At 44.4% G+C, this 142,117-nt stretch overlaps 6 protein-coding genes and 2 long non-coding RNA genes across 10 annotated transcripts in view; 1 reads left to right on the forward strand and 7 right to left on the reverse strand.

Moving 5' to 3' along the window:
• Window positions 1–737: 737 nt before the first annotated feature.
• On the forward strand, window positions 738–18,297 carry LOC148042960 (phospholipase A2 inhibitor and Ly6/PLAUR domain-containing protein-like). 2 transcript variants are annotated; one of them, XM_087727458.1, is made up of 7 exons: window positions 738–996; window positions 6,466–6,572; window positions 7,843–7,962; window positions 9,028–9,144; window positions 13,640–13,792; window positions 15,293–15,430; window positions 17,573–18,297. In XM_087727458.1, the coding sequence occupies exons 2-7, from the start codon at window positions 6,491–6,493 to the stop codon at window positions 17,752–17,754; spliced, it is 792 nt and encodes a 263-aa protein (XP_087583584.1). In that variant the 5' UTR covers window positions 738–996; window positions 6,466–6,490; the 3' UTR covers window positions 17,755–18,297. The 2 variants fall into 2 exon arrangements, with proteins under 2 accessions (XP_087583584.1, XP_087583585.1); XM_087727459.1 differs by lacking the exon at window positions 7,843–7,962 and having other exon boundaries at window positions 741–996.
• Window positions 18,298–35,224: 16,927 nt separating this feature from the next.
• Window positions 35,225–38,278, reverse strand: LOC148042961 (uncharacterized). Its single transcript, XR_015698378.1, has 3 exons — window positions 38,158–38,278; window positions 37,759–37,875; window positions 35,225–35,646 (listed from the first exon to the last, which is right to left on the reverse strand). It is a non-coding gene; the product is annotated as an uncharacterized LOC148042961 (long non-coding RNA).
• A 5,490-nt stretch (window positions 38,279–43,768) lies between these two features.
• On the reverse strand, window positions 43,769–46,012 carry LOC106545119 (uncharacterized). Its single transcript, XR_015698342.1, has 2 exons — window positions 45,930–46,012; window positions 43,769–45,816 (listed from the first exon to the last, which is right to left on the reverse strand). It is a non-coding gene; the product is annotated as an uncharacterized LOC106545119 (long non-coding RNA).
• Window positions 46,013–53,390: 7,378 nt separating this feature from the next.
• LOC148042962 (uncharacterized) lies at window positions 53,391–58,217 on the reverse strand. Its single transcript, XM_087727532.1, has 3 exons — window positions 58,067–58,217; window positions 54,579–54,704; window positions 53,391–53,841 (listed from the first exon to the last, which is right to left on the reverse strand). Exons 1-3 carry the CDS (start codon window positions 58,113–58,115, stop codon window positions 53,636–53,638), a joined length of 381 nt encoding a protein of 126 aa, XP_087583658.1. The 5' UTR covers window positions 58,116–58,217; the 3' UTR covers window positions 53,391–53,635.
• A 7,809-nt stretch (window positions 58,218–66,026) lies between these two features.
• LOC106545114 (uncharacterized) lies at window positions 66,027–96,228 on the reverse strand. 2 transcript variants are annotated; one of them, XM_087727807.1, is made up of 4 exons: window positions 96,165–96,228; window positions 93,615–93,734; window positions 69,645–69,797; window positions 66,027–67,686 (listed from the first exon to the last, which is right to left on the reverse strand). In XM_087727807.1, the coding sequence occupies exons 1-4, from the start codon at window positions 96,211–96,213 to the stop codon at window positions 67,484–67,486; spliced, it is 525 nt and encodes a 174-aa protein (XP_087583933.1). In that variant the 5' UTR covers window positions 96,214–96,228; the 3' UTR covers window positions 66,027–67,483. The 2 variants fall into 2 exon arrangements, with proteins under 2 accessions (XP_087583933.1, XP_087583934.1); XM_087727808.1 differs by lacking the exons at window positions 93,615–93,734; window positions 96,165–96,228 and adding exons at window positions 70,793–70,882; window positions 72,028–72,238 and having other exon boundaries at window positions 69,645–69,764.
• Window positions 96,229–106,090: 9,862 nt separating this feature from the next.
• Window positions 106,091–113,560, reverse strand: LOC148042963 (uncharacterized). The gene is made up of 4 exons (XM_087727809.1): window positions 113,404–113,560; window positions 112,299–112,428; window positions 109,556–109,672; window positions 106,091–106,574 (listed from the first exon to the last, which is right to left on the reverse strand). The coding sequence occupies exons 2-4, from the start codon at window positions 112,345–112,347 to the stop codon at window positions 106,360–106,362; spliced, it is 381 nt and encodes a 126-aa protein (XP_087583935.1). The 5' UTR covers window positions 112,348–112,428; window positions 113,404–113,560; the 3' UTR covers window positions 106,091–106,359.
• Window positions 113,561–121,220: 7,660 nt separating this feature from the next.
• On the reverse strand, window positions 121,221–138,041 carry LOC148042964 (phospholipase A2 inhibitor and Ly6/PLAUR domain-containing protein-like). Its single transcript, XM_087727074.1, has 7 exons — window positions 137,902–138,041; window positions 136,939–136,997; window positions 132,657–132,769; window positions 130,331–130,444; window positions 127,924–128,076; window positions 124,361–124,498; window positions 121,221–121,575 (listed from the first exon to the last, which is right to left on the reverse strand). The coding sequence occupies exons 3-7, from the start codon at window positions 132,766–132,768 to the stop codon at window positions 121,391–121,393; spliced, it is 702 nt and encodes a 233-aa protein (XP_087583200.1). The 5' UTR covers window position 132,769; window positions 136,939–136,997; window positions 137,902–138,041; the 3' UTR covers window positions 121,221–121,390.
• A 1,394-nt stretch (window positions 138,042–139,435) lies between these two features.
• Window positions 139,436–142,117, reverse strand: part of LOC148042965 (phospholipase A2 inhibitor and Ly6/PLAUR domain-containing protein-like) — an 11,023-nt gene continuing 8,341 nt past the window's right edge. The window contains exons 5-6 of the mRNA XM_087727987.1: window positions 140,960–141,097; window positions 139,436–139,644 (exon numbers count right to left, since the gene is read on the reverse strand). Of these exons, the coding sequence (XP_087584113.1) occupies window positions 139,436–139,644; window positions 140,960–141,097 (347 nt within the window). The remainder of the gene's footprint in view (window positions 139,645–140,959; window positions 141,098–142,117) is intronic.

Consider the following 142,117-nt stretch of genomic DNA (forward strand, 5'->3'; position numbering starts at 1 on the left):
GGTTGAAACTGTGGGGGGTTTGAGGATGTAACAACGGAGTCAGGTAGAGCATTCCAGGCGTTGACCCCTCTGTTGCTGAAGTCGTATTTTCTGCAATCGAGTTTGGAGCAGTTTACTTTGAGTTTGTATCTATCGTGAGCCCGTGTATTATTGCGGTTGAAGCTGAAGTAGTTGTTGACAGGTAGGACATTGTAGCAGGCAATTTTGTGTCCTAAGCTTAAGTCAGACCGAAGGTGGTATATTTCCAGGTTGTCCAAGCCCAAAATTTCGAGCCTGATGGCGTAAGGGATTCTACTGTGAGCAGAGGAGTGGAGGACTCTTCCCGTGAAATACCTCTGGACCCGTTGAATTGTATTAATGTCCGATATACAGTGTGGATTCTAGGCAGACGAGCTGCATTGGAGAATTTGCAACAAACCAAATTCTCTCTCCCCCCACCACATCCCCCCCCCAAAAAACAAACCCCTGTTCAAATAACCCAACTTGGTTAGCTGTGCAAATCATGATGCCGAGCGTCTCCTCAATCTTGTCCAACGTGCTGACAGTTAGCCATTTGGGAATTTCCCCCCTTTGCGACTTGACTTCACCGAGAGTTATTTTTAAAGCGAGGATTGGCCTCCCTTTTGGTGTGTGTGTGTGTGTGTGTGTGTGTGTGTGTGTGTGTGTGTGTGTAATCTGCAGGCGTCACTCAGGAAAGCAACAGATGAAACTTTGCTAGCTCTGATAAAAGTCATGTGAAGAAAGAAGGAGGGAAAAAACAAAACCATCTTCAGCGACTGCCAAGAATTTCAGCTGCTGTTAAAGGCACAGCAAAAGCAAAAGAGACACTATACGGAGTAGAAGCCAGCCAGCTCCGGGTGTAACGCAGAGGAGTTTGTGAAATCCTGTGGTTTTTTCAAAGGGGTTTATTTATTTATTTTTCGGCTGGATTTCGGCGTTTGCTGGTAAAATGGACCGTGGGGACAGGTGGATCAGCACAGAGAAAGCAGGCACAAGGTATGTATTTGAAGGCTGGGAAACGGTAAGGACTTGCAGGGATTGCTGATTGGACTACGGTGTCATTCATTCCCCCTCCTCCCTTCCTCCATATCATTCTGTGATATTAATAGAATTTAATAGCGTTGCCAGTTGTGGGATTCTCGTAATCCTCCAGATTCATTAACCGTCAACGATGAGGCTCAGCGACCACAGCTGATCTTGTTGCCCCTTTAGGTTTCTAACCACAAAGTATTTTGTCTTTTGGAAAGTTTTCAGAACAGGTTAATCTGGGGCTTGGGGAGGGAGAGAGGGGACGTATTTCTGGCATCAGGAGCTGGAAGGTGTCAGGTTTAAGATGCACCTCTCTTCCTCGAGCTACGAACACGGCTGAGCCCATCGTTTATGCCGTGAAGCTGGATTTTAAGTGGATTTTGCTCCGTTTTACAATGGTGGTTAAGTGAATCACAGCAGTTGTTAAGTTAGTAACATGGTTGTTCAGTGACTCTGGATTCTCTTTCTCCCTCTCTCTCTCTCTCTCTCTCTCTCTCTCTTTCTCTCTCTCTTTCTCTCTCTCTCTCTCTCTCTCTCTCTCTCTCTCTCTCTCTCTCTCTCTCTCTCTCTCTCACACACACACACACACACACACACACACACACACTGGACTTGGCTTGTCAGAAAGTCTCAAAAGCAGATCGTCAGACCCCGGGACGTAAATATGAACCGTTTGCCAAGTTCAGTAACATGAGCGCGGGGAAGCTGAGACAGCCATGTGAAAAACGATCACTTTCCCCCCCCCAGTTACTTGGAATGGTCATGAATTGAACTGTTGTAAGTCGAGGACTTCCTGTGTTTGAATTTTGGCTCACCCTGTGCCACTTCCTGAACTGGGTGGGGGTTTTTACCCTCCCAATGAACCTCCTGCTCCTGAAGCTCTCGAATTGGCCCAGTTGCAAGAAAATAGAATTTCCCACTGCTTTTTTTTTTAAAAAAATAGCATATATATTCAAATCCTAGCTGATGTCAAAGCTGGGTGTCATGATTTCTCAAACCTTTTTCTTCCCCTTTTGAGTTCCTTGTTCTGGTGAAGAGGATCGTAGTGTCTTGCAGATACGTGGTGATTTTTTTTTTTTAAGCTGAGGTCATTTTTTTTTAAGCTGAGGTCATTCTTGGAGTTTCCAGCTCTTGTCTATTCTTGGTTATTATTATATTTCGATCCTTTCTCAAGCTTCTCTTGCTGCCCACCCTTTCTGAGCCATGGATCAAAAAAAGACAAATAAAATAAGCATGGAACTTTTGCCAACTTCTTTCTCCTGGTGCCATCTCTAAGCAGGAGAGCGGGGTCCACCAGAATGCTCTATAAAGAGAGGACATTCATATACCCAAAACCACCCAGGTGCAGCGTTGAAAGATGTCCAGTCTTGTGAAAAGAAGGACTAGGAGGGACATGATAGCAGTATTCCAGTATTTGATGGGATTTCACAAAGAAGTTGGGGGGTGGGGGTTGTCAATTTATTTTCCAAAACACCTAAAGGCAGGACAAGAAGCAATGGATGGAAACTAATCAAGGAGAGAATCAACTTAGAAGTGAGGAAAAAATTCCTGAGAGTTAGAACAATTAATCAGTGGAACAGCTTGCCTACAAAAGTTGTAAATGCTCCAACACTGGAAGTTTCTAAGAAGATGTTGGATATCCATTTGTCTGAAATGTGTTTCCTGCCTAGGCAGGGGGTTGGACTAGAAGACCTCCAAGATCCCTTTCAGCTCTATTCTGATTGACGTGACAAAATGACTACTGTCTCTCTGGAGAATTTCATGGAAATTCTCTTCTCCGCAGGATTCATGATTTCATCTACAAAAATATTGTAGTTTGTGGAGCACGGACAAATCTGAATATACACACACACAGCGATGCACATCATCTCCAGAACAATCCTAGGTGTAGTGTGTGTAACAGTAGTGGCCCATACACCAGTGCTGTTTCTTTAATCCCTAAAAGTGGCAGTTTCAAAGGAAGACTTGATGAGCAAAGAGGTGCAAACTTCATCAACAAGCTTGTGCTCAATCCGGATAAGACCGAGTGGCTGCTGTGCTTCCCTCCCACTAATTGGCCAAGTGTTCCATCTCTCAGGCTGGGGGGTCAAATACTACACCCCTCAGACAGGGTCCGCAACTTGGGAGTCCTCCTGGACCCACACCTGACTTTTGAACACCATTTGTCAGCTGTGACCAGGGGGGCATTTGCCCAGGTTCGCCTGGTGCACCCTACCTGAACTGGGAGGCTCTCACAACAGTCACTCGTGCCCTTGTGACCTCCAGGCTGGAATACTGCAATGTGCTCTACATGGGGCTGCCCTTGAAGAGCATTCGGCGACTTCAGCTAGTCCAGAATGCGGCCGCGCGAGCGATTGTGGGTGCACCTCGTTTCACCCACATAACACCTATCCTCCACGAGCTGCACTGGCTGCCTATTGGTCTTTGGATACGCTTCAAGGTGCTAGTTGTCACCTATAAAGCCCTTCATGGTATTGGATCTGGGTACTTGAGAGATCGTCTACTGCCAATTACCTCCACTCGACCAATTAGATCCCACAGGTTAGGCCTCCTTCGAGTCCCATCAGCCAGTCAATGTCGACTGGCAACCACGTGGAGGAGAGCCTTCTCTGTGGCAGTTCCGACCCTATGGAACGAACTCCCCGTGGAGATTCGTACCATCACCACCCTCCAGACCTTCCGCATAGCACTTAAAACCTGGCTGTCCCAACAGGCCTGGGGCTAAAGACCTTCACCATACCCGAATAGTATGAATGTTGTGCTTTTAATGATGTATTGTCCTATATGTAACTCGGTTTGTCTCCCCCTCCCCTTGAATTGTGAGCCGCCCTGAGTCCCCTTAGGGAAAAGGGCGGCATACAAATATTAATAAATACAAATACAAATCATTTTATTTATGCATTTATTAAATTTTCCACTCCGCCCATCTCCTCTAAGTGATCCTGGGCGGTTTGCAAGAGCATAATAAAGCCATATTAAGCACACCTGAAGACTGTAAGAAAGCCCAAATTGTATGCTGCTTAAGCGAGATATTTAGTGAATTTTGCCCCATTTTACAACCTTTCTTGCCCCAGTTGTTAAGCGAACCGCTAATGTTGCTACGTCAGTAACACAGTTACCAAGCGAATCCTGCTTCCCAGTTGACTTTGCTTGTCAGAAGGTCGCAAAAGGGGATCACTGCAACCGTCATAAATAGGAGTCAGTTGCAAAGCGGCCGAATTTCGATCACGTAACCACGGGGAAGCTGCAATGGTTGTTAAGCGTGAAAAACAGTCATAAGTCATTTTTTTTCAGTGCTGTTGTAAATTTTGAATGACCAGTAAACAAACGGTTATAAGTTTAGTCCTGTACGGGACTAAAACCGTGACTTAAAAGCAAAGTAGAAAAACAAGTTAACACTTCCAAGTAGAAATGAATCAGGTTTAAAACTTCAAAAGCTGGGAGATCAGGGCTTCCTAGGGCAACTCCCAAGAAACTTGAATAATCTCTTTTTTTCAACTCCTAGCCCTGGGAGAAATTTGGTGTCATGTATTTCTTTCTATCCGGAAAACCGGTTGAGATATAATAGTGGTAAATTTTGAAAAAGGTGGTAGTTGCCACAAAGTAAGCAGTTGTTCATTTGTTTGTTTGTTTGTTGTTAGTTGTGAAGTTGTTTGCAACCCTTTCCAACTCATGGGCAATGTTCCTCCAGGCCTTCCTGTCCTCTACCATCCTCTGGTGTCCATTTAAGCTCACGCCTCCTGCTTCGGTGACTCCATCCAGCCACTTCCTTCTCTGTCGTCCCCTTCTTCTTTCTGGAGTCCTTCCTTCTCATTAGGTAGAATACATTGAATAACAGAGTTGGAAGGGACCTTGGAGGTCTTCTAGTCCAACCCCCTGCCTAGGCAGAAAACCCTACACCACTTCAGACAAATGGTTATCCAACACCTTCTTAAGAACTTCCAGTGTTGGGGCATTCACAACCTCTGGAGGCAAGTTGTTCCACTGATTAATTGTTCTAACTGTCAGGAAGTTTTTCCTCAATTCTAAGTTCCTTCTCTCCTTGATTAGTTTCCACCCATTGCTTCTTGTTCTGCCCTCAGGTGCCTTGGAGAATAGTTTGACTCCCTCTTCTTTGTGGCAGCCCCTGAGATATTGGAACACTGCTATCATGTCTCCCTTAGTCCTTATTTTCATTAAACCTTATTTTCATATAAATCTAATAAAACTAAACCTAAAACCTAAACTAGACATACCCAGTTCCTGCAACCGTTCTTCATATGTTTTAGTCTCCAGTCCCCTAATCCTCTTTGTTGCTCTTCTCTGCACTCTTTCTAGAGTCTCCACCTCTTTTTTACATCGTGGCAACCAAAACTGAATGCAGTATTCTAAGGTGGCCAAAGTATTTGAATTTATCTATCTATCTATCTATCTATCTATCTATCTATCTATCTATCTATCTATCTATCTATCTATCTATCTATCTATCTATCTATCTATCATATAATACAATTTATCTATCATATAATACAGTGAATGAACATATATAGGGAGAGATGAAATTATGTATGTGTATGCATGCATACATACATACATATACATACGCACAAACACACACATACACATACATACACATATATACACATACATACATACACATACATACATAATATCATCTTGATTGGTAGAACACAGTGAATTATAAATGTTTTAAAAGATCTATGTTGAAATACCAACATCAAAGCAATTTAACCATTGAAGTGCAATGTCGTTTATGTTAAACAAATATCAGGCATTAGACCGGTATCTATTCTCACCTTACAAGTCAGTCATGATGTGATCTACAGTTTGATGTGGGACCCCCACAGTCGCAATGAGGGGAGAATACCATGCCCCACTCAGAAGCAGTGAAGAAACTGGGAAAAAAGATTTGCAAAAGGCTGTCCTTTTTCTGGAAGGATTTTTTTAAAATACCCCACCTGCCCCCCTCCTCTCCCCAAAAGAAGAAACTAAAAGCAAAATATTTTCTGCCAAATATTGCTTTCCCAAAGAGAAAACAGGTACTCCATGACTTGCAACAGTTCATTTAGTGCCCCCCCCAAAAAAAAGCATTAGCCGTTGCAGCGTTCCCCATGGTCCGTGGTCAAAATTCAGACTCTTGGCAATTGTCTCGTATTTACGACGGTTGCAGCATCCCGGGGATTGTGTGATCCCCTTTTGCGACCTTTTGCTGACCAGCAAAATCAAGGGGGAAGCCGGATTCACTTAACAAGCGGGTTATTAACTTTACCGCTGCAGTGATTCGCTTAACAACTGCGGCAAGAAAGGTCTTAACATGGGGCAAAACTCACTCAACCAATTTCTCACTTAGCAGCATATGCGTTGACGTCACCTGTGGTCGTACATCGAGGACTACCTGTAAACGTCTATTTTTTCCTGTGAATGTTTACTCTTTAGGACATAGAGAAGCAGTTCCAGGAAGATGCTGCCATCTTCATCACTCAAGTTCTTCATCATGGAAGTTCTTCTGAGTTTATTTTCCATTTCTCTACTTCTTTCTCCTGGTAAGAAAACATCTGGTAGTTCCTCAACAGCTGGGCAAACGTCTGACAGATTCTGAAGGCAGGCCTTCTAGTTACGTCACGAAAAGCCTCTCCAAGATACGCCTGCTCTAATTTGGGACATTCCAGAGTTCCCCAGATCACCTAGCTCATACCTGTACTTGTCTAGACAACAACAGAAGAAGTAGCACGAGTTTTGCCCCAGGGAATGGGAGAAGATTAGAAGAGCAGCTCGCCCTACAACTCTCTGGGGAGTAAGAGGGAGGAAAGGGAAAACCCAGGTGGTTTTGCAAGATTCCAGGATAGGTATTTCTCGACTTAACACCCATCATCAAGGCCAAAATTTCTGTTGCTAAACGATACAGTTGTTAGGTCCACTAGACACTATGCTCACCAGAGGTGGTATTCAGCAGGTTCTGACCAGTTCTGGAGAACCGGTAGCGGAAATTTTGAGTAGTTCGGAGAACCGGCAAATGGCACCTCTGGCTGGCCACGCCCGCATGTATTCTCTGCCTCCCGAGTCCCAGCTGATTGGGAGGAAATGGGGATTTTGCAGTAACCTTCCCCTGGAGTGGGGAAGGAATGGAGATTTTACAGTATCCTTCCCCTGCCATGCCCACCAAGCTACGCCCACAGAACCAGTAGTAAAATCATTTGAATCCCACCACTGATGCTCACTAATACAAATTGGTAGTAGTGAACATAGTGACTCATGGACCTAACAAAAGATACTTTGGGGAAGGGAAGGTGGGATTGTCTCCCTAACTGGAGCAAAACCAGTTATGGGAAGACCTCCCCAGTCTTACATGGGATGCTTATCCAGGCAGCATCCCATCCAAGAAGAGAGCAGATAGCAAATGAAAGAGGAGAGCCAAGCTACTTTCAACCCCAGCGCAATGTCTGTCTCCAACTCCATCTTTTGTTAGAGATGACCAGGAAGGGCAATAGCAATAGCAATAGCAGTAGACTTATATACCGCTTCATAGGCCTTTCGGGTCTCTCTAAGCGGTTTACAGAGAGTCAGCATATTGCCCCCAACAATCTGGGTCCTCATTTTACCCACCTCGGAAGGATGGAAGGCTGAGTCAACCCTGAGCCGGTGAGATTTGAACCGCTGACCTGCTGATCTAGCAGGAGCCTGCAGTGCTGCATTTAACCACTGCGCCACCTTGGCTCTTGGGCAGACTAGATGTCTCACAGATAGCCAAAACTTGACCAGGCTTGCAATCTCAGAAGGTCAAAGATGTCACTAAAGTCAATCCTTGTTTATTAGCTTTTGTCGAGACCCAAGAAAGCACAAGGAACAAGAATCTTCCTGATACGTCAACTTCAGTGCTGAAATTTCATACCCGAGAATCCAAGGATGCAGAACCAACAATACTTCCATCTGTTGGTGAGTACTGACTCTCATTTTAGGGGCAGGGATAACAAGACTTCTGCAGGACAACGCGTTGCCTTAATGTGTTGGTATGCTCCAACAAAGCCCTTGATGGTGTGGGATCACCAGTAATGGTATCCTCTTATCTTCACTACTGGTTCAGAGTTGGGAGAGATCGCAGGGCACTACTGCGCATGCACAGTATCTTCTGTGCATGGGCAGAGTGTCCATGATGACGTCTGGGTGGGTGGGCAGAGCCTCCTGCCGCTGCCACCGCTACTGGTTTGCCTGAACCGGGGCTAACTGGCAGAATACCACCTCTGGGGTCCAGGATATCTGAGGAATCATCTTGTCCTAGTGGAAGAGGTGAAATTCAGCAGGTTCTGGAGAACTGGTAGCGGAAATTTTGAGTAGTTCAGAGAACCAGCAAATTCCACCTCTAACTGGCCCCAGAGTTGGGTGGGAATTTTGAAGTATCCTTCCCCCAGGAGTGGGGTGGGAATGGGGATTTTGCATTATTATAAGACCACTTCCCCCCTGTCAGCTCCGGCAAGCTGCCATTCAGGGGAAAAGACTGAGGAGTTGCCAAGACTCACCGTCACACCTACACAAAGGCTAAATGAGGCTGAAAATTTGTGTGCATCTTATACTCTGAATGTAGCTTTTCTGAAGCTTTTTTTCAGTCCTAATGAAGTGCTAATGAATGAAGTGATCTTCCACGCTTTGCCTGCTTTTCTCATTGCTGCTCCAGTGCGTCTTATACTCTGAAAAATACGGTATTTTTCTTCTCTGGAGTTTCTACATTTCTGAATTTCTCACGGTCAAACCCAGCTCTTCTTCAACTGATTCATGAGTTAACTCATTTCCTGAACTGACACCACCCATGTAAACATAAATTTTAACCTGGCAGCTTGAGTTCATCCAACAGGCTAAGCCTAACATACACAGACATGAAGAAACCCACCAAATCACCAGACTGGCACGTGGTATGAATGTAGTCGCCAGGTCCTTAAGCGACCCCCGTGGATACATGGCTGAAATATCTATTCTGAAAGTTGATGGGCTGTTTCACTTTTTCAGGTGCCCCCCTGGAGTGTGAAGTATGTTTTAGCACGGGAAATAGTTGTCTAACTGGGAAAGAGATGTGTGAATCGGATGAGGACATCTGCCTCATGGAATTGACAGAAATCTCCCAAGGTGAGTGAAAGGGACAGCAGTTGACAAGCAGACCAGAGGTGGGTTGCTCCCGGTTCGGGCTGGTTCAGCCGAACTGGTTGTGAAATTCAGGCCTGGGTCGCAGAACCAGCAGCGAACTGGTTCTCTCGCCACTGATGGGCTGCCGCCATTTTAGATTTTAGTAACTGCACGTGCGCAGTTCACTGTAAATTGTTCTGCACATGCCGAGGTGGTGCAGTGGTTAAATGCAGCACTGCAGGCTACTTCAGCTGACTGCAGTTCTGCAGTTCAGCTGTTCAAATCTCACCGGCTCAGGGTTGACTCAGCCTTCCATCCTTCCGAGGTGGGTGAAATGAGGACCCAGACTGTGGGGGCGATATGCTGACTCCGTAAACTGCTTAGAGAGGGCTGAAAGCCCTATGAAGCGGTATATAAGTCTAACTGCTATTGCTATTGCTAATTAACATTGAACAGCGTATTCGAGCGAAGCAAGAGCTCAAGCACGTTGCCTGCAGGTTGCGAACCAGTAATAAAACCAGCCACAACCCACCCCTAAAGCAGACCTCTCGGTCCATCTTCTCTCCCTACAATCTTTTATTGTTGTCCTTGGAAATGCAGGAAGTCCTTGACTTACGACCAGTGTGTCTGTTGCTAAGCAAAGCGGTTGTTAAGTAAATTGCTCCTGATTTGCCAACTTTTTTTTGGGCCATGATTGGCAATATCTGCAGTGATGAAATGAATCACATGGTCATTAAGTGAGTCCAGCTTCCCCCCCCCTGACTTTGGCTGTCAGAAGCCGGCTGGGCAGGTCACCAGTGGGGAACACATGACCCCAGGATGCTGGAAGTGTCATAAACACATGCTGGTTGCAAAGCAACCAAATTCTGATCACATGACTCTGAGGAATGATGGTCATAAGGGCAACATCTGGTTGTACGTCACTTTTTAGAATGCCACTGTAAGTTTGAATAGTCACTAAAGAAATGGTCGTAAATCAAGGAATATCTGTACTCTCCAGGCCAGTTTTTTTGAGTGGGATTAGATTAAGAAGTTGAACTGAGGCTAGCAGATTAAGTTTGGTTCCTCTCCTGACCATATTAACTGGCTAACTCTGGGCCAGTCCTTATTGCAGTCCAACCTGCCACGCATGTTTGCAATAGATTAAGATGATACCTAGTGTTGTGGCCCAGCAGGAGCCATTGGAGCTGCCACCAGAGTCCGACAGTGAGGGGCCCTATGAGTCAGCTCTGGAGGATGTGGAGGACCCTGGACAGGGTTCCAACTCTGAGCAGGGCGCAGAGAGGCTGGTTGGCCACCAGGAGGCGTCTGAGCCTTGGACCAGTGGGGAGGAGACAAGGGAGAGTGAGTCGGACGCCAGCAGTGAGTTGTTCCTGGATGCTCGGCACCGAAGAGCTAATAGGTGTAAGGGACAGTTGCGCAGTTACAGGAGGTAATTGCACTCAGCTGGTGGTCATTAGGCTCCTCTGCAGACTATAAAAAGACTGCTTGTGCATACGACCCTCTTGCAGAAGTCAATGCAGGAACGAATGTCGGAGAACATCACTGTGAGTTTGGCAGGCTGGATTGCTGCCATGGCTTATCTGTGCTGGATTGCTGCCCAAGCTTGTCTGTGCCGTTTTGCTGCCAAGGACCTGTCTGTCTGTTAATTAAATGCCATAACTTATCTTTGGCTCGGAGTGTGTGTTGGTGTGGGACGAGGGGGGGTCAGAACACCTTCTTTGGTTATAAGAACAAAAATAGAACATTAATATTAAGATAACCTTTTCTGTCACTTTTTTTACTGTGAGCACACTGGCAGACATTAAAAATGAAATTCGGTTGCCTGCTCTCAAAAGAAAGTATATATTTACCTATACATATACATAACACACATACACATGTGCTGTATGCATTCATACCATGTTTCCCCAAAAATAAGACCTAAGCCTAGCATGATTTTTCCATAGATACTCGCAATATAAACCCTACTCCAAAAATAAACCCCAGTTATGCTCGTCAGCCACACAAATGCATTCACCCCGTTTCCCCAAAAATAAGACCTTCCTGGATAATAAGCCCAATCAGGCTTTTGAGCGCATGTGCTGAAATAAGCCCTCCCCTGAAAATAAGCCCTCCCTGAAAATATTGCAACAGAGCAGTAGCCATGAGGTGACCACACTCGCCACCTCCTGCTCCTCAAAAATAATAAGACCACCCCGCAAATAAGGCCAAGCGCTTATTTCAGGGGTCAAAAGCAAATAAGACCCTGTCTTATTTTCATGAAAACATGGTAGTACCGTATTTCCCTCAAATAAGGCCTAATCAGAGAATAAGCCCTAATACATCTTTTGGAACAATAATTAACATAAGACCCAGTCTTATTTTCGGAGAAACAAAGCATATATACCTATACACAGACACTCATATCTATATCTAGCTAGCTGTATCTTCATGATGTTTTAACGACTCCATAATCCCTTATGGGGTGGAGTCTGAATGGAGCTGGCAGAGTGTTTAATGTCGCCAATGTGAGTTTTGTTCCGTAGAGATATTCTCATTGTGCCCAGAAAGAGAAATAGAATCAAACTCACAGCCTCTTGATTGTGAGGCAAGAGTGCCACCTCTAGGCCATTGCACAACTCCTCTATCTCTATCTCTCCCTCTACACCTACCTACCTACCTACCCACCCACCCACCCACCCACCCACCCACCCACCCACCTATCTATCTATCTATCTATCTATCTATCTATCTATCTATCTATCTATCATTCTATCCATCCATCCATCTCTATCTCTCTATCCCTCTATCTCCATCCATCCATCCATCCATCCATCCATCCATCTATCCATCCATCCATCTCTATCTCTCTATCCCTCTATCTCCATCCATCCATCTCTCTATCCCTCTGTCTCCATCCATCTATTTATCTATCTATCCATCCATCCATCCATCTCTATCTCTCTATCCCTCTATCTCCATCCATCTATCCATCCATCCATCCATCCATCTCTATCCCTCTATCTCCATCCATCCCTATCTCTCTATCCTTTTATATCCATCCATCCATCCATCATCTCTCTCTCTCTCTCTCTCTCTCTCTCTCTCTCTCTCTCTCTCTCTCTCTCTCTCTCTATCTATCTATCTATCTATCTATCTATCTATCTGCAGTGTAAAAAGTGCAATAAGTACATTGAAAACCTTTGGGCTAGGACAGTGTTTTTCAACCACTGTGCCGCGGCACACTAGTGTGCCGTGACATAGTGTAAGGTGTGCCGTGGGAAATTACTTTATATATAGTCAATATAGGCACAGAGTTAAAATTTTTAACATTTTCTAATGGTGGTGTGCCTCGTGATTTTTTTCATGAAAAAAGTGTGCCTTTGCACAAAAAAGATTGAAAAACACTGGGCTAGGACCCTCTTTTTTCTCCGAGTTGAGATTGCTATATTATCTGCATTGAGACAATCTTTTCTATGATACATTTTATTGATTTGAGCGTTGCCCATCAGAACTGTAGCCGTTGGGTAAAGGTACAGATTTCCCCTGTCCACAATCATGCCCATCCTTAGGGGCCAGGGTTCATCTCCCTCATCTCCATTTCCTAGCCGAGGGAGCCAGCGTTGTCCGAAGACGCTTCCATGGTTATGTGGCTAGCATGATTATATGCCAAGAGCGCATGGAAGGCTGTTGCCTGCTTTCCCAACGAAGTGGCACCTACTTATCTGCTGACATTTGCACGCTTTCGAACTGCTAAGTGGGAAGGAGCTTGAACAAGAACGGGAGCTCACCCCATCGCGTGGCACTCATCAGGTCTCTTCAGCTGTCCAGCTGAAAATTTTAACCACTGTGGGATTTAGATATCAAATATTAACAGTCATAACAAACATGCTTCTTTATGCTGAGGTGGCGCAGTGGTTAAATGCAGCACTGCAGGCTACTTCAGCTGACTGCAGTTCTGCAGTTCGGCTGTTCAAATCTCACCAGCTCAGGGTTGACTCAGCCTTCCATCCTTCCGAGGTGGGTAAAATGAGGACCCGGATTGTTGTTGGGGGCAATATGCTGACTCTGTAAACCGCTTAGAGAGGCCTGAAAACCCCTATGAAGCGGTATATAAGTCTAACTGCTATTGCTAATTAACATTGAATAGCGCATTCGAGCGAAGCAAGAGCTCAAGCACGTTGCCTGCGGGTTGCGAACCAGTAATAAAACTAGCCACAACCCACCCCTACAAACATGCTTCTTTATGCCTGTGAATTAATGAAGCATGATCCAAACATGGAAAGTTTCCTTCCACTTGAGTTCCTTTGCCAGTTCACCTAGAGGTAACTCTCCAAGATATTAGGCTCGGAGATGCAAGCCATTGAGTTGGGTGCTTCTTGAGGCTAAGCAAGAACCCCACTACAGCTTTGAGATCCTTAGTCTCAAAAGGAGTCCCACAAAAGCTATCTTTGTGCACTGCTAGGCTGGGTGAAGACCTAAACCTCACCAAATATGAAATCTTCTCTCTTGGCAGGAGGAAAAAACATGTCAACTATAGCAAAGGGCTGCTACTTTTCAAAGAACTGCACCTCTGGATCTATTTTGGTGACCTTGGGACAAGGAGAATTCTTCAGGAAAAGGACCCTCTGTTGCTCAGGAGAAGACTGCAGAGAAGATTCTCTTCTATGTAGGTCTCTTCTTCTTTTCCTCTGCCAGTGATCACCACCCAACAATGTCAGAAATGATTGGCACTCCAAACCTCCACTGATGTCATCTCAAAAGACTTGGGAAGTTGCCATGCCCTCCAAGAACTTCACGTACCACGATTCTCCACTAGAGGCCCTGTTGAGTATTGTGATGCAGAATGATAGAGAGCAGAGGTATACAACCTTGGCAACTTTTAAGACCTATGGACTTCAACTCCCAGAATTCCCCAGCATGCCTATCTGGGAAATTGAAGTCCACCGGTCTTAAACTTGCCGAGATTGGACATGCCAGATCAGGAGGACTACAGTTTCCTATCTTTGATACAATCCTTGAATTGCAAATTAGATGTTTCCGTGTTCTTCCCCCCTTTGCAAGATGGATAAACAACTTTATCCAAAGGCTTGCAGGATTCTTTGAAGACTGCGTTAAGAGTGTTGAGAAGGAATAGAATAGAATTAGAATTAGAATGGAATTAGAATTGGAACTGGAACTGGAACCTGAACTAGAACTAGAACTAGAACTAGAACTAGAATAGAAATAGAAATAGAAATAGAAATAGAAATAGAAATAGAAATAGAAATAGAAATAGAAATAGAAATAGAAATAGAAATAGAATGGAATGGAATGGAATGGAATGGAATGGAATTGGAATTGGAATTGGAATTGGAATTGGAATGGAATGGAACGGAATGGAATGGAATGGAATAGAATTAGAATTAGAATTGAATGGAATGAATTAGAATTAGAATTAGAATTAGAATTAGAATTAGAATGGAATGGAATAGAATAGAATAGAATTGGAATAGAATAGAATAGAATTGGAATGGAATAGAATAGAATAGAATTGGAATTGGAATTGGAATTGGAATTGGAATGGGAATGGGAATAGAATAGAATAGAATAGAATAGGAATTGGATTGGAATGGAATTGAAATTGGAATAGAATTGGAATTGGAATTAGAATAGAATAGAATAGAATAATAAAGCTGAAGGGGACCTTGGAGATCTTCTAGTCCAGCCCCCATACTATTCCAGGCAAATGACTGTTCAGTGTCTTCTTAAAAACTTCAAGTGATGAAGCACCCACCATTTCTGAAGGCAAGCTGGGAATGTTTATTTGTTTATTTGATTAAAAGAAACCATATAAGTAAGTCAAGGCAGTGAACATGTCCAGTATTCTCTTTCTCCCACCACGACAACCCTGTGAGGTGGGTCGGACCATGGCCATGCTGCATCAGTTGTAAGTATGAGGACCAGTTGTAAGACTTTTCTTCAGTACCATTGTAACTTGGAACTGTCGCTAAATGAATAGTTGTAAGTCAAGGACTGTGCATAAAAATGCAGGAGTAGGTTTGAGAGTAACTATGGATGACAAATGCCTACAGAGGCTTAGAAAACTAATGGGACCAATGATCAAGGGGGTTGTTCGTTTTTTAACTCAAATGTTATGATTTAATTAATTGGGCTCTTTTTTTTCCAGGGCCACCAATAAATAAGATAGCCAATGGGAAATACTGCCCAGCCTGCTATTCTGAATTTGAGCCATGTCCTGTGAAGACGGTCAAGTGCACTGGACATGAAGATTACTGCCTGGATTTGCTCGGACAAACATATTCTGGTAATTCTGAGGTTATATTATGAATACGTTCACACTTCGCCTTAAAACATATTGACTGCGTTGGTCATCCCACTATAAAAAAGAGGTGGAGACTCTAGAAAGAGTGCAGAGAAGAGCAACCAAGATGATTAGGGGACTGGAGGCTAAATATACATACGATGAATTGGGCATGGCTAGTCTAGTGAAGAGAAGGACCAGGGGAGACATGATAACAGTGTTCCAATATTTGAGGGGCTGCCACAGAGAGGAAGGGGTCAAGCTATTTTCCAAAGCACCTGAAGGCCAGATAATGAATCATAGATGGAAACCGAACCAGGAGAGGTTCAGCCTGGAAATAAGGTGACATTTTTTTGACAGTGAGAGCAATCAAGCCATGGAACAGAAGTTCAGACACCATCATGCTATATAAAACCTTAGTAAAGCCACACTGAGAGTACTGCATCCAGTTTTGGTCACCACACTGTAACTCTGACTCTAGAAAGAGTGCAGAGAAGAGCAACCAGGATGATTAGGGAGACTGGAGGCTAAAACATAGGATGAACGTTTGCAGGAACTGGGCCTGGCTAGTCTAGTGAAGAGAAGGACCAGGGAAGAGGAAATACCCCAAAACATTGTCTATGTTTTTTCCAACAACACCATGGGATTAACTGTGTACTTCCTTCTCCCCCCCAAAATATGTTTAAAAGAGCTCTTCTGTCTTCAAGAATATCATTTTAGAAATATGACTGGACCGAGATTCAACCTAGAAATTAAGGAGAATTTTTCTGACAATGAGAACAATCAACCAATGGAACAGAAGTTGCCTTTGGAAGTTTTGGGAGCTTCATCACTGGAGGCTTTCAAGATGAGACTGAACTGCCATCTGTCAGAAATGGTGTAGGGTCTGCTTGGGCAGGGGGTTGGACTAGATGACCTACAAGGTCCCTTCCAACTCTGCTAATCTGTTAACCTTGGCTAGGTTTCTCTGTGAGTGTATGTGGCTTAGGTGGGATCTTCACCCATACAATGGGGGTGGGGGGATTGGATATGTGTAGTCTAATGAAGAGAAAGATTAGGGGGTTGACACGATAGCAGTATTCCAATATTTAAATGGCGGTTACAGAAAGGAAGGGGGGGGGGTATTTTCCAAAGCACCTGAAGGCAGAATAAAAAGTAATGCATGGAAGCTTATTGGAGAGAGATCTAACCTAGAATTAAGGAGAATTTTCCTGTCAGTGAGAACAATCAGTGGAACAACATGAACGTTTCAGAAGTTGTGGAGGTTTTAAGAAGAGATTGGACAACCATTTGCCCAGAATCATGTACGGCAGTGGTGGGTTGCTAATTCCCTTCCAGTATGGTTGGAACGGGGCCGGCGGCGTCCTCATGCATGCGCACAGTTCACGCATGCGTCTTAGCACCTGCATGATGCTCCAGCTGCTTGCGGAGAATCATGCAGCTGCTGTATGTGCCATGCGCCTGTATGGAAGCGCAGAAGCCTTTAAAGACCAATAAGGACCGAGGGCAGGTGGGTGGGCCCTTTGGCGTTCCCAGAAGTTACTTACTTCCGGGTTCACTGACCAACCAGTCCACGCGGACCGCCACGGACTGGTTGAAACCCACCCCTGATGTAGGGTCTCTTTCTTAAGCGGAAGGTTGGACTAGAAGACCTCCAAACTTCCAACTCTCTTATTCTATTATCTATACCAGTGGTTCCCAAACTTGGCAACTTTAAGACTTGTGGACTTCAACTCCCAGAATTCTCCAGCTGGCTGGAGAATTCTGGGAGTTGAAGTCCACAAGTCTTAAAGTTGCCAAGTTTGGGAACCACTGATCTATACCAAACCATCATATTACATTATGACAGGGCTGTCAAATTCGCGGGCCGGATGTGTCACACGCTGGCCACATCCACACCCAGTTTAGCAAAGGGGGGGGGAGTCACGATACATCAGGTGACGCTGCTGTGACAATGCAAGTTGGACACCCCTGCACTATGATATGGTTTATATTCATCTGTTTACTGAATATAATACTGGGACTTTGTTAAACAAGTTGAAAGATTAGTGTGTTGTGTTAGGCAGCCACTAAGTGGTTGCGTGGACTTCTGAGGTCATCACCGACAGGCTCTGTGTGACTTTCCCTCTCGTTTGTCCTATTTAGAAAACAACATCACTCTGAAAGGTTGCACAACGGAGTCCGCCTGCGAATTTTTATACTCTGGATTAGTGAACTTGTTTGATACAGATACTTTCGATTGCTGGCCGGCCAACCAGGTGTCCCGGCTGACAGGATGTCTCTTTCTCTCTCTTGCTGCACACCTGCTGATGAAGGTCTTCTTGTGATGCCCCTCTTGGAAGTAGCAGCCATTAAAGGTTCTTTGATTCGCCTTCTCAGAAGGAAGAACATAGACCATGGAAGTGGCATTTCACCAAGACAGATGGTTGAGTCCGCTCATTCCGTTTTCTCACTTACTGACCAGGACAAAGTCTCCAGAGGAAATCCTGGGACTTTGAATTTGGACCTTCTTTTTAACCAACGAGGAACAGCCTTGCTAAGTCATGAAACAAAATTTCTCCTGGAAAATGCCTGCACTGAATGGACATGTGGAAGGTAGAGTGGCCATCCACGGCCATCAAGAAGAGCCGCGGTGGCGCAGTGCTTAGAGTGCAGTACTGCAGCCTACTTCTGCTGATCACCGGCTTTCTGCAGTTTGGCAGATCGAATCTCACCAGGCTGAAGGTTGACTCAGCCTTCTTCTATCCTTCCGAGGTCCGTAAAATGAGGACCCAGATTGTTAGGGGCAATATGCTGACTCTCTGTAAACCGCTTAGAGAGGCCTGAAAGGCCTATGAAGCGGTATATAAGTCTACTGCTATTGCTGCTATTGCTAATACGCTGACTCTGTAAACTAAGAGCCAAGGTGGCGCAGTGGTTAAATGCAGCACTGCAGGCTACTGCTAGATCAGCAGGTCAGTGGTTCAAATCTCACCGGCTCAGGGTTGACTCAGCCTTCCATCATTCCGAGGTGGGTAAAATGAGGACCCAGATTGTTGGGGGCAATATGCTGACTCTCTGTAAACCGCTTAGAGAGGCCTGAAAGGCCTATGAAGCGGTATATAAGTCTACTGCTATTGCTGCTATTGCTAATATGCTGACTCTGTAAACCGCTTAGAGAGGGCTGTAAAAGCACTGTGAAGTGGTATCGCCTGTTTTCCTGAAAATAAGACCTCCCCGGATAATAAGCCCAATCGAGCTTTTAAGCGCATGCACGAAAATAAGCCCTCCCCAGAAAATATTGCAACACAGCAGCAGCCATGAGGTGACCACGCTCGTCGTCTCCTACACCTCAAAAATAATAAGACCTCCCCAAAAATAAGGCCAAGTGCTTATTTCAGGGGCCAAAAGACAATAAGTCCCTGACTTATTTTCAGGGAAACATAGTATAAGTTTAAATGCTATTGCTATCACTATCAAACCAACCATCCAATGTGATAGACTTTAGGATTTTGTCTCAGAGGATGGGACTTCTGGAGACCAGCCACCAGTGTGCAGAATCTGCTGATTTTCACCAATAAAGTTTGGCCATAATGATGCAGCAGGGGTTGCACAGGTAAACCCACCAGTGGCTGGCCAGGTTAGGTGGTCTTAATAGAATGGACCTTATAAATTCATATTAGTTTGGCTTTTCATTCAAGTGCCCTGGAGTCCCAAAGTTGACTTTTAGCTGGAGTGAACTTTTCTCTCCAACTTCCTCATAAGTATTAAAAATAGGGCTGAACAGTGTGGCAAGACCCTGTAAAGTGGGGGCACAGGAAGCCAGACGTGGGTGAGAGATAGAACAGAGGTAATATACTATACTATACTAAGAAGGTGGAGAGGAGGCATATCTGTCTCTCCTGCAAAGCAACCTTCTGAAGATTTGCACAACGTAATGCTTAAAACCTGGGATCAGCTACCAGGTTAGGGTAAAGAATGAAGGTGATGTTCCCATGAGAAATCTAAGCTGACAATATGTTAGGCTTGGTTAGTATTTAACTCGGCTTTCTTGGATGCCTATGAAGTTTGGTGCGATGTATGAAGCCAGGCTGGTTTTCTAAACATTGCTCTATTTTTGTGCAATCACACTATGGCAAATATGGTGCAAATTGTAGGGGTTTACAGAAGCCAGGTTAGCCTGTTCTGCCAATGGGCGAGCAGTGCTCAATTCCTGTTTCAAATGGACCAAATGCTTGACTTGGCTCAAGGTAAAATCCCTCTCTTTCCTCCTTTCCTGCTGGATATTTGGGGGAAATGTTAGCTAGCCCTTTGAACTTACTCAAAGCGGTTTGAATCTCTGAGAGACACCTCCAGACCGCCAAATAAAGTATGTTTTTAAACTCAACAAGCTCTTGCAAGAATTTGATGGTATCGTGGGTGATCTGGTGAAATATTGGGGAATTGGGATAGAATTGAATAAAATAGAAATAGAAATAGAAATAGAAATAGAAATAGAAATAGAAATAGAAATAGAATAGAATAGAATAGAATAGAATAGAATAGAATAGAAATTTTTATGGGCCAAGCGTTACCTTCCCACAGAGGTGGATTCCTGCCAGTTCTAGCCTTTTCTATAGAAGAGGTTACACAAATCTACCGTGCCATTTAGAATCGGTTCCAACTCCCTCCCCCCACCTGTCTGCACATCATCAAGATGAAGAGCGAGAGGAGGAATTCTGGGAGTTGAAGTCCACAAGTCTTAAAGCTGTCAAGTGTGAACACCCCTGGATTTTTTTTTCTAAAGGGTTAGGGGTGAAAGGGTCTTGTAACTTGACAGCTTTAAGACTTGCGTGCTTCAAATGCCAGAGTTTCTGAGCCAACATTTTGGTTGCTAAGCAAGAGCATTTTTAAGTGAGTTTCACCAGATTTTACAAGTTGGCCACTCCCACCTGGTCACATGGCTGGCAAGCCACTCCACCCGGTCACATGGCCAGCAAGCCACTCCCACCTGGTCACATGGCCGGCAAGCCACTCCCACAAAGCAGGCCACACCTACAGAAGAGGTTCTAAAATTTTTTGAAACCCACCACTGGTGCAGAGGCTCTCAGCGTACATAAAAAGACAAGATACATTCGTCAAGAATCATAAGGTACAACACTTAATGCTAGTCATAGGATGAGAGGACATTACACAAGGCAGTGCCCAAGATATCTTGCCAAGCCTTGAGTGTGGCTAACAGTGCTATAATAAAGGAAAATTCATTTCAGCCCTTTAAGATCAGTTGGTTTTATGCCTTAAAATATTGAAACCCTACCAGGTCCTTCAAAGGAAGCCCAGACTTTTGACCATCTTCCACCATGATGTGATTCTTTGTGACTTTTGACCGATTCCTTGTCGATCCTTGGTTCCCCTACCTCCTTGTCTTTCCTGGAGAGTTCTCCTTCATTCTTCATTGCAGTAGACTGACAGACAGATGGACAGGCAGACAGATCTCCTCTAGATCAAGCAGACCTCAGTTCAGCCTCTTCTATGTAGTCCTCATTGCCAGTTAAGCTCAGCAGTGACCACCCTGGCTTGAAATTCTAAAAGAAGGAGTCCTCATATCTAGAGGATGCCCATTGACAAGCCATGATGATCCCACCTACTTATGTCAAAGCAATTAGCATAAGTATAAAAGGTAAATGTACATACTAGTCGTTCTTGACTCTAGGGGCCGGTGCTCATCTCCGTTTCAAACCTGAAGAGCCAGCGCTGTCCAAAGACCTCTCTGTGGTCATGTGGTCAGCATGACTCAACGCCGAAGGCGCATGGAGGACTCTGTTCCCTTCCCACCAAAGGTGGTTCCTATTTTTCTACTTGCATTTTTTACATGCTTTCGAACTGCTAGGTTGGCAGAAGCTGAGATGAGTAACGGGAGCTCACTGCCGACCTTTCTGATTGACAAGCTAAGCATCTTAGTCACTGAGCCACTGTGTCCCTTTTTATGCAGGCAGGTCCTTCCCCAGTTTTCCCATAATTGCCATGAACTTCCTCCTATCTTACCTATACCAACTCAAGTCTTCCAAGATCTTCCCACTTCAGTCTTTTATTTCAATGTCCTGTTGGACATTATATTCGGACAGTGAATGATTAATCAGTGGAATGACTTGCCTCCAGAGGTTGTGGGTTCTCCAAGACTGGACATTTTATAGAAGAAACTGGATAGCTATTTGTGTGTGGAATGATATAGAGTCTCCTGCTTGAGCAGGGGGTTGGACTAGAAGAGAAAACCTAGAAGAATTTTATTCGTAAGTCATTGTGGTTGTAATTCAAGGCAAGCACGGGACTGGACAGATGTGGTAGCTCAGTGGTTAAGATACTGGGCTTATTGACACACAATCCTTGCCCCAGCTGCAGTTAGAAAGCATGCAAATGTGAGTAGATAAATAGGTAGCACTTCGGTGGGAAGTAATGGCACTCTGCGACATCATGCTGGCTTTGGGAAACTCTGGCTCAATGGCCTTGAAACGGAGGACCACCTCCTGTAGCAGTGATGGGTTTCAAAAATTGTTTGAACCTACTCTGTAGGTGTGGCCTCCTTTGTGGGAGTGGCTTGCCGCCCATGTAACCGGATGGGAGTGGCTTGCCGCCCATGTGACTGGATATGAAGATACCGATGACACTTGTCAGAACCACCTTAAATTACCTCACACACAGCACTGGCATGCATAAGAATAGGATGTAAACTTGTTTTTTAAAAGGCATCTTTGGTTTGCGTTAAAACAACTTCAACCCACGCAATGTTCTGATTGCACCACAAACGATGTAGTCATTCTTACCTTTCACAGAGGCACTGAGTTTTATAAATATGAGCATGATAGTGTAGAATAATCATATCCAAAGACCAGTGGTGGGTTTCAAAAAATTTTGGAACCTCTTCTGTAGGTGTGGCCTGCTTTCTGGGTCCACTGGTGGAACCTCTTCTAACCGGTTCGGTAGATTTGACGAACCGGTTCTACCGAATAGGTGTGAACTGGTAGGAACCCACCTCTGCTCTGTAGTCTAACAGAGTAAAATCGACAGGGACTCCTTAACTTTTTCCTTTATGGGACTGGCCATGGATTTTTCTCTTATTTGTGCAGAGATCGTTAAGCCATTCTCCTGCATGAGCATGTTTGCCGGCAAACAATCTAGGAAACAATGCCAAGAACACAGTAGGAATCGGCAAAACCTGTGAAAAATAGTGGTCAGGGGATGCTGCAACCAGTTGTAAATGCGAGCTGGTCTCCTAGCACCAGAAATGCAGTCATGTGACTGGAGAGCATGGGGCATGTTATTTCACGATGGGCTGGAAGTATTTTATGGACCATAAAGCACTCTTTCTGAGGCCATTGTCGCTTCAAATTGTTGTTCAATGATCAGTCGTAAATCAAGGACTGCCTATAAGACCTAGTAGGTAGGACATCTTACAAGTCCTGTCTCTGAAGAAGCACTACCACCAGGGACCACGAGGCTGTGCCATCCATATTGCTGTCACCACAGAGATCCATCGTCTTCAGAGAATCGCTTACTGGTGCAATAGACCTACAGTGAGGGTGCAACAGGAAAGAGAAGCAAGCTATCTCTCCCAAATACCCAAATCCCACTTCTGACTGCCCTGCCCACCCCATCCCTCCCAGAAGACCCCACACAGCCTGTTTTGGATGCAGATAAGTGCAGGACATGCATGGAGGCTTGGGGAGGGAGAAAAACGGGCCTACCGGAAGTTGAGGAAGGCTGAAAATGGACCTGTTTCCAGCCTCTAGAGGACCTCTGGAGCCCAAGGAGGACAAAAATGCTTCCCTTCCCATGGTTAGGGTTTATCAGAGTTCTTCATGCAGCCATGCTGGTTTCTTTTGAGAGCTGTTATTTTTCTTCTTCATTGGTATTGTGCTAGACTGGGCTTTTATAACATCACTTTTTAAAATTTCCCAAGATTCTTGAGTTGTCTTCCCCTTGAGGATTCTCATCCATGGAATCCTTCCCAAATTCTCTCTAAGTTTACTGAAATTAGCTCTCTTAAAAGTCCAAGACTCTAGTTTGACTTTGTTCTGTTGCTTTTGCTTGCACCGGGGCCAGTGTGGGCATGGGCACGGTGGGCATGACCAGTTCGACATTACTCATGATGGGGGCACTTATGGTGGCCTGAGCACTCTGCCAGCAAAAACGAGCTTCCGAGCTCCGTTTTCAGCTGTGATGGCCTCCTGCAAACTTCTGCCAGTGAAAACGAAGCTGAGCTCTGTTTTCACTGTCAGGAGCACCACGGGCCGGTCCTTCACTGTTTCCAGGGCAGCCCCGTGGGCCAGATCTAAACACCCCATGGGCCGGATCCAGCCCCCGGGCCTTGCGTTTGACTCTCCTGCTGTAGCTGTATGCTTCATTTGCCGGTTTCATCCCACCATGTTTCCATAATGGCAACAATATCATATCCACCGTCATTTACTTGAATTTCTAATTGCCTTCAGCCTGGGTGTCACCAAAGTGTGTGTGTGTGTGTGTGTGTGTGTGTGTGTGTGTGAGAGAGAGAGAGAGAGAGAGAGAGAGAGAGAGAGAGGGAGGGAGGGAGAGAGAGAGAGAGATCCAGTTGCAGCTGAAGCCCAGAGTAATCAGTTGCTAACCACAAATGTTCAGATTTCCTTTTCACTAAAAGTGAACGAGGAAGGTCTTATTTTGGGCAATGATTTAGCTCGATTGCGAAGGCAGATGCTGGTTGGGGGATTCTGGTTTGAATTTGTCAAAACGAAAGGCATCCCATGCTCCTTGAGGTCAGTGTTGTGAACAAAGATCCTTGTTCCTCCTCGGGTTAAAAATGAAAAAAAGGAAAAGGGTAATGTGGGTTGTTTTTTTGACAGTCAGCAAAAAAAGTTCCGTCAGGCAATTTGTCCCATTTTCATTATCAGTTTTACTTTCTGAATTGAATTGAATTGAATAGGTTTATTTATAAACCACAGAGCAATGAGGGTTTACATGCTTTGCCCCCTTCCTTCCTAAATAAATGGCATTCATTTTATCGCGGTTAATCGCTTTTAGTGTTTTATTGTTCTTGTCGTTTCCTGGAAGGTTTCCAAAATGTTTATTTTTTTAATTGCATACCATTCGAAGGAAGGCTGTGGAATTCTTACTGGCGTCTGTCCTCGGTTTCTTTCTGGCAGATTATTTATTCCAGGACTAAATGACATTAGGGCTGTGATCTGTGGTGGGATTCAAATAATTTAACAACCAGCTCTCTGCCTTAATGATTTCTTCCAACAACCAGTTCACCAAACTGCTCAGAAAGTTAACAACTGGTTTGCCCGAAGTGGTGCGAACTGGCTGAATCCCACTACTGGCCCGTAGGATGTAGGAGAGGGAGGTTTGGTTTAGTTGCTTGTGGAATTTTCTAACCCACACAAAATGCTTTGCTGGTTAGGAGGACAAGAAATAAATCTAAGCCAGTGCTTTCCTACTGTAGTTTTATTGTATTAAAGCCATTTTCCCATCTCTATCAAGGCAGCAAAAGAGGGTTAAGAGAGGTGAAGAACAATGTCAGGATAAGGAAAGTTTCTTGGCAACAAGATTTCTTTTTTCTCGGATGTTTTCCAACTCAACAATGTTCAGTTCTCCAGTGCTAATTCTCTGGAGGTTCCCCCCCCCCCACCAAAAAAACAGTGACAACTTTAAGATGTGTGGATTTCAGCTCCCAGAAATCCCCAGCCAGCAATTTAGATTTATTGTTGTTAGTTGTAAAGTCGTGTCCAACCCATCGCAACCCCATGGACAATGTTCCTCCAGGCCTTTCTGTCCTCTACCATTCTGTGGAGTCCATTTAAGCTCACACCTACTCCTACAGTCACTCCACCCAGCTATCACATTCTCTGTCATCCCTTTCTTCTTTTGCCCTCAATCTCTCCCAGCATGAGGCTCTTCTCCAGTGAGTCCTTCTTTCTCCTTAGGTGGCCAAAGTATTTGAGTTTTCTCTTCAGGATCTGGCCTTCTACGGAGCAGTCAGGGTTGATCTCCTCTAGGACTGACCAATTGGATCTCCTTGCAGTCCAAGCGACTTACAGAAGTCTTCTCCAGCACCAGAGTTCAAATGCCTCAATTCTTTGGCGCTCAGCCTTTCTTATGGTCCAACTTTCACAGCCATCCATTGCAACTTGGAAAACCACAGCCCTGACTGTTCTGACCCCCCCTTCTTCGCTCGTTCAAAGACGACAGTCAGACAGACTTAAAAGGGAATAACTTTATCAGTCCTGGCTTCCGCTGGCTGCGAGCCCAAAATAAACATAAATAAAGTCTCTGGCAAGAAGATAACAGAATGCAAAAACAAAGATCTCTTACGGCCAAACCAGGTGTACAGGAAGAAAGCAAATCACTTCTCTAAGTGTCTTTTTGAATCAGGGTTACAGAAAGCAAATCACTTATCCAAGTGTCTCTCACAAACCACGACCGATGAACAATGAACCATGAACGAACGACGAACGTTGACTTCTGCAACCAGGGCGTGGCACCATCAGTCCTTTTATCTCCAGAAGACCACACTAAGGATCCCCAGCTGCATTGTTATTCCTGCATCCCGACTCAACTCACAGCAAACTTCTGCTGAGTCACAACACCTGACTATACACACTTTTGTTGGCAGGGTGTCTCTTTTTAGTCTGCTGTCTAGATTTGCCATAGCTTTCCTCCCCAGGAGCAAGCATCTTTTAATTTCTTGGCTGCAGTCCCCATCTGCAGTGATCTTTGAGCCCAGGAAAATAAAATCTGTCACTACCTCCATTTCTTCCCCATCTATTTGCCAGGATTTAAGAGGGTCAGATGCCACGATATTAGGTTTCTTAATGTTGAATGTTCTTGATGTTTCAAGCCAATTTTTGCATTCTCCCTTAGATCTAGCTATTTGAAATTATGATCGCTACTCTCTGGTTTTCCAAGCTTGCGCAAGACGTTTAAGAATACAATGGTATCTCAGTTGTAAATATTCCCAGATATTGCTGGCTATTTATATTCATTCCAATCTGATTAGAAAATAGGTCTGGAGTCACAACGGGAATAAAGAGTGTGGAGGCGTGGGGGAGAAACTCAGGATATGAAAATATCAGCATCCGATCACTCTTCAAAGGAGCTTGAACAAAACAGCATAGATTTTTTCCCCCCTCATCAGAGTAAATTTAGGGCAATGTGATTTTTTTGTGGCTTTAATTGAAGACGCTAGGGGGCAGTGCTCCTTTCCGTTTCAAAACTGAAGAGCCAGCGCTGTTCGAAAACGTCTCCCTGGTCATGTGGCCAGCATGACTAAACACCGAAGGGGCACGGAATGCTGTTACCTTCCCACCAAAGGTGGCTCCTATTTTTCTACTTGCATTTTTTAGGTGCTTTCAAATGGCTAGGTTGGCAGAAAATGTACATTAAAAAGTGGTAGTAGCATTTCTCGTGAACTTAATTCTATCCGCCTGTTAATGCAGTCTTAGATTGCATTGGCTCTCAGCACACTGCTGAGTCATATTTAAGTGTCTATCTTCTCTCTCTCAGTTTCTGCTGTTGAGCCAAGTTTTATCTAACTTGTTTCTGAACATTGCAATTCTGGGAGCTGAAGTCCACACACCTCTTAAAAATTGCCCACTTTGAAAAGCTTTGGTTTTCGATCCACAGTGGCCAACTATCGAACACAACTTGAAACACCCAAAACTTTCTCTTTCACTTGAGGTCATGCACTCTCTACTTTCATGCACTCTCTACTTTGTGGGGCACGTGTTAAAAAGTAGCATGAGAAAAGTTTTGTTGGAGAAATAGAAACTACAGAATATGCTCTTTTTCTTGTCTCTTCTTGTTGTTGAGAAATGCACATCCTTTGTATATTGCGCTGGCCAAAATTGGGTGCAGTCTTCCAAGTCCTGGCCTTACCAAGGCATTAAAAAGTGGTAGTAGCACTTCTCGTGAACTTGATTCTATCCATCTGTTAATGTAGCCTAAGATTGCATTGACTCTCGGCACACTGCGGAGTCATATCTCTCTCTCTCTCTCTCTCTCTCTCTCTCTCTCTCTCTCTCTCTCTCTCTCTCTCTCTCTCTCTCTATCTATCTATCTATCTATCTATCTATCATCTAATAGCAATAGCAGTAGACTTATATACCGCTTCATAGGCCTTTCAGGCCTCTCTAAGCGGTTTACAGAGAGTCAGCATATTGCCCCCAACAATCTGGGTCCTCATTTTACCCACCTTGGAAGGATGGAAGGCTGAGTCAACCCTGAGCCGGTGAGATTTGAACCGCTGACCTGCTGATCTAGCAGTAGCCTGCAGTGCTGCATTTAACCACTGCGCCACCTTGGCTCTAGATAGATCTATCTATCTATCTATCTATCTATCTATCTATCTATCTATCTATTTATCTATCTATCTTAATCAATCAATCAATCAATCAATCAATTAATCAATTAATTAATTAATTAATTAATTGAATTTATATGCCGCCCAATCCCGAAGGACTCCGGGCGGCTTACAAAAAGAAGAGGAAGAAAGAAATAATAATAATAAAAAAAGACAGATTTGAAATCACAACATATGCATTCGTTCTAATCAGGGCTGGACCTCAACAGTGAGGTCAACAGCCCCAGGCCTGCCGGAATAGCCAGGTTTTAACAGCTTTCCTGAAGGCCATGAGAGTGGGTAAGGTCCGGATCTCTGGGGGTAACTCATTCCAAAGGGTCGGAGCAGCCACAGAGAAGGCTCTCCTCTGGGGAGCCGCCAGCCGACATTGTCTGGCTGACGGCATCTGAAGGAGGCCCAATCTGTGGGATTTCACCAGCCGCTGGGAGGTATGTGGCAGTAGGCGGTCTCGCAGGTACGCTGGCCCTAAGACATATTTCAATGCCTGTCTGTCTTCTATCTCATAGTTGCTTGTGCAAGTTGAGCCGAGGTAGCGCAGTGGGTAGAGTGCAGTGGGTAGAGTGCAGTACTGCAGGCTACTTCCGCTGACTGTTATCTGCAGTTCAGCGGTTCAAATCTCAATAGGCTCAAGGTTGACTCAGCCTTCCATCCTTCCGAGGTGGGTAAAATGAGCACCCAGACTGTTGGGGGCAATATGCTGACTCTGTAAACCGCTTAGAGAGGGCTGAAAGCCCTATGAAGCGGTATATAAGTCTAACTGATATTGCTATTGCTATTGCTGCTCTTGAGCCAAGTTTCATCTAACCTGTTTCTGTACATTGCAAATCTGGGAGTTGAAATCCACACACATCTTAAAAATTGCCCACTTTGAAATGCATTGGTTTTCGATCCACAGTTGCCAAATATCAAGCACAACCTGAAGCATCCAACCATTAGAAAAGTTTCTTTTTCATTTGAGGTCATGCACGCTTTCATTTCACAATGTTTGAGGGCAAGTATTGAAAAGTAGCACGTGAAAAAGTTTTGCTCTTGTCATTTTGGAGAAATAGAAACTACAGAATATGCTCTTTTTCTTGTTTGTTCTTGTTTTGGAGAAAGGCACACAGGATGTATCTTCTCTCTCATTAGCAGATTTGATTGTGCAATTTTCACCTAAGCCCAGATGCTGTTTGAAAATGAATTGACAGAAAATAAAAATAAAAACTTGGAAAAAGAAAATGAAAAGAACACGAATTGACAGTACCACACTTTTGATTTAAATGTTGTGAAGCCACATGTGCAATCCATCAAACCGCAAAGGTCAAGTTCCTGTGTAGAACAAATGTGATTTTACAGATTTACAGATTAAGAGAGATGGAAGGGACCTTGTAGGTCATCTAGTCCAACCCCCCACCCATGCAGGAGACCCTATACCATTTCTGACAAATGGCAGTCCGGTCTCTTCTTGAAAGCTTCCAGTGATGAAGCTCCCACAACTTCTGATGGCAAATTATTGCATTGGTTGATTGTTCTCACTGTCAGAAAATTTCTCCTTATTTCCAACTTGAATCTCTCCTTCTTCAGTTTCCATCCATTGTTCCTTGTCTGGCACACAGGCGCTTTGAAAAATAGCTTGACCCCCTCCTCTCTGTGGCAGCCCTGCAAATATTGGAAGACTGCTCTCCTGTCTCTTCTGGTCCTTCTCTTCCCTAGACTAGCCATGCCCAGTTCCTGCAACTGTTCAGCGTATGTTTTAGCCTCCAGCCCCCTAATCATCCTCATTGCTCTTCTCTACACTCTTTCAAGAGTCTCAATATCTTTTTTATTGTGTGGTGGCCAAAACTGGATGCAGTACTCTAGGTGTGGTCTTACCAAGGCTTTATAGAGTGGTATTAGTACCTCACTTGATGGTATCCCTCTGTTAATGCAATTTAGGATTGCGTTTAGAAACTGGTGTAACTTCAGATATTAACATAACTTTAGCTATCACCACATTTTTGCAATTTTAGGTGTTAGCACATTTTACATAACTTTAGATACGACCTTATTGAGAGTCTAGGCTAAGGTGACCAGATTTTCAGATTGGTAAAGAGGGACACCTTTGACTGGGGGGGGGGGGGGGGTGATTAAAAATTTTATACGGAGCAACAAAAATTTTCATACAACGCAAAAATAGTATTGTAATGTTTTTTTTATTTCAACATAACTACAATTTACAAATATAAATTGTAACTGTTGCCAAACATCCAAATTTTGATCACGTGACCATGAGGATGCTGCAACGGTCGCTAAGTGTGAAAATGGTCACTAAGTGTTAAAAAATGGTCATCAGTCACTTTTTTCAATGCCATTGTAACTTTGGTCACTATACCACCTTTCTTGCCAGTTCTTAAGTGAATAAATGCAGCTGATAAATTAGTAACATAAGTGAATCTGGTTTCCCCATTTGACTTTGTCAAAAGGTGATTATATGACCCCAGGACACTGAAACCATCACAAATACGAATCTGTTGCCAAACATCAAAATTTTGATCGCGTGACCATGAGGATGCTGCAACGGTCGCTAAGTGTGAAAATGGTCACTAAGTGTGAAAAATGGTCATCAGTCACTTTTTTCAATGCCATTGTAACTTTGGTCACTAAGCCCATTATATCACCTTTCTTGCCACAGTTCTTAAGTGAATCTTAAGTGATGATGTTATATCTTAAGTGAATCTTAAATCTTAAGTGAAGATGTTATACAGTAGAACCTCTGGTCACGAACGCTTCTGACCAAAATATTCACATTCTCCCCGCTGCTGATTTCCTCTTCTGCACCATTTTTTTTGTAAGCGCCAAATTTCCAAAATTAGGTTTGATTCATGACCAAATCAGTTTGTGACCAATGTTATGGAACGAATTATGGTTGTGACCAGAGGTTCTACTGTATTCATGCCTTTACATACTCTATATCACCTCAAAATGTTGCACAGCCTTCATAAGTTTCTAATACAGATAAAATTAAATACAACATCAAAACCATAAAAAAGTAAAATTAACCTGGCTGGAAAATCCTATGACTGTCTTGCTATTATTACTGACATACTTGCTGCAGTATTTGATGGCTAAAAGAAAAAAAAAATTGTTAAAGTGTGTATTATGTTCACTCCCATGTCTTGTCTGCTGCGTTGATTTTGAATTCATTAAAAGAGCTTATTTTACATCAAATCCCTCTCATATTATTCTCCTATGTTCAATAAACCCTAAGAGACAGCATACTATACATGAAATTCCTGTAACTGTATATTTAGTAAATTGTGGAGCCGAGTTTATCCAATTAACTCAGTTTTTGGACTTGAGTAATCACATACAATAAAGGAAATAAAACTATTCAGAATGAAGTGTAGTTGGCTATTTGTGATTAAGGGTGTCATGCAGAAACAATTATAGTTTTGATCAGGAAAATACCCTAAAAAAAAACCTTTTGTTCTTTCAGGTTTTTTTTTAATGATTTTTCCATGGCACATCATAGTGTTACACATATTGTTTTGAATAAAAAAAACAGCAGCTGCACATTTTTAAAAACCTACATTATTTTAAAATGCATTAAAAAATAAAAGAAAAAAACCCAGCACACTTACCAGAACTGAGCAAATTGAAACTCTCCCACCATTTTGGAGAGTCCTCCAACCTCCGTGCCCCTCCCCTCCGGAAAATCCAGGAAGTAACACTGGTGACCTCTCTAGCCATTTCCTGCAGCTCTATGGTACTAGATCATTTTTTTTCTTATAAAATGAGGTGAATGCAACCGGCGCGCGCCCGCGCGCGGGGGGGGGGTGGGGGGGGGAGGAGGATCCATTTTGTTGCTTTAACGTTTTAATATCTTCAATGAAAGTACTGAGACAGAGAGAGAGAGGTTAGTTAGACAGGATGTCTTTTGTCTTGCCCCAGTTAGGATTTCTTAAGCAAATCCACTGGGCTTTCAACATGAAGTCAGAAAATCGGGACTTTTTTAAAAGGCGGAGGGACGCGGGAAAAATTGTTAGAAATCGTGCTTGTCACGCTGAAATTGGTACGTCTGGTCACCCTAGTCTAGGCCAAGAATATCCAAACTTTGCAACTTTAAGACCCATGGACTCCAACTCCCAGAATTACCCTTTGACTTTTGTGCAAAGAATAGATGAGGGGCTGTCTCTTCCCGGTCACATCTACCCAAACCATCAGAGCAGGGAGGCAGGGAATGCTGCCAGTCCCATCCCTTAGGGAGATACACCTGGTGGGACCCAAAGGAAATGTCTTCTCCGTGGTATTTTAATCAGTGCATTCGTGTGGTTGCTGATTGTTTGAATCTGTACTGGCCAAGAAAAAGGGGGAAAGAATAGATTAAAAAAAACCATTCTTCCTTTCTCAAAAGATAAGATTTGTTGTTCTTGAGCTTCCTGTGATTTGTTATAAAACCTCAAAAGTATTTTAATTGAAGACAATTTTAATCATTGGCTGGGATCACAGAAGGGCGTACTTTAAAACCAAGGTATTACCTGTTTTTAACCACCGATGAAGAAAGCTGGGTTGAGAAATATTTAGGGCTGGCCTAAAATTGCAACATGGGATCATAGAACTGGGAGGGACCTAAGGGTCCCTTACAGTGGTGGGTTTCAAAAAAAATTTGAACCTACTCTGTGGGTGTGGCCTCCTTTGTGGGAGTGGCTTGCTGGCCATATGACCTGGTGGGAGTGGCTTGCCGGCCATGTGTTCTCTCTCTCTCTCTCTCTCTCTCTCTCTCTCTCTCTCTCTCTCTCTCTCTCTCTCCCCCCCCTTCCTTTTGTCTCTCTGTCCCTTTTTCCTTTTTTTCTTTCATCTCTCTCTCACTTTTTCTTTCTTTTTTCTTTTTTTATTTCTTTCTTTCTTCTTTCCTCCATCCACCTATACCATTTATCCCATATCTGGTAGAATTCTGATTCTTCTTTTCCCTGGATTTCTTTAGTTAGTTTGTCCATTTCAGCACAATCCATAACCTTTCTTATCATTTCATCTTCGCTTGGAATTAATTTGTTTTTCCATTTCTGGTAAAAGGCAATCCTTGCCGCCGTAATTATATATAGTATTAAATACTGGATTTCTTTTTTGTATTTCGCAGACATAATTCCTAATAAAAAAAAAACTTCAGGTTTCCATTCTATTTTAACCCCTGTTATTGCCTCCAGCCAATTTTTGGTCCTTTTCCAAAAAAATTTAGCCTCCTCACAGGTTCACCATAAATGGTAATATGTTCCGTGTATTGATTTGCATTTCCAACATTTTGGGGAGGTATTTGTTAAGATTTTAGTTAACCTTGTTGGTGCCAGGTGCCACCTGTAAAAAAATTTGTACTGGTTTTCCTTGTATGCAACTGATAGTGTCATTTTTAAATTTATTCCCCCAAATTTTTCCCATTTGTCTAATTCAATATTATAGCCAAAGTTCTGTGCTCATTTTATCATTTGTTCTTTCGCAATTTCCTCTTCCATTTTGTACTTCAGGAGGAATTTATATATTCTCCCTATCATCTTTCTATCTAGGCTTTGAATAATTTTATCCAATTCGTGTGGTTCTGTTTCGATGTCATGTAATTTAGTATCGGGCACTTCTAGTTGGCACTTCCGCTCAGTATATTTTGAGCTTTGTAGGGAACAGAACCAGCTGTCTGTACACTAGGCAGTCTGAGGTGTGGCTGAGAAAACCTTCAGTGATGGGGCATCCACAATTCAATAGAGCAGTCTATTCCATTGACTAATTGTTCTCACTGTCAAAAAACCACTTTTGTCAGAACTGGTCCAAACCGGCTGAATCCTATCCGTGCTTACTAGCATATAGCAATAGCAATAGCAATAGCAGTTAGACTTGTATACCACTTCATAGGGCTTTCAGCCCTCTCTAAGCGGTTTACAGAGTCAGCATATTGCCCCCCACAGTCTGGGTCCTCATTTCACTCACCCCGGAAGGATGGAAGGCTGAGTCAACCTTGAGCCGGTGAGATTAGAACCGCTGAACTGCAGATAACAGTCAGCTGAAGTGGCCTGCAGTACTGCACCCTAACCACTGCGCCACCTCGGCTTACCCGATGGGTAAACTCGTGCACATGTACACACACATTCACATACACACACACACACACACACACACACACACACAACCACTTTTGGATGCAAGTGCTGCATTGTGTATGGGATGTTTATTGCACACGCTGAATTAAATAGGCCTCACATCTTCAACCAAGTTCCTTATAGGCTTGCAACTTCAATTGAACATCATTTTTCTTTTACAAAATTAAATTAAAAGTTCTTTCGGCATGTCACAACACTGCCAAACATGGGGAACTGGAGGCATTGTGCACCAGTGCAAAAATCCAACCAAACAGAACTAAAAAAAAAAAAAGTGTCTGTATATAGGCAGGGCAAAGCAGAGGAAGGATATGTTTTTACTGATTTTAGGAGACTGGCTTTTCTGCTCCTTCCGCGAGCAAAGCAGAAGGCGGCTTCTTGGAAACAAGGCCTTTCCAAACAGATAAGCAGCCACTGCATTCCAGGATTGTGACTGTAGTCTTGCCTTGTACAAAGCCATGGGTTGTCCAGCTGTGGTCTACTGAATAGGCTGGGTTCATGCAGTGCACTAATCAGCCAAAATATCTGGAAGTGTGTGTGTGTGTGTGCGCGCGCGCACGCGCCTTTGAGTCGTCATTTCCCGGTAACAATCACATTTTCAGAAATAGCTTGCCGTTTCAGAATAGCAGAATAACAGACTTGGAAGGGACCTTGGAGGTCTTCTAGTCCAACCCTCTGCTCGAGCAGGAAACCCTATACCAGTGATGTTGAATCTTTTTTGGCTCGTGTGCCATAAGCGGGGGGAGGGCAGGGGGGGTCGTGTGCGGGCGTGCCCCACCCATAATGCAATGTGCGAAACCCCCCCAGAGCGCAAGCCCGCATGACAGGCACAACCCTCCCCCCATTTTGTCATGCTTTTTTCGCCCTCCCCAGGCTCCAGAGGCTTTAGAGGAGCCTGGGAAGGGCAAAAACAGCCCCCCGCCCTCCCCGGAGGCCCTCTGGAGGCTTCAGGAGCTTCCCTGAAGCCTCCGGAGACAAAAAAACGGCCCTAGGGGCAAACCGGAAGTTCAGGAATGGACTTCCGGTTTGCTTGTTGGGCCGGTTTAAGCTTTCAGGGACCTTCAGGAGGCTTCCTGCATGCCATAGGTTCACCATCCCAGCCCTACACCAATGGTTCTCAACCTTTTCTTCACCACAGACTCCCTTTGAATACCTTTAATGGCCATGAACCCAAGACAAAAGATTTAAATCTTCAAGCCTTCATGAACCTCCTGGGATGACATTGTGGGGGCCCCAGGGGTCCACGGACCACAGATAGAGAACCACTGCCCGCTGCCATTTCAGACCAGTGGTCGCCCAGTCTCTTCTGAATAGCTTCCATAGGATAAAAGAAAAGGAAGGAAATAGCTGAACGAATGAAATAACATGAAATACCTTTATTCAAACACACGTTCAAGGCGGCGGATTGTATTTCTGTTTGCTTCGTGGATTTCCATTGGGGAAAATTTCGACACATGCGCCATAACATCCAAGATCCCGCCTGATCAGCTTGAGAGGACATAACTGGACAAGAAAAAGGGGGGACAACGTTTTGGGTGGAAAGAAGAGCTTCAGAAGAGAAGCTTCATCAGGAGGAGCCCAAGGAATGCTGGGGATCCTTTGTGCAAATCATTTCATGCAGATAACTTCTTTAATGACAGATCCAACTAGAAGACCAGACAAATTATCTGTTATGTTGAGTGGTTGGCCAGTTAAACGCTTCCCCAATAGACTTTCATAATGCTTGCAATCACGCACCCTGCCGCAGCGTTTCATGGTGGCAGGAATTATCGCCGCTAGAGGAAGAGAGAAAAATCAGTGATCAGAGCCGTCACTTAAACTTGAAAGAATCCCTCCACCCACCCAAAGACAGGTTTCCAATCCTATCTACATGACCAGGCTCAACTTATCCTACATCTGCCACCGGCCAGGCTAGAAAAGAAGTTTAAAAACATGTCTGCTAAATTTGGAAATGTAATCAGATATCGGGTTCCTACTATCATATAGCAATAGCAATAGCAGTTAGACTTATATACCGCTTCCTAGGGCTTTCAGCCCTCTCTAAGCGGTTTACAGAGTCAGCATATCGCCCCCAACAACAATCCGGGTCCTCATTTTACCCACCTCGGAAGGACGGAAGGCTGAGTCAACCCAGAGCCGGTGAGATTTGAACAGCCGAACTGCAGAATTGCAGTCAGCTGAAGTAGCCTGCAGTGCTGCATTTAACCACTGCGCCACCTCGGCTCTTGTGATGGACATGCCCAAAGGCAAAAAAAAAGAAAAGAAAAGGTGAAAATACAGACTTGGTTAGAGAAAACGTTAAAGGCAACATACAGATTTAAAGCCAGAAATATTTTTGTTAGGTATTCTATCAGAAAAAAATATATATGACAAAGGGAATATATATTTAATATTGCATGTCTTGACAGCAGTGAAAATTGTATTTGCCCAGCACTGGAAGAATGAGGAAATCCCTACAGATGAAAACATAATTAAAACAATATTAGAATATGTAGAAATGGATAGGTTAACTTTAAAGATAAAATCAAAGAAGATGCAGAATGTTTTTTTTAACATGGGATTTGTTCTATCAATGGTTAGGTAATAGAGGTAGAAGTTAGAAGTTGAAAGATTATTAATATGTGCCGTGTTTCCCTGAAAATAAGACAGGGTCTTATTTTCTTTTGACCCCCAAAATGGTTCAAGGTTCAAGGTTCATTTTATTTATATGCCGCCCTATTCCCGGTGGGACCCCAAAGGAGGGGAAGGGAAACACAAGAACTACAACAAAAAGTACAGGGAATTTAAAACAACCAACAGCCACACGATTCGAGAGGGGAAGGGAACTCATCGACCCCAGGCCTGCCGACACAGCCAGGTTTTAATGGCTTTTCGGAAAGCCTGGAGAGAGGTGAGGGTCCGAATCTCTGCGGGGAGCTCATTCCAAAGGGCCGGAGCAGCCACAGAGAAGGCCCTCCCCCAGGTAGTAGCCAGATGACATTGGCTAGTAGACGGAACCCGGAGGAGGCCTAATCTGTGTGATCTAATGGGTCTTTGGGAGGTAATTGGCAGCAGGCGGTCTCTCAAGTGACCAAAATAAGCGCTTGGTCTTATTTTCGTGGAGATCTTATTATTTGTGAGGTGCAGGAGGAAGCGAGCATGGTCACCTCATGGCTGCCGCTGTGTTGCGCTACTGTGGCCGCTCATCCATGAGCCCGTGCACATGCTTCCAGCCATGCTTCCCAGGACATCTGTAACCAGATGTCCTGTCACTGCGGTTGCCTCCCTGTTCTTCGCTAATGGCTTTTGCGCCGGCCATTAGCATGACAAAAGGGGTGTGGTGGCTAGCGTTGCAGGAGTAGCAATTAGGTAAGAGCACATGGGGTGTATGGGGCATGTTCCCCCGCCCTTCTGCCCCTCCAGCCTCACCTCTTCACCTGATGTTGCTTGCCCAGTAAGCAACTACTAGAGGAAATGGTGGTGCCCGGCTGCACATGCATTTAAATATTTTTGGGGAGGGCTTATTTTCAGAGAAGGGCTTATTTTAGTACATGCGCTCAAAAGCCTGATTGGGCTCATTATCCAGGGAGGTCTTATTTTCAGGGAAACAGTGTATGAATAAACAATATTGCTACTACTATTACTGTGTATAGGTAAATTGACCCAGACAACACACTGTTTGCTAAGCACCAATGTATTTTAAAGAAAAATGTACAAACGAAATTTTTTTAAAAAAGTATTATCCTACATCAGACACATTATATGAAGACCTAGCTCTCTGGAGAAGGTCATAAATCTGGGGAAATTAGAAGAAAAGAAAAGAAGAGAACAACCAGCATCAAGGTGGATGGGCTTCGTTTCAGTGGCTATGGGGTGGGGGGGAGAAAAATGAGACTAATCTTACTCACATGCATTAATTTCAATTTTCAAAGTCATGCAGATGGTATTCTTATAAGAACATTTTTGTTTTCGACCAAAACAATTCGGAGTCGTTGATACACAATATTCACACTGCAAGGAACTAGCTGGAAAAGAAGGAAAAGTAGGTGGATAGATACATAGAAAGATAGAAAGATGGATGGATGGATGGATGGATGGATGGATGGATGGATGGATGGATACAGATAAAGATACAGATACTTTCAATAAACCTTGGTCAGTTCTGAATCTGTACCCACAGCGAATGACTCCTTCTTTGATGAGTTCTCAAGGGTTTTCACAGTTTTCACCAGAAAACCCCCAATGGCCAGCGTGGAAGAGCCTCCTTAGTTCCACTGAAGCCCCCTGGAACACAACTCTGACCATACCTGCAATCAGGAGGGCAGAGAAGAAGAAGAGCCCCAGCAGAAGCTGCATGATGATGAGTCAGGCACAGAGGTTAAAAATGATCTCTTCTTGAAGGAACACAACGGTGTGGCCTGGAGGTTCTACAAAACAACACACAAGGCATCTAGGCACAAAAAAGTATTGGAAGCACTTGTAAAATTGATGTTTAATTACCCATCAGGATTCAAAGTTGTCTTTGATCATTACTGCAGAATTGCCTTTTGCACAGGCTCTGGAGGCCTCAATTAGCTCACTCACTCACTCACTCACTCACTCACTCACTCACTCTATCTATCTATCTATCTATCTATCTATCTATCTATCTATCTATCTATCTATCTATCTATCTATCTATCTATCTCTACCTGTCTATCACATCTATCTATCTATCTATCTATCTATCTATCTATCCATCCATCCATCCATCCATCCATCCATCCATCTATCTATCTATCATCTCAATATATTATATCTATCTATCTATCTATCCATCCATCCATCCATCCATCCATCCATCATCTCAATATATTATCTATCTATCTCTATCTATCTATCTATCTATCTATCTATCTATCTATCTATCTATCTATCATTATTATTATCTATCATTATTATTATCTATCTTTCATCATTATTATCTATCTATTTAATCCATCTCTATCATCATTTTCTATCTATCATCTATCATTATTATCTCTTTCATCATCATCATCATCATCATCTATCTAATCTATCATCATTTTTATCATCTGTCCATCTGTCTGCCTATCTTATCTTATCTTATCTTATCTTATCTTACCTTACCTCATCTCATCTCATCTCATCTCATCTATCTATCATCTATCTATCTATCTATCTATCTATCTATCTATCTATCTATCTATCTATCATCTATCTATCTATCTATCTATCTATCTATCTATCTATCTATCTATCTATCTATCTATCTATCTATCTATCTATATCTCACCATTATTATTTTTATAAATGGAGTTATTTAGTAATGAGCATACCCAATATTGCAATTTTTCCCTTTTTTCCCCTGAATAGAATATCTATGTGGTCAGTTGGACTGAGTGTTACTGGCTCAATGTTACCCAACTGACTTTCATGCTTAAGGCGGGACTAGAATTCACAGTGTCTTGGTAATTGGCCGAAAGCCAAACAGTCGATTTTAATGTCTAAGGCGGGACTAAAGCTCACAGCCTCTTGGTGATAGGCCCAAAGTCACCTGAACCTCAGACAAACTCAGTAGAAATTCAGCTTCTGCTGCTTTCCTGAGGCCACTCATCCATGTAGTTCAAGATAGTATTCAACAGGTTCTGACCAGTTCTGGAGAACTGGTAACAGAAATTTTGAGTAGTTCAGAGAACTGGTTAATATCGCCTCTGACTGGCCCGGCCCCATCTATTCTCTACCTCCCGAGTCCCAGATGATCGGAAGGGAATGGGGATTTTGCAGTAACTTTCCCCTGGAGTGGAGAGGTAATGGGGATTTTGCAGAATCCTTTCCCTGCCACTCCTTATTTTCCTCCCCAAAAATGAAGGTGCGCCTTATACTCCAGAGCATCTTATTCTCCGAAAAAGAGTACATCGCTAACAATAATTCAGTACCAAATCAAATCAAATGTGGAAGAAGGGAGTGGCAAACAATTCATGTTAAATGGAAAACAATTTTTTTTCTATATCAAATCAAAAGAATCAGGCAATGACTGGGAGTCCTAATATTATTTATTGCTTATCTTTATTTGAATTACTTCATCTTTTTCTTCAAACACACAGCCAAAGCAGATGAAAATATTTCTGCCTGCATAATTGGTTTCAATTCAGGAAAATTTGAAGACGTAGCTCTAATATCAGTGGCAGTGTTTGGTCTCATTCGAGACAACAATGAAACTGCATACAGATGGGAGGTTGAACAACTACCCTCGAGTGCGACTCGAACAATCTGGAAACTGAACACACTCAAAGACGTAGAAATGGTGGTAGACTTTAGGAGAAACCCTCCCATACTACCACCTCTTACAATACTAGACAACACAGGATCAACAGTAGAGACCTTCAGGTTTCTGGGTTCTATCATATCTCAAGATCTAAAATGGAAACATGTTGTGACTCGGCTAAGCCTTGGGAGCTGTTATCAGACTCTGACAGTGAGGGGGCTTTTGAGTCATGTTTGGAAGAGGAAGAGGGTTCTGGACAGGGTCTGCCTCCGAGCAGGGCTCAGAGAGACTAGTTGGTCCCCAGGTAATGACTGAGCCTTGGGCCAGTGGGGAGGACATAAGAGAGACTGAGCCTTGGAGCAGTGGGGAGGAGACAAGAGAGGCTGAGCAAGAACCCTTCTGTGAGTCTTTTCGGGATGCACATAGGAGACGAGCTGACCGATGTCAGGCACAACGGAGGACTCTGAGGAGGTGATTGCAACCAGATGTGCCTCGTTAGAGGCTTCCCTTGTGGATAAAAGGACTGGTGGTGCCACGCCCTGCTTGCAGAAGTCAACGTTCCTTGTTCCTGGATTGGGTTTTCTTTGCTGTGCACTTCGAAAAGTGGTTTGACTTCTGTAATCCTGATTTGTAGAGTGGGAAGAAGGGCTTTGCTTCTGTTTGATTCATCTTGTATTTGCCGTAAGAAAGATTTATGTTTGAGTCCGTTATCTTCTGGCAGAGACTTTAATTAGTTTAGTTTGGCTCGCAGCCATTTTGAAACTGAGAACTGATAAAGAGAATTCCCTTTCCTTTTATTTGCCTGTCGTCTGTTAACAAGTGAAGGAGGGGGGAACAGAACAGACACCTAAGCACAAGAACATCATCAGAACAGCAGAACAAAGAATGTTTTTTCTCTGCCAACTCAGGAAACTCAAACTGCCCAAAGAGCTGCTGATTTTGTTCTACAGAAGAATTATTGAGTCTGTCATCTGCACCTCCATAACTGTGTGGTTTGGCTCTGCAACCCAACAAGACAGAGACAGACTTCAGAGGATAATTAGAACTGCAGAAAAAACAACCAACCTGTCTTCCATTGAGGACCTGTACAATGCAAGAGTCAAAAAGAGGGCTGTGAAAATATCTACAGACTGCCCACATCCTGGACATTTTTTTTTCAACTCCTACCCGCAAAATGGTGCTATAGAGCAATGCACACCAGAACAACTAGACACAATAACAGTTTTTCCCTGAATGCCACCCCTCTGCTAAACAAATAATTCCTGCACCATTGTCAAGCTATTCACTAAGGCTGCATTACTATTACTATTAGTCTTCTCAACCTTCTTATCACCCATCCCCTCCCACTTATGACTGCAGGACTGTAACTTTGTTGCTTGTATCCGTATGATTTATATTTATATTCATTGTTTCCTGATTGCTTATTTGTACCCTGTGACTATCATTAAGTGTTGTACCTTACGATTCTTGACGAATGTATCTTGTCTTTTCATGTACACTGAGAGCGCCAAAGATAAATTCCTTGTGTGTCCAATCACACGGCCAATAAAGAATTCTATTCTATTCTATTCTATTCTATTCTATTCTATTCTATTCTATTCTATTCTATGTATGTGGCAGCCAAGAGAAAAACCTTAATATAACTGATTATGGCTGTGTGAATTTCAGAGAGCAGCGCAAGTTGTCAGAAGGGTACTAATCTACTAATTAAGATTGTGTGTGTGTGTGTGTGCACATTTGGGCCTTTGAGCCGGATCCTTAGACATGTTCATGAAACCTTCTCAGACCGGAGACCCCCTAAAGAAACTCCAGGGCTGTAGACTACCCTGGGAAGAAGGAAAATAATGCACAGAGTTGCCTTCAGGATTTAGACGGAACGAGCAGAATAAAACAAAATAAAAAATCTATAAAGTAGTTGAAAAGTCAAATCTCTGAGAGATGGACAGGATCATTATCAACACTGATACAAAAATCAATAAAAAATAAATCAATATCAAACCCTATAGGTCGAGGGGCTGCAATGGGACTGGAATGCACTGGAAAAAGCTATTAAGTACATATAGTTCAAGAACGTATCTCAGGGAATTCCAAATTTTTCAAGGCACCTTGGATGACGTCACAGTGCCCACAGCAGAAGCAGCGAGCTGGTTAACTTCTTTAGACATCACACTATACCAGAGGTTCAACATCGATACAAAAATCTATTAAAAAAAATAAACCAATATCAAATCATATTGGCTGGGGGGTTGCACTGGAACAAGCTATAAAAGTAGTTCAAGAATGTCTCCTCAGGAAATTCCAAAATTTTCAAGGCACCTGGGATGACTTTGTCACGGCCACAGCAGAAGCAATGAGGGGGTTAACTTCCTTAGATATCACATTATAGCACAGGTGTCAAACTCAAGGCCTGCTACGAAGTGGTTAGATCTGCCTCATGGGGATGCCCTGGAAACAGTGAAGGAACAGCCTGAGGTGCCTCTGCCAGTGAAAACGGATTTCTTTGGCAGAGGGCTGCAGGAGACCATTCTGGCTGAAAAAGGGGCCCGGGGGGCTTTGCGTGGTCCCCTGAGCTCCATTTTCACTGGCAGAGGGCCATGCCCACCCCATCCTGGCCTCACTCATCCGTCACCCCCCCCCAAGGTAAAACAAACAAACCCTGATGGAGCCCTGACATTGTGTTTGACACCTCTGCACTATAACACCTATCCCATTGAAATTCCATACGCAAATATTGGGGTGATTTTATTATGGTTTATATGATTTATTTAAACTATGTCTCTACATGAGTAATTGCATGATGTCTCTAGGTACCATACATATGCTAAATAAATAAATTGATATCAAATCTGGAAGACGGGAACATTTTTTTGCACGTGTGCATCTGGATACGTGAGACCTCTACTGCACTTCACCTATACTTATGCTTACCAAATAATTAATATGAAATTATTATTTTTCTAGCCACAGAAAGACTGGTTTTCCAATGTCAGGCATGGGGTAGCCAAGAAAACAAAACATAATGTAACTGATTAAGTGGAGTTTCTTCATTTTGTGCATGTGTGCGTTTGAGCCAGACCACCTCCTTAGATGTGTTCATGAAGTTTCTTGTTCAGGAGACCCCTAGAGAAACTCCCAGGGCTAAGAGTCGAAACTGGGTAGAAGGAAAATGATTGTGCAGACAGTTGTCTTTGGGATTGAGATGGCATGAAGAAAATAAAATAAACAACTGCTCAATAAAATAACATATACTACTTGATAAACCAAATCCCTGTGAGATGGCTAGTTTCTACGTTTGATATATACATCTCTAACAATGGAAAACAACATTTTTCCCTATATCAAATCAAAAGAATCAGACAATGAGTGGGAGTCCTAATATTATTTATTGCTCATCTTATTTGAATTACTTCAACTTTCTCTTCAAACATACAGCCAAAGCTGATGAAAATATTTCTGCCTGCATAATTGTTTTCCATTCTGGAAAATTTAGAGACGGAGGCATAATATCAGTGGCATTTATGTGGCAGCCAAGAGAAAAACCTTAATGTAACTGACGGGAATAGCAAACTTTCTTGTAGCATGCAAAATGTGGATGATTATTTTCCCCGTATACCAAATGAAAAGAATCAGAATCAATGACTGGAGTCCCATTATTTGTTACTCATTGTTTTCTTTATTTGAATCACACCATTTTTTTTCCTCCAAGCACATGTTCAAGGCTGCTGATTACATTTCTGTCCGCTCAGTTGGTTACCACTTAAAAGAAAATATAGGAAAACAGGAAATGGGAACAAAATTTAGAGATCTATGCATAACATCCAAGAGCTCGCCTGATCAGCTGGAGAGATTATACAGGACAGGAAAAAGGGGACAACTTCTTGGTTGAAAGGAAGAGCTCTAGAGGAGAAGCTTCATCAGGAGGAGCCCAAGGAATGCTGAGAAGAAGGAAGCAAAGAAGGGAGGGGCTTTGCTGCTAACTTTTTTTAAGATATCAGGATCTGTGCTGCAGACAATGCTTTCAACGACCGTTGCAATTGGAACACCATCTACGGAATCAGCAAGGAGTTCCTCCCCTATCTTCTCTTTCTGTTCCTTGCATTTACTTTCCAAAGCGCAACCTGATCTGGTGACATTGTCTGCAGGAGCAAAAGAGAAATGTTAGTGCTCAGAGCCATCACTCAGATTTAAAGGAATTCCTCCACCCACCCAAATACAGGTTTCCAATAATATCTACATGACCCGGTTCAAAATACCCTACTTCAAATGCATTATGTGAAGCTCCAGCTCTTTGAAGAAGGCCGTAATGCTGGGAAAGGTAGAAGACAAGAGAAGAAGGGGACAACCAGCATCAAGGTGGATGGGCTTCATTACAGTGGTGAAGGGGGAGGACTGTTGAAAGACCTGAAGGAACAATCGCCAACCTGATGGGACAGGATGAATCAGATATATGCGACCTGTCTTACTTACATTTTCCATCTTTACTCTTCAACTTCTCAATCATACAGACAGAACCCTCAGGACAGTCTTCCTTTACAAGAGGGCAATACCCATTGATTGCTCGACATTTTACACACTGCACGGAATGACCTGGAAAGAAAAGTGGAAAGGAGATAAGAAAGTAGGAGAGGGAGAGGGAGTCAGAGATGCTTTCGATATTAGTGAACCAGGACTCTCAGCAGTCCTAGCTAGGCTGGTCAGTAGAGATGATGGTGAGACAGAATCGGAGCCATATTAGGTTAAACCTAGATCAAGATGAAGAACTCCTCAAGAGACATAGTTTAGCAGACTCCATTGTGAGGAGGAGGGAGGGGAAGGAATAATTGAGAAAGCAAAAACAAATCTTCTTTGTTCCATTTTCATCTATCAAAATATAGGTAGATACTTGATGCTGGAGAAAGTACTAAGTTCGAAATAGTAAGGAATCTTCTTGTTTTCCTAAACGGACCATTGTTTGTTTCTTTCATAGAAACTATAATAACCTGTAAACCGTCCGGAGTCACTGCGAGAGTGACATGGGTGACACACATAGACATTTGATGAATAAAAATAATCAGAAGCAATTTTTCAATTATCAGTTGGAAGAGAAAATTCGAGAGTCAGCAGGAGATTTTTAAAAAACACTTTTTCTTTAAAGAGAGACATTCTACTCACATTATGTAGTCTTGAAGCTTGCCTTGAGGTGGAAAAACACATTTAATAAATAAAGAAATAGCCCACCTTAGGACCCTCACTTAATTACAGGGGAAGATTAAGGCCAACTCATGTCCCAAGAATGGAACTAACTAAACACACGTTTAATTTGCTTATTGGTTATTCAAGGGCTAACCTGGTCGCATGAAAGGGGATTCACAAGTGTGTTGAATTTTTTGTTGAGTTAAATACTTTCTGATAAACATTGGTCTATTCTGATTCTACACCCACTTCTTCTTTTTTCAGAAAACTGTCCCATTTTTGTTGAGTTCTTGGGGCTTTTCAGTGTCCCTAAGCAAACCCCCAAGCGGCCAATGTGAAGGACCCTCCTTAGCTCCAGGGACACCTCACAACCAACCCTGATCTTACCTGTAGTCACCAGGATGGAGAAGAAGAAGAGTCCCAGCAGAAGCTGCATGATGATGAGTCAGACACGGAGGTTAAGCCAAAATAATAATAATAATAATGATCTCTTCTTGAAGGAACACAATTGTGTGGACTGGAGGTTCTGTAAAACAACACACAAGGCATCCATAAACAAAAAGAAATCTGAAACGTCAAACTCTGTTTTAATTACCCGTGTAGCTTCAATGTTATCTCCAATCATTACTGTAGAATGACCTTCTCTGGGGACTGTGGAGTACCTGCCTTGAGGAGGTAATTCGCCTTCCAGAGGTGGCTGTGTGGTGGCCTCTCAAGTCTTCCTCTCCTGGTCCCTTCCTTTGAATGGAAGTGGCTTTTATGCATGTGTCTCTAGACTCCTCCCCCAGACAAATCAAGGCACCTCCCTCCTCCTTGGGAAGACTGCTTTGAAGGAACTCCTTGCTCAAGCATTTGTTGCAGCCAAGAGGCCTGTAGAAGGTCATCACAACTCTTTCTCCTGGGCTATGGCAAGGAAGGGGCTATTTTTCTACTTCTGGACTGATTTTAATGTTGCCAGCCCAGAAATCCCCCCCCTCCCTTGATTGATAGTCACCACTAATGGTTTGAAGAATGGAAGACACCAAAGCCATCCTTCAGATGGAGGACAGGGAGACAAATGGCTGTCCTTCCCAAAGTGATGCCTGAGCCAGGTGTTTGTGGGAATCCTGGGCTGATTGGCTCTCCCCAGTCAATGTAAAAAGAGAGAAAGTCTTTCTGACGGGCAGAGAAATTGCTCCAGTTCCCCTTCTCTAACTTCCCCTTCACGCTCTGCTTTGTAAGCCTACATTTGGATATCGGTAGTCCTCGATTTATGACCATGAGGCCAGGATTTCCTTTGCTAAGCAAGGCTGCTGTTAGCAAGAGCTCTTCAACTTATGTACTGCCCCATACTGCTTTAAGCCCTCTCGAAGCAGTTTACAGAGTCAGCATATTTCCCTCAGCAACCCGGCTCCTCATTTAACTGACCTGAGAAGGATGGAGGGCTGAGTCCAACCTTGAGCTTGTCAGGTTCGAACTGCTGGCAGTCGGCAGAATTAGCCTGCAATATAATATTGCAGTCTAACCACTGGGCCATCACAGCTCTGTTAAGTAAAGGCACCACCACCACCATCCCAATTTTAAGTCCTTTTGGTACTTTCCTGTAGTATGTATGTATGTATGTATGTATGTATGTATGTATGTATGTATGTATGTATCTATCTATGTATGTATGTATGTATGTATAGAGATAGAGATAGAGATAGAGATAGAGATAGAGATAGAGATAGAGATAGAGATAGAGATAGAGATAGAGATAGAGATAGAGAGATAGAGATAGAGATAGAGATAGAGATAGAGATAGAGATAGAGATAGAGATAGAGATAGAGAGATAGAGATAGAGACAGAGACAGAGACATAGACATAGACATAGACATAGACATAGACAGATATAGATATAGATATAGATATAGATATAGATATAGATATAGATATAGATATAGATATAGATATAGATATAGATATAGATATAGATAGGTAGCTAGATAGATATAGACATAGACATAGACATATGTCTATAGACTATGAATATATGTTTGTGTGTGTGTGTGTTTGTGTGTGTACTATATATATATATATATATATATATATATATATATATGTATGTATGTATGTATGTATGTATGTATGTATGTAGGTAGGTAGGTAGGTAGGTAGGTAGGTAGGTAGGTAGGTAGGTAGGTAGGTAGGTAGGTAGGTAGATATGTAGATAGATAGATAGATAGATAGATAGATAGATAGATAGATAGATAGATAGATAGATAGATAGATAGAGAGAGAGAGAGAGAGAGAGAGAGAGACATAGATAGAGATAGAGATAGAGATAGAGATAGAGAGAGAGAGAGAGATACAGATACAGATACAGATACAGATACAGATACAGATACAGATACAGATACAGATACAGATACAGATACAGATACAGATACAGATACAGATACAGATACAGATACAGATACAGATACAGATACAGATACAGATACAGATATACTATACCTTGGAGACCGCCTGCTGCCAATTACCTCCCACAGACCCATTAGATCTCACAGGGTTGGCCTCCTCCGGGTGCCATCTACCAGCCAATGCCACCTGGCTATTACCAGGGGGAGGGCCTTCTCTGTGGTAGCTCCGGCCCTCTGGAATGAACTCCCCACAGGGATTCGGACCCTCACCTCTCTCCAGGCCTTCCGAAAAGCCGTCAAAACCTGGCTTTGCCGGCAGGTCTGGGGGTGATGAGTTCCCTCCCCTCTCGACATGTATGGTTGTGCGACTGTTGTCCACTTTTATTATTTGTATTTTGTCTTTTATGTTCCCCCTTTTTTCCCCTTTGAATTGTTCGCCGCCCTGAGTCCTCCCGGAGAAGGGCAGCATACAAATAATAAAATACCAATACCAATATAGATATACATATATATAGATAAATACATACATACATACATACATACATACATACATACATACATACATACATACATACATACATACATACCAGAGGTGGGTTCCTACCAGTTTGCACCTATTCGGTAGAACCGGTTTGTCAAATCTACCAAACTGGTTAGAAGAGGTTCCACCAGTGGACCCGGAAAGCAGGCCACACCTACAGAAGAGGTTCCAAACATTTTTGAAACCCACCACTGGTCCTTGGATATGATTATTCTACACTATCATGCTCATATTTATAAAACTCAGTGCCTCTGTGAAAGGTAAGGATGACTACTGCGTTTGTGGTGCAATCAGAACATTGCGTGTGTTGAAGTTGTTTTAACGCAAACCAAAGATGCCTTTTAAAAAACAAGTTTACATCATATTCTTATGCCTGCCAGTGCTGTGTGTGAGGTAATTTAAGGTGGTTCTGACAAGTGTCATTGGCATCTTCATATCTGGTCACATGGGCGGCAAGCCACTCTCACAAAGGAGGCCACACCCACAGAGTAGGTTCGAACAGTTTTTGAAACCCACCACTGATACATACATACATACAGATATACATACATACATACATACATACATACATACATACATACATACTCATAGTCCAGAAACACAAGCACAGCAGTGCCTGCCAAAATCTTTTAAAAAAAAAGGCAGCATTGCAAAAATGTTTTTTTTAAAGAAGTTTTCTATAGGACAGAAACACAAGGGATTGCTTTAAAAACTAGCGGAGATATGCTCCGTCTGGGTTTGTGATGTGCTCTGAAGAACTTCTCAAGAACCATTTTCAAGGTGGGCAAAGTCCTACTGAACAGAGAGACAGCTTGAAGGTTCCTTATTTCCCTCTCAAGCACATACAATGCTCCTGGGTTTGCATGTCTCATCTGCCGCGCCCTTTATTGTTACTTTCCCACCAAATGTGCAAATCTTCTTTCAACATTGGTTGATCCAGAAAGTCTAAGGTTGACATCAACCCAAGTTCTCTTCCCTCTTTTGCGGCATTTATTAGACCGTTCCCATTGAACACACAGGTTATTTGGTCTGCTGATTCAACACAGCAAAGAAAGGGGAACAATGGCAGCCACACTAGTTGTGATTCCTTTTTATTTTCTTTTTCTTTGGGGTGGGGGGTTGGGCATAACCAAAATCCAACAGCTAAAGTAGTTCCTCAAACTTTGGAGGCCTCTCTGGGATGATAACACAAGATTCAGCTTGATAAATTTCTATACAAATGTTTTAGATCAATTTAAGCCCTGAACCCTACTGAGGAAACACAACAACAAGATGCCAATTCGGGAAGTTGCCCTCTAGCGGTTGGTGGGTCAAACGGGATGGCTCAGCAAGAGAACTGACGATTTGGAAGGGACCTTTTAGGTGGACCCGGCTGGGGGGCTTAGGGGGGAACTGGCCCGCATATGAGTGATCCCACCAGCCCGCCTCTTGCATGGCCCAGTTCCAAATAGGCCACAACTTGGTAATGGGTGGCAGCCTGAGGGTCGGGGATCCCCGACATACATCCTCAATAACCAAAGCCCGCTTCATCCATTTAGTTGTAATCAGTGAGGCCCCTATAAATGTTGGCATTTATACCAACATTTTTATGAAATAATTTTTTTCTAGCCGCAGAAAGACTGGCTTTCCAATGGAGGCATGGGGTAGCCAAGGAAAAAACCTTAATGTAACTGATTAAGGCTGTGTGAATTTCGTTCACCCTTTTGTTTCCACATGGAAACCGCTTCTGAACTTCATGCTTGGTGTGGAGAAAAATGAAACTTTGCCTTTGAGATTTACCGATTAGACTGATAGAACTTTATAGAAACGGCTTGTTCATACTACTAGGAAAAAGCAAAAAGTTGTGATTTGATGTTAATGCCTTATTTTATTGGAACAGAGAGAGTCGATAGTCAATGCTTCTTTTTCTTATCTTTCCCCACCTCTCCCTCCCCTTTCCTGTTAACGGAAGGCTGTGGAGTTTCTTCATTCTGTCCATGTGTGCATTTGGGCATGTGAGACCTCTACTGCACTTCACCTATACTTATGCTTACCAAATAATTAATATGAAATTATTATTTTTCTAGCCATAGAAAGACTAGTTTTCCAATGGCAGGCATGGGGTAGCCAAGAATAGCAATAGCAATAGCAGTAGACTTATATACCGCTTCATAGGCCTTTCAGGCCTCTCTAAGCGGTTTACAGAGAGTCAGCATATTGCCCCCAACAATCTGGGTCCTCATTTTACCCACCTCGGAAGGATGGAAGGCTGAGTCAACCCTGAGCTGGTGAGATTTGAACCGCTGACCTGCTGATCTAGCAGTAGCCTGCAGTGCTGCATTTAACCACTGCGCCACCTTGGCTCTTGAAAAAACCAGAATGCAACTGATTAAGTGAATCAGTTAAACTGTGTGAATTTCGTTCATCCTTTTATTTCCACATGGAAACCGCTTCTGAACTTCATGCTTGGTATGGAGAAAAATGAAACTTTGCCTTTGAGATTTACCAATTAGACTGATAGGTCTTTATAGAAACGGCTTGTTCATACCACTAGGGAAAAGCTTCTTTCTGTAATCAAGAACAAACATTCTTGAGGGTACCCAAGAACAACACTGATTTAAAAGATGGAGGATGGAGACCACCAAGCAAGGAAACACATTAAAGGAGGATATGGCTGAAGGATCCAACCTCCTCTTATACTACTTGGAGGGCCCTGAATTGATTGAGAGTTGCAGTGCCTAAATGTAAAACCAGTACATTAGTCCTTGACTTACAACCAGAGGTAGTATTCAGCCAGTTCGCACTGGTTCACACAAACAGGTGATGGCCATTTCCCCGAGATTGGAGAACTGGTAGTGATGACCGGCTGGCCACGCCCCCGAACTGGTTCCTCTGTTGCTGGTTGCTCACACTGCCTGCCCGATGCTTGCCCCGCCTCACCTTCACAATGCCTGTGGCTTCGGGAGATGCTAGTCCGGTGGGGACTGGGGCAGTGGCACGGCAAGCTTCGCAGCCACGTAGCTGCAACGCTTGCTGGGCTGCCCCTGTCTCTGCCAGGCTAGCATCTTCCAAAGTTGCCCGCATTGCAGCCATGATGGGGATGAGGCGGGGGGGGGTAGGGGGCACCCTGGCAAGCTTCACAATCTACTTAGAAAGGAACAAGATTTGGCCCTTCTTTGAGGTAAGAGCCCCTCTGAGCCTCTGGCTTGGTGGGCTTGGATCAAGGTGGCAGTGCTTGGGTCTCCTTGAGCATAAACTCACCCAGATATTGTTAACAGTAGTAAGCAATTTATTTGGACTATGTGTGCTTACAAAGAATAACATCATGGCTAACTGCTTTCCATGTATTTGTAGTATCTAATTATGAAATGTTATTTAAGTTTTCTGTGCAGCCTTATAATATAGACAGTCCAATTCACACACGACTGCTTCATATTCAATTCGAAACATATTTTTTTGGTAAGCACCAGTGGTGGGTTTCAAAAATTGTTCGAACCGGGGGAAAAGAGAATTGAACTTGAAAATGAAATTAGGAAGAGAGAGCAGGAGTTAATCTTAAAACCAGGAGACAAAAAGATTAAAGAAACAATCACATTATTAAAAGAGCAATTTAACATGCTGATGTCAGACCAGGTGGCTACCAATTTGCTATATGCAAAACACAACACTTTCTGTAATGCAAATAAATCTGGTAGATGGTTAGCATATTTGATTAGGAAAAAACAGAAGTCTCATAATATATCAAAATTACATTTTAAAGGGAAGGAAGTGTACCAACAGGAGGAGATTCAAAGAGTTTTTCGTGAATTTTTCATAGGATTGTACACGAATGATAAAATTCAAGGCTTAGATATAGATAGATACCTGGATAAAGAAAAAATACCCATAGTTAAGGATGAGCAGAGGGAAAGACTAAATCAACCAATAACTTCAGGGGAAATTCTCCAGGTAATTAAACAGCTGAAAGCATGGAAAGCATCGGGTACAGATGGCTTGACGGTGGCTAACTACAAAAATTTACAATTAGAAATTGTAGAACCGCTTAAGGAATTATTTAATAAGATCCAAGTGGAAGGGAAGGTACCCCCATCCTGGAAGACACTGGTGGAACCTCTTCTAACCGGTTCGGTAGATTTGATGAACCGGTTCTATCGAATAGGTGTGAACTGGTAGGAACCCACCTCTGGTAAGCACCACTGAACACAGAGGTGATATGCATCTGAATAAACATGGTTATCTACCAATAATGGATAAAACAGCCAGTATTTCTTACCTTCGTACATTCACATATTGATTTATGCCTAAGAGATTCAGAATAGAATTTATCTGCTATTCACTACTTCCTCTCCAATAAAGTTAATATCATATCTGAGTTCCCATGATTTTCTTAAAATCTCATCTTATACAGTCCAAGTAAAGATAACTTCGCAGTGCTTTTACTCAGAAAATATATGAAAAGAAAAGTTTAGCAAGAGTAAGGATTTCAGATGTGCCTTGTGCGAGCGAAGCGAGTACGTGCTCCCATTATTGAACCAGTAGTGAAGAAAATAGAATACCATCTCTGCCCTTGACATGAGTGACGTCAAGCTGGCCATGCCCACCGAGTCACATGATTACCAAGCCACGGCCACCCAGTCACATGACCACCAAGCCCTGCTCGCCCAGCCACATGGCCACTAAGCCATGCCCACTGTCGCATGACCATCGAGCCACACCCACAAAATAAGCCACACCCAGAGAACTGGTAGTAAACTGAACTAGAGGTCTTTTCTCTTGAAGATAGGCTGGCCCAGTCCTGATGGGGCTATTAAGAAAGGCGAGGCTGCTTTCCAAGGGCATGCTTCTCCATCAGGGAGAATTTTAATATTTCACATTACTGCCAAGCCACTCCCACCCGGTCACATGGCCAGCAAGCCACTCCCCCAAAGCAGGCCAAACCTACAGAAGAGGTTCTAAATTTTTTTTGAAACCCACCACTGTCTTCCTGGGGCTATTAAGAAAGGTGGGGGCTGAGCATGTTTCTCCATTAGGGAAATATCATATTCTGTCCTTTTAATATTTCTCAATATATTTCATTCTTCTAAGAGAGGGGTGGGTGCTAGCTTTGTAGAAAGGGCATAATAAACTGTCTTGTCGAATGCAAAACGTGGATTTTTTTCCCCCCCTATACCAAGAATGAGGCAATGACTGGAGTCCTATTATTTGTTACTCATTGTTTTCTTTATTTGAATCGCACCATTTTTTTTCCCTTCAAGAACATGTTCAAAGCTGCTGATTATATTTCTGTCTTCTTAGTAGATTTCCATATAGAAGAAAATATAGGAAAACAGGAAATAGGATGAAAATTTGGAGATTTATGCATAACATCCAAGATCCCGCCTGATCAGCTTGAGAGATTATACAGGCGGAGAAAAAGGGGACAACATGGTTGGTAGGAAGAGCTTTAGAGGAGAAGCTTCATCAGGAGGAGCCCAAGGAATGCTGGGAAGAAGGATGCAAAGGAGGGAGGGGCTTTGCTGCAGACAACGCTTTTGAGGACTGTTTCAAATGGAATAGCCTTTTTGTAATCAGGAGGGATTTCCTGACCTATCCCCTTTTTCTCTCGCTCGCAATCAATTTTTGTTCTGCAACCTTTAATGATGACATCATCTGCAGGAGCAAAAGAGAAAGGTTAGTGATCAGAGCCATCACTCAGACTCAAAGGAACTCCTCCACCCACACAAATACAGGTTTCTGATACTATCGACATGACCCGGTTCAAAAGACCCTACTTCAAATGCTCTTTCAAGAAGGCTGTAATGCTGGGAAAGGTAGAAGAAAGGATAAGAAGTGTCAGGCCTGCAATTATATTCCTTTTAGAGTTTTGGCCTGCCACACTTTCTCTTATTTCATTAGGCTGTTTCAATAGTATAGTTGATGGAGGGGGAAATAGACAGGAGTAGGATTGTGGAATGTATTGTTGACATTCATTTCTAGAAGACCAAGGTCTTTTGTCTCCACACTTTTGCACCTGACCGGAAGCAGCTGGGTGGAGATGCCAGCATGGAAGAAGAAGATTGGACCATGTGATGGATTGTGGGTGTGGGGACAAGATCATGAACTTTTAACTGGGTGGGATTCTGATGTAATTTCCAGAATTGGGATTTACACAGATGTGCTAAGATGTCTGATTTATTAAATTGGAACTTTAAGGATCATTTTGCCTTGGACTCTGATTTAATTCTACATGATACTTGGAACGCTGACAAGAAGTGAACAACCAGCATCAAGGTGGATGGGCTTCATTACAGTAGTGATGGGGGGGAAGAATGTTGGGAGACCTGAAGGAACAATCCCCAACCTGATGGGACACAATTAATCAGATTTATGTGACCTGTCTTACTTACATTTATTATCTCGTTTACCCTTCAACCTCATATCCATACAGACAGAATTCTCAGAATGACATTCTTCCTTTACATCAGAGCAATATCCATTAATTGCTAGACAGTATACACACTGCAGGGAGCGACCTGGAAAGAAAAGTGGAAAGGAAATAAGAAAGTAGGACAGGGATAAGAAATCAGAGATCCTTTCAATATTACTGAACCAGGACTCTCAGCAGTCTTAGCGAGGCTGGGCTTTGGAGATGATAATGAGACATTATCAGGGTGATATTAAGGTAAACCAAGAACAAGATGAAGAACTCTTCCAGAGACAAAGTTTAGCAGAAGGGAAGGACCAGGGGAGACATGATAGCCCTACATCAGGGGTAGGTTCCTGTACCAGTTGGTAGAACCAGTTTGTTTCTCACACACATATTCCGCGCATTACTCACACATGTCCAGTTGACTGTTAATCGTTCTGCGCATGTGCAGAAACATGCCGGCAATTTCAGAAAGACCAATGAACCAGTTCAGGGGTGTGGCAGGCCTGCCGGTTCTGCGACCCAGGCCAAATCACCACTTCCGGTTCAGCCAAACCGGGAGCAACCCATCTTTGTGAGTAAGACCCTTCTCATGGTAACACTTTTGCAATGAAGAGTTTTCATCTTAACTCTACCTTTAAAAGCCCTGTAGTTCTGGCTTGCTCATTTCTGATGTCTCATTTCTCGTTAGTCTTACACATAGGCAAGAAAAAGGAAAAGTGCACCTATAGACTGGATAAAACCAGGCTTAATAGCAGGAACTGTGAGAGGATCTTGGAGTCTTAGTGGGCAACCAGCTAAATATGAGTCAACAGTGTTTGGTGGCAGCCAAAAAAGCCAATGGAATCTTAAGTTGCATTAACAGAAGATACAATCAAGATCAAGTGAGGCACTAATACCACCCTATAAAGCCACACCTAGAGTACCGCCCCCATTCGTGGCACGACAAAATGCGGTCCACTAAAGCGCGCCCGATTAAAGCTGACATCATCAGCAGCGCGACAACAGCGACCGTGGAGAAAAAAGGGTGCTTTAAAAAGCACTTTGAAAGCAAGTCGATTCACGTTAAGGTAAGGGTTAGGGTTAGGGTTAGGGTTAGGGTTAGGGTTAGGGTTAGGGTTAGGGTTAGGGTTAGGATTAGGGTTAGGGTTAGGTTAAGGGTTAGGGTTAGGGTTAGGTTAAGCGTTAGGTTTAGGGTTAAGTTTAGGGTTAGATTTCGGGGGGTTAGGTTTAGGTTTAGGGGTTAATTTTAACTTTAGCGCTCACCGCGTGCTTTTTTCATCGCGCTGTGATGACGTCAGGTACGCGGTTTCGTCGAGCGCGCTTTAGTCGACCGCGGTTTTGTTGGAACCCCCCCCCCATTTTATGCCTATAAAAAAGATATTGAGACTCTGGAAAAAGTGCAGAGAAGAGCAGCCAAGATGATTAGGGGACTGGAGGCTAAAACATACGATGAATGGTTGCATGAACTGGGCGTGGCTAGTCTAGTGAGGAGAAGGACTATGGGGAGACATGTCTTCCAATATTTGAGGGGCTGCCACAGAGAGGAGGGAGTCAAGCTATTTTCCAAGGCACCTGAAGGCCAGACAAGGAATAATGGATGGAAACTGAACAATGAGATTCAGCCTGAAAATAAGGAGGAATTTTCTGACAGTGAGAACAATCAACCCATGGAACAGAAGTTGCCTTCAGAAGTTGTGGGAGCTTCATCACTGGAAGCTTTCAAGAAGAGACTGAACTGCCATCTGTCAGAATTGGTGTATGGTCTCCTGTTTGGGGGGAGGAGGAGTTAGACTAGATGACCTACAAGATCCCTTCCAACTCTGTTAATCTAATCTAAAATAAGCCATTGCAAGGTAGAGGAGGTACACATAACTCACCTCTGGCAGGGAGGGGAAGGAATAAGTGAGGAAACACAGCAGTGGTGGGTTTCAAAAAAATTTCGAACCTACTCTGTGGGTGTGGCCTCCTTTGTGGGAGTGGCTTGCCGGCCATGTGTTTTCTTTCTTTCTTTCTTTCTCCCTCTCTCTCTCTCTCTCTCTTTCCTTCCTTTTGTCTCTCTGTCCCTTTTTTTCTTTCATCTCTCACTTTTTCTTTCTCTTTTTCTTTTTTTATTTCTTTCTTTCTTCCTTTCTTTCTCTTTCTCTTTCTCTCTCTGTGTGAGTCTGTCTGTCTGTCTGTCTGTCTGTGTGTTTGTGTGTCAGTGGTGGGTTTCAAAAAATTGACGAACCGGTTCTACCGAACTGGTGCGAACTGGTAGGAACCCACCTCTGAAACACAGGTTAGATCAAAAGTGAAAACAAATTTCCTTTCTTCCATTTGGAATCTGCCAAAATTCCCAGGGAAATTATCAAGTTAGAAATAGGAAGGAAGGAAGCTTGTTGCTTTTCTAAATTGACCTTTTTTTTTCCCCTTTCATAAAAACTATAATACTGTAAACCATTCAGAGTCACTGCAAGAATGAGATAGGTGGTATATAAATTTGATGACTAAAAAAACGGAAGCAATTTTGCACTCTGCAATGAAAGGAAAACATCCTTTGAACAATGGAGGTTAAAGTCAAACAAAGCAGAGAAAGAAAATAAGAAAAAAACACTAAAATGAAGTGCGGCAGTGAAATAATTAAGGGCATCTAAGTATGGGGGAAATCTTCATTGTGCCCCTTTTTCTTGCTGTCCTAAAAAAAATATAATTTGGTTAGTGGTTATTCCAGGACAAATCTGATCGCATGAAAGGCCACCAGTGTGGTCAATTTTTCTTGAGTTAAATACTTTTTGATAAACTTTGGTCTGCTCTGACTGTACACCAGTGGTGGGTTTCAAAAAGTTTTGGAGCCTACTCTGTGGGTGTGGCCTCCTTTGTGGGAGTGGCTTGCTGGCCATGTGACCTGGTGGGAGTGGCTTGCCGGCCATGTGTTCTCTCTCTGTCTCCTTCCTTCCTTTTGTCTCTCTGTACCTTTTTTCTTTTTTTCTTTCATTTCTCTCTCTCTCTTTTTCTTTCTTTTTTCTTTTTTTATTTATTTATTTCTTCCTTTCTTTCTCTTTCTCTCTCTGTGTGTCAGTCTGTCTGTCTGTCTGTCTGTCTGTCTGTCTGTCTGTCTCTCTCTCTCTCTCTCTCTGTGTGTGTGTGTGTGTGTGTGTGTGTGTGTGTGTGTGAGTGGTGGGTTTCAAAAATTTTTGGAACCTCTTCTGTAGGTGTGGCCTGCTTTCCGGGTCCACTGGTGGAACCTCTTCTAACTGGTTCAGTAGATTTGATGAACCAGTTCTACCGAATAGGTGCAAACTGGTAGGAACCCACCTCTGATCTACACCCACTTCCTTTTCCCCAGAAAACCATTCCATCTTTCAGGCATTCTTGAGACTTTTTACAGTCCTTAAGAAACCATCCAAGTAACCGATGTGGAGAATCCTCCTTAGCTCCGGCAACACACACACACACACACACAATGGACAACAAGCCTGACCATACCTATAGTCACCAGGATGGAGAAGAAGAAGAGCCCAGGCAGAAACTGCATGATGATGAGTTAGGTTTTTTTTAAAAAAAAAATCTCTTCTTGAAGGAACACAATTGTGTGGCCTAGAGATTCTGCAAAACAACACACAAGGCATCCATAAACAAACAATTACATCCCTGCGACCGATAAGATCCCATAGATTAGGCCTCCTCCGTATTCCATCGGCCAGCCAGTGTCGGCTGGCAACTACAAGGAGGAGGGCCTTCTCAGCAGTAGCCCCGACCCTTTGGAACGAGCTCCCCGTGGAGATCCGTACCCTCTCCACCGTCCAGGCCTTCCGCATAGCCTTAAAGAACTGGCTCGCCCGTCAGGCCTGGGGATAGGATAGTTGCCCCTCCCGAATGATGAATGTATGTTGTTTGCTATTTTATTACATGTTTGTCCTACTGTCTGTATTCCCCCCCTTCCCAGTTTTTGTGTGAGCCGCCCTGAGTCCCCTCAGGGAAAAGGGCGGCCTACAAATTCTAATAAAATTCTAAAAAATTCTAAATTCTAAACAAAATCTGAATATATTCCTTTTTAATTGCCCATGTGGCTTCAATGTTGTCTGTCATCATTACGGTAGTAGAATCACCTTCTGGGTGGACCGTGGAGGACTTGCCTTGAGAAGGCAATTCCCTTTCCAGAGGTGGCTGTGAGGTGGCCTCTCAAGACAAATTGTTCTACCTCTTGTGAAGAAGACATTGTGGGAGCTGTCTGTCTTCTCCCTCCCCACTCCTTCCTTTGAATGGAAGTGGCTTCTGTGGTTGTGTGGATGGACAACTTCCCCAGGCAAAGTGAGCCACCTCATTCTTGGGAAGACTGCTTTGAAGGAACTCCTTGCTCAAGCATTTGTTGAAGCCAAGACTCCTGTTCAAGATCATCACAACTCTTTAACCTGGGCTATGGCAAGGAAGAGGCTATTTTTCTACCTCTGGGCTGATTTTAATGTTGCCAGCCCAAAAATCTCCCCCTCACTGCCTCCATTGGTTGATAGTCACCACTCATGGTTTGAAGAACGGAGGACACCAAAGCCATCCTTCAGATGGAGGAGAGGGAGACAAATGTTTGTCCTTCCCAAAGGGATGATGCCTGAACCAGGGCTTCTTATGAATCACGACAGGGTTGGTTCTCCCCATGCAATGCAAAAAATAAAAGTCTCTTTAAGAGACGACGCTTCTGACCGGCAGAGAAATTGCTCCGGTTCCAACTTTTCTACCTACCCATTCATGCTCTGTAAGGCTACATTAGGATATAAGAGGTCCTTGATCTATGACCAAAATTAGGAGCAGAATTTTCTGTTGCTAAGCAAGATGCTTGCCAAGTAAGTTGCTCCTGATTTTATAGCAATAGCAGTAGACTTATATACCGCTTCATAGGGCTTTCAGGCCTCTCTAAGCGGTTTACAGAGAGTCAGCATATTGCCCCCAACAATCTGGGTCCTCATTTTACCCACCTCGGAAGGATGGAAGGCTGAGTCAACCCTGAGCCGGTGAGATTTGAACCGCTGACCTGCTGATCTAGCAGTAGCCTGCAGTGCTGCATTTAACCACTGCGCCACCTTGGCTCTTATGATTTTTCTGTATGTCCCAAAAGTGCTTTTTCAAGAGGCAACTGGTTTTCCTTTGGAGGCGTTTCACTTCTCATCTAAGAAGCTTCTTCAGCTCTGACCTTTCCTTGACTACCGGTAGTGCTTTGAGATTCCCTAAAGCACAGCAGTGCCTATTTTAATAACTACGGTAGCAGAGATATAAACCGCCTGAGTATGTGAATGTGCTCCAAAGGATTTCTCAACTTGGGTTGTTGCCCTCCAATGGTCGGTGGGTCCAACGGACACTCGGCACGAGGACTGAAGAACCGAGAGTGTCGTTGTGGGTCGTAGATCTTAATAAACCTTTGCTCAAAAGAAGGTGGTCAATTCAATGGCCCCAGAGGGACAGCTGGCTTTTGCAATTGTCTCTCTTGTTCTTTTCTGGGAGGACACAAGGACAGTATCTTTCAGCTTCTCTTCTGAAATAGATATCAATATGTCACCAGTTCTTTTACACAGAGCCAGGCTAACAGGCTCCAATATCCAAGAAAGCCAACACAATCATACGGGCATTAGGCCACAAACACACAAGCACTCGAAGGCTAAAATACTCACTGCATACTCCTCCACTTCTCCCCACTTCTACGACACTTGCTCCTTTTATTCCTCCAGTTTCTGCTCCTTGTGAGTCCTACTGCTGGCCAGCCAGCAGTAACTTTATCAATCTATTATCTTACTTTGGGCTCCTTTTGCAAACAAGCACACCTCTTTCCCTTTCTCTCAAATGCCAACACCTCCACGCCACCTCTCTGCTCAGCTTTGATAAGAAAGCAGCTAGGAAGAGGTCTTAAATGGACAGGGCCACAGACCCCCCTCCCCCACAGGTAGCCTGTGGACTCTTTCTATCTCACCCCTCATTATTCTTCCCTGGTTTTTCTTTTCTTTCCCCACCCTCTCTAGTTCCTCCTTCAGGCCCTAGGACCTCTCCAGTTGCTCCTAATGCTGATGTTGCTGTCACTTGGCACTCCCAAATTTATTGTCCCGTGTGTCTCCATGTCCTTGGCTACTCTCATGATGCTTGGTGGATTGGCTGGTATCTGTCTGTTTGTCTGGATCTGGAAGCCCCCTCCTTTACGGGCATGAAGGGGTTGAAAGAAACTTCCTTGGGATCACTTCAAAGCAATACCCAAAGCAAGCTTCAACCCTAGTCTTGTAAGCAGTGGGGCCTCAACTGAACTACATCTATGGTTACGTTTATCGGGGATCTGTAAAAAATAATAATACTTAAGCCTAAGTCTATACGAAATTATTACTTTTTCTAATCACAGAAAGACGGGCTTTTGAAAGGCATGCATGTGGTAGCCAAGGAAATAATCTGCCCACTTATCTGATAATGTTTGTGTTAATTGGGACAAGAATTTTCTGTTACTAAACAAGGTGCTGGCCAAGTAAGTTGCCCCTGATTTTATGACCTTTCTGTATGTCCCAAAGGTGCTTTTTCAAGAGGCAACTGGTTTTTCTTTGGAGGCGTTTCACTTCTCATCTAAGAAGCTTCGTCAGCTCTGACCTTTTCGTGTCTACTGGTAGTGCTTTGAGATTCCCTAAAGCACAGCAGTGCCTATTTTAATAACTACGGTAGCAGCGATATAAACCGCCTGAGTATGTGAATGTGCTCCAAAGGATTTCTCCCCAGTCATTTTCAAGGAGGGACCAGCCCTCCTGCAAAGTGACAGCTTAAAGGTACCTTACTTTCATCTTAAACGAATACATTGCCTGCTCCAGGGTTTGTATCCCTCGTCTGCCACATCCTTCTATGTTACTGTAGGGAGTTAAAACCCACCCTTCTCCTAGAAAAATGAAATATCCTGGGAAATATTGAAAAGGCAGAATATTATAATTTCCCTGGATAAGAAATGGAGAAACATGTTTTAAGGCGGGAAGCACTCTTAATAGCCCCCACCTTTGTCACTGGGCCATTAAAAGTCCTGGGTCAGTCTATTCTACATAACAAAAATCTCCCTATGGAACGATCTCCCCGTGGAGATTCGTACCCTCACCACCCTCCAGACCTTCCACACAGCCCTCAGAATCTGGCTTTCCCGTCAGGCCTGGGGCTAAGACTGTAACCCGCCCGAATGGTATGAATGTTGTGTTTTTAACTATGTATTGTCTTATATGTTTAAAAGTTTGTCTTCCCCTTCCCTTTGGGTTGTGAGCCGCCCTGAGTCCCCCCAGGGAAAAGGGCGGCATATAAATAAACTTAAACTCAAACTCAAACTCAAACTCTCCCCCCTTCAGCTCCAGGGTGATGGGATTAAGGCATGATAGTATTAGCCCTTTACCCATATCACCACAGGGCACCTCAACCAAACTTGGACTCAAAGCACAGCCTGGAGAGTTGCCTCTGAGTGGCCCCATGGGAGTCTGACAACCAATCAGAATGCAAGATCAAGATCAAAGGCCCGAGAGGGCATAAAATCAGCATCCCGCTCTCTTTTTCTTCTCAACATCTGGAAGCGTGTGATCCCCCCCTTTTCTGTTCAGGAACAGTTTAGTACACAACCTGGGGACTGTAAACTAAACTGGAAAGAAGAAAAATAATTCACGGAGTTGCTCTCAGCATCGAGATGGCATAAATAGAAGAAAACGAAAGGACAGCTGATCAATGAAAGACCGTATAAGGGTTGGGAAATCAAATTTCTGAGTGGGCAGTTTTCTACGTTTGATATACAAACAAAAAAAAACTAAACATAAATCACGATATCAAATCAAAATAGGAGGAAGGGAATGCCAGATTCACCTTGAGAAGTATATCTATATTATATATTGTTTACGATGTTAGAAATGCTGGAAGAGAATTTGAATTTGCTCCACAGGTTTTGACACAAATTACCACTGGAGGTGGCCGAAGTCCAATGGGGCTGAATCCCCTCCCCTTGCCATCCCCTCCCATTATTAGCAAATGCTTCTCTGTTTTCACAAGGTTTTGCTCCACACCTGCCCAAATCCTCCTCCTTATTTGATTTACAAAGCGTTTTTCCCCCTCCCTTCCTTATTAAGGTTTCCCAAGTAGAAGACTTCTCCCCTTCCTTTGACCTTCTGTCAATGCAGTTTCTCCCAGCTTCAGAGCCCTCTGTGAGCCAAGAATGCCAGCTTCGCCTTGAGAAGTTTCTTAAAAACAAATATTTTGGACAAATTTAAAACATGATCCCCATTAAGGAAAGACAACAAGGTGACATCTTGGGTTGTTGCCCTCCAATGGTCGGTGGGTCCAACGGACACTCGGCACGAGGACTGAAGAACCGAGAGTGACGTTTTGGGTCGTAGATCTTAATAAACCTTTGCTCAAAAGAAGGTGGTCAATTCAATGGCCCCAGAGGGACAGCTGGCTTTTGCAATTGGCTCTCTTGGTCTTTTCTGGGAGGACACAAGGACGGTATCTTTCAGCTTCTCTTCTGAAATATATATCAATATGTCACCAGTTCTTTTACACAGAGCCAGGTTAACAAGCTCCAATATCCAAGAAAGCCAACACAATCATACGGGCATTAGGCCACAAACACACAAGCACTCAAAGGCTAAAATACTCACTGCGTACTCCTTCACTTCTCCCCACTTCTACGACACTTCCTCCTTTTATTTCTCCAGTTTCTGCTCCTTGTGAGTCCTACTGCTGGCCAGCCAGCAGTAGCTTTATCAATCTATTATCTTACTTTGGGCTGCTTTTGCAAACAAGCACACCTCTTTCCCTTTCTCCCAAATGCCAACACCTCCACGCCACCTCTCTGCTCAGCTTTGATAAGAAAGCAGCTAGGAAGAGGTCTTAAATGGACAGGGCCACAGCCCCCCCCCCCACAGGTAGCCTGTGCACTCTTTTTATCTCACCCCTCATTATTCTTCCTTTCCCCACCCTCTCTACTTCCTCCTTCAGGCCCTAGGACCTCTCCAGTTGCTCCTAATGCTGATGTTGCTGTCACTTGGCACTCCCAAGTTTATTGCCCCTTCTGTCTCCATGTCCTTGGCTACTCTCAGGATGCCTGGTGGGTTGGCTGGTATCTTTCTGTTTGTCTGGATCTGGAAGCCCCCTCCTTTACAGGCATGAAGGGGTTGAAAGAAACTTCCTTGGGATCAAAGCAGTAACCAAAGCAAGCTTCAACCCTAGTCTTGTAAGCAGTGGGGCCTCAACTGAACTACATCTATGGTTACGTTTATCAGGTATCTGTATAAAAATAATAATACTTAAGCTTAAGTCTATACGAAATTATTACTTTTTCTAATCACAGAAAGACGGGTTTTTCAAAGGCATGCATGTGGTAGCCAAGGAAATAATCTGCCCACTCAACTAATAATGTTTGTGTTAATTTTCGGCAGCAGCACAAAGCTTTCAAGAGGGCATCAGTCCACTAATGAAGATTTATAGAATGGAGCTTATTAAGTGTGTGTGTGTGAGAGAGAGAGAGAGAGGGGGGGGAGAGAGAGAGAGAGAGGGAGAGAGAGAGAGAGAGAGGGAGAGAAACAGAGAGAAACGGAGAGAGAGGGAAAGAGAGAGAGGGAAAGAGACAGAGAAAGAGACAGAGGGGGGAAGAGAGAGAGAGAAGGGCAAAGAGAGAGAGGGAAAGAGAGGGAGGGAGGGAAAGTGAGAGAGGCAGAGAGAAGGGGAGGGAAAGAGAGAGGGGGAGAGAAAGAAACAGGAAAAGTGAGAGAGGCAGAGAGAAGGGGAGGGAAAGAGCGAGAGGGAGGGAGAGAGAGAAAGTGAAAGAGGCAGAAAGGGGTGGAGAGAGAAAGAGTGGGAATGGGGGAGAGAGAGAAATAGACAGAGGGGGGGGAAGAGAGAGAGGCAAAGTGAGAGAAAGAGAGGGAGGGAGGGAGGGAAAGAGAGAGAAAGTGGGAGGGAGGGAAAGAGAGAGAGGAGAGAGAGAGAGAGGAAAAACCCCTCTCCACAGAACAGTTTCCTGGTGCCCCAAAGGTTGGGAGCCATTGAGTTGGGCTGTATTTGGATACAGATAGTCTTACAATCACAATTGGGACCGGAATTTCCGTTGCTAAACAAGGCGATTGTTAACCAGGTCACCCACCAATGTCACCAGACCTAATTCTATATGAAATTATTACTTTTTCTAATCACAGAAAGACGGGTTTTTGAAAGGCATGCATGTGGTAGCCAAGGAAATAACCTGCCCATTTAACTAATAATGTTTGTGTTAATTTCTGGCAGCAGCACAAAGCTTTCAAGAGGGCATTAGTCCACTAATGAAGATTTATAGAATGGAGCTTATTAAGTGTGTGTGTGTGTGTAGAGAGAGAGAGAGAGAGGGAGGGAGGGAGGGAGGGAGGGAGGGAGGGAGGGGGAGAGAGAGAGAGAGAGAGAGAGGAGGGAGGGAGAGAGAGAGAGAGAGAGAGAGAGAGAGAGAGAGAGAGAGAGAGAGAGAGAGAGAGAGAGAGAGAGAGAGAGAGAGAGAGAGAGAGAGAGAGAGCAGGAATACCCCTGAATCTTTGAGCCAGCTCAATGCTTAAATTGTTGGTGAAGCTTTCTTGAAAACAGACAACTAGAGAAACTGCAGGGCTGTAGGACTAATTTAATTTAATTTAATTTATTTATTAGTTTTATAGGCCGCTCAATCCCGGAGGACTAAACTTGGAAAGAAGACAACTAATGCATGCCTTCAGGATTCAGATGGCACGAACAGAATAAAATAAACAGCGGATCAATATAGTAAACTTACAATCGTCGAAAGAAATCATTATATCGGCAGGTTTTGCGTTTCATAAATTAATCAATATCAAATCAAATCTGGAAGAAGGATATGGCAAACAAACCCTGCAGAATATAAAATGTGGATATGTTTTGTTTTTCTGCACCAAATCCAAAGAATCGGGCAACGACCGGAATCTAAATATTTATTGTTTTTTTTTTTTATTTAAATTGTCAAAAGGACCTGAAAAGATCCTGCCTTCATCCAAACCACAGAAACTCTCTGTGTCCTTCTTATAGCTTGATGAGTCAGCAGTGACATTTTGATGTCCACACGATGTGTAACACTGAAGTGGTACAAGCTGACATGTTCAAATCTGGAAGTAGTGCTGAGGTGGCGCAGTGGTTAGGGTGCAGTACTGCAGGCCACTTCAGCTGACTGTTTTCTGCAGTTCGGCTGTTCGTTCAAATCTCACCGGCTCAGGGTTGACTCAGCCTTCCATCCTTCCGAGGTAGGTAAAATGAGGACCCGGATTGTTGTTGGGGGCAATATGCTGACTCTGTAAACCGCTTAGAGAGGGCTGAAAGCCCTATGAAGCGGTATATAAGTCTAACTGCTATTGCTAGTGAATAGCAAACTTTCTTGTAGAATGGAAAGCGTGATTTTGTTTTTCTATACCAAATCAAAAGAATAAGGCAATGACTGGAGTCCTTTTATTTGTTTGTTTGTTTGTTTATTTATTTATTTATTTATTTAGAATTATGCAATCTTTTCTTCAAAATTCAAGGCTGCTGGAATTTAGACTGAATAGCCGAGAAGTAGAGGCAGACAGAAATGAAGATTCAAGAGAGGAATATGGGAGGTAAGTTAAAAAAAAAAAAGCATAGCAACCTGTTGTGGCCAGCAGGAGCCGTTGGAGCTGCCACCAGACTCCAACAGCGAGGGGCCCTATGAGTTGGCTCTGGAGGATGTGGAGGACCCTGGACAGGGTTCTGACTCTGAGCAGGGCGCAGAGAGACTGGTTGGCCACCAGGTGGCGCCTGAGCCTTGGACCAGTGGGGAGGAGACAAGGGAGAGTGATCCAGAAGCCAGCAGTGAGTTGTTTCTGGATGCCCGGAATCGAAGAGCTAATAGGCATCAGTAACAGTTACGCAAGTACAGGAGGTAATTGCACTCAACTGGTGGTCATTAGGCTTCTCTCTCCAGACTATAAAAAAGACTGCTTGTGCACACGCCCCTTTTGCAGAAGTCAACGCATTGACTAAAAAGAACTGTTGTAACTAACTTAGTAGGCTGGATTGCTGCCAAGGTTTGTCTGAGTTGCTGCCAAGGTCCTTATCTGTTTATTTGCTTGGCTTTCAGCCACCGAGATGTTGGTTTCTTGTTATTAAAGTACATTCTAGTTAAGCTTGTCTCAGCTTTCATTACTGGACAGGAGGAGGGGGTCAGAACAGCAACCAAGTATTGAAGTGGGCAAGAGACGATGGATAGAAAGGAAAGGATTTGTCTTTTTTTTGTTGTTGTTGTTGTTCTGATTTTTCTTCTTTTCTTTTCTTTCCATTCTTTTTTAGAATGGTGGCAGTATTACAAGTTAGGTAGGATAGAAAGAAAAAGTCTTTTAATAAAAGGTTGACATGATTCAAAGTTAGAATAGTGATAGAAAATAGAGGAAGGGGAATATTATGAATACATTTTTACATAATAAAATAAAAGCAATAACAAGAGGGAAGTTTAGAAATTGAATGGCGGTATTATTATGCATGATTAAATAATACGGTGAGTGCCATTAGAGCAATATATTAAAACATGGAATAATTAAATAATGATTTAATATAATTTAATACACATGTGCATTATTATTAGAAATATACACGTTGGTTGAATGTAATAACTATATCAATTTTACTACTACTATTTCTTATTAGAATGTATGACACCCAGGTGCCACACTGTTCACACATTGATAAGTATATGTAAAATAAAATTAAAGACTTGCAACACAAACAAAAAAAAAAGGCTGTTGATTATGTTTCTGCCTGCTCAACAGTTTTGCATCTGGGAAAATTTAGAGACCCATGCATACCATCAAAAGTCCCGCCTGATCAGCTGGAGAGGACATACAGGCTGAGAAAAATGGGACAACTTCTTGGGTGGAAGGAAGAGCTCTAGCAGAGAAGCTTCATCAGGAGGAGCCCAAGGAAGGCTGGGACGAAGGATGCAAAGGAAGAAGGGGCTCTGCTGCACTCAACCCCTTTAATGATGGAGTTCCCCGGAACATTGATTATGTCACCAGAGAAAGGCTTCCCGGTCAGACGTTCATATTGCTCGCAATCAGATTTTGGGGTGCACCTTCCAATGGCGACCCAGACTGTTGGGGGAAGAGAGAAATGTCAGTGATCAAAGCCATCAATCACTCAGTCCTAAAGGAATTCTCTCGCCCATCCTAATACAGCAGGGGTGTCAAACTCAAGGCCCTTAAATCTGGCCTCTGGGGCCCGCCTGGAAATATCAAAGGACTGGACCGCAGTGCCTCTGCCAGCCAAAATGGGCTACATGGAGGTCCTGTGAGGCTCCCCTGCAGTCCGTTTTGGCTCGGCCTCCAGCAGCAGTCTGCCAGCTGAAAACGTTAAGGTGGAGTCAGTGGTGGGATTCAAATAATTTACCAGCCGGTTCTCTGCTCTAATGACCAGCTGGGTAGGCGGGACTCAGTGGTCATGTGACCAGGTGGGCAAGGCCAACTCAATGTCACTCATGTCGTTCGCCTGAGCTGTTACAATGTAATAAGGGTTAACAGAGAGGCAGTTTCTGTAAGCAGGGCAATAAAGATTAGGCTGGAAACAACACCAGAATGTTTCCTTCCTGCCTTCGTTACAGGATTAGCCCTGTAAAGTGGGAAAAAAACAAAAGGAGATTTCTTCCAACAACCGGTTCTCCAAACTGCTTAGAAAGTTAACAACCAGTTCTCCTGAATAGGTGCGACCTGGCTGAATCCCACCACTGGGTGGAGTTTAGTGGAGTATGAAAAATAAGTAATAAATGTTTGCCAGTAATATCTGGTGGAATATATAGGAAAATGGTTATAGTGAAGAACTGGGGAAAGAAAGAAGGGGGGGAAATGGATCTTGAGCATGTGTCAAACACCAACCATAGCCACCCCCACCCCCACCCAGCCCTCTGAGGTCAAAAACATCCCTGATGTGGCCCTCAATGAAATCAAGTTTGACACCCCTGTAATACATTTTTTTAACCAGTGGTGGAATTCCTTTTTTTTTTTACTGCGGGTTCTGTGGGTATGGCTTGGTGGGCGTAGCTAGGTGGCCATGTGACTGGGTGGGCATGGCTAGGTGGCTATGTGACTGGGTGGGTGTGGCTAGGTGGCCATGTGACTGGGTGGGCGTGGCTAGGTGGCCATGTGACTGGGTGGGCGTGGCTAGGTGGCCATGTGACTGGGTGGGCGTAGCTAGGTGGCCATGTGACTGGGTGGAAGTGGCTAGGTGGCCATGTGACTGGGTGGGAGTGGCTAGGTGGCCATGTGACTGGGTGGGAGTGGCGAAGTCAACATCGCTCACTTCAAGGAGTGGAATATCTGGTGGAATAGATAGGAAAATGGTTATAGTGAAGATCTGAAAGAAAGGGGAACAATGCATCTTCAGCTTGTCCATGGCCATGCCCACCATGGCCACCCTCAAGCTCAAACCCATCTCTGTAGGATCAAGTTTGACACCCCTGTAATACAGATTTCTAACTCTTTTTACACGACTATGTTCAAATGATCATACCTCACACACATTATGTAAAGACTCAGCTCTCTGGAGAAAGCTCTAGTGCTGGGAAAATTAGAAGGAAAGAGAAGAGAAGAATCAGCCTCAAGACGGATGGACTTCCTTACAGGTAGTCCTCAACTTACAACAGTTTTTTTTAGTGACCGTTCAACTTTACAACGGTATTGGGAAAATGGGACTTAGGCCTGATGGCCTGATGGCCATCTGTAGCATCCCTGAGATCATGTGATCAAAATTCGGACACTCGGCAACGGGTTCATATTTATGACTGTTGCTCTGTCCCAAGAACACGTCAATGGGGAAGCCAGACTCACTTAACAACTGTGTCACTAACTTAACACCTGCAGGGATTCACTTAAGAGTGGTCGTAAAATGGGGCAAAATTCATTTCACAAATGTCTCACTTAACAACAGAAGCGTTGGGCTTCATTGTGGTTGTAAATCGAGGACTGCCTGTACAGTGATGATGGAGGCACTGTTGGAAGAATCATCAACATCCTGTTGGCATATAATCAATCCCAGTTAGGTGGCTTGCCTTACTCACATATGTCGAGAATTGTGATATTCAACCTCATACAGACATCATTCTCAAAAGAACATTCTTCCTTCGGACCAGAGCAATGGGTATTAATTGCTGTGCAATATTCGCACTTCATAGAACTTCCTGTGGAGAAGGGAGAAAAAAATTGGAGAGGAGCTAAGAATTATAGGGAAGAAATGAGAGACTTTCAGTTCTAAAGCAAATCTGCCCCCCCCACCCCCAAATAAATTTGAAGAGAAATTTCAAGAAGTGGCAGGAGATAAAAATTTCACTTCTACTTTAAAGAGAGATATTCTAGCCAGGATGTGTTGTCTGGAATCCTTTCAGCACTAAGAGTCAAAGTGAAACATAGCAGCGAAAGAGAAAGAGAAGAAAAAAAACTGAATGAAGTGTGGCAATGAAATCTTTTTATTTAGTTAGTTAATTAGTTTGTCAAACATGTGCCAAGTATAAACATGGACATGAACGCAGGAAATGGGTCAAACATAGCAAAGAATGAGAGAGAAAATTGACCACTCCATCTTTGAAGAGTTCTTAAGGCTTTTCACAGTCCCTCCGAAATCTCCAAGTGTCCAGGGTGGAAAATTCTCCTTATTCTACTGCCCCACCCTCTCCAAGGAAGGCAGCCCTGATCCAGAAATCGGTTCCTACCAGTTCGCATCTATTCGTTAGAACCGGTTCATCAAATCTACCGAACCGGTTAGAAGAGGTTCCATCAGTAGACCCGGAAAGCAGGCCACACCTACAGAAGAGGTTCCAAAATGTTTTGAAACCCCCCACTGGCCCTTGGATATGATTATTCTACACTATCATGCTCATATTTATAAAACTCAGTTCCTCTGTGAAAGGTAAGGATGACTACTGCGTTTGTGGTGCAATCAGAACATTGCGTGTGTTGAAGTTGTTTTAACGCAAACCAAAGATGCCTTTTAAAAAACAAGTTGACATCCTATTCTTATGCATGCCAGGGCTGTGTGTGAGGTAATTTAAGGTGGTTCTGACAAGTGTCGTCAGCATCTTCATATTCGGTCACATGGGCGACAAGCCACTCCCATCCGGTCACATGGGCGGCAAGCCACTCCCACAAAAGAGGCCACACCCGCAGAGTAGGTTCGAACAATTTTTGAAACCCTCCACTGCCCTAATCATACCTGTAGTAAGCAGGATGAAGAAGAAGAGCCCCATCAGAAGCTGCATGATGATGAGTTAGGCACGGAGGTTTTAAAAAAAGTCTGGAAGATCTGCAAAACAACACACAAATCATCCAAAGACAAAAAGAAAAAAGAATCTGAAACACTTGTAAAACTTCTAAGTTTTGCCAATGCAATCCTAAGTTGCATTAACAGATGGATACAATCAAGATCAAGGGTACTAAGGTAAAGCCTTAGTAAGGACCACACCTAGAGTACTGCATCCAGTTTTGGTCACCACACTATAAAAAAGATGTTGAGACTCTAGAAAGAGTGCAGAGAAGAGTGCAACCAGGGTGATTAAAGGATGATTGAAAGCTAAAACATACGATGAACGGTTACAGGAACTGGGCATGGCTAGTCTAGTGAAGAGAAGGACCAGGGGAGACATGATAGCCATGTTCCAATATTTGAGGGGCTGCCACAGAGAGGAGGGGGTCAAGCTATTTTCCAAGGAACCTGAAGGCCAGATAAGGAATGATTGAAACTGACCAAGGAGAGATTCAACCTGGAAACAAGGAGACATTTTCTGACAGAACAACCAACCCAGGGAACAGAAGTTGCCTTCAGATGTTGTGGGAGCTTCATCACTGGAAGATATAGTTGAGTCAATGACCCCAAAGAGACAGTTGGCCTCTGAAGTTGGCTCTGTTTGTCCAGAGTCTTTTCGATGAGGACAAGAACAAGCATCTCTCAACTCGTCTTCAAAAATAAACCAGAAGGTCACAGATTCTTTTACATACACTCAAAATATACCAGGGGTGTCAAACTTGATTTCATTGAGGGCCGCATCAGGATTGTGTTTGACCTTGGGGGAAGGAAGGCTTCATTGGCCAGCTCAACGTCACTTGTGTCGGAGGTCCCTGTGGTGGCCCCAATGCTCGTGGCCTTCTTGAGCTCCGTTTTCACTAGCAGAGGGTTGCAGGAGCCCATCGCAGCAGAAAACGGAGTTCAGGAGGACTGCCCATGGCTCTCCCAAGCTCCCTTTAGCTGGGAGAGGCATCACAAGCCAGTTCTTTCCTGTTTCCAAGGCAGCCCTGTGGGTTGGATATACTAAACGCCGTGCAGGACGGATTTAAGCACCCCGCGGGATGGATGCAGCCTACAAGCCTTGAGTTTGACACCCCTGCTCTAGACACTGGGCACCCTGTGGCCAACACAAAGATGCACACAAGCACTCAAAGGATAGTACTCACTGTGCCCTTCTTCCCAATTCTCCTCCATCCACTCGTTTTTACTCCTTGTGATTCCTCCTGCCAGCGGGCAGCAACTTTTTCTATCCGTCTTGGGCTTGTTTAGGCTGCTTTTGCAAACAAACTCCAACATTTCCACACCCCTTGTCTGGTCAGATTTTATAACCAAAGCTGCTGAGCTGTCTAGGGAGAGGGAGAGGGCAGTAGCAACACAGGAGCTGGTCCATTGTGCAGGTAGGCTGACTTCTCCCCGCCCTCAGCCTCAAATTGTTGGGGGAGATCCAGCCCTTTTCATACTGTCTTCCCACACGATGCTTCCTTAATCTTCTCTAATGCCTCCTGGCATGATTTAGTCCATTGTCCTTTGGAGGGTTCTGTTTTTCCTGTTAGGTCTGTTAAAGGTTGGGCAGAAGCATAGAAATAAGGGATAATCCCTTGGAAATACCTGCCAAACTCAGAAAAGAACAACAGATGATGTTTTGGGGGGTGCTTCCTTCTGTTTCAGCGCTCCCACCGTTTCCTGCTGAGGCTTTACCTCCCCGTTGCCAAACATGCGCCCCCAAAATTAGCCTTCCGGATATCCCAAATGGCATTTTTCTGGGTTTATAGTCAACCCTGCAATTGCTCGACCATCCATTTTTTGTTTGTTTTAGGAGTTGAAGGTGTTTCTCCCAGGTCTGGCTGTGGATGTGGATATCATCTAAATCAGTGTTTCTCAACCTTAGCAACTTGAAGATGTCTGGACTTCAACTCCCAGAATTCCCCAGCCAGCGAATGCTGGCTGGGGAATTCTGGGAGTTGAAGTCCGGACATCTTCAAGTTGCCAAGGTTGAAAAACACTGATCTAAATAGGCAGCCTAGTTTTCCCCTTGATCTGGAAAGATTTTATTCATTATCCACATGAATGTAGCAGGTGCCCCATTTAAATCAAATGAAGCTTTAAAAAAAACACATGAAAGAGTCATTTTATAATGCCTTGATAAGGCCACACTTGGAATACTGCATTCAGTTTTTGGTCACCACAATGTAAAAAAAGATGTGGAGACTCTAGAAAGAGTGCAGAGAAGAGCAACAAAAATGATTGGAGGACTGTAGGCCAAAACATATGAAGAACAGTTGCTGGAATTAGGTATGTCTAGTCTAGTCAAAAGAAAGACTAGGGACAGTGGAGGGTTCCCGATCCTGTTCCAACTGGTATGGTTGGAACGGGCCCAGCGGCATCCAGATGGACACGCGCAGCATGCATTCACACACATGCAGCGTGCACATGCGTCTTAGCGCCTCCACGAGCCTCCACGATGCTCCAGCTGCTCAGCGGAGCGTTGCGAAGGAGCTGTACGCACCGTGCACGTTGGCGAAAGCACCAAAGACTTAAAAGACCGGTAAGGATCTCGAGCGGGTGGGTGGGCCCTCCGCAGCACCCTACTGGAACGGTATCCGGTGCTCCAGGCAGGCTCCGGTATGCCCATACTGGGGCCTACCACCTGCAACCCACCTCTGACTAGGGGTGACATGATATCAGGGTTCTAATATCTCAGGGGTTGCCATAAAGAAGAGGGAGTCAAACTATTCTCCAAAGCACCTGAGGGTAGAACAAGAAGCAATGGGTGGAAACTAATCAAGGAGAGAAGCAACTTAGAACTAAGGAGAAATTTTCTGACAGTTAGAACAATTAATCAGTGGAACAGCTTGCCTCCAGAAATTGTGAATGCCCCAGCACTGGAAGTCTTTAAGAAGATGTTGGATAGCCATTTGTCTGAAGTGGTGTAGGGTTTCCTGCCTAAGCAAGGGGTTGGACTAGAAGACCTTCAAGGTCCCTTCCAACTCTGCTATTCTAAATTCTAAAACTTTTGAGTCCTTTTGGTGCAGCAAAGGCCATCTTTCTTTGGCATGGTGTTCCAGGGTGGATTTGCCAATATCCTTCAGTTAAATCCAAAGACAATATATGTATACTTGGCTCTACCCAGGCCATCCACAAGCAAATCCACCCATCAATCTTTGCTCCTCTGTTTATTTGCCTGAAGCTTACACAAAGTCACCTGTCCTTGCGTGGATTTGGAACCAAAACAATGAAGAACCACCAGTTGCTGACAATGGTTTTAAACTGTCCCACTGGTGTCCCACCTTTTCTACTTCATTTCATAGCATCTATTTTAACTGCTCAGGAATCCATTAGGGACATTGTCTAATGCAGTGTTTCTCAACCTTGGCAACTTGAAGATGTCTGGACTTCAACTCCCAGAATTCCCCAGCCAGCATTCGCTGGCTGGGGAATTCTGGGAGTTGAAGTCCAGACATCTTCAAGTTGCCAAGGTTGAGAAACACTGGTCTAATTGGTTGAGTTTCACCAGTTTCTATTTTGTGTTCAACCAAGCTAGTTACACCTGAATAGAGTTGGGTAGAGTAGAATGGAGTGGAGTGGAGTGAATAGGATAGGATAGGGTGGGGTAGGGTAGGATAGGATAGGGTAGGGTAGGGTAGGGTATGGTAGGGTAGGGTAGAGTAGAATAGAATAGAATAGAATAGAATAGAATAGAATAGAATAGAATAGAATAGAATAGAATAGAATAGAATAGAATAGAACAGAACAGAACAGAACAGAACAGAACAGAACAGAACAGAAGAGTTGGATGGGACCTTGGAGGTCTTCTAATCCAACCCCCTGGTCAGGCAGGAAACCCTATAACCATTTCAGACAAATGGTGGTCCAATCTTTTTCTTTTGACTATCTCTAGGCCCGAATTGATATCTATTTTCCCATGGAATGTCTGCAGTATTGCATCCCAAGCTTAATCCAATAATTCTGAATGTCTTGGCTTTAGTACCGCAAAGCCATGCTGGGGCCGTGGGGGGGGGGGGGTGTTGGGAGGTTGCACATGGATGCCAGGGGGGCAGCACTGACAGGAGGGGGGGGAAATGTCGCTCACATGTTGTATTATGGGTGTGGGCACGCACACACGGCTTGTGAGGATCAAAAGGTTAGCCATCCCTGGCTTATGTAAGTAGCCCTCCAGCGAGATAAGCAGCAAGTACATTTAACAAATGAATAAGTGTTACTCAGCCTCAAGTGTCTCAATACTTGTAATGCTGAAGGGCTGAATTGAGGCATGATTCCTCCCTATCCATTAGTGGGTGATTAAGTGGCCACTGTAGCAGGCAGGACGTGTAGCAGCTCAAACGTGGCGTTGCAGTTCTTCGGTGGAAGACACACATAAGTCACCGAAACGGTTTTTTGTGACCTCTCAGCCATCCCATTCACTTCCTTCTGGATCCTCCCTCTGTAGACCTGGCAAGAGGTCTGAGGGTCTCTCACCTGTCTAGCCAGGGGTGCAGGGGATCAGGAACCTGCAGCCAGAGGAGGAATTAGGATTGGACTAGGATTTTTACTTCTTTTATGGCAGCAGGAATGCAAATCAGGATGCCACAACAGTTCTCTCTAAGAAAAAACAGTTTCTTTCTCTTTCTCTCTCTCCCCCTCTCCCTTCCTCCCTTCCTCCCTCTCTCCGTCATCCTCCCTCTCTCTCTCCCTGTCTCCCTCTCTCCCTTCCTCTCCCTCTCTCCATCCCTCCTCTTCCTCCCTCTCTCCCTCTCTTCCTCTTCCCCTCTATCTCACTTTCTCTCTCCACTGTCTCCCTCCTTCTCCCCTTCCTCTCTCCCTCCCTCTTTTCCTCTATCTCTCTCCCTCTCTCCCTTCCTCCCTCTCTCCCTCTTCTTCCCTCTCTCCCTCTCTGTCTCCCTCTCTCCCTTCCTCTCCCTCTCTCCATCCCTCCCCCTTCCTCCCTCTCTCCCTCTCTCCATCCCTCCCCTTTCCTCCCTCTCTCCCTCTCTCCCTCCCTCCCCCTTCCTCCCTCTCTCCCTCTCTCCCTCCCTCCCCCTTCCTCCCTCTCTCCCTCTCTCCCTCCCTCCCCCTTCCTCCCTCTCTCCCTCTCTTCCTCTTCCCCTCTATCTCACTCTCTCTCCCCCTACCTCTCCCTCCTCCCCCTCCCTCTCTCCCTCCCTCATTTCCTCTATCTCTCTCCCTTCCTCCCTCTCGCCCTCCTCCTCCCTCTGTCCCTCCCCATCTCCCTCTCACCCTCCCTCTCCTTCTCTCCATCCTTCCCCCCTTCCTCCCCCTCTCTTCCTCTTCCCTTCTATCTCATTCTCTCTCCCCCTCTACCTCCCCCTCCTTCTCCCCCTCCCTCTCTCCCTCCCTCTTTTCCTCTATCGCTCTCCCTTCCTCTTACTCCCTCCCTCTCGCTCCCTACCATCAAAAGTTCTCCAGAGCCTTCACAGTGCTTCCCTACTCCTTCCCTACTTCTTCTGACTCTTCTCTCCTCCTGCTTCTCCTCCCCTCTTCTTTTCCCCGGAGCTGCCTTGCTCTTTTCCATTTTCATTTCTGAGCTGTCCAGCCCTGTAGTTCTGCTCCACTGCACTGTGATTCAATTGTCTCTGCGGTAGACTACAGCTCCCAGAAGCCCAGCCAGCCTCCTTCTGTTCAACGTTCAAAGAGCCAGATTCAGCCACCAGCCAATCAGGAAAGGCTGCTTGACCGACCTATCAGAAAAAGCTACTGGTACAGCAGGGAGAAAGCAGCAATCTCAGGGAACCTCGGGGAACCTCAGGGATGCTACTCTAAGGGCAGGAAGTGGAAAAGAACTAAGAAAGGGCAACCTAGGAGGAAGGAGAAATTTCCTGACAGTTAGAGTAATGAAATCAGTAGAACAACTTGTCTCCGGAAATTGTGAATGCTCCAACGCTGGGCTTTTTAAAGAAGAGATTGGATAACCAATCTGAAATGGAATGGGTTTCCTGCCTGTTGTGGCCCAGCAGGAGCCATTGGAGCTGCCGATGGACTCCAATAGCGAGGAACCCTATGAGTCTGCTCTGGAAGATGTGGAGGACCCTGGGCAGGGTTTAGACTCAGAGCAGGGACCAGAGAGGCTGGTTGGCCACCAGGAGGCGATGGTGGAGCAGTGAGGAAGATCAAAGGGAGTTTGTCCCTGACGCCAGGCAACGAAGGGCGGAGAAACAGTTGGAAGAAGACACTGGAGACATGGAGGCTGCTTGGAAAGATGGTTTATTGTTGGACAGGACCACATGGCTTGAGCCCTGACCAGAAAAGGTGATCACATGCTTCAATGTAGGAGGAGAAGAAGAGAAAAGGACTGAGGGAGGGGCTTGCTAGGCTTTTTATACCCTGTTTAGTCCCACCTCTCTGTTTCCTGTTCCTGTGTAAGAAATGTATTCTGATTGGTTGTCAGACTCCCATGGTGCCATCAGGGGGCTACTCTCTAGGCTGTGAGGAGTTCTCAGATGCCTTGTGGTTAGTTGAGTAATATCCCTTCCCCCTGCAGCTGGAGTGGAGGAGTCTTTATTATGTAAAGTGGGCTAGCCTGGCCTTCTCAATGGCCTATTGACAAAGTGTGAATGGGCAGGAAGCTACAGGAAATTATTCTGTCTTTTAAAGCATGTTTCCTTCTTTTCACATCCAGAGAAATATTCTGCCTTTTCAATATTTCCTAGGATATTTCATTTTTCTGGGAGTGGGCTGGATGATAACTTCCCACAGCTGCCAAAGTCTTGCCAGTGAGTCGTGTCTGGGTTTTCAGACAACAGGATTATAATTGCTGTGAATAATGAGTGGCAAACAGCTAAACCTGTGTCTGCGTTCATTACCGGATGGAGTGGGTGGGGGCAGAACACTGCCTAAGCAGGGGGTTGGACTAGAAGACCTCCAAGGTCCCTTCCAACTCTGTTATTCTAAATTCTAAAAATGTTGAGTCATTTTGATGCAGGAAAGGCCATCTTTCTTTGGCATGGTGTTCCAGGGGGATTTGCCAATATCCTTCAATTAATCCAAAGAGATTAAATGCTTGGCTCTCCCAGGCCATCCAAGAGCAAATCCACCCATCAATCTTTGTTCCTCTGTTTATTTGCCTGAAGCTTACACAAAGTCACATGTCCCCACATGGATTTGGGACTAAAACAATGAGGAAGGTCAGTTGCTGATAAATGGTTTTATTCTGTCTTCTACTTCATTTTGTAACATCTCTTTTAACTGCTCAGGAATCCTTTCGGGACGCCGTCTAATTGTTTGAGTTTCACCAGCTTCTATTTTGTGTTCAACCAAGGTAGTTACACACGCTTGCATTATACATGTGTTTGCAGTTGTCTAACATTTTTTTCTATTTTTAGAGTAGAATAAAAATTAGAATAGATTAGGGTAGGGTAGGATAAGGTAGGGTAGGGTAGAATAGAGTAGGATAGGATAGGATAGGACAGGATGGGATGGGATGGGATGGGATGGGATGGGGTGGGATGGAATGGAATAGCAGAATTGGAAGGGACCTTGGAGGTCTTCTAGTCCAAACCCTATAACTATTTCAGACAAATGGTTGTCCAATCTCTTCCTTTTGACTATTCCCTAGATCTGAATTGATATGTATTTCTCCATGGAATGGTTGCAGTATTGCATCCCATGTGTTAGATAAGCTCCCCGTTGGGAGAGCGAGTACATTCAGAGAAGCGTTGTGAGAGTGGTGTTGGAGAACACACAAACCAGCACACAGAGACACCGCAGTTTAAATAGGCTTTTACTTTCGAGGAAATAGAGGTATCAGAGTCCATCAAACAGTCCAAATCATACACAGTTAAGACAGTCAGTCATCGATGTCTTTCAGTTAAGGGATAATCCAAATAACATAGTATCAGTAGTTCAGTTATCATATAATCAGTTCAGTACTCAAAGTTTGCTAACAGTTGCAAAACTTACAATAGCTCATGGCAATTCCAGCTTCCAAAAAACTCAGATCAGATCAGCCCAGCATCTAACAGAGAGAGCTAACAGTCATTCTGGCTCCCTCTTATGGCCGATTGAGGAAACAGCAACCAATCACATTTTACAGTATGATTTAAAGAAACAGGTATAGCATTGTTACATGATTTATATATTGCCAACCCAACCGTTAGATTATATTCCTAACACCATGCTTGATGCAATAATATTGAATGCCTTGGCTTTAGTACCCGTGAAGCCATGCCAGGGTCAGTTGTATTGTGCCATTTCCTAATGAGGCTGGTATGGTAGGATTTTCCCCTTGCATTGTTTTCTTTACTATGTAGAAACCTAGCCACTTAGCCTGTAGTTTGCTTTATTTACTAGGCATTGATTACAGGACTCTGCCTTCTAAGTAGCAATAGCCCTTAGACTTATATACCCCTTTATGGTGCTTTTACAGCCCTCTCTAAGCGGTTTAAATAGCCAGCCTTTTGCCCCCAACAATTTGGCTCCACATTTTACCCACCTTGGAAGGATGGAAGGCTGAGTCCACCTTGAGCTTGGTGGGATTCGAACTGCCAAATTACTGAAGTAGCCTGCCAAACTGCATTCCAACCACTGCAGCACTTTAGCTCATTAAACTACTTTGCCTTTAAGACTTTATCATAATATCTTTTCCGACTTACTCGGGCTGCTTCTAAATGTTCTTGGGAAATGTGTCCTGGGATTTTGAACTTATTCCTCCAAATTAGAACATAGTCAGTTAGGTTTTTTGGACCATCTAGATGCACAGCAAAATGCAACAGCTAATGGATGCTTACTCACCCACTAATGGATAAGGAGGAATCTACCTCCTAGCTTAGACCTCCAGAGAGATAGGCAGCAAATACAATTAACAAATAAATAAGTATTACATCTCAATATTCCTAACACTAAGGAACCGAACAGAGACGATTCCTCCCTGCCCATTAGAGGGTGATTAAGTGGACATTATAGCAGGAAGTGTAGCAGATCAAACTTGGCGTTGCAGCTCTTGAGTAGAAGACACATAAAAGTCACCGAAATGGTTTTTTGTGACCAAATGACTTCTCAGCCATCCCACTCACTTCCTTCTGGATCCTCCCTCTGTAGACCTGGAAAGAGGTCTGAGGGTCTCTCACCTATCTAGCCAGGGGTGCAGGGGATCAGGAACCTGCAGCCAGAGGAGGAATTAGGATTGGATTAGGACTTTTACTTCTTTTAATGGCAGCAGGAATGCAAACCAGGATGCCACAGCAGTTCTCTCTAAGAAAAAACAGTTTCTTTCATTTGCTCTCTTTCTCTTCCCCTCCCTCCTCTCTCTCTCTCACTTCCTTTCTCCCTCTCTCCCTCTCTCTTTCCCTCTCCCTCCCTCACACTCCCTCCCTCCCTTTCTGCCTCTCTGTCTCTCCCTTCTTCTCTCCATCTCTCTCCCTCCCTCCATCTCCATCTTTCTTCCCCTACCCTCGAAAGTTCTCCAGAGCTTTCACAGTGCTTCCCTACTCCTTCCCTACTTCTTCTGACTCTTCTCTCCTCCTGCTTCTCCTCCCCTCTTCTTTTCCCCGGAGCTGCCTTGCCCTTTTCCATTTTCATTCCTGAGCTGTTGGGCCCTGTAGTTCTGCTCCACTGCACTGCGATTCAATTGTCTCTGCGGTAGACTACAGCTCCCAGAAGCCCACTCCAGCCTCCTTCTGTTCAACGTTCAAAGAGCCAGATTCCAGTCACCAGCCAATCAGGGATGGCTGGTTGACCGACCAATCAGAAAAAGCTACTGGTACAGCAGGGAGAGAATGACAACCTCAGAGATGCAGGCGATACTACTCTAAGGGCAGGAAGTGGGAAATAACTAAGAAAGGGCTTCTAGATAAGGATGAAGGAGTGGAAAAGTACCCACGAAACTCAACATTTTTTAAAAAAAACCTAGGATCTTGGCATCCAGTCCCATCACTTCCCTAAAAAGGGAAAAAATGAAAGCAAGGCAGATTTTCTCAGGTTCCAAGATGACTGCAGCCATGAAATTAAAGATGCTTGCTTCCTGGGACGAAAAAATACTGCAAACCTAGACATCATGTTAAAAACCAGAGATGATACCTTGCTGGCAAGGGTCCATATAGTTACAGCTGTGGTTTTCCCAGTGCAGGTAGTCCTCAACTTACAAAAGTTCATGTAGTGACCTGTTCTGGCCCCCTTCTGTCCGGTAATGAATGCAGACACAGGCTTAGCTGTTTGCCACTCTTTATTCACAGCAATTATAATCCTGTTGACTGAAAGCCCAAACACAAATCACTGGCAAGACGTTGGCAGCAACCCAGATGCCAACAGGCACGGGAACACAAGGCAGACCAAACAAGGAGGTCTCCAGATTACTACGAATGGTTGTGTCCTGCAAAAGGACTCCTCCCAAAGTCTCTTCTTATATACTCTCTTGGGAGGAGCCAAGCCACAACCACCTGGGCTTGATTATCTCTTATGAGTCTGTCTCCATAACTGCTGCCTCCGTATCTCTGCCCTTTGTTGCCTGGCGTCAGGGACAAACTCCCTTTGATCTTCACCACTGCTCCATTGCTTGACGTCAGGGACAAACTCCCTTTGATCTTCCACACTGCTCCACGCCTCAGGCGCCTCCTGGTGGCCAACCAGCCTCTCTGGTCCCTGCTCTGAGTCTGAACCCTGCCCAGGGTCCTCCACATCTTCCATAGCTGACTCATAGGAGTCCTCGCTATCGGAGTCCATCGACAGCTCCAACGGCTCCTGCTGGGCCCCAACAGTGACCATTGCAACACCACTGAAGAAAGTGACTTAGGATCATTTTTCACACTTACGACCATTGCCGTGTCCCCATGGTCCCATGATCAAAATTCAGATGCTTCGCTTAGGGAACTGACTCCTATTTATGACAGTTGCAGTGTCCCGGGGTGATGTGATTCCCCTTTTGTGAGCTTCCAACAAGCCAAGTCCAAGCGGAAACCAGGTTCACTTAACAACCATGTTACTGATTGAACAACGCCACTGATTCCCTTAATAACTTGAGAAAGAAAAACCATGAAATCAGGTCAAACACACCTAACACTGAAGAGAGAGATTTAACAAACCTCTGTGCCAGCACAAATCCCTACATGCGTCCCTGAGGCTTTTTTGTTTTTTAACAGGAGACCACTAGAAAACTCAGTTTGATCTGTAAACCAAACTGGAAAGAAGAAAAATAATTCATGGAGTTTGTGCTGTCCCAATAGTATATAGCTAATACAGGAATTGGGAGCTGTCTCCTTTAAGAAACTACCTCATGGGAAATGTTACTACCTTATGGGAAATGTAGTCCCATAACATGTGACCACATCTGTGCTCCCTGATTGGGCAGTGGGGTACTCTGCCCGGGAAATTGATTTATTACTGGGCACGCACTGAATCGCCATCGGCACTACCAGAAGCAGCTTTGCACCAGCAGCATGGGTTAGAGGAATTAATGTCTTCTTACACTACGTGATGGGACAGATCATGGAAAGTCAGAAGAATCTTAACACTGAACTGTAAGTTTTGCTATTAAGGATGCCTGATAATAAACGTGATCTGAAAGATATTCCTAAGCGTGGAGTTAACTGGCTACCCGAGCAGAAACTCATTGCCCGGGGCAGAACAGAGTTGCTCTCAACTTCAAGATAAAAGAGCCTATAAGGGTTGGGAAATCAAACCTCTCAGTCCGATGGGGGATTTTCTACATTTGATGTACAGGGCGGGGCATAACCTTTTCCTAGGGGGTCACAGCAACACTTGTAATAACAACACAAATAATTCATACACCATTCGAAAGCCCATCAAAAACTGAGTTTATTGACATGATTTAATAGTCAGTATGACCACCATTAGCCCTTCGAACAGCATTCAAACGAGGTGGATAAGAACACAACAAATCTTCAAACAGTTCCGTTCGATTTTCCAGATTTTCCAGCGCGGGGCATAACCTTTTCCTAGGGGGTCACAGCAAGATCGACAGCAGTTTACAACTTCCGCGACACCTCATTTTAAAGCCCATAAAAAACTGAATTGAATGAGCTATTAAATGTTAAATTTGTTTCGGTTGAAACTTTGAGAATGAATTTGGAAACTGTGTTGAAAAATCTGGAAAATCGAACGGAACTGTTTGAAGATTTGTTGTGTTCTTATCCACCTCGTTTGAATGCTGTTCGAAGGGCTAATGGTGGTCATACTGACTATTAAATCGTGTCAATAAACTCAGTTTTTGATGGGCTTTCGAATGGTGTATGAATTATTTGTGTTGTTATTACAAGTGTTGCTGTGACCCCCTAGGAAAAGGTTATGCCCCACCCTGTACAAATAAATAGAAGTAAATATAAATCCAGATATCAGATCAAATCAGGAGGAAGGCAAGCTATATGAGGAGAAGGGCCAATTATATCTATCCACATAGAACAAGAAAAGGGTGGATTTCCCTCCCGTATCCCAAATCAAAACAACCGGGCAACGACTGGAATTCATTTATTTATTGTTTTCTCTTTCCATTGTTCCGTTTTCTTCCAAAACACAAGGCTGCTGATTACATTCCTGCCTGCTTAATCAGTTTTCATTTAGGGAATTAGAGAAACAGATGCCTAGCATCCAAGAGCTTCCCGATCAGCTGGATATACAGGCCAAGAAAAAGGGGACAACTTCTTGGGTGGAAGGAAGAGCTTTAGAAGAGAAGCTTCATCAGGAGGAGCCCAAGGAAGGCTAGGAAGAAGGATGCAAAGGAGGGAGGGGCTTCGCAGATAACGTCTTTAACAACAGCCCCAAATTGAAAACTAGGAATAGTATATGACATATTTGGTAGCGGGCAGGGTACAATCTTCCCTTTCTGTTCTTGTAGTTTCCTGCACTCATCTTTCCGGCTACAGCTTTTCAAGATGGTTCCGTTTTTCGCCGCTGGAGGAAGAGAGAAATAGCAAGAGCATTTAGACTTATATACTGCTTCACGGTGCTTTCCAGCCCTCTCTAAGCAGTTTACAGAGTCAGCCTCTTGCCCCTCAACAATCTGCGTCCTCATTTGACCCACCTCGGAAGGATGGAAGGCTGAGTCAACCGTGAGTCTGGTGAGATTCGACCTGCCAAATTGCAGGCAGCCGGCAGGCAGCAGAAGAAGCCTGCAGTACTGCACTCTAACCACTGCGCCACCGTGGTAAATGTCAGTGATTAGAGCTGTCCCTCACAGCTAAAGCAATTCAGGTTTCCAATACTATCTACACCAGAGTTCCCTAAACATCCTGGCTTTGCGGACCAGCGAGGGGGTGGAAGAGGGGGGATGGTTCTGCAGTACGCCGCTCGGTCTCTGCTCAGAAATGCTGAGATACACACTTGTGCTCCCCTGCCCCTTCTATGTCGTCCCGCTTCTGAAAAGCAAAAGGCCTGGTCGTGGGCTACAGCCCAGAGGGTTGGGGACTCCTGATCTACACAACCAGGCTCACAATACCCTACTTCAAATGCATTGGGTCAGGGGTGTCAAACTCAAGGCCCGTGGGCTGGATCAGGCCTGTGGGGTGCTTGGATCCAGCCCGTGGCACCGCCCTGGAAACAGCGAAGGACTAGTGCCTCTGCTACAGTGGTGGGTTCCGGATCGCAGTGCAATTGGTATGGTGCAATGAGGCCAGGCACCCAGTACATGCACGCGCACAGCACACGCATGCGTACATATCGCCCACAATGCTCCAGCTGCTTGGTGGAGTGTCGCACAAGCATCGTACGCTCCGTGCGCGGAAGCCCCGATTGACTCAAATACAGGTAAGGATGATGGGTGGGCGAGTGGGCCCTCCTGAGCACTGTACAAGAACGGTACCTGGTGCTCTTAGCAAGCACCGGCACGCCCGTACCGGGCCTACCGGTTGTATCCCACCACTGCTCTGCTAGTGCCTCTGCCAGTGAAAACGGAGCTTAGTAGGGCTGCACGGAGCCTTCCTGAGCTCCATTTTTAGCTGCAATGGCCTCCCAAGCTCTGTTTTCACTGGCAGAGGGCTGCAGGAAGATCCCACAGCCCCACCCAGGCCACCACAGGTGCCCCTGACATAAGTGATGTCAAGCTGGCCTCGTCCATCCTGCCCCCCTGTCACCCTCCCCCTGCAAGGTCAAACACAACCCTGGTGCAGCCCTCAACGAAATCAAGTTGGACACCCCTGCATTAGGTGAAGGCCAAAGTCTCCGTGGGGAAAGTGGGGAAAGAAGAGGAAAAGAGAAGAAGAGGTTGATGGGTGTCACTGTTGGAAAAACCTGACTGACCCTCCCCAATCTGGTGATTGCAGGATCTGTCTGAAGTACGTCTCCTGCCTTACTCACGCAATCTCCTTTCGGTCGTCATAGTCAGGCAGATTGCTTTCTTATAGGGACATCTAATCATTGAACCAGAGCATATTTCTGAAATGGGTGATTCGCAATGTTCACACCTCAAGGAATTGCCTGGAGAGGAAGGGAAAGTGGGAGGAGCTAAGAACATAGGATAGGGATGGGGTCCCAGAGACACTTTCAGCATTACGAAGCCTGTTTTATATCACACATTCCATCTCTCGGTGTCCAATGTGTTAACATATAAACATCATCATAGTCATTATAACCAGATAGATAGATAGATAGATAGATAGATAGATAGATAGATAGATAGATAGATAGATAGATACAAAGAGAGAAAGAGAGAGATATCTATATCATCTATCTCTATCTCTATCTCTATCTCTATCTCTATCTCTATATCTATATCTATATCTATATCTATATCATCTATATCTATCTCTATCTCTATCTCTATCTCTATCTCTATCTCTATCTCTATCTCTATCTCTATATCTAGATATCTAGATATCTAGATATCTAGATATCTAGATAGATAGATAGATATCTAGATAGATAGATAGATAGATAGATAGATAGATAGATAGATAGACAGACAGACAGACACAGATAGAGAGATAGAGATAGAGATAGAGATAGAGATAGATAGAGATAGAGATAGAGATAGAGATAGAGATAGAGATAGAGATAGAGATAGAGATAGAGATAGAGATAGAGAGATAGAGAGATATAGAGATATAGATACACATACACATACACACACATATACACAAATATGCAATGATATATAATGTCTGAATTTAGTGACCATGGGGATGCCTCAATGGTTATGAGTGTGAAAACAGTCATAAGTCACTTTTTTCAGTGCCGTCATAGGTTTGAACGGTCACTAAGTGAATTTTTGTAAGTCAAGGGCTACTTCTAAAGACTTGACTTTAAGAAGAGACATTTTGGCCAGGTTGTGTGATCATGAAGCTCAAAAAGCCCACCTCAGGAGCAGCGGTGGGATTCAAAAACTTTTGTACTACCGGTTCTGTAGGTGGGGCACGGCTTGGTGGGATTGGTAGGGGAAGGATACTGCAAAATCCCCATTCCCTCCCAATCAGCTGGGACTCGGGAGGCAGAGATGAGGTGGGGGCGGGGCCAGCCAGAGGTGGTATTTACCAGTTCTCCAAACTACTCAAAATTTCCGCTACCGGTTCTCCGGAAGTGGTCAGAACCTGCTGAATCCCACCTCTGCTCAGGACCCTTGTTCAATTATCTGGATTAAGGCCAGAGGAAGGCCAACTGATGCCCCCAAAATGGCAGCCCTCATTGGAAGTAATTTCTTTTTTAACAATGTACATTAAAGTTGCATATAACGGATAAAGACAATGAGAAAAAAAGACCAAAAGGAAAAAACCCCAATCCAGGCTAAACCAGGAACATCACACCTCTGGCCATGAATGTGGCAAATTCTCTCTTGAGTTGAATACTTTTCAATGATGTTTGGTCTACTCTGACTCTACACCTACCTTTTTTCCCCCCAGCAAACCACTCCATCTTTGAGTGTTTCTCAAGGCTTTTCGCTGCCCTAGGAGGCCCCCTGGAAATGGTCAGTGTGGAGGAAACTCCTCGGCTCCACTGACCTTCTCCCCCAACCCAGAGGGGACCTGACCATACCTGCAGTTAGGAGGACAGAGAAGAAGAAGAACCCCAGCAGAAGCTGCATGATGATGAGTCAGGCACAGATGTTAAAGAAGAAAAATCTCTTCTTGAAGGAATGCAAGGGTGTGGCCAGGAGGTTCTGCAAAACAACACGCGAGACATCTGTGTACACACACACACACACACACACACACACACACACACACACACACAAAACACTGTTTTATTACCCATGAAAATTCAAAGTTGTCTCTGATTATTACTGCGGTATCTACCTTCTGCACAAACTTTGGAGGTCAATTCGCCTTCCAGAGTGGCAATAAGGTAACCTCTCCAAGTAATACTTATTTATTTTTATGTAATTTTTTAATGGCTTGTTCGTTTGTTTACATCTCACCTTCGCTATCTGTGCAAATAACTCAAGGGAGTGAGCGTACCTAATATTCCTTTTTCCTCTTATTTTCCCCACTGTGATCTGTGAAGGACAGTTGGAGAGAGAAAGAGAGAGAGAAGGAGAGAGGGAGAGAGAGAAACTGATACAAAATAATCCAACTGACTTTTTTGCCTAAGACGGGGTTAGAATTCACTGGCTCTTTGGTGATTGGCCCAACGTCACCCAATCAGCTATCACGCCTATGATGAGCCTAGAAGTTTTAGCATCATGTCTTAATTACTACACCAAACACACACTCTCTCTCCCTCCCTCTCTCTCTCTCTCTCTCCCTCCCTCCCTCCCTCCTTCTCTTTCTCTCTCCCCCTTTGTCTCTCTTTTCCTCCCTCTCTCTCTATCCCTCCTTCCCTCTCTCACCCCCTTTCTCCCTCTCCCCCTCCCTCCCTCTCTCTCTCTGAAAAAAACATGTTGGAAGCAATCTGCCTCTCGCTTCCACTTTCTTTCAATGGAAGTGTGTTCTGTTCATGTACAGAGGACACTGTCAGGGTTCCCCCAACCGGATACCAAGCTGAAGAGGCAGCTTTTAGAAATACACATTTGCTAATCCATTCAAGACAGAATATTTTGAACCAAGGCAGAATTAGGTAGAATGGTAGCATCAGCTCCCACTCAAGATCCAAACCAGGAAAGCCATGAAGACACAAGAGGAATAGCCCAACACCCTGTCAGGATACAAACTTCCTCATTACATCATCTCAGAGAGCCGTGGCTTCAACCAAACTTAACTCAGGCATCCTACAAAGTTAGCTCTGACCCCTGCATAGCCCCATGGGAGTCTGACAACCAATAGAATACATGATCTTGCACAGGAACAGGAAGCTCAAGGGCAAGGCCCAAGAGAGGGTATAAATACCTCTCACTCTCCACTCCCTGCGGTCAGCTGCCCAGGACCTCAAACCCATGTGGTCCTCCTGTCCAGTGGTGGGTTTCAAAAATTGTTCGAACCTACTCTGTGGGTGTGGCCTCCTTTATGGGAGTGGCTTGCCACCCATGTGACTGGATGGGAGTGGCTTGCCGCCCATGTGACCGGATATAAAGATGCCGACAACACTTGTCAGAACCACCTTAAATTACCTCACACACAGCACTGGCATGCATAAGAATATGATGGAAACTTATTTTTTAAAAGGCATCTTTGGTTTGCGTTAAAACAACTTCAACACACGCAATGTTCTGATTGCACCACAAACGCAGTAGTCATCCTTACCTTTCACAGAGGCACTGAGTTTTATAATTAGGAGCATGATAGTGTAGAATAATCATATCCAAGGACCAGTGGTGGGTTTCAAAAAATTTTGGAACCTCTTCTGTAGGTGTGGCCTGCTTTCCGGCTCCACTGGTGGAACCTCTTCTAACCGGCTCGGTAGATTTGACGAACCGGTTCTACTGAATAGATGCGAACTGGTAGGAACCCACCTCTGCTCCTGTCCCTCCATAAGCCATCTTTCCAATCAGCCTCCGTGTTTCCAGGGTCTTTTTCTCCACTTGGAATGAACCGGTTGGATATTTCTTCCAACCATGATTTCATATCAACAATCCTTTACTTCCAGCATCAACCAACCCCAATAACGTTTGCTGGGATTTTTATTCCCAGAGTGTCTTGCATGACTGCAGTCCTTCCTTTTACAAACACAAACATCCAGACCATTGGGGGCAATCTATGGACTCAGTGAATTGGTTAGAGAGAGCTCCAAGGCACTATGAAGCGGTATATAAGTCTAAGTGCTATGGCTATTGCTATCTCCTTCCCTCCCTCTCCCCCAAACCTCCTGTCCACTCTGCCTCTTCGCTCAGCTTTTATAACCAACCGTTCCTGAGCTAGTTTTTATAACCAACTTTTATAACCAACCATTCCTGAGCTAGTTTTTATAACCAGGTTTTATAACCAACCGTTCCTGAGCTAGTTTTTATAACCAGGTTTTATAACCAACCGTTCCTGAGCTAGTTTTTATAACCAACTTTTATAACTAACCATTCCTGAGCTAGTTTTTAACCAACTTTTATAACTAACCATTCCTGAGCTAGTTTTTATAACCAACTTTTATAACCAACCGTTCCTGAGCTAGTTTTTATAACCAACTTTTATAACTAACCGTTCCTGAGCTAGTTTTTAACCAACTTTTATAACTAACCGTTCCTGAGCTAGTTTTTAACCAACTTTTATAACCAACCGTTCCTGAGCTAGTTTTTAACCAACTTTTATAACTAACCATTCCTGAGCTAGTTTTTATAACCAACTTTTATAACCAACCGTTCCTGAGCTAGTTTTTAACCAACTTTTATAACCAACCGTTCCTGAGCTAGTTTTTATAACCAACTTTTATAACCAACCGTTCCTGAGCTAGTTTTTATAACCAACTTTTATAACCAACCGTTCCTGAGCTAGTTTTTATAACCAACTTTTATAACCAACCATTCCTGAGCTAGTTTTTATAACCAACTTTTATAACCAACCGTTCCTGAGCTAGTTTTTATAACCAACTTTTATAACTAACCGTTCCTGAGCTAGTTTTTATAACCAACTATTATAACCAACCATTCCTGAGCTAGTTTTTATAACCAACGTTTATAACCAACCATTCCGGAGCTAGTTTTTATAACCAGGTTTTATAACCAACCGTTCCTGAGCTAGTTTTTATAACCAACTTTTATAACTAACCGCTCCTGAGCTAGTTTTTAACCAACTTTTATAACCAACCATTCCTGAGCTAGTTTTTATAACCAACTTTTATAACTAACCGTTCCTGAGCTAGTTTTTAACCAACTTTTATAACCAACCATTCCTGAGCAAGTTTTTAACCAACTTTTATAACTAACCGTTCCTGAGCTAGTTTTTAACCAACTTTTATAACCAACCATTCCTGAGCTAGTTTTTATAACCAACTTTTATAACCAACCATTCCTGAGCTAGTTTTTATAACCAACTATTATAACCAACCGTTCCTGAGCTAGTTTTTATAACCAACTTTTATAACCAACCGTTCCTGAGCTAGTTTTTATAACCAACTATTATAACCAACCGTTCCTGAGCTAGTTTTTATAACCAACTTTTATAACCAACCGTTCCTGAGCTAGTTTTTATAACCAACTATTATAACCAACCGTTCCTGAGCTAGTTTTTATAACCAACTTTTATAACCAACCATTCCTGAGCTAGTTTTTATAACCAACTTTTATAACCAACCGTTCCTGAGCTAGTTTTTATAACCAACTTTTATAACTAACCGTTCCTGAGCTAGTTTTTAACCAACTTTTATAACCAACCGTTCCTGAGCTAGTTTTTATAACCAACTTTTATAACCAACCGTTCCTGAGCTAGTTTTTATAACCAACTTTTATAACTAACCGTTCCTGAGCTAGTTTTTAACCAACTTTTATAACCAACCGTTCCTGAGCTAGCCAAGGAGAAGCTTCCAAGAGACCGGAAACTTTTACGGAAGGAAAGGAATTTACGATTTATGGTTTTGATGATTTGATAAGATAGATTATAGAAAGTTGTGTTTTGAGAATAAATTTGTACTTGTACCTATAATTGCTGTGAATGAGATCAGAAAGTACGTCTTTGTATTCTGTTCTCTTTTGGTCTCACTTTATTTTCCTCTCTTGCCGTTTTAGCTTTCCCTTTGATTTCTTTCCTTCTCTGTTCTTTATATGAATTTTATTGGTGTCGATTTTCCGTCTTAAAACCCGTAATAAAATTATACGGGTGTATTTTTTTAAAAAAATGGCCTTCTCAGCCATTTTTTTGGGGTGGCCTCTGTCTTCCTCAATCTTGGATCCTCTGCCTGGGAGTTCCATGGTCCTGCGTAGAATTCCGAGCTGCTTTTAGCTCTTCTGGACGGAATATTGTGATGTTGTTCCCAGGATCTTTGGGAACTATTCTCCCAGCCAAAAAGTCACAACCTTAAGTTTTCCTGCCACCACTTGCATTCCCCCTTCTCTCTGTTTCTCTCTCTTTCCCTCCCCCCTCTCTGCCTCTGTGTTTCTCTCTCTTTCCCTCCCACCTCTCTTTCTCTCTCCCTCCTGTCTCCGTTTCTGTTTTATTCTTCCCCCTTTTTGCTCTCTCTCCCCCCCTCTCTCTCCCCCCCTCTCCCCCCCTCTCTCCCCCCCTCTCTCTCTTTCCCTCCCCCTCTCTGACTCTCTTTTTCTCTCTTTCCCTTCCCTCCCTCTCTCTCTCCCTCCCTCCTCCTCCCTCCCCTGTCTGTGTGTGTGTGTGTGAGAGAGAGAGAGAGTGGGGGACGGAGATTTAATAAGCACACCTTTGTGCCAGCTCAAATTCCTACATGCATCCCTGGGGCTTTCTTTCTTTTTTTCAACAGGAGAACACTAGGGAACTCTGGGACTGTAAACTAAACTGGAAAGAAGAAAAAATAATTCATGGAGTTGCTCTCAGCATCGAGATGGCATAAACAGAACAAAATAAAAGAAGCAACTGGTCAAATAAAAGAGCCTATAAGGGTTGGGGAATCAAACCTCTCAGTCCGATGGGCAGTTTTCTACATTTGATATACAAATAAATAAAAGTAAATATAAATCCAGATATCAGATCAAATCAGGAGGAAGGCAAGCAATATTAGGAGAATGGCAAATTATATCTATCCCCGTAGAATTTTTAAAAAGGTGGATTTTTCCCCCCTATCCCAAATCAAAACAACCAGGAAACGACTGGAATTCATTTGTTTATTGTTTTCTCTTTCCATTGTTCCGTTTTCTTCCAACACACAAGGCTGCTGATTCAATTCCTGCCTGCTTAATCAGTTTCCATGTAGGGAATTAGAGAAACGGATGCTTAGCGTCCAAGAGCTTCCCGATCAGCTGGATATACAGGCCAAGAAAAAGGGGACAACTTCTTGGGTGGAAAGAAGAGCTTTAGAAGAGAAGCTTCATCAGGAGGAGCCCAAGGAAGGCTAGGAAGATGGATGCAAAAGAGGAAGGGGCTCTACTTCTGCAGATAACATCTATAATAGTAGCCCCAATTTGAAAACCAGGAATAATGTCTGTCACATTTGGTAACGGGCTGGGTAAAATGCTCCCTTTCTGTTCTTGTAGTTTCTTGCACGCCTCTGTCTGAAAGCAACTTTTCATGGTGGTTATGATTTTCACCACTGGAGGGAGAGAGAAATAGCAAGAGAGCTTAGACTTATATACTGCTTCACGGTGCTTCCCAGCCCTCTCTAAGCGGTTTACAGAGTCAGCCTCTTGCTCCTCAACAATCTGGGTCCTCATTTGACCCACCTCGGAAGGAGGGAAGGCTGAGTCAACCGTGAGTCTGGTGAGATTTGATCTGCCAAATTGCAGGCAGCCGGCAGGCAGCAGAAGAAGCCTGCAGTACTGCACTCTAACCACTGCGCTGCCGTGGTAAATGTCAGTGATTAGAGCCGTCCCTCAGAGCTAAAGCAATTCAGGGTTTCCAAAGCTATCTGCGCCAGAGTTCCCTAAATATCCTGGCTTTGCGGAACAGTGAGGGGGTGTGAGAGAGGGGATGGTTCTGCAGTCCTCTGCTCACTCGGTTCTCAGAAATGAGGGGATGCACACTTCTGCTCCCTTACCCCTTCCATGTCCCGCTTCTGAAAAGCACAAGGCCTGGTTGTGGGCTGCAGCCCAGAGGGTTGGGGACTCCTGATCTACACAACCAGGCTCACAATACCCTACTTCAAATGCATTGGGTCAGAGATGTCAATCTCAAGGCCCGTGGGCCAGATCTGGCCTTCAGGGTGCTTAGATCTGGCCCCTGGCACCACCCTAGAAACAGCAAACGACCAGCCCATGGGGCCTCTACCCGTGAAAATGGAGCATGGGAGAGCCACACTCCGTTTTCAGCCACAACGGCCTCCCGGGCTGCGCTTTCACTGGCAGAGAGCTGCGGGAAGATCCCACAGACTCACCACAGGAGAGGTGAAATTAAAAATAAAATTACTACCAGTTCTGTGGCTGTGGCTTGGTGGGCCAGGCAGGACAAGGATATTGCAAATCTCCATTCCCACCCACTCTGGCACCAGCCAAAGGTGGCATTTGCCGGTTCTCCGAACTACTCAAAATTTCCGCTACTGGTTCTCCAGAACCTGTCAGAACCTGCTGGATTTCACCCCTGCACCATAGGTGCTCCTGACGTGAGGGACATCAAGCTGCCAACGTCCATCCTGCCCACCCCGTGTCCCTCTCCCGAGGCCAAACACAACCCTGATGAAATCGGGTTTGACACCCCCTGCATTAGGCGAAGACCAAAGCCTCTGTAGAAGTTTGCAACGGTGGGGAAAGAAGCAGCGAAGAGAAGAAGAGGATGGTGATGGGTGGGCCTTTTTTTCAGTGGCGATGGAGGCACTGTTGGAGGACCTGAAGGAACATCACCAATGTGGTGATCACAGGATTTATGAGGCATGCCTTACTCACGTATTGTCATTTCAGTCGTCAGAGTCATGCAGGTTGCATTCTGATAAGGACATTCTTTCATTGAACCAGAACATGGTTCTGAACTGGGAGATGAACAATGTTCACACCTCAAGGAATTGCCTGGAAAGGGAGGGAAAGCAGGAGGAGCTAAGAACATAGGATAGGGTTTATCCCCCTCTGGGCTTTTGAATTTGAGCTTGTATTCTGATTGGTTGTCAGACTCCCATTGGGCCATGCAGGGGTAGCTGTAGGTTGTGTTTTGAGTCCCAAACTTGGTTGAGCCTTGCTGGGTGATGTAATCTTCCCAGGTGTCATGTGAGTTCGGTTGCTAGATGCCTTGGTTGGATCTTGCCTATTGCATTTGCCTATGAATAGACTTAGCTATCTCTTAATCAGAAATTTCCTGACAGTTAGAACAATTAATCAGTGGAACAACTTGCCTCCAGAAGTTGTGAATGCTCCAACACTGGAGGTTTTTAAGAAAAGATTGGATAACCATTTGTCTGAGGTAGTATAGGGTTTCCTGCCTAGGCAGGGGGTTGGACTAGAAGACCTCAAAGTTCCCTTCCAGCTCTGCTATAGTAAAATGCTAATATCTGCTGTGGGCTAATGAGGAGGGTGGGGCTATTAAGAGTGAGTCTGCTTCCTGCCTAAAAAAAACATGTTTCTCCATTTCTCATCCAGGGAAATATAATATTCTGCCTTCCTAATATTTCCTAGAATATTTCTAGGAAATATTAGAAAGGGGTATGTGCTAACTTCCTACAGTAATAAAATAGTGAATAGAATAGAATAGAATAGAATAGAATAGAATAGAATAGAATAGAATAGAATAGAATAGAATAGAATAGAATAGAATAGAATTCTTTATTGGCAAAGTGTGATTGGAGACACAAGGAATTTGTCTTTGGTGCAGATGCTCTCAGTGGACATAAGGAGAATAAAATACATTCATCAAGAACAATAGAATAGAATAGAATAGAATAGGATAGAATAGAATAGAATAGAATAGAATAGAATAGAATAGAATAGAATAGAATAGAATAGAATAGAATAGAATAGAATAGAATAGAATTATTTATTGGCAAAGTGAGATTGGAGACACAAGGAATTTGTCTTTGGTGCTTATGCTCTCAGTGGACATAAGGAGAATAAAATACATTCATCAAGAACAATAGAATAGAATAGAATAGAATAGAATAGAATAGAATAGAATAGAATAGAATAGAATAGAATAGAATAGAATAGAATAGAATAGAATAGATAGAATAGAATAGAATAGAATTATTTATTGGCCAAGTGTGATTGGACACACAAGGAATTTGTCTTTGGTGCAGATGCTCTCAGTGTATATAAAAAGACAAGATACATTTGTCAAGAATCATAAGGTAGAACACTTAATGATAGTCATAGGATACAAATAAGCAATCAGGAAACAATATCAATACAAATCGTAAGGATACAAGAAATAAACTTACAATCCTGCACTCATAAGTGGGAGGAGATGGGCGACAGGAACGATGAGAAGACTAATAGTAATAGTAATGCAGACTTAGTGAATAGTTTGACAGTGTTGAGGGAATTATTTATTTATGAGAGTGACAGCTTTCGGGGGGGGGAAACTGTCCTTGTGTCTAGTTGTTCTGGTGTGCAGTGCCTTATAGTGTCATTTTGAGGGTAGGAGTTGAAACAATTTATGTCCAGGATGTGAGGGGTGTGTAGATATTTTCACGGCCCTCTTTTTGACTCGTGCAGTGTACAGGTCATCAATGGATGCAGGTTGGTAGTAACTGATTAATTAACTAAGGACGTGTAACTAGGGAGGAAATCTCTGTGGCGTCTCCTTTTCCTTGATGTCCTAAACATGTGCTTCTTTTGTTTAATGGTTCTTCCAGGGCTAACATGGCCATATGAAACATGGCCATGAGTGTGGCAGATCCTGGCTGGGAACGTTGCAAGTGGTGACTGTGTGACTCTGGGATCCTGCAACCCTTGTAAATGAATGTGAGGTAAAGACTTTTCAATGATCTTTGGTCTATTTCTTTCCCCCCCCCCCCCACCAAACCCAGGGGTGGGTTTCAACCGGTTCGTGGCGGTCCCCGCAAACCGGTTGGTTGGCGAACCCAGAAGTAAGTAACTTCCGGGAATGGCGAAGGGCCCACCCACCCGCCCGCCCTCCTTACCGGTCTTTGAAGGCTTCTGCGCTTCCACGCAGGCGCATGGCACATACAGCGCCTGCGCGATTCTCCGCAAGCAGCTGGATGGCATATACAGCACCTGCGTGAGTCTCCACGAGCAGCTGGAGCATCGTGCAGGCGCTAAGACGCATGCGTGAACTGCGCGCGTGCCACGAGGACACCGCCGGCCCCGTTCCAACCAAACCGGTTGGAACGGGATTAGCAACCCACCACTAACCAAACCACATCATCTTTGAGCACTTCGCAAGACTTTTCACAGCCCTAAGCGACCCCCTGCAAGTGGTCAATGTGGAGGAATCTCCTTAGCGCCACTGACCTCCCCCCCCCCCCTGGAGGACAACCCTGATCATACCTGTCATCAGAAGGACGGAGGAGAAGAAGAGCCCCAGCAGAAGCTGCATGATGATGACTCAGGCACAGATGTTAAAGAAGACAAATCTCTTCTTGAAGGAATGCAAGGGTGTGGCCAGGAGGTTCTGCAAAACAACACACAAGACATCTGTGTACACACACACACACACACACACACACACACACACACACACGGATATGAAACACTGTTTTATTACCCCTGAAAATTCAAAGTTGTCTCTGATTATTACCGCGGTGTCTACCTTCTGCACAGACTTTGGAGGTCAATTCGCCTTCCAGAGTGGCCATAAGGTAACCTCTCCAAGTAATACTTATTTGTTTTTATGTAATTTTTTTAATGGCTTGTTCGTTTGTTTACATCTCGCCTTCGCTATCTGTGCAAATAACTCAAGGGAGTGAGCGTACCTAATATTCCTTTTTCCTCTTATTTTCCCCACGGTGATCTGCGAAGGACAGTTGGAGAGAGAAAGAAAGAGGGAGAGAGAGAGAGGGAGGGAGAGAGGGAGAGAGAGAAACTGGCACAAAATAATCCAACTGACTTTTTTGCCTAAGACGGGGCTAGAATTCACTGCCTCTTTGGTGATTGGCCCAACGTCACCCAATCAGCTATCATGCCTACGACGGGCCTAGAAGTTTTAGCATCATGTCTTAATCACTACACCAAACTCTCTCTCTTTCTCTCTCTCCTTCCCTCTCCCTCCCTCTCCCTTCATCCCCCTCCCTGCCGCCCTATCTCTTCCACTCCCTGTCCCTCTCCCTCCCTACCACACCTGCTCCCTCTCTCCATCTCTCTCCATCTCTCTCTCCCTCTCCCTTTCTCCTTCTCTCCCTCTCTCCCTCTCTCCCTTTCCCTGTCCCTCCCTCCCTCTCTCCCACCCTCTTTCTCTCTCCCTCCCTCTATCTCTATCTCCCTTCCTCCTTCCCTTTCCCTCCCTCCCTTACCCTCCCTCACTTTCCCTCCCTCCCTCTCTCCCCCTCCTTCTCCTCCTCCCTCCCTCCCTCTCTCTGAAAGAAGCAATTTGTCTGTCCTTCCACTTTCTTTCAATGGAAGTGTCTTCTGTGCATGTATAAAGGACACTGTCAGGGTTCCAACGGATGCCTTAATAAAAGCAGGAGCCTCAAGCAAAATTTCAACAAAAACCTAATTGTTTATTAGGAGCGCCAGGTTGGCATGGACCAAGTAAAGCCAGCTTTGGCTCCACCCAATTCACACCTGGCCTCTGGCCCTGTTCCCCCCTCCCCGCTAGGTGTGCCATCAGTCACATTCCCCAACGAAGCAATTTCAGCGGTTGCAGAAGTCACTCCCTCTGGCCAGTCGTGGGTTTCCGTGGAGATGGCCTTGACTTTGGTGAGCTACGATGTGTTTTGTTTTGACTGAGGTGTGAATTCCTCAATGCAGCTGTGAGACGCGATTCCCCATCCCCCTGCTTATGGCAACTCAGGAGCAGGTCAGCAAAACTTTGCGAGTTGACAGACACCTTCCCCAGACAAAGCGAGGCACCTCATCCTTGGAAGCACTGCTTTAGAAAAACACTTTTACAAGAACTCAATAGTGTGCAACAGCAGCCAGAAAAGCTAATGGAATCCTAAATTGCATCCACAGAGGGATACAATCAAGGTCAAGTGAGGTACTAATACCACTCTATAAAGCCTTAGTAAGACCACACCTAGAGTACTGCATTCAGTTTTGGTCACAACACTATAAAAAAGATGTTGAAACTCTAGAAAGAGTGCAAAGAAATGCAGCCAAGATGATTAGGGGACTGGAGGCCAAAACATACGAGGAACGGTTGCAGGAACTAGGCGTGGCTAGTCTAGTGAAGAGAAGGATCAGGAGAGACATGATAGCAGTCTTTCAAAATTTGAGGGGCTCCCACACAAAGAATGGTGTCAAGCTATTTTCCAAAGCACTTTAAGGCCAGAATAAGGGATGGAATAATGGATGGAAACTGACCAAGGAGAGATTCAACTTAGAAATAAGGAGAAATCTTTTGATGGTGACAACAATGGAACAGAAGTTGCCTTCAGAGGTTGGGGAGCTTCCCAGTGGTGGGATTCAGCTGGTTCGCACCTATTCGGGAGAACTGGTTGTTAACTTTCTAACAAGTTCGGAGAACCGGTTGTTGAAAGAAATCTCCTTTTGTTTTTTCCCACTTTCCAGGGCTAATCCTGTAAGGAAGGCAGGAAGGAAACATTCTGGTGTTGTTTCTAGCCTCATCTTTATTGCCCTGCTTACAGAAACTGCCTCTCCGGTTAACCCTTATTATATTGTAGCTAAGGTGAAGCGCCCATCGACCTGAGTGACCTTGAGTTGGCCACGCCCACCCAGTCACGTGACCACTGAGCCATGCCTAGCCAGCTGGTCATTAGGGCAGAGAACCAGTTGTTAAATTATTGGAATCCCACCACTGGAGCCTCCACAAGCCTCCTGCACCACTTGGGGGGGCATTTTCACCCACCCCAGGCTCTGGGGTATCTCTTTGAGCCTCCGGGAGGGTGAAAATGACTTACCCCAGGCTCCGGAGGACCTCCAGAGGCTGAAAACTGGCCCATTTCTGGACCTCTGGAACTCCTGGGAAGCAAATTTTTTGCCCTCTAAGAGTCTCTGCACAAGCCCTGCACTTACCTGGCATCCAAAATGGACCGCATGGAGACTCCCGGGAGAGGAGGGGCAGGGTGGGCTGGTCTAACCAATCCTTGGAACTACCGGTTTGGCGAACCAGATGTCAAATTAGCATCCAGTTCATCTGAACATGCCCAAACCTGCTGAATCCCACTCCTTGGATGCCCCACCAGCCCACCGGCCAGCTGAGTTTTGGTGCCCTCCTCCTGGGCTCCAGACATCATATTCCCACCACCCAGCACCAGTTCACCAGTTCAGAGGTTCCTTCCCCCTCCACTCTGCTGATCAAGGGGTTGGGAGTTTGTGTTTAGTGTGTGTGTATTTGTCAGTGGTGGGATACGACCTGGAAGCACCGGGTACCATTCTGGTAAAGTACTCCAGAGGGCCCACCTGCCCACCCGCCTGCTCTCCTTACCGCTATTTCAGCCAATCAGGGCATCTGCACACACGCACGGAGCGTACGGCGTCTGTGCAGCGCTCCGCCGAGCAGCTGGAATGTCACGGGTGGTAGGTACGCAGGCGGGTGCTGTGCATGTGCTGTGCACATGCACGTGGTGGGCGCCCGGCCCCGTTGCACCGTATGTGTGCATATGTACAAAGGCTGCCTCTGTGGCATTGGGAGAATGCTTGGAAGAGTGCCATCACAATACAAAGGGAAAGGATGAGCCATACAAGTACTGGGAATTCCATGGCAAAGTGCATCTCAGTTGCTGTTGGGAAAATCCTGACCGAAAGATCCAAATGTGACAAAGGGTGAAATGTGGGAAATGTGGTTGGACTTTAGCCTGGGGAAGCTGGGGGAAGGAACACCACATCTTTACTTAAACAGAACACTAAGAAATTAAAGAAATGCAGAAAGTAACAAACCTGAATCTGAGTTTCAAGGGATCTACTAATTAGCTGGGTGTTTAATTTTTTTTTTAAACTCAAAAAACCTCAAATTAAGTTTGTTTGCCCAAATATGAGGGAGGAGAATTGATGAATTTCCTTTGGACTGAGGGGAAGTGAAGTTTCAGGCCTCAGCCATTACGCTCCATCTGGAAAAGTTTAGGAAAATGGGACCCGGAGCGTAAACTTTGCACAATTAATTTCTCTGCATAGAGCTTTCAAATGTTTGGTGCTGCATACTAGAACTTGGGTGATTTTATTTCTGCTCCAATCCCCTGACACATTTAATTGTAACCCTTAATTTTTATTAAGTTCAGGGGTTTCTCCCGCCACCCCCTCAGGTGGGGGAAAAGAGGGGGGAGGGAGCAAAAAGAGAGGAAGAAACGGAGAGAGAAGGAGAGAGGGAAAGAGAGAGAAAGAGACAGAGAGAGGGTGGGGAAGAGAGAGAGAGAAAGGGAAAGAGAGAGGGAAAGAGAGGGAGGGAGGGAAAGTGAGAGAGGCAGAGAGAAGGGGAGGGAAAGAGAGGGAGTGGGAGAGGGAAGAAACAGAGAGGCAGAGATAGGGGTTGGGAAAGACAGAGAGAAAGAGAGAGGGGGAGGGAGAGAGAGAAATAGACAGAGGGGGGGAGAGAGAGAGGCAAAGAGAGAGAAAGAGAAGGAGGAGGGAAAGTGAGAGAGGCAGAGAAAGGGGAGGAGAGGGAGGGAGGGAGGAAGGGAGGAAAGAGGGAGGGAGGGAGGGAGGGAAAGAGAAAGAGGGCAAGAGAAAGAAAGAGGAAAAGTGAGAGAGGCAGAGAGAAGGTGGGGAAAGAGCAAGAGGGAGGGAGAGAAAGGAAAAAGGTGGAAAGGGGGGAGAGAAAAAGAGTGGGAGAGGGAGAGGGAGAAACCGAGAGGTCGAGATAGGGTTGGGAAAGACAGAGAGAAAGAGAGAGGGGGAGGGAGAGAAAGAGAGACAGAGAGGGGGGGAGAGAGGCAAAAGAGAGAAAGAGAGGGAGGGAGGGAAAGTGAGAGAGGCAGAGAGAAGGGGAGGGAAAGAGAGGGAGGGAGGGGAAGAGAAGGGGAAGAGAAAGAAAGAGAAAAGTGTGAGGAGGCAGAGAGAAGGTGGGGAAAGAGCAAGAGGGAGGAGAAGAAAGTGAAAAAGGTGGAAAGGGGGGGAGAGAAAAAGAGTGGGAGTGGGAGAGGGAGAAACAGAGAGGCAGAGATAGGGGGTGGAAAGACAGAGAGAAAGAGAGAGGGGGGAGGGAGAGAGAGAGAAAATAGACAGAGAGAGGGGAGAAGAGAGAGAGGCAAAGTGAGAGAAAGAGAAGGAGGGAGGGAAAGAGAGAGAAAGTGGGAGGGAGGGAAAGAGAGAGAGAGAGAGAGAGGAAAACCCTCTCCACAGAACAGTTTCCAGGTGCCCCAAAGGTTGGGAGCCATTGAGTTGGGCTGTATTTGGATACAGGTAGTCTTACAATCACAATTGGGACCGGAATTTCCGTTGCTAAACAAGGCGATTGTTAACCAGGTCGCCCGCCAATGTCACCATTTTTCCTGCCACCATTGCTAAGCCAATTGTGTGGCTACGAAGCAAAACCTGGCTTCCTCCATTGCCTTTGCTGGTTAGATCCTGGCCGGGAAGATTGCAAGTGGCAACTGCCTGACTCTGGGATCCTCTGCACCCCTTGTAAGTAAATGTCTCTTGACAAGTACCGACGTTTTGATCCTCTGATTGTGGAAAACGTTGCACTGGTTGTAAGTCTGAGGCCCTCGGTTGTCCCCAGTGCCGTTGTAACTTTGAAGAGTCACGAAACAAATGGATGTAAGTCAAGAACTTCCAATAGTGCTTGGAAACTCCCTTTAAAAAAAAGATTTGTCTGAAGTGGTGTGGTTCCACCACAAAACCGCGGAGGACAAAATTGTGCTCGACGAAAGCGCGCATTTGACGTCATCACAGCGCGACGAAAACATCGCGCTGTGATCGAAAAATGTAAAAATAAAGCGGAAACCTTACCCTAACCCCCCCCCAAACCTAACCCTAAACCTAACCCTAAACCTAACCCTAAACCTAACCCTTAACCTAACCCTAAATCTAACCCTAAACGTAACCCTTAACCTAACGCTAAACCTAACGCTAACCCTTAACCTAACGCTAAACGTAACCCTAACGCTCTAAACCTAACCCTAACCCTAAACCTAACCCTTACCTTTATGTGAATTGGCTTGCTTTAATTTTAATTTTATTTCAATTTTTAATTTTTTTCGTCGCGCTGTGATGACGTCAAATGCGCGCTTTCGTCGAGCGCGATTTTGTCCTCCGCGGTTTTGACGGGTCACGAGTGGTGTAGGGTTCCTGCCTGAGCAGCGGGTTGGACTAGAAGACCTCCAAGGCCCCTTCCAACTCTGTTATTCTAAATTCCTCAAAGCACAACAGTGCTTGTCAAAATCTCCCCCCCCCCCCGCAAAAATACGAGCAGACTTTTTTTTTTTTAAAGACTTTCTGTAAGCCAGAAAGATGAAGAAATATTTTCATGACTAACAGATATTCTCAGGCTTATGATGCTGTTTGCAAGAAATGTCCTTGGTCGTTTTCCAAGTGTGTGCAGCCCTACTGCACCAAGCAATAGGGATAACTGTACTTTATGTCCCATCTTTGCATAAATATCCCTTGGGCAATGTGCACAGATGGGATAAGGCACTAATGAAGTTGGTGAGAGATTAGGAAAATTCAGGGCAGGGCAGGGCAGGGAAGGAGAAGGAATGGAGGCGAGAAAGAAGGGAGGGAAAGGAGGGGAGAGGAAAGGAAATAAATAGATCGGGAGGGGGGAGGGGGAATGGGAGGGAAGAGAAGGGAAGCAGAGGGAAGAGGCCAGGAGAGGAACCAGATATTTTTAAAAAACAGAAAGACAGGAGGGGTGAATTTGGTTTATCTCAGCAAGGGCGCTTAAGTCCAAATGATGTGAAACTGTGAAGACTATTGTGCCCTTTCCCCTAAATTCCCCCTTCGCTTGCAGCTTGACAATAATAGGAAGGTGAGTGAATTGAACGCAGGGCAGGCTGCTATCTCAAGGACACACAAAACAGATGTCCCTGCGTGGCTGGCAGTTTCCCATGACAAAATTAACAGAAGTGATTGATGGATATCTTGTACAGTGGGGCCCCTGTAGGGAAAAAGGGGGAGATAACCAAGCTTGCTTTTGCACGCGCGAAATCCAGAGCTGGTTTTTGCTTCTTCTGCGCCAATGTGGTTTATTCAGCAAAGTTTTATACTCTTGGTCAAATAATGTCCCAGGAGTTCCCTTTTTCTGCGTTCGCCAACTGGATAGTTGACATAACCCTGGAAAGAAGCATTTCAAGTAGTCTGCCTTAAATGGGAAGAAGAAATTCATTTTACAGGATTCAAGGTTCTATACTTACCCCTGACTAACATTAAGATGACACTATGAAAAACTGTATGATTTATATTTCTTTGATTTTACCCCGTTTGGTAGAACTTTTGTCGAGTTTTCATTAAGGTGTCCCTCTTGTATAGGGTCTCCTGCTTGAACAGCAGGTTGACTAGAAGACCTCCAAGGTCCCTTCCGGTTCTATTCTGATTGATTGACATAAAATGTTGGCCTTGGACGGGGATTTGAAGAACAGCCTCTCTGGTGATAACCAGAGCTGGTATTCAGCAGGTTCTGACCAGTCCTGAAGAACCAGTAGAGGAGATTTTGAGTAGTTTGGAGAACCGGCAAATACTACCTTCTGGCTGGCCCCACCCTCATCTATTCTCTGCCTCCCAAGTCCCAGCTGATCCGGAGGGAATGGAGATTTTACAGTATCCTTCCCCTGCCACGCCCAAGCCATGCCATGCCCACCAAGCACGTCACACCCACCAAGCCACGCCACACCACGCCCACCAAGCCATGCCCATAGAGCTGGTAATAAAAAAAATTGAATCCCGCCACTGGTGGAAAACTTGCAAACTTAGTAAACCCCAGTTCCTTCATGGTACTATTCAGAGCTGAACAATCCAACCATAGTAACTGCCAATGACCCTAAAGTAAGTCCTGGTCTTCCATTGCTTAAGCTTTGTGCATCACACATGAATGACTAGAGTAGTTGTTTTATGTCAAGAGGTCTTCTAACTTGGCAACTTTAAGACTTGTGGACTTCAACACCCAGAATTCTCCAGCAGCTGGCTGGAGAATTCTGGGAGTTGGAGTCCACAAATCTTAAAGTTGCCAAGTTTGGGGACTCCTGGATCAGCTTAACTAAATTGGTTCAGCAAACTTTCTTGTATCAGAGACCCACTAGGCTAGAGAAACTCCAGGCCTTCAGACTAGATGTCTGTTTTTTTTTTAAAAAAAAGTTATTTAGATCTACGTTTATATGAAATTATTACTTTTTCCAATCACAGAAAGACGGATTGTTTCAAAGGCAGGCATGTGGTAGCCAAGGAAATAATCTGCCCACATATGGTAGCCAAGGAAATAATCTGCCCACATAACTGATAACACTTGTGTTAATTTCCGGAAGCAGCACAAAACTTTCAAGAGGGCATTATTCCACTAATGAAGAGTTGTAGAGTGGAGCTTGTTAAATGTTCTTGTGTCTCTGTGTGTGTGTGAATGAGTGAGTGTGTGTGCGTGCACAGGCATACCCTTGAATTCTTTGAGCCAGCTGAACACCTTAAATGAGTTTCTGAAGCTTTCTTGAATAACAGACAACAAACTGCAGGGCTGTACACTAAACGTGAAAGAAGACAAATAACACAGAGAGTTGCCTTCGTGACCCGTCAAAAGCGCGGACGGCAAAAGCGCGATCGACAAAATCGCGCCTTTGACGTCATCACAGCGCGACGAAAAAGATCGAAAAATTCAAATAAAAATTAATAAAAATTAAATTAAAGCAAGCCGATTCACATAAAGGTAAGGGTTAGGGTTAGGGTTAGGGTTAGGGTTAGGGTTAGGTTAAGGGTTAGGGTTAGCTTTAGAGCGTTAGCGTTAGCGTTAGGGTTAGGATAAGGGTTAGCGTTACGTTTTTCGTTACTTTAACGGTTAGGTTTAGGGTTAGGTTTAGGGTTAGGTTAAGAGTTAGGGTTAGGGTTAGGTTTAGGGTTAGGTTTGGGGGGGTTAGGGGAAGGTTTTAGCTTTATTTTTACATTTTTTCGATCTTTTTCGTCGCGCTGTGATGACGTCACAGCGCGCTTTTGTCGAGCGCGATTTTGTCCTACGCGCTTTTGTGGTGGAACCGTTTCCTTAAATGAACAGGGCCACAGAAACCCCACAGGTAGCCTGTGGACTCTTTCTATCTCACCCTCATTATTCTTCCTTGGTTTTTCTTTTCTTTCCCTACCCTCTCTAGTTCCTCCTTCAAGCTCTAGGACCTCTCCAGTTGCTCATACTGTTGATGTTGCTGTCACTTGGCGCTCCCAAGTTTATTGCCCCTTCTGTCTCCATGTCCTTGGCTACTCTCAGGATGCCTGGTGGGTTGGCTGGTATCTGTCTGTTTGTCTGGATCTGGAAGCCCCCTCCTTTACAGGCATGAAGGGGTTGAAAGAAACTTCCTTGGGATCACTTCAAAGCAATACTCAAAGCAAGCTTCAACCCTAGTCTTGTAAGCAGTGGGGCCTCAACTGAACTACATCTACGGTTATGTTTATCGGGTATCTGTAAAAAAAATAATAATACTTAGGCCTAAGTCTATATGAAATTATTACTTTTTCTAATCACAGAAAGATGGATTGTTTCAAAGGCATGCATGTGGTAGCCGAGGAAATACGGTAATCTGCCCACATAACTGATAACAGTTGTGTTAATTTCCGGCAGAACACAAAGCTTTCAAGAGGGCATTAATCCACTAATGAAGATTTATAGAATGGAACTTGTTAAATGTTCTTTTGTGTGTGTGTGTGTGTGTGTGTGTGTGTGTGTGAGAGAGAGAGAGAGAGAGAGAGTGAGAGAGAGAGAGAGTGAGAGAGTGAGAGAGTGAGAGAGAGAGAGAGAGAGAGAGAGAGAGAGAGAGAGAGAGAGAGAGAGAGAGAGAGAGAGAGAGAGAGAGAACAGGAATACCCCTGAATCTTTGAGCCAGCTCAATGCCTTATATGTGTTGGTGAAGCTTTTTTGAATAACAGAAAAAACTAGAGAAACTGCAGGGCTGTAGACTAAACTGGGGAAAAAAGACAACTAATGCACGCTTTCAGGATTCAGATGGCACGAACAGAATAAAATAAACAGCGGATCAATAAAATAAGATACAATAGTTGGGGGGAAAAAATCAAATCTCTGTGAAATGGCCAGTTTCTACATTTGACGTACAAATAAATTAAAACAAATTACATCGAATCTGGTCGAAGGGTGTGGCAAACCAGCAGAATGGAGAACGTTGATTTCCCCCCCCCTACTCTAAATTCACAAAATAAATAAATCAGGCCATGACTGGAATCCAATTGTTTATTGTTGTCTTTATTTGAATTATACCATTCCCCCACCCCCCCACTTTTCAAACACACGTTCAAGGCTGCGGATTATATATTTCTCTGCTTAACTGGTTTCCATTTGGCAGGTTATTATATTTTTGCACATCACTGGTTTCCGTTTGGGGAAATATAGAGGCTTATGCATAACATCGAATATTCCTCCTGATCAGGTGGTGAGATTATACAGGCGGAGAAAAAGGGGACAACTTCTTGGTTGGTAGGAAGAGCTTTAGAGGAGAAGCTTCATCAGGAGGAGCCCAAGGAAGGCTAGATAGATGGATGCAAAGGAGGGAGGGGCTCTGCTGCAGACAATGCGTTTAACCATTGCGCCAACTGGAATACCGGGTATCTGGCCAGTGCTAGTCTTCCCTTTCAAATCCTCAATTGCTTCGCAAGCCTCTTTTGTGTTGCAACTTTTCACAGTGGTTTCCACTTTGTTGGATCCTGGCGAAAGAGAAATGTCAGTAATCAGAAGAGCCGAGGTGGCGCAGTGGTTAGAGTGCAGTACTGCAGGCTACTTCAGCTGACTGCTAGTTCGGCAGTTCAAATCTCACCGGCTCAGGGTTGACTCAGCCTTCCATCCTTCCGAGGTGGGTAAAATGATTGTTGTTGGGGGCAATATGCTGACTCTGTAAACCGCTTCGAGAGGGCTGAGAGCCCTATGAAGCGGTATATAAGTCTAACTACTATTGCTATTGCTATCAGAGCCGTCACTCCGACTTAAAGAAAACTCTCCCTCCAGCCAAATACAGGTTTCCAATATACGGTAAGTCCTTGACTTAGACCCATACGTCAGCGCCCAAATTTCTGTCGCTAAGTATGACAGTGGTTAAAAAATGACTTTTGTCCTGTTTTACGATCGTTCTTGCCACCATTGTTATTTTGGGGTGTGGCCTGAACAGTGCAGGAAAAAGCCTTTGGGTGGAAATCAGTCCTCGCGAAAAGCAGAAGTGGCTGTAGTTTTCAGGGGACATGTGCAATATCATCGCTCAATGAATTTAAAAACGGATGGGGTTTGATTGGGTGAGCTAGAAGATTTTCTGTGGGGAATGAGAACGCAGCCTCGTGGCACATCAGATCGGACGATAAAAGTGATTTGTTTTGGGAGTTCTCTGCATTTGGAGTTTGAGTTGCAGACATTTTATTCCAGTAAGGTAAAGGTAAAGGTTCCCCTCAAACATATGTGCTAGTCGTTCCTGACTCTAGGGAGCGGTGTTCATCTCCATTTCAAAGCCGGAGACCTAGCACTGTCCGAAGACGTCTCCGTGGTCATGTGGCCGGCATGACTAAACACCGAAGGCGCACAGAACGCTGTTCCCTTCCCACCAAAGTTGGTTCCTATATTTCTACTTGCATTTTTACGTGCTTTCAAACTACTAGGTTGGCAGAAGCTGGGACAAGTAACAGGAGCTCATTCCTTTATGCGGCGCTAGGGATTCGAACCGCCGAGCAGCTGACCTTTCTGATCGACAAGCTCAGCGTCTTAGCCTCTGAGCCATCACATCCCTATATTTATTCCCTTTAAGTATTCATTCCAATACTTCCCCCCAAAAAAGTTGGGAGAACAAATGGAACAACATGCCAACCCTGAGATATACACATCCATCTTAGATGTAAGGCGATTTTGATTCAAGAAGCTGAAAGTTGGGTCTAGTGACCCAACTACAGTTTCATCAGTAGCCCATGATTCTGCAAGGGCGGGAATCTCTTGCAGGCACTACTTGACTTATGACCACAATTGAGCCTGAAATTTTGGTTGCTAAGTGAGACAGTTGTTAAGTCAGTCTTGCCCCATGTTGCATGGTGGCTAAGTGGCTCCTCCCATTGACTTTGCTTGTTAGAAGTGACTCCGGGACACTGCAACCGTCATAAACATGAGTCAGTTGCCAAGGGTCTGAATTTTGATCACATGACCATGGAGATGCTCCAAGGGTTGTAAGTGTGAAAAACGGCCCTAAATCACTTTTTGCAGAGCCGTTGTAACTTTGGAAGGCCACTTACCAAACTTTTGTATACTGAGAACTGTACTATATACATGACTACTCCAAAGTGGGACAAATTATCCCACTTTGGATAATTATGTGAAGGCTCAGTTACATGGTATTGGATCTGGGTACTTGAGAGACCGCCTACTGCCAATCACCTCCACTAGACCAATTAGATCCCACAGACTAGGCCTCCTCCGAATTCCATCTACCGGCCAGTGTCGACTGGCGACTACCCGGAGGAGAGCCTTCTCTGTGGCTGCTCCGACCCTCTGGAACGAACTCCCCGTGGAGATTCGTACCCTCACCACCCTCCAGGCCTTCCGCATAGCCCTTAAATCCTGGCTGTTCTGACAGGCCTGGGGCTAAAGACTTCAACCCCACTTTGAATGGTATGATTGTTGTGTTTTTAACTATGTATGGCTTTTTCTTATGTTTTTTGTAATTCTGTTTGTTTTTCCCCTCCCTTTGAGTTGTGAGCCGCCCTGAGTCCCTTTAGGGAAAAGGGCGGCATACAAATAAATTAAAACTAAACTAAAACTAAAAAAACATGCAATGCAATGCAATGCAATGCAATGCAATGCAATGCAATACAGTACAATACAATACAATACAATACAATACAATACAATAGCAGAGTTGGAAGGGACCTTGGAGGTCTTCTAGTCCAATCCCCTGCCTAGGCAGGAAACCCTAAATCGTTTCAGACAAAGGGCTATCCAACATCTTCTTAAAGACTTCCAGTGTTGGGTCATTTACAACTTCTGGAGGCAACTTCTGTTCCACGGATTAATTGTTCTAACTGTCAGGAAATTTCTCCTCAGTTCTAAGTTGCTTCTCTCCTTGATTAGTTTCCACCCATTGCTTCTTGTCCTGCCCTCAGGTGCTTTGGAGAACAGTTTGACTCCCTCTTCTTTGTGGCAACCCCTGAGATATTGGAACACTGCTATCATGTCTCCCCTAGTCCTTCTTTTCATTAGATGTTATTTATTACCTTGTTGGGGAAAAATAGGATGTCATCTTTTCTTTTGGGTCTTTGGCCTGCCATACTTTCTATTATTCTGCTATGCATTTTCTATTGTGGGAAAATGGGAGGGGGGATTGTACGGAGTTAGATGCGATGTAGCCATAACAAAATTCTTTCTAGAAAGCCAAGGTCATCCTTTGTCTCTGCACCTCTGCAGCTGACCGGAACTGGATGGGTGGAACTGCCAGCATGGCAGTGGGAGATTGGACCATGTGATGGGCTGGTGGGTGTGGGGGCAAGATCTTGAACTTTCAACTGGATGGGGAAAACCAGGAAGCTTTCAGATTCGGGTTTTCCCAAATGTGCCAACATGGCTCTCTTAATCAATTGGAACTTGAGCAATACTTTGCCTTGGACTCTGATTTACTTTTGGATGCTATTTGGAGCCCTGACATAGGACTTGTCTTACTCACCGACAGTAAGTTCAGTCGACCACGTCATGCAGACAGCATCCGCAAAACCACAATCTTTCTTTGGACCACTGCAATCTGACTTTGGTTCGCTGCATTGTTCGCACGACAAGCAATTACCTGGAGAGGGGAGGAAAAAAATGAGGAGGAGCTGAGAAAGCAGGGTAGGGATAAGGAATCAGAGACGTTTTCGATATGGCGGGTAGCCTTCGACTCACGATCACAGCTGAACCCCTGTCACTAAACATTTCTTGCCTCCTTTTTAAACCTTTCCTTGCCACGGATGTTAAGTGAATCGCTGCAGTGGTTCAGTTACTAACCTGGGCCCTGGAGGAGAGCCTTCTCTGTGGCTGCTCCAACCCTGTGGAATCAGCTACCCCCAGAGGTCCGGACCTCACACTGGCAGGCCTGGGGCTGTTGACCTTATTATGTATGCGTGTTGGGGAATTTTTAAATTATCTTTTATTTTTATTTTTAGTTTATTTTCTTGTTCTCTGTAAGCCTCCCGGAGTCTTCCGGGATTGGGCGGCCTATAAATCTAATAAATTGAATTGAATTGAATTGGTGGCTAAGTGAATCTGGCTTGCTTGCTTGCTTGCTTGCTTGCTTGCTTGCTTGCTTGCTTGCTTGCTTGCTTGCTTGCTTATTTATTTATTTATTTATTTATTTATTTATTTATTTATTTATTATTTATTTATTTATTTATTTATTTATTTATTTATTTATTTATTTATTTATTTATTTATTTGACTTCTATACCGCTTAATAGGGCTTTCAGCCCTCTCTAAGCAGTTTACAATTTTTTTTTTAGCAAATTGAGTCAGCAACTTGCCCCTACAGTCTGCATCCTCATTTCCCCCATCTCGGAAGGATGGAAGGCTGAGTCGATCTTGAGCCGGTGAGATTTGAACCGCTGAACTGCAGATCACAGTCAGCTGAAGTGGCCTGCAGTACTGCACCCTAACCACTGCGCCACCTCGGCTCTTCCCCATTGACTTTGTTTGTCAGAAGGAAGCCAAAGGCAAGCATCTGGCCCTGGGCACACGGCCACCGTTATAAATAGGAGTCAGTTGCCAAATGTCTGAATTTTGACCATGTGGCCATGAGGTTGTGAAAAACTGCCCTAAGTCACTTTTTTCAGTGCTATTGCACTGAACCAGGACTCACAGCAGCCTTAGGTAGGTTGGTGAGTCCCAATCCAAGCCATATTAAGGAAAAGTTGAGAGAAGATGAAGAACTCTTCCAGAGACAAAGTTTAGCAGAAGCCATGGTGAGGTAGAGGAGGTCCACGCAACTAGCTTTAGGCAGGGAGGGGAAGGAATAAATAAAAAGGTAGGAGGATTAGACAGAAAGCAAAAATAAATTGCCTTTTGCTCCATTTGGAATCCGTCAAAATTCCTGGGGAAAGTATCCAGTTAGAAATAGAAAGGAAGGAAACTGGCCACTTCCCTAAACTGACCGTTGATTGTTCTACAGGAAAGTTGACATTATTGATGTTAATAGGAAAAAATGCTGGCGTGATAAGCTTTCGCTTCCCTTTCTAAGGGACACCGTGTTCTTACACAATGAAGAGGGTAACAAGGGTCTCGTTGGCTATTTGTTTATTGCCATTAAATTGGAATTAGCTGGACCGTTTCCCATCAGAACATCCCAGAGAAAGGCGATGATGATAATGCAATTCTAGAAGACTGCCAAGAAATAAACCAAAATGCCAGCAGTCGAAGGAGGGGTGGGGGGAAGGAGGAGGAAAAAGGAGGAGTCATCTATAACATACAGTGTAATGGCTGCAACAGTCACCACGAAGAACAAACTCTTTAATTTCACAACGCACGGACAGACTTAACCATCGTTTCAACTGGGAAACACAGTGGATAAAGATAATGAGGGGCGGGATGGATGGTATAAAGTGCCACCAGGCTCGAAATTTTGTGGCTTGGACAATCTGCAACTGTGCTGCCTGCGGTATGATCTAAGCACAGTACGCAAACATTGTCTGTTACAAACATCTTGACTTCTTCAGCTTCAACCTCAATAACACACAGGCAAACATTCGATAACAAACTCAAGGTTCAAACTCGATTGCAGAAAATATGACATCAGCAACAGAGTGGTCCACGCCTGGAATGCTCTACCCGACTCCGTTGTTACAGCCTCAACCCCTCCCCCCCCCACAGCTTCAACCTCAAACTGTCCACCATGGACCTCGCCCCATTCCTAAGAGATCCATAAAGGGGGCGTGCATAAGCGCACCAGCATTCCTACCATCCCTGTCCTACTATCCCCATTTATTTGTATTTCTTTCTTTCATTCATGTCCACGTTTATATTCATACCTGCTCTCTCGCACCTTTTTGACAAACTAATAAATACAAATGCAAATGCAGTGTGGCAATGAAATAGTTACAGATATATATACTTAAGGGGGGGGGCCTCCTTTTCCTTACTGTCCTAAGCTAGTGTTTATTTTACTTAATAGTTAATCCAGAGCAAACCTTGTCAAGAGAAAGGACCGTGAATGTGGTAACTTCTTTCCTGACTTGATTACATTTCGATCAACCTTACTATAGTCTAGTCTGACTCTACAACTAGTTTTTTTTTTCAAGCAAAGCTCTCCATCTTTGGGAAGTTCTCAAGGCTTTTCACAATTCCATAGGAAATGCTCCCCACCCCAAGGGGTTGGTATGGAGGATCCTCCTTAGACAACACCCCCCCCACACACACACACATTGAGGACACGCCGATCCTACCTGCAGTCAAGAGGATGGAGAAGAAGGAAAGTCCCAGGAGAAGCTGCATGGCGATGATTCAGGCACGGAGGTTTTGTGTTTTTTTAAAAATATATATATCTTGCCTTCAAAATGCTTTTTTACAGCCAACCTGTTAAAAATGCCAACTTGTTAAAAGGGCCAGCCATTCTCTTTATCCTCCCCTCACTCTTCCCAACTAAGACAAATGTCAGTGATAGCTACTCAAATTGGTGGGCTTTGCTTCCTAAACAAATAATATTGAAGAAATGATGCTCGCTTTGCTAGCCCAGCAGTTCAATGGCAAAATTTAATGTTTGTATTGGGTGACGTGAAAACACGGGGAGAAATATCTGCCAATGCTATGCCAAAATCTGCCTTGCAATTAACTAAAAGCTAAAAGCTAGCTCTCTCTCTCTCTCTCTCTCTCTCTCTCTCTCTCTCTCTCTCTCTCTCTCTCTCTCTCTCTCTCTCCCCTTCTCTCTCTCTCTCTCTCTCTCTCCCCCTCTCCTTCTCTCTCTCTCTCTCTCCTTCTCTACACCCTCCCCTCCTCCCTGTCTCTCTCTCTCTCCCCCCCCCCCTCTTTTCCTCTGTTTTACAAAACTAAACTTCTCTTTCTCACAACCGGTTTGTGGGAAAGCTTTATATGTTTTTGTGGTTACAAATTGGCCTAGTACATTAGACATTTTTCCCCTTTTTGCTACTTTGTGGGAAGCTTTTTTTTTTTTTTTTCTATTAGCCTAAGATTCCCCACCAGGTTCATTGTATTGAGGAAAAATTAATTGAAAAGCTGGAAAACAAGAAAATGGGCGAAGAGGTGGTTGCCTCAGAAAAAAGGCAAAATCTCCTTACACATCCATTTCCTACTTTATTAGAAGATACCAAGATGCTACCCATGGACATGTTGATGAATTGCCTTGCAATTTTGCAGTCTTCTTTGAGAGAGAGAGAAAAAGGACACTGCTTCTCTCTGCCTGCCCCACCCAACTGCAGAATATCCCACTTAAATCTTCTGGGTACTCTCACAGGGATTCTTCGGGGATAAATAGGAAGCTCTGGTTCTACTATCTCATGGAAATACACATCTCAAAGGAGCCAAAATACTTACCACCCGCAGTGAAAGAAACCCACAGAAGACGAAGAGATCCAAAGTCAGGAACAGCCGGATCAATCTTCGCTAACATCTGACCAAGAATTTCAGAGGGGGAAAACATCCTTATATAAAGGGAGGAGCTGAGCTCTAAGCACCCCACCCTTGTTTTTGAAATCACGAGGGCCAGTTAAAAGAAGAAGAAGAAGAAGAAACGAAAAAAGGAAGAGGGAGCAGTTTTGCAGATCAGGTGCTTCCTCCCCCACCCCATGGGGTACCTTTGCTTTTCTCTAAACAGTTTTGATGTCCCAATAAATCCAAGGTACACTTGACAAAGGGGGTGGGTGGCACTGGGGAAGGTGGGGTATTTAAAAAGCTGGTTGATGAGATACAAAGCAGAAGGAATGGCTGCATTTCCATGCATCTAGAATGGTGAGTCACAGCACACCCAAAGTGGCAGTGTATTTTTGCTTTAAGGCTTATTGGGAAATATGGGGGGAAAAGTCCCAGTTTGCTACACAGATACTGCGGCCAGTTTTGATACATGTCCATCCCTGCAGCTCACGGCAGTCCAGCAGGAGTGAGTACTTCCTCTTGCAACCCCTTCCCCAGCTATTATTAGCAATCGCTCCTCCTGTTTACGGAATGGTGCTGCTTCATGCCTGCCAAAAGCCTGCTTCTAATTTTGCTCCAGCTCGTAAGTGCTTGCCCTTTTCTATAAATGTTTTTCAGCCAGAGGAGTTCTCCTTTGGTCTTCTTCTTTTTTTTAAAAAAAAAAAAAGAATCTGCTGCTTTAGACCCCGGTGGGAGCCATGAATGCCCGCCATGAATGATCGATTGGGCTTGAGAGGTTTCTTTAAAAAGTGTTTTGGATGCATGAAAGTTTTTTTTGTAACCAACGGATACACTTTCTACAGTATGTAAAAAAGGAAGATTTTATGTGTTGTGTTTGTTTTGAAAGTTTTAAAAGTTTTTTTAAAAAAGTGTTTTGGAGAAATTTACGCCGTGACCCCCGTGAAAAACAGTCCACAAAGGTTGACAATGCAGGGAACCAGGAGTTTCAAACCAAACTTGAAAGCCCATCGAATATTTTATTGAACAAATATTCGGCGTTACAGAAAAAGGAAGATGGATCCATTCACTTTTTTTCAGCTTGCAGAGAACTCTGGAAATGACAGCAAACAGACCTACTAATTTTGCGAAGCTTGTTCTCCAGTAGTATTCTACTGCAAACTAGGGCATACAAAACCTTTGCCAGACCAATCCTCGAATACAGCTCATCTGCCTGGAATCTACACTGTACATCGGACATTCATACAATCGAGCGAATCCAGAGGTATATCACGAGAAGATTACTCCACGCCTCTACTCACAATAGAATCCCTTATGCCACCAGGTTTGCAATTTTGGGCTTGGACAACCTAGAACTACACCAACTAAGGTCTGAACTAAGTGTAGTACACAAAATTGTCTGCTACAGTGTCCTACCTCTCGACAACTATTTCAGCTTCAACCTCAATAATAGACAGGCAAACAACAGATACAAACTCAAGGTAAACTCCTCCAAACTCGATTGCAGAAAATACAACTTCAGCAACAAAGGGGTCAACGCCTGGAATGCTCTACCTGACTCCGTTGTTACAGCCTCAAACCCCTACAGCTTCAACCTCAAACTGTCTACCGTGGACCTCACCCCATTCCTAAGAGGTCCGTAAATTGGGTGTGCATAAGCGCACCAGTGTACCTACTGCCCCCATTCATTTTCCTGTGTTCACGTCCGTGTTTATACTTATACCTGTTGTCTCATACATGTTTGACAAACTAAATAGATAAAATAAATAAATACTAGAGGTAGCAGCTATGTAGTCCCTCTCTTCAGGTCTACATCAAGATTTAATGTCCTCCCTTTTTTATAACTACCTTTCTTGCCACCGTTGTTAAGTGACTCACCGCAGCTCTTAAGTTATAGTAACACAGGGGTTGCTTTAATGAATCCGACTTCCCTATTGCTCATCCGAAGGTTGCAAAAGGAGAATTGCATGACACCATGGTTGGAAGAAAACTATCCATCTGGTTCAGTTCCGAGCTGGGAGAAAAGACGCTGGAAACAACATGGAGGCTGATTGGAAAGAAAGTTTATTGATGAAGCAGACCCACACCTAATGATAGAATGAAAATGAGATAGATAGATAGATAGATAGATAGATAGATAGATAGATAGATAGATAGATGGATGGATGGATGGATGGATGGATGGATGGATGGATGGATGGATGATATAAGTAGACAGAGATAGATAGATATAAATAGGTGATAGATTGATGATAGAGATAGATAGATGATAGATAGATAGATAGATAGATAGATAGATAGATAGATAGATAGATAGATAGATAGATAGATAATATAGGTAGACAGAGATAGATATAAATAGGTGATAGACAGACAGATAGATACATTATCTAGGCAGACAGACAGACAGATATTTGATATAGGGAGAGATAGCTAAATAGCTAGAGATAAATAGGTGATAAATAGGTGATAGACATAGATAGATACAATAGATAGATAGATAGATAGATAGATAGATAGATAGATAGATAGATAGATAGATAGATAGATAGATAGATAGATATGCAGCCAGACACAGGGGGCCCCCTTTGCCTCTTGCACCAGTTCCCACACAACTAGCAATTTATCTGAAATAATAAAGGAAGAAAATATAACAACTGCTAGCAATGAGTGACAAGGCATTTTCCCTCTGGATTTATTAATTTTATTTGTACCTCGCCTTTATTACTTTTTTTACAAATAACTCAAGGCAACGAACACAACCAATGCACTTTCCTCCTCCTCCTATTTTCTTCACAACAACATCCCGGTAAGGTGGGTTGAGCTGAGACAAGAATGACTGGCCCAAAGTCACCCAAGTGAGCTTTCATGGCTGAGACGGGACTTGAACTCACGGACGTCCTGCCTCCTAGCCCCTGGTGCCTTAATCACTAGAGCAGAGGGGGCTTTCGTTAATACCCACTAATTGAGCTGATTTGTAAGATACCTCAGAAGCACCCAACTTTCTCCTGCTAAGCTGCTGGTTTCAGTCTGTTGTGTTACAAAGAAGGGGGATTCTGCGCTTTCTAATGGAAGAGCAGCAGAAAGATTTCTTTCCAACCCTGAGAAGCTGCTTGCTCTCATCCTATCACTCTGCTTTGGTTACCTGTCGAAATTGCTGCAAGGAGTTTCAAAATATCCTGACTTGAAGGTACTTCTGTGGGTAGTATTTAGATAGTTGGCTTCCTCGTATCTCCTTAAGTGCTGGCATCGGCAGTTAGCTTCTTGTTACAAGGTGTTCTTTTGGTGACTGGCTCAGAGGTGGGTCCTGACCGGTTCGTACTGGTTCATCCAGGCAACGATCCAGGCCGGCCACGCCCCTGAACCAGTTCTCTCGGCAGCGCCATATGCACCGCCATCTTGTTTTTGCCTTCTGCACATGCACAGAGCATGAGAAGCATCCCTGAGCAAACCAGCAATACTGGCAGCCGAAACCAATGGTGGGATTCAAATAATTTAACACCCAGTTCTCTGCCCTAATGATCATCTGGGTAGGTGGGACTCGGTGGTCATGTGACTTGGTGGGCGTTGCCAATTCAACGTCACACACGTCGATGGGTGCTTCATCTTAGCTGTGACAATGTAATGAGGGTTAACCGGAGAGGCAGTTTCTGTAAGCAGGGCAATAAAGATGAGGCTAGAAACAACACCAGAATGTTTCCTTCCTGCCTTCCTTACAGGATTAGCCCTGTAAAGTGGGGAAAAACAAAAGGAGATTTCTTCCAACAACCGTTTCTCTGAATTACTTAGAAAGTTACCAACCGGTTCTCCCGAATAGGTGCGAACTGGCTGAATCCCACCACTGGCCGAAACGCACCCGTGGTCTGACTGGAATGTGAAATGGGCTTCAGGCAGGTTTATTTTTTTATTAGCGTCTTGGTCTTTTAGCTTTACAGAGAGTTTTCCTTATGGCTAATATTTCTAAGGCTTTTCCTTATGGTTAATATTTTATTTGGGATAACCGGGAGTGTGTGTTTGATTTCTTCTTACGCCCAGACGCTGCAATTGTCATAAATGTGAATCAGTTGCCAAGCATCCAAATTTTAATCGCTTGACCCTGGGGAGACTGGGATGGTTATAAGTGTGAGAAACGGAAGTCACTTTTTTTAATGCTATTGTAACTTCAGTCCCCAAATGGATGGTTGTAAGTCGAGGACCATCTGCTTTGGTTTTAATTCTTTTCACTGTTTTTGAGAAATGTCAGGTGCCCAGAGAATCACTGATTTATGCAGAAATCTGCAAAACGTGTGCTAACACGCAAGCAGACCTCGCTCACCGGGCGACTGCGAGTTCTAGTCCCACCTTAGGCACGGAAGGAAACCGACTTTCCTTGGGCCAAGCGCTCTCAGCCCAATTCTCCTCACAGGCTTCTCGTTGTGGGGGAAGTAAGAGGAGGAAGATGTGCTGGAAATGTTGGTGGCCTTGAGTTATTTGTCAAAATTAATAATAAAGGCGAGGTACAAATGAAATAAATTTGTCACGGGACAAGTCACCGCATGAGCTACATTTGAAGAAATAGTGGAATAGAATCGTTCAAGAAAGGATGCACCCCAAAAAGGGACAGAATGAAATGGGTATGACAAAAAGTAAAAAAAATTTAAAACCTATTTTAAATCATTGAATGGTTGAATTCTCGCGTAGCAAGTTGGCCATGAAGGGTTTAGGTTTAGGTTTTGTTTTATTTATATGCCGCCCTATTCCCAGAGGGACTCAGGGCGGCTCACAAACCCAAGAGGGGAAGGGAAACACAAGAACTACAAATACAAGCATTTAAAATAGCCAACAGCCACACAAGTCGAGAGGGGAAGGGAGCTCATCAACCCCAGGCCTGCCGACACAGCCAGGTTTTGACGGCTTTTCGGAAGGCCTGGAGAGAGGTGAGGGTCCGAATCTCTGCGGGGAGTTCGTTCCAAAGGGCCGGAGCTGCCACAGAGAAGGCCCTCCCCCGGGTAGTAGCCAGGTGGCATTGGCTGGTAGACGGAACCCGGAGGAGGCCAACCCTGTGTGACCTAATGGGTCTTTGGGAGGTAATTGGCAGCAGGCGGTCTCTCATAGTCAAGGGTTGACTATGACAAGTTGGCTGTGGCGAGTTGTCACATTCCATTGAAAGGAATGCCTGCTTAGGATAGAAAGTGAAGTGTGTGTGTGTGTGTGTGTGTGTGTGTGTGTGTGTGTATGTGTGTGTGTGTGTAAAATTAGTATTTTACCAATTTCATGGAGCAATGCAATTTGGCAAAGGTGCTACTGTATTTTTTGGAGTATGATGCACACCCCCATCCCTAAAAGAGGGTGAAAATTTGGGTGTGTCTTATACATCAAATGTAGCCCTTTTCTTCCCTAGACTAGCCATGCCCAGTTCCTGCAACCGTTCCTTGTATGTTTTAGCCTCCAGTCCCCTCATCATCCTGGTTGCTCTTCTCTGCACTCCTTCTAGAGCCTCGACATCTTCTTATACTGTGGTGACCAAAACTGGATGCAGTACTCTAGGTGTGGCCTTATTGAGGCTTTATAGAGTGGTATTAGTAAGTCACTTGATCTTGATTGTTTCCCTCTGTTAATGCAACTTAAGATTGCATTGGCTTTTTTGGCTGCCACCAAACACTGTTGACTCATATTTAGCTGGTTGCCCACTAAGACTCCAAGATCCTCTCACTGCTATTAAGCCTGGTTTTATCCAGTCTATAGGTGTACTTTTATTTTTTTCTTGCCTAAGTGTAAGATTAACCAGAAAGGAGACATTGTTTTAGGAACCAGCAAACTAGAGCTAAAGGGCTTCCGGTTTGAGATGGAGACTCTTCCTTGCAAAATTGTTATCATGAGAAAGGCCTTACTCATATGTAGGGCTTAACCAGGGGTGAAATTCAGCAGGTTCTGACAGGTTTTGGAGAACCTGTAACAGATATTTTGAGTTACATTTCAGTTCTTCAGAAGAACTGGCAGATACCACTTCTGGCTGGCTCCAGAGTGGGGTGGGAATGGAGATTTTTGCAGTATCCTTCCCCTGGAGTTGGGTGGGAATGGAGATTTTGCAGTATCCTCAAGAGCCGAGGTGGCGCAGTGGGTAGAGTGCAGTACTGCAGGCCACTTCAGCTGACTGCTAGTTCAGCAGTTCAGCGGTTCAAATCTCACCGGCTCAGGGTTGACTCAGCCTTCCATCCTTCCATCCTTCCAAGGTGGGTAAAATGAGGACCCAGATTGTGGGGGCGTTATGCTGACTCTGTAAACCGCTTAGAGAGGGCTGAAAGCCCTATGAAGCGGTATATAAGTCTAACTGCTATTGCTATTGCTATCCTTCCCCTGGAGTGGGGAGGGAATGAAGATTTTGCAGTACCCACCAAGCCATGCCCACAGAACCAATTAAAGTAGGACGTAAAGTGAGATTTGGACATTAAGTGTGAAACCTACTGGGTCAGGCTGGACAGCCTCTCGGGGCCCCTTTACTTCTATATTAAAAAGCCACATCAGAGTTGCAACTTGCAAAAAAACAGGAAGCAAGTGCATAACCGCAGTTTCACAAGACAATGAGGGTCAGCTAAAGTTCGCTTAGAGACACCTACTCAGTACCTATGACAAATGGAAAAGTAAGACCCCATCTCCTTATAAGGCCTTCTCCTCAAGGTAACCAATAAGAAATGAGTTAAGTGTTTCCATGTTACACTGCCTTTGAGAATGTATAAGAATGCGTGCTTTGATGATGAAGGTTGTTCAGAATTTGCAATGTTAGCCATTTCACTAACTTTCTGAACTTGGCTGCCAAATAAACTTTTCTGGAACGAGCTCCCTGTTGAGATACGGACCCTTACTACCCTCCCGGCCTTCCGCAAAGCCACCAAGTCCTGGCTGTTCCAGCAGGGTGGGTGGAGCTGAGAAGCATCTACCTCCATAGAAATTGTGAATGTTGGTTTTGTTTTTAATATGTTGTCTTTGTCTTGTTCCCCGCTTTCCCTTGTCTTTTGTGAGCCACCCGGAGCCCTCCGGGAGTGGGCGGCATACAAGACAAATAAATAAAAAATAATAATAATTTTTTTTTCCTGTATCCTGAGAAGTCTAAAGCCTGTCGCGGAGGAGAGCCTTCTCAGTTGCAGCTCCGACGCTATGGAACAATCTCCCCGTGGAGATCCGTACCCTCACCACCGTCCAGGCCTTCCGCACGGCCCTCAAGATCTGGCTATCCCGTCAGGCCTGGGGATAGGACCTACTCTCTCCCCCCCCCCCCGAATGCTGAGTGAATGTTGTGTTTTTTATGGTTAATTATTATTTTTTTATTCACATTTTCTTTTATGTCTTGTCATGCACTCCCTCCCCTCATTATTGTAAGCCGCCCTGAGTCCCCTCAGGGAAAAGGGCGGCCTATAAGTGTTCAATAAAACCTAAAAACCTAAAAAAAAACCTGTCATTTTCTGCAACAGATAGTAAACAAAAAGTAATTTCACCACTGGGCTTAACTCACTGAAAGTCACGGAGTGCACTTTGCTAAATTCTTCCATTCCCGTTGAAATGAATGGAGAGGAGAAAAACTGACGGAAACCATAAGATGTATGACTTTTCTGAAATCTCTTTTCATTTTCTAACTCAATGAATCACTGGAGTTGATTGAGGTTGTGGTCTCTAGGCAATTAGGGTGTGTGTGTGTGTGTGTGTGTGTGTGTGTGTGTGTGTGTGTGAATCTTTCTCCCATCCCAAATTCTATCAAAAAAAAGAGACAGCAAAACGTTCAAATCCCATTTGTTTTTTAAACCTGGAGTTTATTTTTACCGAACTCCACAGGTTCGGTAAACTACAAAGCCGAGAAGCTACAGACAATAGGAAAGCCGTGGAATATGGAATATGGAATGCAAGGAAGGCAATACGTCGGAGAGGAACTGACCCACTCCTTTTCCTGTGCTTATTTCGCTTAGACAAGTAACTTTAGGATCCAAAGGCTGAAGAACGTCGTCAGGAAGGAAGCCAGAACTTGAGATGCCCCTGCGGTCATCATACACTTGTTTTGCGTTTTCTCCTTGTCCTTGGCATCTTCCCACATTAAGCATACGTTTTTGGAACCGCATCCTTTCATGATGTGTTTGGTGTGTTTCCCACCTGAGTGGGAAGAACAGAATGGGATCATCAGACAACTGACGAGAGAAAGATTCCTCAGAACTTGTACTGTTCTGACTGAGGTTTCCCAAGAGCGTGAGGCAATTTTTTATTTTTATTTTAGGTATTTTATTAAAATTTATAGGCCGCCCTTTTCCCTGAGGGGACTCAGGGCGGCTTACAACCATTAGGGAGGGGGTACAATACAAAATAAACAATATATAAACAAGATAAGTAGTAAAAACACAACATGCATTCTACATTCAACACTCGGGTGGGGCAAATTAAGGACTTATCCCCAGGCCTGTTGGGAGAGCCAGGTCTTGAGGGCTGCGTGGAAGGCCTGGACGGTGGTGAGGGTGCGTATCTCGACGGGGAGATCGTTCCACAGGGTCGGAGCTGCAACAGAAAAGGCTCTCCTCCGTGTAGTCACCAGTCGACATTGACTGGCGGATGGGATTCGGAGGAGGCCCAGTCTGTGCGATCTAATCGGTCGGAGGGAGGTAATCGGCAGAAGGCGGTCTCTCAAGTACCCAGATCCACTACCATGGAGTGCTTTAAAGGTGGTCATCAGTACCCTGAAGCGCACCCGGAGATCGACAGGTAGCCAGTGCAGCTCGCGGAGGATGGGTGTAACGTGGGCGAACCGCGGTGCGCCCACTATCACTCGCGCGGCTGCATTCTGGACTAACTGCAGTCGCCGGATGCACTTCAGGGGCAGCCCCATGTAGAGCACATTGCAGTATTCGTGGTCCCGACAAAAACCCCTTTTATTAATTGAGTGTGAATTCTGCTCATTCACATCCGGTCTTTCAAAGGGAGGATTTCCGGTCACAGACCTTATCTGGCTTGGGAGGATTTACAGCCACAGATCTTATCTGGCTTGGGAGGATTTACAGCCACAGATCTTATCTGGCTTGGGAGGATTTACAGCCACAGATCTTATCTGGCTTGGGAGGATTTACAGCCACAGATCTTATCTGGCTTGGAGAGCTGCCAGGCCGATATCTGCAAAACCTGGCTCAGAGAGTCATGAACCAATTAAGCGAACTAATTGTCTCCTGCAAACTCCACTCCCCTTTCGCTCCACTTTTATTTCCTCTGGCGCATACTCGGGTGGGTTCTAGCCGGCGTCACTGCCGGTTTGCTCATTGTGTGCTTTGCGCAATTCAATAGAAATTTCTCATTTATTGTTTCATCCTTTGCCTCTTTCTTTCTTCTCTTTTTCTCTCACTTGTTCTCTCACTCACTCTTTGTCTCACTTTTTCTTTTTCTTTCTTTCTGTTTCTTTCTCTCTCACACTTATTCTTTCGCTCTTCCTCTTTCTCTCTGTCTCTCTCTTTCTCTCACTTATCCTCACCCTTTGCCTCACTCTTTCTTTCGTTCTCTTTTTCTCTCACTTGCTCTCTCACTCACTCTTTGTCTCACTTTTTCTTTTTCTTTCTTTCTGTTTCTTTCTCTCTCACACTTATTCTTTCGCTCTTCCTCTTTCTCTCTGTCTCTCTCTTTCTCTCACTTATCCTCACCCTTTGCCTCACTCTTTCTTTCGTTCTCTTTTTCTCTCACTTGTTCTCTCACTCACTCTTTGTCTCACTTTTTCTTTTTCTTTCTTTCTGTTTCTTTCTCTCTCACACTTATTCTTTCGCTCTTCCTCTTTCTCTCTGTTTCTCTCTTTCTCTCACTTATCCTCACCCTTTGCCTCACTCTTTCTTTCTTTCTCTTTTTCTCTCACTTGTTCTCTCACTCACTCTTAGTCTCTATTTCTTTCTCTTTCTCCCTGGCTCTCTTTCCCTCTTTCTCCCTCTTTTTTTCTGTTTCTTTCTCTCTCACACTTGTTCTCTTTCTCTCTCCCTCTCTCTCTCTGTCTCACTTGTTAGCTCACTCTTTGTCTCACTCTTTCTTTCTCTCTCTCCAGTGGTGGGTTTCAAAAATTGTTCGAACCTACTCTGTGGGTGTGGCCTCCTTTGTGGGAGTGGCTTGCCACCCATGTGACCGGATGGGAGCGGCTTGCTGCCCATGTAACCAGATATGAAGATGCCGACGACACTTGTCAGAACCTTAAATTACCTCACACACAGCCCTGGCATGCATAAGAATAGGATGTAAACTTGTTTTTTTAAAAGGCATCTTTGGTTTGCGTTAAAACAACTTCAACACACACAATGTTCTGATTGCACTACAAACGCAGTAGTCATCCTTACCTTTCACAGAGGCACTGAGTTTTATAAATATGAGCATGATAGTGTAGAATAATCATATCCAAGGACCAGTGGTGGGTTTCAAAAAAATTTGGAACCTCTTCTGTAGGTGTGGCCTGCTTTCCGGGTCCACTGGTGGAACCTCTTCTAACCGGTTCGGTAGATTTGACGAACCGGTTCTACCGAATAGGTGCGAACTGGTAGGAACCCACCTCTATCTCTCTCTCTCTCTTTCACCCTGTCTCTCCTGCTCCCTCTTTCTTTCTGTTCCATTCTCTCTCACATTTGTTCTCTCACTCTTTATATCTTTCTCCCTCATTCATTCATGGCTGGCTGGGGAATTCTGGGAGTTGAAGTTACACATCTTTAAATTGCCAAGATGGAGAAATACCGAACAGGAGTTTGTTCCTGGTTGCCCATATATTTCAGGTGGGGGGGGGGGCATTGAGTGACCCCTTAAAGCAGCCCAGATTTACCCCAGCTTCCACCATAGTTCAGCTAGAGTGCCTTGCCAAATTCTTCAATCCCTCACGAGACACGGGCCCCAGATCCTGGGGAATTCTAATGAAATGAAAGGGTGCAATACTTACCGGAAGTTACGTTCAAAGTTACAGTAAAGCAATAGCTATCTTTGCCCAAACATTCCACCTTGTCTGATTTACAGGATTCCCTCAGACTGTTGCAAGCTGGACACCGTTTCCCTTTTGGGTGTTTCGGCAATGGTGGCACTGAAAGAAGAGGATTCTTGGTTAATTTATAATCAAAATTGGGGTAAGCTTCAGTCAGAGACGCACATACCGGTAGTGTTCTGACCCAGGTTTCCTTAGAAAGCAACACCCCTTTTATTTACACAACTGTGAATTCCTTTCATTCACAGTCCGCAAGTCTTGGCCGACAGTCTTTCAGAGGAATATTTATCAACACGAACCTTATCTTGGTTGGCGAGCTGCCAGATAACTAATTTCCAAACTCAGGCAAGGCAACACGTGGTACAGAGTCTCTTTAGTCACAAACAAAACTTTCCACTCATGAACCGACCGAAGGAACGAATTGTTTCCTGCAAAAGCCCACTCCTCATCACTCCTCTTTTGTTTCCTGTGGGAGGGGCCAATCAGGTGTGGCTTTACTCCCAGGTCGACCCTGCTTTCTTAGTTGTTCTTGTCTTCTGGCAGCTCTGCGCATGCGCACTCTGGGAACAGGCTCCAGCTGTTCTTCTGCCTCACTGCTATCTAGCTCCCTCTCTGCCTCCGACGCAGAGCCCTCGTCTGAGCTTTCCTCACCCCTCAGGACTGGCCCATGTTCCTTCCCAACCCCCCTCACTGTCCAACTCTGCTGCCAGCTCCCGCAGGCCACCGGCGGGCCACAACCGGTAGTCCTCGACTTACAACAGTTCACTTAGTGACTGTTTCAAAGTTACAACAGCACTGGAAAAAAGTGACTTGTGGTTGTTTTTCACACTTACGACCATCAAAGCATCCCTGTGGTCACTTCACAGGGTTGTTGTAACAGGGAAAAAAATAGGAGAAGGAAGGAGTATTAGATATATTGGCCGCCCTGAGTTGTTTATAGAAGTATATAAATTAAACGAATAACATACTAACTTGGAGATTGAAGCAGGGCTGTCTGAACAACATTATGGGCATTATGTTACGAGCAAAGCAGTGTCCCGGGGCCCCTGCGACAACTACTCACAGGAATAAAAATGTAAACGGTCGATAAAATTAAACACACATTTATTTTATTGGCACTTCCAACAAAATCGGTGTCGGTATGGGGCCCCTATGCTTCTGGGGTCCATGGGCCAGTGCCCATCAGACAGTCCTGAATTAAAGGACAGATTTAAAAGAATGGTCTCAGTTAGTTGGCCGCTGACAAGTTTTCAAATTAAGCTGCATAAAATTAAACCAAGAGCCACTTCACGGCCCAAAGCTTGGTCTGTCTGTCTGTGTGTGTGTGTGTGTGTGTGTGTGTGTGTGTGTGTGTGTGTGTGTTTCCTTTTCTTTTCATGCCTTTGAGGCATTCTGGACTCCTGTCAATTTCCTCGACAGGGCCCTGAGGTTACCTTTGACAAGGTTTTTCACAAGTCGTTTGCCATTGTCTCCTTCCCAGGGCTAAGATAAAGGGACTGGCCCAGGCCACCCAGTTGCCTTGGTGCCTGAAGCAAGAAAGACCAGAATTCCTGGCGTCATGCCTGGTTGCATTAACCATTGCATTAAATGTAGATTTAATCATTCATGTATTAACAGCGGCTAGAATTGTGTTTGCACAACATTGGAAAAGGGTAGAGATTCCTGTTGATGAGGAGGTGGTTAGGAAAATATTAGAATGTGCAAAAACGAACAGGTTAACATTAGCAACTAAGGAGAAAGAGCAACCTGAATATTATATGATTTGGGAAGTATTTTCCCAATGCTTGGAGGGGGAAAAAACGGAGTTTGGAAATGAAGAAAGCTAAAAAAATTAGACAATAAACTTACATAGAGATATAAATAGGATGAAAACTGTTAGTATGTGTATGATGAGAATAATGATGTTTAATGTTGATATGATATTCTAACTAGAAGATATTAAGAAGAAAAATGGAGCGCTCCATAACGTTTAAACGCTCAATATATTATAATACTAAACTCAGGGAAACAATGCTAATATGAATGTGAACGATGTGGCAAAAGAGGAATGATGTTTGCACAGAGATGTTTATACCCAGACGACACACGGCATAAGGAAAGATGGAATGTTGATTTTTGTAATTAAGAAATAATAAAACTATAAAGAAAACCACTGCATTAAAGATTGCCTAGCGGTGATCTAGTGTGAAAGTTGATCCAGATACAGATTAATAGATTGGGCCTCCTCCGTATTCCATCGGCCAGCCAGTGCCGGCTGGCAACTACAAGGAGGAGGGCCTTCTCAGTAGTAGCCCCGACCCTTTGGAACGAGCTCCCCGTGGAGATTCGTACCCTCTCCACCGTCCAGGCCTTCCGCACAGCCCTTAAGAACTGGCTAGCCCGTCAGGCCTGGGGACAAGGATAGCCGCCCCTCCCGAATGATGAATGTATGTTGCTTATTACTTTTATTATATGTGTCTACGTCATTGTTTGTATTCCCCCTCCCTGATTTTATGTGAGCCGCCCTGAGTCCCCTCAGGGAAAAGGACAGCCTACAAATGTTAATAAACATCAAACATAAACATTAATAGAGTTGGAAGGGACCCGGTAAGTCAGAGCTGGTATTCTGCCAGTTCGCACTGTTTTGGGCGTGGCGAGGCTCCACCCACCCACCCTGACACCATCACACATGCTCTGGGTATGCGCAGAAGGTTCTGTGCATGCCCAGACTTGCCGCCTGCGAGCGCAGCAAACACACGGGCACGCATGCTCCTGCTACTGAACCGGTAGGGAAGATAAGAGGAGTTCATCACTTGAGAGACCGCCTACTGCCAATTACCTCCTCTCGACCAATCAGATCCCATAGATTAGGCCTCCTCCGAGTTCCATCAGCCGGTCAGTGTCGACTGGCAACCACGCGGAGGAGAGCCTTCTCGGTGGCAGCTCCGACCCTATGGAACGATCTCCCCGTGGAGATTCGTACCCTCACCACCCTCCAGACCTTCCGCATAGCCCTCAAAACCTGGCTGTCCCGACAGGCCTGGGACTAAAGACTTCAACCCACCCGAATTGTATGAATGTTGTGTTTTTTAACGATGTCCTGTCTTATGTGTTTAATTTGTATGTCCTCCCTTCCTTTTGAACTGTAAGCCGCCCTGAGTCCCCCCAGGGAAAAGGGCGGCATATAAATAAAACTATCTACCTATCTTCATGCCTGCTGAAGGTCATCTAGTCCAGTGTTTCTCAACCTTGGCAACTTGAAGACGTCTGGACTTCAACTCCCAGAATTCCCCAGCCAGCGAATGCTGGCTGGGGAATTCTGGGAGTTGAAGTCCAGACGTCTTCAAGTTGCCAAGGTTGAGAAACACTGATCTAGTCCAACCCCAGGACACCCTACACCATTTCCGAGAGTCCAGTCTCTTCTCGAAACCCTCCAGTGACGAAGCTACCACAACTCATTTTGACGAACTAAACCCAACTAACTAAACTAAAGTTGTTTTAGCTAACAAGTGGTGCTAAAGTCCTTGGCGTAAAGCAGCTCTTACATGTGGGTGAAATCTCGGGGCAATCTTTCTTCTTGCAGCAGTGTTGAGTCAAATGGTACCCTTGTCCCTTCCCCAGATCAAAGTGTAACTGGGGCATATTGCACACGGAAGGCTTCCCACAGCTTTTCTCGAAAAGGTACTCCGGGCTCTCACCTACAGGGGAAATCAAAGAAGAGAATAAGAAAAGTGTTTCGGAGGATTGGACAAATGCTTTCCCCAGGGTTAGGACAGATGGGCAACCTCCTCTCTCTGCATACCCGCCTTGTTCCCACAACCTATTCAATTACTGAATCCTGAATGTTATGTGGGGTTGACATATTGAAACATAAATTTACCTAATAGGCTGGTTCACACAATGTGGGGGGAGGGGGAGGAGGAGGAGGAGGAGGAGGAGGAGGAGGAAGAAGAAGAAGAAGAAGAAGAAGAAGAAGAAGAAGAAGAAGAAGAAGAAGAAGAAGAAGAAGATGATGATGATGATGATGATGATTGTGGGGTCTTTGATGCTCTCTGAGTCTATGAGGTTGGTTGGTTGTTTTCCAAACATTTCATGACCCAAATAGGTTATGTTATCAGTGCTAGAACGGAATGGGGATTGTGGAGAGGAGGAGGAGGAGGAGGAGGAGGAGGAGGAGGAGGAGGAGGAGGAGGAGGAAGAAGAAGAAGAAGAAGAAGAAGAAGAAGAAGAAGAAGAAGAAGAAGAAGAAGAAGAAGAAGAAGAAGATGATGATGATGATTGTGGGGTCTTTGATGCTCTCTGAGTCTATGAGGTTGGTTGGTTGTTTTCCAAACATTTCATGACCCAAATAGGTTATATTATCAGTGCTAGAACGGAATGGGGATTGTGGAGAGGAGGAGGAGGAGGAGGAGGAGGAGGAGGAGGAGGAGGAGGAGGAGGAAGAAGAAGAAGAAGAAGAAGAAGAAGAAGAAGAAGAAGAAGATGATGATGATGATGATGATTGTGGGGTCTTTGATGCTCTCTGAGTCTATGAGGTTGGTTGGTTGTTTTCCAAACATTTCATGACCCAAATAGGTTATATTATCAGTGCTAGAACGGAATGGGGATTGTGGAGAGGAGGAGGAGGAGGAGGAGGAGGAGGAGGAGGAGGAGGAGGAGGAGGAGGAGGAGGAGGAGGAGGAGGAGGAACTACTTAACAAATGTGGGGTCTTGGTGTCCTCTGAGCTTGGTAGTTTTCTGGCAGCCGTTTCATTACCAGTGCACTGATGATGTTACCTAGTTGGGTCATGAAATGTCTGCAAGAACACCACCAAGCGCAGAGAGCGTCAAGGACTCCCACAGTTAGAAATATTCTCCTCTCTTGCAACTTAGCAAAGGGAAAATTAAACACACTTAGAATGCTGTACAGCATTCTTTACTCAAGGGGTCAGAAGCATTTGGGCAGCATTCTAAGCATCTGGCAATGCTAACAGCAGCAGAGATTAAGACTGTCTACTCTTGGAAGATGGTCTGTGTGTGTATGTGTGTATGTGGGTGTGTGAAGGAGAGAGAGGGGGAGGGATGGAGAGGGGGAAGGAGAGGGAGACGGAGGGAGGGCATGGGGGAGGGAGGGAGCAGAGGGAGGGAGAGCGGGAGGGAGGGGGAGGGAAGGAGGAAGAAGGAGAGGGAGAGGAAGAGGGAAGGAGGGAGCAGGAAAGGGAGGGAGGGGAGAGAGGAAGGAGAGGAAGAGGAAGAGGGAAAGCGGTGGTGGAGAGAGAGGGAGAGGAAGAGGGAGGGAAGTGGTGAAAGAGGGAGGGAGGGGAGGGAGGGGAGGGAGGGAAAGGGTAGGAGAGGGAGGGAGGGGAGGATGGAGGATGGAGAAGGAGAGGGAGGGAGGGAGAGGAAGGGGGAGGGAAAGGGGTGGGAGAGGGAGGAAGGAGAGGAAGAGGGAGAGATGTGAGGGAGGGAGGGGAGGGAGGAAGGAGAGGAAGAGGGAGGGAAAGGGTGGGAGAGGGAGGGGAGGATGGAGGATGGAGGATGGAGGATGGAGAAGGAGGGGGAGGGAGGGAGAGGAAGGGGGAGGGAAAGGGGTGGGAGAGGGAGGAAGGTGAGGAAGAGGGAGGGAGGGGAGGGAGGGGAGGGAGGGAGGAAGGAGAGGAAGAGGGAGGGAAAGGGTGGGAGAGGGAGGGGAGGATGGAGGATGGAGAAGGAGAGGGAGGGAGAGGAAGGGGGAGGGAAAGGGGTGGGAGAGGGAGGAAGGAGAGGAAGAGGGAGGGATGTGAGGGAGGGAGGGAGAGAGAGGGAGCACTGATAAGCAGCTTTGAAACAGTCCTTTGCGTGAACTTCCTTGGAAGCACAGCAGAGACTTTTTCCAATTGCCTTGCTGCAGTCGGGAATTTCCGTCTGCCCAACGACACACCCCGGCCCGCACCCCACATTCTCCTCCTGGCTTCTAGATCTTTGCACACCGACCCAGGGTAGAATTCATAACCGTCGTGATGCAGGTGTTTTCTTCGGAGCAGTTCTGCTTGGCACCCTTACAGGAGGTCATGTTGCTCTGGCAGATTTCACATTGCAAACAACTGCCTTGAAACAATAAGACAAAGACAAAGACAATCAGTATGTTTGATCAATAGGCAGGAGGAGGAGGAGGAGGAGGAGGAGGAGGAGGAGGAGGAGGAGGAGGAGGAGGAGGAGGAGGAGGAGGAGGAGGAGGAGGAGGAGGAGGAGGAGGAGGAGGAGGAGGAGGAGGAGGAGGAGGAGGAGGAGGAGGAGGAGGAGGAGGAGGAGGAGGAGGAGAGGATGCCAATGTTCTGAACATCCGGCGCATATAAATCTCTGCTCATAGCCATATACCGTGGCTCACAGGGCCATGGTGGAAAAAGGAGAAACAACATGAAGAAGAAGCTAATATGGGTGGTGTTTATTGTTTGTTTGCCTGCTTGTTTATTGGAGTTATGGGTCGCTCTAGGGCGGTGTTTCTCAGCCTCAGCAGCTTGGAGACGAGTGGACTTGCCGGCTGGGCGATTCTGGGAGTTGAAGTCCACACATCTTCAGGCTGCTGAGGTTGAGAAAGACGTCCCAGTTCTCCAACTGATGCATGATTATGTTTCTTTTCCTGTCGTTCAGGATCTGAGTTATAAGCGCTGTGTGCTTAGCCCTCAAAGCATTGTTAGAGACCCCACACACCCACTTCATAGACTGTTTCTGTTGCTCCCCACTGGGAGGAGTTTCGGAGTATTTCTGGCAGGACTACCAGGTTCTTTCTTTCTATCTTTCTTTCTTTCTATCTATCTTTCTATCTATCTATCTATCTATCTATCTATCTATCTATCTTTCTTTCTTTCTTTCTTTCTTTCTTTCATCTTTCTTTTTTTCTATCTATCTTTCTTTCTATCTATCTTTCTTTATTCCTTCCTTCCTATCTATCTCTATATATCTATCTCCATATCTATATATCTATTTCTATAACAGGCACATGAACAACCACTTTAAACTCAATGTCAATCATTCTGAACCCAACTGTAAAAAATACGATTTTGGTAATAAGAGTTGTCAATGTCTGGAATTCCCTACCTAATTCAATTGTCTCAGCTACAAATTTTCAATTTCAGTCACAAATTGACTTCCGTGGACTTTACCCCATACTTAAGTGGTCTATCGTCCCTGTCATTGCATTTTTATTCTCTTATTCTTGTTCTCATTTTTCTTTGACAAATTCCAATAAATAAAAATAAATAAATCAAAATAAATAAAATAAATAAAAAATTCTACATCTACATCTACATCATCTATATCTAGCTATAGATATAGCTTTAGCTTTTGATCTATCTATCTATCTATCTATCTATCTATCTATCTATCTATCTATCTATCTATCTATCTATCTATCCTCTATCTATCTATCTACTATCTATCTATCTATCTATCTATCCATCCATCCATCCATCCATCCATCCATCCATCCATCCATCCATCCATCCATAAGGAATTTGTCTTTGGTGTATATATGGGTACATGCATAATTTTGTCTTTATTTATTTATTTAGCCATGTTCCTGGTGTGTACATTGGAGGTGGTGACCCTTTAAAAGGTATGCAATGAAATTTCATTTTTATGTATGCCGATTAGAGTACATTCAAAGTGACAATAAAATTATTATTCTATTTTATTCTGTTTATTCTATTCTATTCTTTCCGTATTCTCTTCTAATCTAATCTACTCTACTCTATTCTATTTGTTCCTTATTCTATTCTATTCTATTCTACATTCTATTCTATTCTATTCATCCTCTCCTCTATTCTATTCTATTCTACTCTATTCTACTCTATTCTACATTCTATTCTATTCATCCTCTCCTCTATTCTATTCTATTCTATTCAATTCTAAACTATTCTACTCTACTCTCTCCCCTCCATTCCTTATTCCCTATTCGCTATTCGCTATTCTCTATTCTCTATTCCCTATTCCCATCCAGCCCAGTCTATTATTTCCATGTATTTCTTTCCAGCTGAAGCCATGACGCAGCATTTCCACTTAGAAGGATCTGCGCATGCGCACACCATTAAAAAAAGAAAAAATACATTTTTTTCAATGAAGATTGTTCTATGCATGTGCAGAAGAGAAAATAAAGATGGTGGTGCCCAGGATAGAACCGGTACGGTGTTCGGCTGAGTTACTACCTATTCGGCCGGACCAGACCGAACCTTGGGGAAGTAACCACAGAGTCAGGTTGTGGATTCTAGGCCTTGAGAACTCTGTTGTCCAACTGAACACTTAAACACCGAGCCTCCTTTACCTTTAGCTAGAAGCACAAAGCAAAAGAAAAGTTGTAGAAGACCCTGCATGTTGTTCGATCTTAAGGAGCTTATCTTCTGGTGACGAATCCTCGGATGTCCCCGTGATTCCATCCTGAGGAAGCAGGAAAGTCAAATAAGTATTACGTACATTAAACAACTACAGCAGGATTGTCAAACTCAAGGCCCGCGGGCCAGGGGCTTAGATCTGGCTCGCGCAGCCGCCCTGGAAACAGCAAATGACGAGCGGGTCAGGGAGGGTCGGGTGTGGCTCTCCTGAGCTCCGTTTTCTCCGGCAGAGGCAGTGGTGGGTTCCTACCAGTTTGGACCGGTTCAGCTGAACCAGTAGTAGTTTGGCGGACTGGGTCTCTGGAACCGGCAGCGACGCAGGCGTGCCACCCCCACCCACCCCCCTCAAACTGGTTCTCTGGTTCTGTGTTTTTCATTTCTGTGCATGCGCAGAACAATTTTAATTGCACTGCGCATGTGCGCGCAAAGCTTACATGAGCGAACTGGCAGTGGTGCCTGCCGGAACCCAGCCCTGGGCAGAGGTCTATTGAAACCTCCCAACGACCAACAAGATCGAACAGGTTGGGCCTCCTCCGGGTGCCGTTGACCGGACAATGCCGGCTGGCAGCCCACCCGGAGGAGGGCCTTCTCTGTAGCTGCACCGGCCCTGTGGAACGATCTACCCGTAAAGATCCAGACCCTTACCACTCTCCCGGCCTTCCGTAAAGCCACCAAGACCTGGCTGTTCCGGCAGGCCTGGGGCTGTTGATCAATATCCAGCCCCACTTAGACGGAATGGATGGTGTGTAATTTTAATAATTGTATCTTTTATTTTAAATTTTTAAATGCTTCTTTTATCTTGCCTGTAAGCCGCCCAGAGTCCCAAGGGAGTGGGCGGCATACAAATTTTATTAAATTGAAAATTGAAAAACTGAAACAAACTAAAAACAGAACCAAAGGGGAAAAAAATGTTTCCCCTCTTGGATTTGAGCATGCAAGGGGATGCACAGGGAAGGAGAAAGGGAAGGAGGAAAGAGCAAAAAAAAGAAGGGAAGATGGGAGGAGAGCAAGGAAGGGAAAATAAGGGAAGTCGGGAAGGAAGAAGAAAGGAGAATGAAGAGGGAAGTGAAGAAAAGGAAGGAAGGAAGGAAGGAAGGAAGGAAGGAAGGAAGGAAGGAAGGAAGGAAGGAAGGAAGGAAGGAAGGAAGGAAGGAAGGGGATTATAATGAGAGTGAGGGAGGGTCTGAGGAAAGTCCTGCCTTAGCACATGGCCACCACAGGTGCCCCCCTGACACAAGTGACACTGAGCTGGCCATGCCTGCCACACTCATGCCCGCCATGCCCCCTTAGATCAAACTCAACCCTGATGCGGCCCTCAATTAAATCAAGTTTGCCACCCCTGAAACTACAGGTAGTCCCTGGCTTAGCACCATTCATTTAGGGACCTTCTGAGTTACGACGAGACTGGGGGGAAAAAGCGACTTAGACCAGTTTTCACACTTACGACCATTGCAGTATTCCCATGGTCACGTGATCAAAATTCAGATGCTTGGCAACGGTCCCAGGGTCCCCATTTGATCACCCTTTGAGACCTTCCCTCTGACAGGCATAGTCAATGGAGATCCCAGATGCCCTTAACAACCATGTTACTAATTTAACAACTGCAGTGATTCACTTAACAACCGTGGAAACTCACTGAGCAGCTGTCTTGCTTAGCAACGGAAATGTTGGGCATCCCAATTGCTTGTACTGTATTTCAATTCTTATTTCCTTTGGTCTTTGCTGCCACCTCGTGGTAGGTTTGCAACCTGAGAGCCATCTCTAACTACTTCATTACTACAGGTAGTACGGGCACAATGGAGCCCAACATTTCTGTTGCTAAGTGGGAAATTAGTTATGTGAGTCTTGCCCCATTTTACACCTTTTCTGGCCACATTTGTTAAGGGAATCACTGCAGTTGTTTAACCGGTGACATGGTTGTTAAGTAAAAAAAAGAGCCGAGGTGGCGCAGTGGTTAAATGCAGCACTGCAGGCTACTTCAGCTGACTGCAGTTCTGCAGTTCAGCTGTTCAAATCTCACTGGCTCAGGGTTGACTCAGCCTTCCATCCTTCCGAGGTGGGTAAAATGAGGACCCAGACTGTGGGGGCAATATGCTGACTCTGTAAACTGCTTAGAGAAGGCTGAAAGCCCTATGAAGCGGTATATAAATCTAACTGCTATTGCTATTGCTAATCTGGATTCTCCATTGTCTCTGCTTGACAGACAGTCGCAAAAGGGGATCGCAGAACCCTGGGACATTGCAACCGTTATAAAAGTGAGCTACTTGTCAAGCACTTGAATGTAGATCATGTGACCGTGGGAATGCTTCAACAGTCATAAGTGACGAGAAATAGTCATAAGCCACTTTTTTTCAGTGGCGTTGTAACTTTGAACGGTCAGTAAGCAGACTGTTGTAAGTTGAGGACTCCCTATACAGACAGATGTCTCCTCATTAACTTGGGTGGTGAAAGAAATTCAGTGGATCTGCATATTGGCCGAACTGTCAAAAAAGGAACAAATCCTCTGGGTGCCCAAGATTATACTCTGTTTCACTGAAAACAGAGTATCATCCCCGGATAATAAGGCCAATTGGGCTTTTGAGCGCATGCGCTAAAATAAGACCTCCCCAAAAATATTGCAACACAGCAACAGCCATGAGGTGACCACGTTTGCCGCCTCCTGCACCCCAAAAATAATAAGACCTCCCTGAAAATAAGGCCAAGCGCTTATTTCGAAGGTCAAAAGAAAATAAGACCCTGTCTTATTTTCGGGAAAACATGGCATGTGGTGGGTTTTCTGTGTTTTAATCTTTATTAGGCAAATGACCATAGGGACGCGGTGACTCATTGGCTAAGACGCCGAGCTTGTGGATCAGAAAGTTCAGCAGTTCAGCAGTTCGAATCCCTAGCGCTGCGTAACGGAGTGAACACCTGTTACTTGTCCCAGCTTCGGAGATGTCTTTGGATAGCGCTGGCTCTTTGGTTTTGAAATGGAAATAGCAATAGCAATAGCAATAGCAATAGCAGTTAGACTTATATACCGCTTCATAGGGCTTTCAGCCCTCTCTAAGCGGTTTACAGAGTCAGCATATCGCCGCCACAGTCTGGGTCCTCATTTTACCCATCTTGGAAGGATGGAAGGCTGAGTCAACCTTGAGCCAGTGAGATTAGAACCACTGAACTGCAGATAACAGTCAGCTGAAGTGGCCTGCAGTACTGCACCCTAACCACTGCACCACCTCGGCTCTTTTTTCTTTTAGCAGCTCTAAATGAGCACTGCCCCCTAGAGTCGGGAATGACTAGCACACATGTGTGAGGGGAACCTTTGCCTTTACTAGAAAAATGATCAAAAGCAGGGAAATAAACAGAGGGAGCAGGAAGAACTTCTGACTTGCTCGTGGCTCCCTCCTTGAGTTTCCTTATCTAGCAGGGAGCATCAGAAATCCTCCCTCCCTCCCTCCCTCCTTTAGTGGGGGAAGCAGCAAACCTTGTGACCGTTTTTAATAAAAGTTTTGCAACTTTCCACTCTCCCAGCTGGTTTCCAACAAAAAAACACCCATTGATCTGCTTAACGACTGCCGCATTAATTTAATGATCATTGCATTCATTTAACAATCACTACAAACAAGTCATAAAATCAGATCCGGTCCCCGGGTGCCTCGACTTACAACCATCATGACTTACGATGGTAATTCTGGCCTTCATTACAGCCATAACTCAAGAACGATCTGTAGAAGGGAAAGTCAGTAAAAACCCTACATGCCTTTGGTTATGATCAGGAATGTTAAAGAAAGAAACTGAAGGCTTTCTTTTAGCAGCTCGAGAACAAGCCAACGTTCAGCATGTAACAATTTACAACAGTCACTTCACTCGTCTGGTAAAAAGGATGAAACAATGGACCATTTGATGAATGGCTACAGCAAAATTTCACCAACCGACAAGAAGCAACGTCTTATCTGGGATGCCAGAATTATTCATTGAAAAACTTTGTCAAAAGTTTGGACTTCACACGAATTATTGGGGCCATCAAATTGAGAAGGGTTTGGGAAATGGGCAGCTTAAGCCAGGGGTGTCCAAACTTGGGAATTTTAAGACTTGTGGATTTTAACTCCCTGGCTGGGGAATTCTGGGAGTTGAAGTCCACAAGTCTTAAAGTTCCCAAGTTTGGACACCCCTGGCTTAAGATCATATGAGACTTCGGCTCCATAAGTGACAGGCATCATGTTCATAACATACCTGTTTCGATGGTCAATGAATAAGAGTTTGCTTTCTTGATGTTTCTATGTGAGATGTTTCTAGGATTGAAGAAAAGCAATTTCAATAAATCATGAAATACCAGAACTATTTAAGTTGAATGCTTGGGGGAAAGGGGGGGGGGGAATCCATTGTTGCACCAATTGTGATTGGAGCCCATGGAGCAATACCTGAAAAGTTCCCCCAATATCTGGAATTTTTGAACTGATCAGATCTGAATGCCCTAATTTTATAAAAACATACCCAGCTTGGAACTGCCTATATTCTCAGAAACCACCTTAATAATTATTTATCCTTTTCCCCCTGAAAATAAGACCTCCCTGGATAATAAGCCCAATTGGGCTATTGAGCGCATGCGCTAAAATAAGCCCTCCCCCTAAAATAAGCCCTCCTTGAAAATATTCAAACACATGCACAGCCTGTCCCCCCCCCATTTCCTGGGGGGGGGAAACATGCCCAATACACCCCACATGCACCTGCCATCACATGGAACAGCTTCGCAGAGCTGTCCCCGCAAATCTTAGCTCCCACGCCGCTTCTCTTAGTGGCGGCCACAAAAAGAGCAACAGGCCCAGCGACGTTAGGAGTGGCCAGAGTGTGCCAGAAACAGAGACAGAGCTTCCAGACGTCTCTGGATCAGCTGATCTGCGGGCCGCGGTTAAAGGCCTCCAGCACCTCAAAAATAATAAGACCACCCCGAAAATAAGGCCGAGTGCTTATTTTGAAGGTCAAAACAAAATATGACCCAGTCTTATTTTGGGGGGAAACAGGTAGTTAAGGACTTGAATTCAGTTTTACTTTGTGAACCTCATTGTATAATACCTGTATAATTCTTTATTTATTTATTTTTTAAAAAAATGATAATAATGTAGCCAGCTGGCGATTTGGAGATTGTGGAGAATTGTGTTTGGGGCGAACAGCCTGGTATCAATTAATGTATCTTACCATTATTAAGAGATGGTTTTCAGCATCTCTCCTTGTTTAGTCCTCTCAGCGCAGGGCTTTCTGTGTGTTTTAACTGACGTTAACTGTCATCTGTCATCCATTCCATTGGACTTAAAGGGGCAGTGCTTTTATTTGTAAGTAGCCCACAGGTTCATAAGTCTGTGTGGGTGTGAGAAAGAGAGAGAAATGGGTGGGTGGGAGAGAGAAGGGGATAGATAGAGAGGTCTAATAGAGAGTAGATAGATAGATAGATAGATAGATAGATAGATAGATAGATAGATAGATAGATAGATAGATAGATAGATAGATAGATAGATAGATAGATAGATAGATAGAAGTGATAGAGAGATGATAGATAGATAGTTGATGTAGATAGACATAGATAGATAGATAGATAGATAGATAGATAGATAGATAGATAGATAGATAGATAGACAGACAGACAGACAGACAGACAGACAGACAGACAGACAGACAGGATAGAGATAGATGATAGAGGATGGATGGAAGGATGGATAGAAGATAGATAGATAGATAGATAGATAGATAGATAGATAGATAGATAGATCTATATTGTATTTAAAAGACAAAACCAATTATGTACAGGATATATAGAGATAGATAAGGAGGTAGGTGATAGATAGATAGATAGATAGATAGATAGATAGATAGATAGATGATAGATAGATAGATAGATAGATAGATAGATAGATAGATAGATAGATAGATAGATCTATATTGTATTTAAAAGACAAAACCAATTATGTACAGAATATAGAGATAGACAGGTAGGTAGGTGATAGATAGATAGATAGATAGATAGATAGATAGATAGATAGATAGATAGATAGATAGATAGATAGATAGATATGGACAGACAGACAGACAGACAGACACAGATCTATATCTAAAAGAGAAAACCAATAATGTACAGGATATAGAGATAGAGATAGAGATGGATGGATGGATGAATGATGGATGCATAGAGACTGATAGAGATATTGGATAGATAGATGATAGACAGTCAGACGGAAGATCAAGAGAGGGAAAGAAGATTTGAGGTGAAATGGATTGATTCATTCATTCATTCATTCATTCATTCATTCATTCATTCACGAGGGCTCTAGGCAGCCTTCCTGAGCTCTGTCTTCTCTGGCAGAGCAATCAGACCACCACAGGTGCCCCCGACATTATTGATGTTGAGCTGGCCACACCCATCCTGGCCATGGCTACTCTGTCCCACTCAGGTCAAACACAACCGTTATGGGACCCTCAGTGAAATCGAGTTGAAAACCCCTGCCCTAGAACTATGGTTTCTGAAAAGAGCTTACAACATTTGACCAAATAATATTAGGAGCACATTGCGTGTTTTCTTAAACGTGTCATTTATTTTTTACAGAAGAAAGCAATGACCCAATGCCAACAGCCAAGAGCCAATGCCATTCATTGTCCAGGGAGGCACTTACAGGGGCGAGAAGGAAGCCTTTATAAATAATAACTCCTTTCACTGCAGAGTCAAAGCAGCAAACGTCTTTTAGAGGAAGACCCTGAGAAACAGGAAACCAGCCAAATTCAGGGGATGGAAGTCCCAAGAGTAAAGCCCCTTTGAGGCAGCCGGTGAGCATCTGGATGTTATCAGCATCGTGGTGCGACGTTTCAGAACAGCCAATTGCCCGTCATTGATGTAATGGCACGTTGTCTTGGTGGTGCAGCCTTCCATGACTGTATCCCAGAGCTCTCCATCTGGACGTGGAAGACAAAATAAACAATCCAATGGAATCACATGATGGGATCTACCAGTAGTTGGTCCTCAACCCGTTTTCTCTCCCTTAAGACAAAATACGTAACACGAAGTACGAAGTATGGGTGGATAGATGGGATCTTTCCTAGTCCAATGGCTACCTCAAGTTAGACATAATCCAGATGTAGGAGTTGACCAGGCTGAGCCCAAAGGAGGGGTCAAGCAGGTCATCAGTCTCGAGTCCCTTTGTGCCCACCAGAGAACTCAGGCCAGCCCTCCTTGAATTCTTAATCTACTCCCCACTGGCTTTGACTGTTAGTAGTTCAGATTCTTGTAGAGAATTTAAGCTTGCAATCATCATCATCATCATCATCATCATCATCATCATCATCATCATCATCATTTAACGACCCCATAATCCCTTGTGGGGTGGAGTCTGAGCAACTGAATGGGAGCTAACCGGGTGTTTACTGACTGGATGCTTGAATTCTTAATCTACCGCCAACTGGCTTTGACTGTTAGTAGTTCAGATTCTTGTAGAGAATTTAAGCTTGCAAGCATCATCATCATCATTTAACGACCCCATAATCCCTTGTGGAATGGAGTCTGAGCAACTGAATGGGAGCTAACCAAGTGTTTACTGACTGGATGCTTGAATTCTTAATGTACCGCCAACTGACTTTGACTGTTAGTAGTTCAGATTCTTGTAGAGAATTTAAGCTTGCAAGCATCATCATTTAACAACCCCATAATCCCTTGTGGGGTGGAGTCTGAGCAACTGAATGGGAGTTTAGAGAGTGTTTACTGACTGGATGCTTGAATTCTTAATCTACCGCCAACTGGCTTTGACTGTCAGTAGTTCAGATTCTTGCAGAGAATTTAAGTTTGCAATCATCCTCATCATCATTTAACGACCCCATAATCCCTTGTGGGGTGGAGTCTGAGCAACTGAATGGGAGCTGAGTGTTTACTGACTGGATGCTTGAATTCTTAATCTACCGCCAACTGGCTTTGACTGTTAGTAGTTCAGATTCTTGTAGAGAATTTAAGATTGCAATCAGCAGCAGCAGCAGCATTTAATGACCCCATAATCCCTTGTGGGATGGAGTCTGAGCAACTGAATGGGAGCTAACTGAGTGTTTACTGACTGGATGCCCTTCCTGACACCAATGCAGAGGTTTTTTTTTAGCAGATATATTCTCATTGTGTCCAGAGAGAGAAATATTTGTCTCTACCTAGGATTGAACTCACAGCCTCCTGTTTTTGAGGTCATCAAAGGAATCTCCCAGCCACCTCGGCACGGGAAGCAGAACTCACCTCCGTAGGAACGCATAAACAGGTGGAAGCAGTACTGTTCGTTTCCGGTACAATTCGTCAATTTTTTCTCACAAGTGCCTCTCTCAGAATAGCAGGCGGGACATCTCCGTCCGTTGGCATTAGTCGCTACTGATGGTACTGAAAACAGAAGTGGGAAGGGTGAGAAGATTCCCAGATAGCAATAGCAACAGCACTTAGACTTATATACCACTTCGCAGTGTTTCACAGCCCCTCTCTAAGCGGTTTATTGCCCCCCAACAATCTGGGTCCTCGTTTTACCCACCTCGGAAGGATGGAATGCTGAATCAACCTTGCACCTGGTGAGATTCGAACTGCCAAATTGCAGGCAATCATCTGAAGTAGCCTGCAGTACTGCACTCTAACCACTGTGCCACCGTGGCTTTTAGTGTAACAGAGGGAGGGATAAATGACTGGACCGAATTCTCCCAGGCTTTTGGAAAGGACAGCCTCTTGCTACCTTTCAATTCTGTCCCCCTCCTGGGGTTGTTGTTGTTGTTGTTGTTGTTGTTGTTGTTGTTTGTCTATCTTTATTCCCTTATCTTATGCTGATTTGGGACTGTGTGTGCTGTATTGTTCTTTGTTTTTCCAAAATGATGTAACCTTTGTAAACCTCCCAGAGTTGGGTAACAAATAAATGCAATGTGCATAGCTGTCAGTCAGATGCTTAGCCTGAATTATTAGCAATAGCAATAGCAGTTAGACACATATACCGCTTCATAGGGCTTGCAGCCCTCTCTAAGCGGTTTACAGAGTCAGCATATTGCCCCCAACAACAATCCAGGTCCTCATTTTACCCACCTCAGAAGGATGGAAGGCTGAGTCAACCCTGAGCCGGTGAGATTTGAACAGCCGAACTGCAGAACTGCAGAACTGCAGTCAGCTGAAGTATCCTGCAGTGCTGCATTTAACCACTGTGCCACCTCGGCTCAGGTACTCCTCGACTTACGACAGTTCATTTAGTGACCCTTCACAGTTACAACGGCACTGAAAAAAGTGACTTGTGACCAAGAGTGGAGGACTCTTCTCGTGAAATACCTCTGGACCAGCTCAATCATATTAATGTCCGATGTACAGTGTGGATTCCAGGCAGATGAGCTGTATTCGAAAATTGGTCTGGCAAAGGTTTTGTATGCCCTA

The sequence above is a fragment of the Thamnophis sirtalis genome, unplaced genomic scaffold (genome assembly GCF_051295495.1).
Source record: "Thamnophis sirtalis isolate CommonGarterSnake01/CBP01778 unplaced genomic scaffold, rThaSir2_p1.2 scaffold_13, whole genome shotgun sequence".
Classification (NCBI taxonomy): Eukaryota; Metazoa; Chordata; class Lepidosauria; order Squamata; family Natricidae; genus Thamnophis; species Thamnophis sirtalis.

Excerpts from the sequence above, each read along its gene's own strand:
- LOC106545114 (XM_087727807.1), bottom strand. The coding sequence starts at position 96,213 with ATGCAGCTTCTGCTGGGGCTCTTCTTCTCCTCCGTCCTTCTGATGACA. Across the intron at positions 93,735-96,164 it reads CTCCGTCCTTCTGATGACAG|GCAATTCCTTGAGGTGTGAA; the intron begins GTATGATCAGGG and ends CTCCCTTTCCAG. Across the intron at positions 67,687-69,644 it reads TATCACAATTCTCGACATAT|TCTGGGTCGCCATTGGAAGG; the intron begins GTGAGTAAGGCA and ends TTCCCCCAACAG.
- LOC148042964 (XM_087727074.1), bottom strand. The coding sequence starts at position 132,768 with ATGGAATCACGGGGACATCCGAGGATTCGTCACCAGAAGATAAGCTCC. Across the intron at positions 128,077-130,330 it reads GGTTATGAATTCTACCCTGG|GTGAGAGCCCGGAGTACCTT; the intron begins GTCGGTGTGCAA and ends TTTCCCCTGTAG. Across the intron at positions 121,576-124,360 it reads AACTTTGAACGTAACTTCCG|GTGGGAAACACACCAAACAC; the intron begins GTAAGTATTGCA and ends CTTCCCACTCAG.
- LOC148042963 (XM_087727809.1), bottom strand. The coding sequence starts at position 112,347 with ATGCAGCTTCTCCTGGGACTTTCCTTCTTCTCCATCCTCTTGACTGCA. Across the intron at positions 109,673-112,298 it reads CTCCATCCTCTTGACTGCAG|GTAATTGCTTGTCGTGCGAA; the intron begins GTAGGATCGGCG and ends TCCCCTCTCCAG. Across the intron at positions 106,575-109,555 it reads GTCGACTGAACTTACTGTCG|GATCCAACAAAGTGGAAACC; the intron begins GTGAGTAAGACA and ends CTCTTTCGCCAG.
- LOC148042960 (XM_087727458.1), top strand. The coding sequence starts at position 6,491 with ATGCTGCCATCTTCATCACTCAAGTTCTTCATCATGGAAGTTCTTCTG. Across the intron at positions 6,573-7,842 it reads TTCTCTACTTCTTTCTCCTG|CTTTTGTCGAGACCCAAGAA; the intron begins GTAAGAAAACAT and ends CTTGTTTATTAG. Across the intron at positions 9,145-13,639 it reads ATTGACAGAAATCTCCCAAG|GAGGAAAAAACATGTCAACT; the intron begins GTGAGTGAAAGG and ends CTCTCTTGGCAG.
- LOC148042962 (XM_087727532.1), bottom strand. The coding sequence starts at position 58,115 with ATGCAGTTTCTGCCTGGGCTCTTCTTCTTCTCCATCCTGGTGACTATA. Across the intron at positions 54,705-58,066 it reads CTCCATCCTGGTGACTATAG|GTCGCTCCCTGCAGTGTGTA; the intron begins GTATGGTCAGGC and ends TTTTCTTTCCAG. Across the intron at positions 53,842-54,578 it reads GGGTAAACGAGATAATAAAT|ATGATGTCATCATTAAAGGT; the intron begins GTAAGTAAGACA and ends TTGCTCCTGCAG.